This window comes from Cottoperca gobio, chromosome 1 (genome assembly GCF_900634415.1).
Source record: "Cottoperca gobio chromosome 1, fCotGob3.1, whole genome shotgun sequence".
Taxonomy (NCBI): Eukaryota; Metazoa; Chordata; class Actinopteri; order Perciformes; family Bovichtidae; genus Cottoperca; species Cottoperca gobio.
The window spans coordinates 6,129,251-6,273,429 of NC_041355.1; the positions used below are offsets into that span (position 1 = coordinate 6,129,251).

The window sequence follows — 144,179 nt, forward strand, 5'->3', positions numbered from 1 at the left end:
GCCTGATCAAAGAATTTGAATGAATCATTCTGTAGTCTGTGGGCCTTTAGCTCCAGGGAGAGTCACAGCCTGATTGGATTTTCCACTTTCAGGAGCAATCTTCTGTAATGTCACTGACACCTCACTAAAGTAACACTGTCATACTCTGTTATCTGGTTCAATATTCTACTATTGGCATTTTCCCTGTCGGTGTAGAGCGGGGGGCATACCAGCAAAATGAGACGAGTGAGGGAAATATTCCCCCTTGTTATTTCCAGCCAGCGAGAACGGGAGGGAAAGAAATTACATTGACAGAAATACGAGGCGGCCTTTCTCTGCTGGAAGTCGACCGTAACAGCATTTTCATACAGGTAGCATTACAGAGAAGCATATCAAACTGTGGGATCCACAAGTACAGCAGCACTTCATCAATTATGCTCAGAGACTAAACATGCAGGCTTGTTGACTCTCATGGGAGCGCTCTGTCTGTTCAGTTAGCTCTGTGTGTTTGTGTATTCGTGTAGCGTTTAATACAATACTGTACATGTTGTATTGTTTTAAGTCATTAAATCATGGACATTTTTGACAAACCCTCTTAATAAGGGAACTCTTTTTTGTACAAAATTGACAGACTATACTTTTTCTGGCACGGCAGATGGTATACAGAGAAAAAAAAGTCAATTTCCCGCTCTTGTATTTATTCATCTGGAATATGCTGCAAGCTTAGAATAGTAGGTGAAGGCTTTCCTCCAGATTATTCACAGCAGTCTGTCAATTGTACTTATGTTACCTTATCATTTTCCCTCTCAGTTGGCATTCTCCCTGATCATAATATATGAATACCTGATCCTTTATGAAAATATTGAACAGTGCTATCTCACAGGGCAATATTTCATTTTCGTAGCTTCAAGACTTCTAGTCTGATGTGATTTTTACGAGTTTGAGCAAATGGTTTTACATTTCCCCGCGAACATAACCAAAGTTTTACCAGGAACCTCAAAACTTTTCTCCACTTAAACCACTGAGACTGTGCCGCTTGTGTCAAAGTAATATTATAAAACTATTGCTCATGCAGTGCGTGCATGACATTTTAAGTGTCTGATTAACTAAACACAATCAGTTTGCATGTGTAAGATATTTAAGAAGCTCAAGTACAGATGTTTTATGCTAACCTAACTTTATTGAGGGGAACAAGAGGAGGAATTCGTATGAAGTATATTTAATCTAAAAGTAAACTACCTTCGATATCTGCAGCAGAAGAGAACGGAGCAGAAGTGATCTGAGTGTAGGAAGGTTTTCTCTGTCTCTTCTTTCTTCTCTCTCTTCTATAATGTATTCCATATTACAACATTCTTACTGCAGGATCACAGTTGGATAGTAGCCTATGTAATAATATACAACATGTTGCAGGGCCTTTTTAAATAAAAAATGAGATACCAGCCAGTCTGCACAATTCATCTCTGAAGTTTGTAATGCGGTTATTCAAATGACCATAAGGTCTAAAACCTCTAATTCGCCCACCTTACCTTCTTCTGCGAATCTCTTGCATCAAGGCCAGTGTTGGGCTTTAATTGGGAATGTGTTAGTAAAGTTTTTCAATAAAGTTTGAGGGATTACAAGTTTGAATTCTGTAATTATATTACAGTTAATAATCCTAGTCACAGTTAGTTACTTTGAAAATGTTTTTAAAGTTTGATGGAGATCTCTTCTCCGTGTGTTCAGAGGACTGGCTGCTGCTGGACGTGGTAGCTTGGCACAGTGGCAGAAGGATGTGGGAGGCGGTTAGCGTCTACCCAAAAAAAAAGAGAAATGCTTGCAGCTCAAAAGTTGTTTTGCTCACATGCGTCTTCCTTCTTAGCTGCCAGCTGGCCACCGGCAGCTTTGTCCTTCATTTGAGAATGGGACTTCTCTGAAGTGCCGCATGTGGTCAGTCACCAGGGCTAAGCTAATGTTAGCTGTTGATAGTCAGTAAATACGTCCTTACCACAAGCTGGTTGCTTAAACCACAATGTTTAGTTATCTATTTCTACATGTGTCACTGTAAATAAAGAAGATGTGACGTGTGAGTGTGGAGGCTTTGGAGTTATTTAAAGGCACCATTGACGGAGCCGTGCTGAGTAATCAAAGTAAAGTGGTGAGTAATGTAACTAATTGCTTTTTCTGTTAAGTCAATTAATTATTTTTTCAAATAAATAATATGCACTGATTGTCTTTTTTTTAAAGTAACATACCCAACACTGTTACACATCTATGTTGAACAGTTCATATAATGTTTAATTTACTAGCTGACTTCTTTCTCGCAATCCGTCTTTGCACATCAGCCTCTTGACATCACAAAGACCAGCCTGGGCTTCGGCTATTTCACTGAAATGAGCACAATTTCTTTAAAAAATGACCTCTCCTGTGGAAGAAAAATGTTTTCAGTTTTCAATCCCAACAGGATTACATGGCAGCTATGCATCGAGAAAAAAGGCAATAGCTTGACACTGCAGCTTTACCTTCTACTGCTCACACGTCAGGGTGGCCGACGGTTTATATGAGCCTTCATATAACCGACAGTTTTCATTTTTTGCAAAACCTTACCTTGACATACGAAGTTGCTTAAGACTGGTAAAATATTGCATTTCTATTTCATGATTGGTACATAAGCAATCTTGAGGTTAAAGGAGTGTCATGTCTACACACTGTCTAACACTTTTGAGTCTTCTTTGTTCTACTGACAGTGCTGCTCTTGGACTCTGGGAAACTGCCACTGCACAGAACAGCCTGTTCCCAGGTGCAGTCATATCAAGGCTTGCACAGGACACCAATGTTTGAACACCCTAATCCTCAGCCTTCATTCTTCACAAACTTCAATAGCTGCCGCTGTTGCCTCTTCCCCCACAACAACTGCCTCTGTAATGTTTTGCACACAAACCCAAAGAGGGCCCGGGCTGCAAGAAAAATTAGTTAGACCTTCAAAGGGTTAGCTGAACCCGCTTGATGATAAAACACTGTTTTGACCCATCTCTTTGAAGAGTGTTACAATACATGAACTGTACCAAGAGCCTGAGCACACATATGCTGTGCAAACGCTCTCATCCACACACACACACACACACACACACACACACACACACACACACACACACACACACACACACACACACACACACACACACACACACACACATGCATGCACACACATGGGCATATACAAAAGGACACAGGGAAAAGATGGATATCAGGAGCGAGTACAGTCCATTTTGCAGCAACCTTCAGATCACTCCAAAAGCGAAAGGGCAGGGTTCTCGCCCCATCAGTATAACAGAGTCTGTTGACCTTTTTAAATGAGTGAAAGATACGCTAAGGTAAAGTAAACAGTGGTTTGTTTGCAGCATCATGGCAAGCTGTATTGATCCCTGTTCTCAGAAAAGGTCATAAACTCGATAGGTGATTGTTATTAGATAAGCAAAAAAACAGACCGTGAACTTTTCAGTTTTTCAGGAGCGCAAAGGCAGACAATGACATTTAATTGTGATAGCTTAGTATAATTTCAGCAGTGGAAGTGGATTTTTATTTTATGCACATTGTTGTGTTATTTACAGCACTTCGGCTTGGATTTTTTGGGCGGTCATCTGTGCTGAATCAGCAGTTGTGTGTGTGTGTGTGTGTGTGTGTGTGTGTGTGTGTGTGTGTGTGTGTGTGTGTGTGTGTGTGTGTGTGTGTGTGTGTGTGTGGCAGGTCATTAGCTAACGAGGGTCAGTCTAATGTCTGCTAAATAGCTGATAACTGGAGTCTGAGGGAAGGCAGCCAGAAAGGCATGAATGTACCCTCAGCAGTCTTCATGTGGAGCATTTAATGTAATGCTGTAGTCCTTTTAGCGATGAGGTTATCGATATAGCTTTGGTTTTTATCTTTAGTCTACGTATTATCTATCTGTCTTGCCTATTTCTTTTATGTTTTGTCTTTTCTTTTTGGATCGTAAATAACGTAAATAAATAACCAAATTGTCCGATGTAAAAGCACCTCCTGTTTCACTGCAGGGCGCCTGTTCTACCTTTGTTCTGGAGTGTGTGGGTGAGGCAATCACAAGTAAATATACATAACATTAACAAAGCCGGTGGGGCCCTGACGACAAAACACGCAGAACACATTTGGATTTCATTCAATTTGGATCCAATTATTTTGGCTCCTAATGGCTAATTTAACCAAGTAACACGGTGATTATGACAATTACTGTTTCAATAAAAGCGTATTGAGGTGCGTGTATTGAGGTGCGTTTGCCAAGACTGACAGGTGTCTCAGACTATCACTCTCAAATGGCACTTTCTTGTCCCTGTTTCCAAATGTGAATTTTCAGTCTTCAATTGGCAAGATGACAGCAAACAAATTAAACTCATCTCCAGACTTCCAAAACATCTGTTCAGGAAGTCACATGTGAGATCAAAGAGGCAATATCCCTATCTTCCTAATATGTACAACATGAAGAGTATTCTGATGCCAGATGGGAACAGCTGTCCCTTTAAACAGGATGTAAACATAATCTGGATACAAAACATAAGAGAGCCTCAGTAACCTTTATCTTTAATCCCGAAACCCCTGCTTTAAATTACCTGCATTCATGAGTATGGGTTACACCTATACTATACTATACACATATACATTATTCAGTTTAAAAAGCCACACTATGGAAAACATGAGCACCACTTATGATTCTTTGTCATGCTGATGAGGTGTTGTATTGATAATTGGTTGACTGACTTGGCTGCTTTGTGCAATGGCCTTAACTTCAACTTTAAAATAAGATTAATATTATAGCAGCATTACCAGTTCCAAGTTATTTTTAAGCCAACAATTCAAAATCTTTACAATTGTATTGGTCCAAAAGGCGACAAGTCTATTCTGCAACAAGTGTCAAAATGTCAGCCAGTATTGTGTGTGATGTCGTTCTTTGAGGGGCAGAGGGTGGAAACTGATGTATTAAAAATAATCCTGAGCACTGTGAGCGGGCACATTTTACACCATTATATCTAATTGAATGACAGACAGGGAAGAAAGGGCTTCCTCTCACAGAGCGAATGACGAGCTCCCACGGAGGCAAGGAAGTTGATGAAAATGGAACGTGTTATTCTTCCAAGGCCCTTTTATTCTTTTAAAACGTTTACGTATGGAGTAATGATTTAGACAAAATGTGACATGATAATGACCCTCCGCGCTGCGGTTTGGCTGTGTGTGCTTGCATCTCGCTCATCTTGCTGTTGTGAGTTTGCCAGACTAAGAGACTGAGAAAGAAAGAAGCCCATCAAACATTGATGAATGCCACCCTCCACCTGCTGTTCCACTGATTTGCATCTTTGTCCTGGCACTGATTTCCAGCTCTGGGTATTGCAGAGGACAATATAACACACAAATGCAAGTCAATTACAGTCGATATCTTAGAGCCAGCACATTTATATAAAGTGTTACACATTTCAAAACTCACAAGCATGACACACACGCACACACACAGTGGAACATATTGCCTTATTACAATGACAACGCTGTTATGGGCCACCGGTGCAGCCCTCTCTGAACATGTCCTGAGGGAAGATTATTTGCCACCGAAGCACTTTGCCATTTTCCTGCAGTGAGTCTGTGACCAGAAGAGACAGGGCAGACGTCCATTTCACCATGTCAGTTTAATGCACATAGCGCACCGTGAGAATGCATTTTTCATGTCCCATGAATGTTACTCTTGGGAGCAAGAAGCAAATGTGAAATAATATTTCTGGAAAGCAATCTGAACACAAAATCAAAAGCCAAACAAATGGCGATGTCAAGAAAACAAAACATATACTTAAGTGATCGCAGTAAGCCACGCCCCCTTTGGTCACCGTGACTATGTCGTTCGAGCTTTCTGTTCGTGCACGGTGAACAATCATTAACAAAATATTCAAGATCAGACTGTTCGAGTTTGGATGCTTAGCTAGCTGACAAACATACTCGGACAAGCAACACAGATGTTATGGTGATGCGTGTATGTTTCACTTTTAATGTTGCAATAGAAAAGGCTTTGAGGATGAGGAATAATTTATGTTTGGCACTTTAAAGGCTATCTAAGATGACGGTTAGGCTGGGGTTACTTGGCTGAATGTCAACTTCCCCAAATCAGGACAGAGCCGCTAAGATATGGAAACATCCAGAACTTTCTCGCATATAGTGGGTAAATGTTAATTGGATGTCCTAATCCTAAAGGGCGGTTTTTCTAACGTAACCTGTAACCCTACCAAATCATGAAGTAAGCTAATGATAGCTCTTGAGTTTTAGAAGGTCTGTTAGCTAGTTAGCCAGACATGCTAACATGTGCAGCTTAATTTAGAGCAGAAAAAGGCTGTATGCATTTTCTTATTATACTTTTTGGGTTTAGAAAAGCAAAAAAACAGACACCGGCCTTCAAACCTCCAAACCTAGTTATGGTTGTTAAGCTATGATTGGACAGTCGCTGTTGGGGGAGGGGTTAGCAAACGGTTAATTTAGCGTAGAAGTGATCCATAGTTTTGGATTACCTGTGGCAAAGAACTGGTGATTCACAGACTTCAGTAACAAGACACCTACAATTACACACAAGTGTAATTTGTACCTGCCATGTAAAAGGATACCGTCTGAACGTGGTGGCCTTTCTGTTCGTCGCACATGATTACAAAAAAATACTGTCTGCAGGCAAGGACCAAGCTCTCATCTTCTGCTGTGACTGTGCCAAGGACACATTATTCCAGCACTTAGTCACACAAATGTTCTCTGTTTTGTACACAAGATGGAGAAAGAAAGAGAACAAGGCAAACTTTGGTCCTTTTAGGTCCTTTTATTCATTCCCAGGAGAGATGTGACATCCCCCAGATCTGAGGATTAGGAAGCAGCATGAAGACCTCAGGGCATTCCCTCAGTTTTCTAAATATGAGGCGCGATATGGCTCCTTAGATAAGCAAATGTGTCTGTAAATACATAATACATGACTGCCAGAGGACTATGATTGGCTTGTTTTTGTACAAAGAATGCGATTGAAGAGCGAGGCAGTGTCTTGTGGAGTGAATGTACTGTGAAGGACTTAATGGTTTCATTTTATTTGCAATTTTCTTTTTCCTGAGCACCAGTTTGTTCAAGGGAACATGTGGGCCGGGTGAGAGTGAAAGGCAACATCCTCCTCAGGAGTTCAAAGCACTCCCAATCCTCTGTATCACTGTCTTAAAGCCCTAAACTGCAAATGAGCATACAGCATTGGGTGTCTGCTGTTTTGAGTGGCTTATCGACATGTGAAACTGTCCTTGTAAAGCAGAATGTTTCTGACTTGGACATCTGTTTCTTGCTGATATATAAACATTCACAACTTTCATAGCAATGGGAAATGATCTGTGCTCCCAGGGCAGGAGATGAGTAGTGTGTGTTAACATGAAGTGGAGCGCCACATCATTTTAATGTGCAACAACAAGAGGATGGAGGTTTTCTCTACAAACACGAGCCTCCATTACAAGGCTTTACTAATCCATCCATGCAAATCCATGTCCAAAATGCGCCTTTTGTGTATAATCCCGACACAATTTCTGTGGGATTAGGATTTGGTAAGGACAAAAATGACTGCAGGAATACAGTACATCAAAAATATCAGTCAGTGTTGTGTTCAATTTGTTGTTTATCCCCCACTGCCTTTCTATATTACATCACATCAAAGAGCTGGTCTCTCACAAGAAAAAAGCTGAAGGAGGGAGGTTTGCTTCAGGAAAGAAAAAGTAACCATACTCTGTATGTCATGCTGTGTGACATTAATGTAGACGCAGAACCAGAAAGAGTTAGTCTGCACGCAAACGCAGATTAAATGTCTTTATCCTCAATCATAACAATGCATTTTACTTCAGCTAAGCGTTTGGCTTGCACTGACACTGCACTGCATATGGTCAGCAGCCATGATATGTTTAGCACACTCTCTTCAGAGATATTATCTCCCCAAGCCAGTCAATCAGCACTCCAGAGTCTCTGGAGGAGATGAAGAAATGTGATGTGACAAGAAGCCAGAAAAAAAACATGTTTCAAAGCATCTGAGCTACATGATTTAACAAGACCAATTCACCTTTATCATGTCGCGGCCATTTAGAAACGAAAACAGGGCCTGGTGGGTAAACAGCACTCTGACAGCTGATGATGACAACCGCCGGTGAAGGGTGGACAGAAAACCTTCAGATTGTTCCCCCAATAACTGCGGCCACAGTCCAATCTTGGGCAGACAAAAGGCATTAGATTCCCAATAAAGGGCTACAGTGACTGGATTGGATACTTCTCTGATACATTTAGTAATCTTCTCATCTAACCTTTGTTGTAACACATGTCCCAGAATAGTTCACTATGTTAGGAAATATTTATTAACACTTTGGTTTTTGTTACTCGTGAGCTGCTGCTGGTAAGAAGATTTAGTTTTGTTTCCCTGCGTCCAGTCTTTATGCTAAGCTAAGCTAACTGGCTTCATATTTAACAAACAAGAAAGTGAAGAAGCATATTTCCCAAAATGTCAAAGTATTCCTTTTTTAAATATTAATATCCTTTCAAGTGCTGGAGTGACATTTACAATTTAGTCGTATCAACAGTTTTGTATTGAGATGGTAAATTTGTGTCGCACTTTTCTGTATTGACAGAAAATGAAACACAACACAATAACATTTTCAAGATCAAATCGTCATTATTGCCCTTTCTCTTGTTGGGTGACCAGATGGACCTTGTTCTCAAGGCTAATAAGGCGAGCAGCTTGTTTACAGTACATTTAGAATGCACTACTATGATCCATCTGGGGACCTCTCCTGGGATGGCCATCTTATTTGACTTAAGATCCAGTGAATAACAAAGAGCTTTGAAATGCAACCCAGACTGAGTCAAACGTAGAGTTTATAAGCAGGGGGGAAAAGGGGGCTTATTGATTTCCCGGAAGACAGGATACAGGTTTCCATGATAACCTTGCATGCAGAGAGAAGTGCACTTATCTATTTCACACATTTTATTTTTCACTTGCATGCTCTCTTAAAGCAACACCACCAAATAAATAATGCAGTAATGTCAACTCTCCAAACAGGTTGCTCCAGATATAGCCCAGTGTATTCTTCTGTCATTTTTTAAAAGATAATTAAGGAAGCGTCTACAACCAAGGGGCTTTGCTAAGATAATCTCCTGCTTTGCTTGAGGTGGCAAGAAGACTCATTTTCAGAGCACAGCAGTTTGTCTCCAGCTGCAGGGGCAATGTCAATTGTTATTATTATCTCCCATAAATGTCTCGTTATTTTCTAAAAAAAAAAAAACCTCCCCACACTTTAATAGTGTCAGGTGAATTGTTTGACAAAATAAGCTTCATTTTGAAGCCCAAAAGTGAGGTTCTTTTGGTAGTTCTCTCTTCTTCTTCTTTTGCATGGAGACTCATCTTAAACAGTGGCACCAGGAAGGTCAGCGCCTTTACTTGAGGACACTACAGCAGGGTGGATATTGAATTATTCTAATCTTTCTTACAGTTAAACTCTGCCTCAGGATTCAGATTCTACACAGATTGGTTGGTGGGAGAAACAGATACCTGGGTGCTCTATTGCTACAGGCGCACTACAAATCATCTATATCTTTTCCTGATCTCTCTCCAGTTTCAAGTTGCAGGGGAACCTACGGCTTAAGACATTAGTCACAGGGGAAAGGAAAAGTAACTCACTCAGTACGCTACTCCATGCCCGTTCCTAACATCTCTCAACAACATGAAAACAATCTGTAGCGGATTAGTATGATTTCAAGAGGAAATTGAGCCTGCCGCGTGTTACATGAGAGGAAATATGCAGCATACTGTCATAATGAGGCGATTCGACAGAAGACGAGAGTGCCTTGCACACCAGTGTGGCACAGGAGACATTACTGATGAGTCAGTCATCAAACTATCACACTATATACAGTCAGACTGATTTCAATATTAATCTCCAACAAAAAGCCTCCTGGATGTTATTCCTCAGTGCCTCCATGGTTTCCACTTAATGTAGAATTATCTGTATTTTAATGTAACTTATTATGAAGGGACTGGAGGTTTTCCCCAAAGCAAACACTAGACATCCTCCCCATACATGTAGGGTATATAAGGCACTGACCCCCAGCAGCCAGGACTGCAAACACTTGGTGAGATCAAAGCAGCAGAACCAGCCCTGGGCATCACCTGACCTGAATTCAATTAAAGCTTTACAGGCAGATCAGAGAGGAAGAGAGAGAAGGAAAAAAAAGCTGTTCCAGATACCTAACATTGTCTTGGACAAAAGTGGGGGACGGAGAGCGAGAAGAGAGATGAAACATTACACACTTGCACTCTGACACACAAGCTCAATCTTTCTCTCCCTCCTTGTTTCCTTCCCTCTCTCTTACACACACACACACACACACACACACACACACATACACACACACATACACACGCGCCCACACACACCAAACCCATAGGTCTAGTTCGTTTACTCAGCCTGTGGGCAAATGTGACTTTAATGAGCCAGTGCTGAATGGACATTAGGCAGAGATTCTCACGCTGGACCGCCGGCTCCAACAGCCCCTCTCCGCTCTGGCATTTTTTGGCAGTCACTTCACAGCATGGTGTCGACTTTAGTTGTTAACCACATGTTCGAGGAGCTGAATAAAGGCATTTGCTTTTCTTATACTCATGTGCGTGCACTGATCATTATTAAAACTATATTGGTTTCTTACAGGGCACATATTCACAATCCATAAAAATTAATAAATGCTGTGGGGTTGGTTGCTTTGATTTGGGAGAGAATAAACACAGCTAAACTGCAGGCAATACACTGAGCTGTGCATGCCAGGAATGAGAGAGGCATGTGATGTCAGAGCTGAAGGTGTAAGATCCTGGATGCCTTCAAGGAGATCTGATATGCCTCTACTTTCCACCTATGTAGGGTTTTTATTAAGACTTTTAGTGCTTTTGGTATAGAAAATAACAATACACAATGACCCTGTATCAAAATGCGATTTAATTGCTGTTTATTTAAGAAATGCTTTAAGCTGAAGGATAAAATATGCACCAGACCTACAATTCACGTTTTAATGAATTAATTATAAGTGGGATTTATCTGCATAACAAGTAATTAGATAAGCAGAGAGTCTAAAAACATAATGGCTAATAATCAAAGACATCGCTTTCTCCATCAGTTGTTGGTGTGACTTCCTTTCTCTCCGCCTCCTCAGCTCTGTCACTTTTCCGAATGTGAGAACTGAAGGCAAGACAAATCACGACTTTGCCATTTCTTTACTATTTTTGTCTTTATGCGCGCTCCTATCAGAGTTAGGATATTTCCGATATCACGTGAAGGCAGCAACAGTATGACTCTCCACCTGAGCGGTTGTGGGGGAGAGGAGCGAGGCGAAGCATAGCCTACAGCTCTACTGTATCAAGCCACCAAGTGTGATGACTCGGAGCGGATCGGAAGGGAAGGCTTCGAAAACTGTGAGGGACTGAAGAGGAATAGCTATCGGAACAGAAGCCTCACTCATCTGAGATATGCCCGCAAACAAATATTTACCAAAAGCTGCCAGGATTTATGTGAAGTGAAGTTTGGAGCGGCAGCCGGCGATCGCACAGCTGGTCTGGTGAGTAGCTTTGATACAATTAGAAGACTTGTGCTCGTGGTTTTGCTTCTAAATGAGGCTAAAAATGACTCGTAAAACTTTCTGCTCAACTCGAAGCATATTTTTAAAGGCGTCGAAGAAGAGTGAATGTTTCGGTCTTACTTGTGCCAAACAACCAAATGCACAAACGCGCACGCTTATCGCACTCACACGCACCTGCAAACGCACGCACACGTACACAGGCAGGAGCAGGACAAGTTGACAAGTTGTCTAGCTGCATGCAGCACAGGCTTTTTGCAGGCGCACCAGCTGGATCACTGCAGTCCGGGCAAGAGCAGTGAGACAGCGCCATCAATCGCATAGCAGCCACACTCCTGAGTGCCTGTAGAGGGAATGTAGTGCAGTTTTTGGTCTGGGAAGCAGTCAGGGTGGCTGTGTGAGGAGGGGTGGGGGGGCGGGAGGGGAGTTTTTGGGATCAGCGCCTTCATGGCACCATCAGTCACCCTGCTCTAATGCCAGAAAATACAGACCCTGGGACGCACTGCTGGTCATTACATTTACAGGCAATTAAAAGACAATAACATTAGTAAGAATAATGAGAATGGATCATCTCCAGAATTGATAAATAAAACACCTAAATTGCAACCACACGTGCGAGGAACTTTGATTTTGCAAGTATTATTACCCTATTTATCAGGGATGCCCTGAACTGCGATTTTATTTGCAAAACAGAGTTTTATACACCTTTTTTATGCTGACAACAACATTATGATGGGAATTCACGGGGAATTTTTCAGCACAGCGAGCATAAATTGTTGCATAATTGACACTATCTTAATAGTGTTTATTTGCTTGCTTCCAGCTTGAGATCACACTGAACTCACCTTTTTTTTAATTCACAAAAGAGCCTCGTCACAGCACATAAGTGGTTTGGGCTGCAGCTGCAGCTGAAGATGTGCATATTGGATTAACGTTAGTCCCGTTTGAGCATGTTTAGCCCTTTGTGAGGCTGTGTAAGGATATCTCACTTAACCTGACCTCAAGAGGACTTTGTTGTAGGTAATTTTAATGTATTGTAATGATAAGCAAAGAAAAAGAAAAATACATGAGATAGAACTACAAATTCATTTAGGCTATGGAGAAAATATATTCATATATTCATTAATTACATGTTATAAATTGTCTTAATTAGCTTTTTCAGCAAAATAAGTAAATAATGACAGCTAAATGCCAATTTATAATCAACATGTCATCACAAGTGGATGTGCGGGGCTTGAAAGTTTCAGTAAAAATAATTTCAGTAAAAGGTCGCTCCTACTAGAGAACAGGCTACCTTTGGGTGTTATAGGTGAAATGGTGGTTATGACATTAAGATGAATCTGATTTAGTTTGGCACATGATATTTTTAAGTATATATACAGTGTCAGCCACGGTAAATCAAAGTAGGCTACCCTGGTCCGGGGTTCACAGCGGAAAGGTTGTATCCTGCTGCCAGCCGGTAAGTAGATCCGGACGTGCGCAGCGCGGAGAGATACCGGGCAGATCCAGTGTGGGAGAGAAAGGGAAGTAGTGAGGGAAAGAGAGCGGCTGCCTGGTGGTGGTGGATGGAGTAACGGAGAGGAGACAAGTCCACGTATTACCATGCCGAGATTTGGACTACATAAACTACCTGCAAAACCTCCAAATATATGAGATTCATAATAGAAGAGGTACGTGAATTGTTGTTTTTAAACGCGGTGGTTCTTAAGCTCCTTTTAGCGTTTAGTAAAAAAAAGTTGAGAGCGGTTAGGACGGCTATTGTGAGCTGCGGGCTGTGAAAGAAACCAACCGCCGCTGCTTTCTCTTCCTCTTTGGGGGAAGTTTAACCTTAGTAAAACTATTGCTTTAGTGTCTTTTTTGACTGCACACGGGGTTCTATCATTTATTATTCACCCTGACAGTAGTTTAGGGTTGTTTTACGTTTTGTTGGAAAAGTGTAGAGGGTTTTCTTTCAAGCAAAATCTCTGCTCAGCGCGTGCACGGCGACCATCGTTTCATGAAGTGAATGGCTCTAGATGGGGGATGGGGTCTGGAAGCACCTAACTTATTTTCTTGAAAGATTTAATTTTTTCGTAATGAAAAGAGCTCACTGGTTAAAGGTTGCTGAGCAAATACTAAATGTTTTTGTTGTACGTTATGTGAAAAAGGTTTTTTTTTTACTTGTTTTTTTTTTTACAATGGTAGCAGATGGTTCTTTTGTACCTGCAGGCGAGAGTTTTACATTTAAGGTATTTTTAAGTCAAGACTCAGTCACTTATTAACCCCACATAAAGCATTAATAACTAAACCCTGCACGGGTCATTTTGAAACGCCAAAAGTCAATAATGTAGGTTAGGTTTTATACCCAGCACTCTGCGCAGACATTGCAACGTCTTGCTTTTATTTGTCTTTGTATGGACTCCCACGCAGCCCGAGACGTTGTAAAGCGGCTGTAAACGAATGAATCTGCAATTTTAAAGCAGTTTCATAGTCATCTCCTCTGTGCTTGTTTCTGTGATCATAGCTTGATGAGATATACAACAAAAAAAAAAACACCCTTGTATTTGATTTACCACGGCAAGGTCCAGTCCAGTTTCATTGTCAGTTAAAGTTCGCTATTACATAGTTGCTGCTGCTTGTGTCAATTATATTTTTTAAATCCTAAGTGGGTGACCAGAAATGTATTTTTTTTTGCATTTCTATACACAAGAAAAATAAGCCAGTAGGCTGATTTTTTTTTGCATCAACAAAAATAAATTAAAGATGTGTCTTATTGCAGTTGTTTCTCTAAGCTCATGATGCTGATGTTTAGATACATTATGTTCTTCTCTTATGAAGTGCACATAGTATGCTATTTAGCATCTGGCATTGTGCATTGGTGGGAGCAGTTGATGCTTAGATCTTTGTCACCTGACTGACTGCTCTGCTTTATCTTATTTCCACATGGAACCCATTTAGCTATTTATCAGCCCAGCCATCGCTTGTCATGACATTCAAGGGAGTCTGGGAATGCGCACAGTGAAGAAAGGAATAGTTTTCAGCATTTAGACGATCCTTCTATAGGGGATGATTGTAGAAGATGCAGATTTCATTTTTAATGTATTTTGTAATTACAGTGAGTTTTCTGTACTAAATTCACTTGCATAATAATGTGTTAGAATACTAACACTTACATTTTGTTTGTTTCCAGGTGGTTCTGTGAAGATCACGGTACAATAATGGGGAAGCACTTGGTTTCACTGCTTGTGCTGCTCCTGCAGCTCCTCTGTAGCTGCGCAGGGAACCAAAGGATGGCGAGAGCCGCTTCCATGCAATTTACCCACTCTGTTTACAATGCATCCATATATGAGAACTCTGCTGCTAAGACTTACTTAGAGAGTCACACCAAGATGGGGATCTCTATCATAGACCCAACCTGGGAGATACGGTACAAAATCATCTCTGGAGACAATGAGAACTTATTCAAAGCAGAGGACTACCTGCTGGGAGATTTCAGTTTTATGCGAATAAGGACCAAAGGAGGCAGCACTTCCATTCTGAACCGGGAGGTTAAAGACAACTACCTGCTGACTGTTAAAGCCACGGACAGGAGCACTGATTTTGAATGTCGCACTAGAGTTAAGGTGCAGGTAAAGGACACCAATGATCTGAGGCCTCTCTTCTCACCAACGTCCTATAGTGTCTCTCTGCCAGAGAACACGGCCATACGCATTAGCGTGGCCAAGGTCACGGCAACGGATGCAGACATCGGTACGAACGGAGAATACTACTATAGTTTCAGGGAGTGGACGGACATGTTTGCAGTTCATCCAACAAGCGGTGTGGTTACACTGACTGGCAAGCTAGACTACTCTGAGAAGAAGCTGTACGAGTTGGAGATCCTTGCAGTGGACAGAGGAATGAAGCTGTACGGCAGCAGCGGCTTCAGTAGCATGGCCAAACTCACAGTAAGGGTGGAGCAGGCCAACGAGCACGCACCTATAATCACTGCTGTGACCTTGGCCCCCTCAGATGCAGACCATGACCCCACCTATGCTATTGTGACAGTGGAGGACAGTGACCAAGGACCAAACGGAGAAATAGCATCATTAAGTATTGTGGCCGGCGACCCTCTTCAGCAGTTCAAGGCTGTGAGAAGCAGCCCCGGGAGCAAGGAGTATAAAATAAAAGCAGTCAAAGATGTAGACTGGGACAGCCAGCCGTTTGGATATAACCTCACTTTACAGGCGAAGGACAAAGGCAGCCCCCCTCAATTTTCATCTGCTAAATTGGTACATGTCACTTCTGCACAGTTCAAAGTGGGCCCTCCAATATTTGAAAAGGCTGTTTACAGAGTCAATCTGAGTGAATTTGCCCCTCTTCTTACGCCTGTCACTATGGTAACAGCCATGCCAAAGTTTCCACAACTAAAGTATGCCTTTAGACACAAATCTGAGAAGAACAAATTTACTATCAACCCAGACACTGGCTTAATCAGCACTGCAGGACAAATCAATGCTGATTTTGCCCCCCGGTTTGAGCTAGACGTGATCACCAGTGACAAAAAAGCGGCGACAAAAGTGATCGTTGATGTGATTGATGTGAATAACAATGCACCTGAGTTCCAGCAGACTTCTTACAAGGCCAGCGTTGATGAGAATGTACCCACAGGGACCAACGTAGTAACCGTTAAAGCCACTGATTTAGACAGAGGCGAGAATGGCTACGTGACCTACAGCATTACTAATATGAGCCCTCAACCGTTTGTCATCGACTACTTCTCCGGTGTCATCAGTACCTCAGAGGTCCTAGATTATGAGCTCATGCCAAGGATTTATAGTCTCAAAGTCAGGGCGTCAGATTGGGGATCCCCTTACCGGAGAGAGGTGGAGGCATCAGTCACCATAACATTAAATAACCTGAATGACAATAAGCCCTTGTTTGAAAATGTAGACTGTGAAGTGACCGTGCCAAGAGATCACGGCGAAGGAGAGCAGATAACAACCGTGTCTGCCATAGATGCTGATGAGCTGCAGCTAGTACGGTACCATATTAAAGCTGGGAATGATCTTGATCTGTTTGAACTGAACCCAAGCTCTGGCGTGCTTTCCCTGAAGCACACGCTGAGTGAGGGAGAGGCAGCTAAAGTGTCCTTTCATAGTTTACATGTCATTGCAACCGACGGCGAACACGAGACTCAGCCAATGATCATGAACATAACTGTCATCACGGCACGCAAGCCTGTCCAGTTAAAATGTGTCGAAACTGGTGTCGCTACCATGTTGGCTGAAAAGCTGCTTCACGGCAGCAAAATCCACATGCAAACTGAGCTGGATGACAACTTTATGGACTTCCACTCAGTCAACCGGTACACTCCTCAGTTTGCAGAGTCTTTCCCCAGTGTTATTGAAGTTAAAGAGGACCTACCAGTCGGGGCCCGGATAGTGCATTTAAGTGCCACGGACTCAGATAGCGGCTTCAATGGGAAACTAGTGTACGTTATTTCAGGAGGAGACACAGAAAGCCGCTTCGTATTAGATATGGAAACCGGTTGGCTTTTGGTTTATTCTCCTCTTGACAGAGAAACAACAGACCAATACACCCTCAACATTACAGTTTATGATCTTGGCATACCACAGAAATCTTCATCACGCCTCTTGGGTGTTAAGATTCTAGATGCCAACGATAATAGCCCTCAATTCTTGCAAGATTCGTATTCAGTTGAAATAAGCGAGAGCACGCCTGTCGGGACAGAAATCATCCAGGTGGATTCAACAGACAAGGATCAAGGAGATAATGGAGTCGTGAAGTATTCAATTTTGGGAGGCACAGATCATTTCACGATCCATGAGGAGACTGGTGTTGTGACTGTGACAAAGCCGTTGGATCGTGAGCTCCATCCAGTTTATGTGTTGAAAGTCGCGGCACACGACCAGGCAGTGACCGAGCCTCAGTTAGTGTCCACAGTGCCACTGAAAATCACCTTGGAAGACGTGAATGATAACCCACCTAAATTTGTCCCCCCTAACTATCGCTGTGAAGGTGAGGGAAGATCTTCCTGTCGGCACTGTAATCATGTGGCTGGAGGCTCACGACCCCGATGTTGGACCTTCCAGTCAGGTACGATACAGCCTTATTGATAACGGAGACGGGTTCTTTGAAGTAGATAAACTCAGTGGGGCTGTGCGGATCGTGCACAATCTAGATTATGAGACAAAACAGGTGTACAACCTGACGGCAAAAGCTAAAGACAAAGGGAAGCCCATGTCCTTGTCGTCGACCTGCTTCATTGAGGTGGACGTCGTGGATGTGAACGAAAATCTCTACAGGCCTCTGTTCCGATCGTTTGTGGAAAAGGGATTTATAAAGGAGGATGCACTTGTTGGGACTTTGGTGATGACCGTATCAGCTGAAGATGAAGACAAAGAACGAGACGGAGAGATTCGATACTCCATACGAGATGGATCCGGCCTGGGGATATTTACCATCGATGAGGAAACTGGTGAGTCTTTTTTTCTCAGTGTTACTATAGAGGTGTGTGAACCTTGTGTTGATCTCTTAAACAGGGATGCATCAGCTTGAAATAATTTGCATAAGGAACGTTTAATACAGCCAGAGTTCATTCAGTTCATGTCACTGTGTGGAACAATGAGGTAAGGGAGTCTTCCAGGAGACGGGTGAGGTTCCTAATTCCAGTCATTTTTCCTCTTTGGGAGAATTGACGGCAGGAACAGATGGACCAGCTGTCTCTCAGACCTGTGTGGACATTCCTGAGTAGTTTCTGTGGTATTAAGAAGACTCTAAGTCGTTTCACCTCTTTCCACTCTTCATGCTATCACTGTGTAGATACATACTCCTTTTACATTTTCAAATCGTATCAATTTGGAAAACGGTCATATCTGTTGGTCTTAAGGTAAAAATATTCTAATAGCATTTTGGAAATAAATGTTTTTTACAACAGCATATTTTCATTATTGTACTGAAGGCAGGATTTGAATGCAGGTTTCTTATTATGTTGCAGAAAATATGTCAATACTTACTGAGCTGCACAGAATAATTTTAGCAGCTGACTCAAATTAGCTTATAATAAGCGGTCTGGAATTCCAGGAGTTCCTACCCAATACCTAGCAATCACCTGATTTGGATGTTTTGGACTTGGCTTGCTGCCCTCCTTTTAAAACTTGGTAACCACATTCTTTGGCAGCTTAATGTGACTTTATTCCCCCTGTTTGAAATGAAATCTCTCTCTGCATTATACATATTTAATGTCTAAATGAGGCAGTGAAACTTAATGCATAATACATTAATTTTTCTTGGCACATGTAACCTCAAAGGTTCATATCTACATAAGAAAGTTGGATATGCAGTTTATTAGTCTGCTTCTGACTTACACTTTTTTAAAAGAGGTCTATATTTCTCGTTTAATGTTTATTAAGAATCAGATATATGTGAATTATTCAATAAGGTGACGTGAAATACTTTCCTCTGCCTGGTACATTTAGCAAGAGGGGATGAGACTTTATGAAGGCTCTGTCCTGCAGGACTGTGGGTCAGCTGTGGTGTGTTTGTGATTGTTTCTGTGGTAGTGGTTGGATTCGTAATAAGATTTAGTTTTATGAACAAAGACGCTGCGAGCTTGTAACTGTATATGCTTTTTATGCAATAATTACAAGTGCTGTTCTATTTCAGTTTCTTCCTATTTATGTACCAAATTGACTGTAATGGAGAATTCTGCAAGGAATAGCATTTAAGATGGTGTTGATAGGGCCACATGCAGGCCAGCGGAGAGTCCATGTCTAACTCAAAACCCTTTGTAGGGTACAGACTCACGGAGCCTGGTCTGATCTTCTACTTAATCCCAGAAGCCTATATTAAGTGATTATCAGGAGGTGCAATGATAGGATTGTGCTGGGTTGGGTCCTGTTATTATAGATTACATCTGAGGTCAGTAGACAACTAAATACAGCCAAGGTGGTAAAGGGGTGTGGTTTTTTAAGAACTCCTTATGCATTTAGAATATTTAAAAGGAAATTATAAGCACGGGTGCATGCCCACTATATATTCAGTTCTGCAGCTGCACGTTGTGAATCTTAACCAGAATGTTTTAAAATGGTTCAAAATTAGAAAACAAATGAAACCGTGGTGTGAGGAAAGATGCCAGCAGCCACACACCTTCAGTCATGGAATTAGTTTTTTTTAGGCTGGGAAGGAGCGACGTTAGACTGTTCCAGTCTTTCCCTTTTTTACTTGTCGCTTGTAATTCTAAACCCATGCAGTTGTGTTTGTGAAGACTACATCAGCGTGTTGTATGGTTTTATCCATGTTGTAGTGTTTCGTTTGTTGCATACATCACTGTTCTTTCAGCTATTCTTACACTGGCATCCACAATAACACAGTAACAACAATACTACTTTGTGAGTGACACAATGTTGCTGTGGAAAACACAGCACGGTGTGGTGGGTGATGCTCGGAGACAGTGAGTGATCCTCCTTGAGTAGGTGTATCTAACAAATCTGAATAAAGGTTGTATATTTTGCAACAGTCTATGTCTGCTACCCACTTGATTGACATTCCAAAAATCACACAAGGTTATTTGTTTGTGAGACATCGTGATTACATTTAAAATAAGTTTCTGTGATTTTGTTTTAATTTACATCAATTTCAAGTAAAAAAAAACCCATATGAGCAAGCTTCCTCTCCAGATATGGTTCCTATTCTGTCCGACTGCTCAGGGAGTCCATGGCCACTGTTTGCCCAGACATTCTCTGTGTTATTAAAAGCTCTGTGGTCACTGGCTCTGTGCCATCTTAATTTAAACTTTCTCCTATCACGACTCTTTTCTGGGCCTCTTCTCATGGTCTTGACCAAATGTACCATTCCCCGTTTAGATCGGAAAAATTGCTAATAGTCAAGTGATTTTTTTGACTGACAGGGATCAAACTAAACTTTGATGAACTGAAATAATTCCATGCGCTTATATTTAACATCAACCAACTTGGCATTAACTTTTAGCCATGGTTTATTCAAGTAAATATATCTGTATCTCATACTTTATCCACCATTTTGTGCTGGGGAGGCAGCATGCACTGTACTTGTGAGGGCTTGTATGCCAAGTGGCTGGCTCCAGCTTTAAATGTTCAAGCCCTAGAGGTCAACCAATATGGATTTTCAAGGGCTCATGCCAATTTTAAAGAGGCAAGTGTGGCAAATGGCCGATGTAATTTCCTCTTCAGATAGGCTTTTCAGCTAGTGCTATAAAACCATGAAAAACAATTTCAAAATATGCTAACACTCCAGGGCTTGACACACACCCTCAGCTGACAGTATTGCAGCAGAGTAATCCAAAAGAGCACTGCCTACTGTATGCACTTATTGTGCCGGTCCCAACTTTGATGTCATTCTTGCACATACAAAGGTAAGATCATTAGAAAAAAAAGAGAGAAGCAGATGAACCGACAGTTGCAGTAATATTGATGTGAATAAATATTCCCAGTTTACAGGGCCAGTTCAAATAAACTAGCAATAAAACAATTATTATGAATTCTCCACTCCTCTAAGTACACCTGCCTCACACACACCGGGACACACCTTCAGACATCAGGAAACAACCAACTGATTCAAAAAGCCAAGTTTTCAAGCTAAGTCTTATTTATTACCTAGGCTATATTATTACACTTTGCTCTCTTTCTTCTATAGATATTGAATTCCGTTATTTTTATACATGAACATTAGGTATGCAGATGTATAGTCTGTCTTAGATCTATTTAGATATATAAATGCAGATATACATTTTCTTCCATATCACCCAATCCTTGAGTGAATATCAACTGCAGTAGGCCACAGTACAATCAATGTGTGCGTCTCCACTTGAATGTGAAGGGTAACTCAAGGCTATATTGCCGTGGAAGTGATGGTATAGAGCTAGACAAAACTTTCTTTGAAAATGTGCTCAAAGCAAGTTGTGTCTCAATTTGAAGGGAAATTATCCAGTGCACAAGGTGACCATGGCAGAGAGTGTTCAGTCTAGATGAGACACAGATGCTGATTGTATAATGTATGCACTGCCCTTTCTTGGTGGATAATATATGCATTGCCCTTTCAATGGAGGCTGTTTGCAGGCTGTGCTGTAAATGTGTTCTTTGTGAAAGCAAATGAAATAGTTTGATGCATAATGACAAAGTCCTGTTAGTGTGTTTTTACATTTCACTTCTTCTTCCAACATCCCATAGTTAGAGTTAACCAATCCTTGACAATAATGAAAAGACGTATGCTTGTATTTGTTTATGGTCAGTCTTTTGGCATCAAGTGTAGTTTGCAAAAAGTGAGAACGGTGGCCTTCTGTCCCTAAACTTCCATTCAGTGCCTATATGTTTGAGATAAAAGTGGGACTGCGAAGTGGCACATGATTCCAAGTAGTCTTTGCTTGAGTGCTGTTACTGTGGAGACGGGACCAGGAATGTGCAGCGGGACAAAGTTGATTGTAGGTTGCTAAATGAAAAACACACTTTCGCTAGTTAAAAGTATGTTGTTCTCTCAGTCCATTAAATCTTTTTAAAGAAACGTAAGGCTGCTTTGTGCAGAGGATGTGCTTAATTGTCTGTTAATTTTTGTCATGCTAAAACTCTCGTGAATTAAATCTATACTCTATTTCTGTTGATGTACTGCAGGGTTTACACTTTTAAAAGCTCTGTCTTTCACAGTGGACCCCAAGAAACATTCAGAAGGCGATAATGATAAGTACTTTTGCTTATTTAATTAGTTAAAATACTGTTTAATTAAACAGCTTTAGGTTGTTGTTATTTAATACTTCAAGCAACTGGTGCTAAACAGTACCGCTGCCATAAACAGTTTATAGCATTACGTAGTACTAACAGCAGTGATATATTAAAATTATTAACATCTTTCCCAAAAAGATATGAGATAATGACATGCTTTTATCCTTTTGATACAATCTCAGCGACTATTTCAAGCATTTAGAGGCAATTTCATGCTGTCTGGTACTACACTCAGGTGCAGTTAAGTGGGTGTACTGAAATATTAAAATGTTCCTGTCTTGTCAACCAATAATTTCTACGGTCATGTTGACTGATACTCAAATTGGAGGAGGTGTGGAATTGGGGACTAAGCAATCACAGTATATGCTGGTGTTCATCAACAGGCCACCACAATGCTCCCATAAGGGAAGTATCATAAAACCTACATTTAGTTATTAAGAATTAGGACTCCAGGACGTTGACACGACAGCATCACCACCTTTACAGTATAATATAACCCAGTGACTTTGCCTTGCATTTAAGAAATAGTTTGACATTTAAAGAAGCCATCAGCTGGTTCTCCTAGCTTAGCATAAAGTGAAGTGTAAAAACGAAAGTGTGTGTTGGATTTGGATTGTGCTACCTATCCTAAGTTAGCGGCTTCGCCCCTTTCCATTTTTTAATCCAACACTGTTTTGTTGTGTTGTGTTTTGTTGTTGTCAAAACTTTCATTGCGACTCTTTAAGAAGTATCGATCGGTAGTCCTGCTCTACGATAATTGGCTTTGCTTCATGGATGGGAAGCAAACAGGAAATAATTTCATGGTTGGTGGAGTCATACCTGAGGCGATAGCATGAATCTCCACCCATATGAAGGGGAAATTGTTTGCTGTCAGCTCAAAGTCTACATCATTCTTGGACCAGCTGGGGTTACCATGTACAATGGGAATATAGAGAGAGCTATAGTGTAGGAAGATAGAAAAATATTCAGAGGGGGTGGGGGTTTAGAAATGAATGAAGACAGACCCTGTGTTTCCCTTATTGTTACCAGAGGCACTGGCAGACAGCTCTGTGAGGTTAGGTATAGTAACTGCTCCTAAATAATACTGTGATATTAAATCAAAGCATTATGCTCTGAGACCTGTTCAAAGGCCGTTCAAATAATTCTGTTCCCAGTAACAATGGAAGCTTTATATCGACAGCTAAGTCCCAAAAAGATATCTCAACTGGAATTAATAGACAGTTCTTCAAGGAAAGGAAAACCTATTCAGACATGTAACATGTGTATCAAAAAGTCTCTTTCTAAGGCTAGCAGTCAGCTCACAAATATATGATTTTATTAGACACCCTTTTACATTCTTACATTACAGTTCATTTACAGTAGAAATAAAGACATTCTGAACTCAGTACTGGTTGTAAAAAAAAATGGAAAAAAACAAAAAATCTGTGTCCTCTATTGTTATTCTGGTGAATTGATGGAGCTTGTCTTAAATACTATGTTCCCTTTAGCCAACTGTTGTTAGCCATTTCTATGCCGGTACTGACAGTATACAGCGTGCACAGTGGTGCATGAAGTGGAAATGGCTTACTGGCTGAATAGGCCGCGATATTGAAGAAGATAAGATTGACATGGTTTTTGTGTGATACTGTATCACCATTATGATTATCTCTAAGACCTATCCTAATGTATTATGACCCCTGTGTGCCCTTCCAACAAGACAGAGGGATTAATGTGAATCGGAGAGCCATGATGACACTTACTATAAGACTGTTCATAGCGATATATAAGTACAGTATGTATGCATGCAAGTGTAACATGAAACATATGGAAATTCATAAAATTCTGACCATGATCACTTTAAATCAGATTATTTTAAATCTGCTTCCAATATATACATCTAGGAAAAATACAGGTATTACTCAATTAAGCAGCTCAGTGTAAGTTTAAACTTGGCTCAGTTATAATGTGAGTGTTTACTACACATTGCTAAATTAAAATGGGTTGCATTACACAAAGTAGTTCTATGAGTACATTTTGACACCAACTGCCAAGTGTAGCTGTTGCAAAGCTAACTGAATTAACTGACGAAGCTAACGTTAGCTCGCTATCATAGAATGTGGTCGACACATCAAAGTGCAGCTAAATCATGATGTAAACTGCGAAGATTTCAAATTACGTTTCACAAAAACAACACAAGATACCTCACATATCAAAACTATCATTAGCTAGGTTAGCATAATCAAATAACTCTTGCTAAACTGTATGGATACTACAAACCCTGAAATAAGTTTTTCTCCATCTTGAAGGACACTCATTCACCAAAACAATTATACTGTACACACACTTATTTGGGAATAGGAAGTGCCACCCAGTCCACACACATTTTTCTCATTATTTAAAGTGACTAAAGTCTTTTCTTTCCTTTGACTAATAACCCCCTCATCATGTGCACTTAAATGATGAAATCAATGCTTCAGGCAATGCTTTGAATGTACAACAACAGAACATGTTTTTTCCTTGGACCATACTTTATATTTTAGAATATTTTTATAGGATTCAGGCATTAATTCCAACTGGCTTGATGTCTTTGAAGCAGGGATCTTGGCTACAGATGTCTGGGAACTTAGGGATGATGTGATATTGAGTTGCTGGGTAACAGAAAGCTTACTTTAGGAATTTTTCTATTACACCAGTGCCCTACAACGTGGTAGAGGAATTTGGAGCATTTTGCCATGGCTATGGAAAGAAAAGGGGGGGAGAAAGCACTGAGAAAGTTTATGTAAGCATGTGAGCGAGAGGCCTGAGAAGGCTGAGGAATGTGGGGTAGGGGTGAACGGAATTACCGGAGGTAGTTCAAAGCAAGCCCCACTTTTTCAACTGCAGAATGAACAAGGAAGTCCTGGAGTACGTTGACATGGCAGCACGTAATCGCAACATTTTGGATGAATGGCCAGAAATGACCAAATCAGCACAGTCTAGATTTTGCAAGTGATAATCTTGTATTGACACCATATACAATATTTATTACCCTTCTTTGTTTCACTCAACAACTAGTGACAGAGTTGAAGAGTTTCAAAACAGCTTTTCAAAAGCCAACTTCACCCTCTCCAAACTGTGGCTTGACTTTCACTGTGAGTCGTCATAGAAGAAACTCATTGTGTATCTGTACAGGATGGTCATTTAGATACACCCATACGCAACATACCTGCTGCTCTTGATAATCCGAAATCTTTGGGCTGTCTGCAGGCTTCACCACACGGCCACTGTGCTTAAGTAACTTTGAAGAACAAAGCCAGAGGGAAAAGAAAAGAGCAAGGGGGAAAAAAAGCGGAAAGCAAATCTGGCAGAGGCTGCTGCACGGCCTGTTTTTCTTTCTCTTGTGGCCTAAGGGCAGGTTTCTGCTTCTGCCTTAGTGGGTAGGCTAGGTATATGGGATGGGTGTGGCATCTAAATTCTTTAGATTCGCCTTTCATGTGCTTTGTTTGTAACTAGCCAGTCAAAGGCCACGGCCATACTCTGTGCCGTTGTACACATTTAAAGTAAAGTTGTTCTGTTTTAGATAACTATGAACAATTAAATATTTTGTGTAGCAAGTTGGCATTGACATTTAGTTTGAAAAGGCTACATTGTAGACAGTAACATTACCCTTGCAGCTGCAGTTGTCTTCATGTTGCAAGTTTTTTGTTATCTCCGGTATGCTGATAAGATACAAGGCGAAGAACTGCGAGCATGACCCTGAAAGTTAAAATGTTTCTGCTACCCTGATGTCTGCCATTCAAACACATGAGCGTTCAAGCATGGCATCTCCTTGGCACAGGCACAGAAGATGCCTCATACTTTCCCGTTTGTCTCTTCTTTTCTCTTGTACTTTGTCTTATTAGCACGCGTGTGCATGTGCACTCATGACCGCTTCTGCTCTACCGTAGGCCCACCTCTTCTACTCACACCAATGCCTCACATTCATTCTCATCTTTAACTTTCTCTATTTAATGTCCCCTTTTTCTACGAATTCCCTGTCTACGGGTGTGTGAAACATTTATCCTCCTATCCTGTTGAGTTTCTGCTTAGGATGCCTCACATAAGCATGTGCATCTCTTATTTATGTCTAACATTTACAATTCGCTGCACAAGTTTTCCTCCAGTGGGGATCCACTCGAAGTTTTCAGCTTCAATATGATCATAAATGAGTCAATAAAGTGTGATTTTATAAAAGAATATTGCGATCAAATTACTTCTCCATGTTTGGTTGTGCTTCTCTGTGTGTGTATTGGTTTAATTATACAGAGTCGTCTAATTTGCATTCTTGATATACTGGTCGATGATGTTTTAGCCATGGAGCTCTTGGCTTTAGGAAAACATAGGGAAGCGAGCTACCTATTTTCCCTTGCTTGACTACCCCTCTTATTACATGCCCCGAGCTAAATTGAGAGAGCTATAATGATGACTAATGACAAGAGAGGATCCCAGGTCGAAAATGATGGGACGCTAAAGTAAAGCAGGGCGAGAGAATAAATGAGCTGTACCCCAAACTCCCCTGCCGTATTAACATTGAGAATTTTGTGAATCATCATTTGGAGCGTCTTCTCTTTCCTAAGAAATCTGTCTTTACCAAAGGCAGAGGGTTTGTCTGCTCAGCTACACTCCTTCATCGTAGTTCAAGTTACAGTGAGTGAACAAAGGCAGCAGCAGCAAAGAAATGGTCTATGTAAACTATTTCAAACTTTTGAAATGTGTCCTTATGCATATAGCTTTGTGCAGACACCCTTATCTATGCTGCCAGGAAGTGTGTTATAGAACACCCATCCCCGGTAATGATATGGGTGTGCCTATGCCATGATTCAACTTTATTACCTTCAGATAATAATGCAATAAAATAAAATATAGATATATATTTCCATTTGCTCTTCTCAAGGTTATAGTGCTATCGCAAATAACACAAACATGGAAATGGTTGTTATTATAAAGGTTATCCGGGTTTGTATTGACTGGAGGATATTTGTTTGTTTGTGTTGCCCTTCACTGCCTTATATTTTGTGCTTGTTGAAATAATGAGACCTCACTTGTGCAAGTTATCGAATTAGATCGGTGTTTCATTATCAGCTGCTCATTTCTTTCAATTTTTGCCCTGTGAGGATTTTGCTTTTTGTTTTTCTCCCCACTTTTTTTCAAACAAAACTTCGTATTAAAATATTATCCGTTGAGCGACAATCCGTTTGTTTACAGTGATTGCAGTGGATCACTGACAGCGGTAACGGCTTTGCATCAGGTTCACATTGTGAGGTCTTTCATGCCTGCATTGAATAAAAACAGAAAGCTTATTCTGGTTATAATTGGATTATTAGTGTTAATGTAAACACATTACGTAACAATTCTAATTAAGTAAAACCTCTTCCTCAAACTGAAACACCCCTACACCTGTTTACACACACACACACACACACACTTATCCCTTTCCTAAAGTTCAAATTTACTCACTGAGCACCTGGTGAGTGATTGTAAGTGGGCTTAGGTGGGGATGAAAAGCACTAAAGCAAATTCACTCCTGTGAACTTTTGTTAGCTTTTCCTCTGATCTGAAAGAACACTCACACTGCTTCTCAGTTCCAACGATTCAAACATCTCAACGTGTGTTGACACATGTTACATTTACAGGTCAAGCATGTATCAGCAGCACTGCACTGTTTTTACAGTAAACTAGTTACATAGCAGTTTATGACGTTACAATGTACCTTGTTGATACAAAACTTATGCCTCTGGCCTTTTGCCTTAGTGCATTGGGACATATTTACACAAAACAGAGTTGTGCTATTTAACCTTAACTGCATTTAGATTTTTTTTAATATTCTCACTCAGTCGTATAATTTCATACACAACCCAAAGTTCTTTCAGATTGCCAAACCTACCCATCCTCCACTCTTCCATTTAACCATTGTCAACTTATGCAACTCACAGGCCTCTGAAAGCTCTTTTGTTTGCTCAGCTGAAGGCTACAGCCCCCACATGGCAGTAAAAAAAAACTTCCCTGCCAGCGAATGTAAACAGGAGACCACTGATTGGTTGTTGTTGATACACTGCCTTAACATGTTTCCGTCAAGGTGCCCGCAACCAGCCCCGTTCAGTGGCGGCTGGTGTTCAAGCTTCTGTTCTCTTCATTACTATGAATCAATCTCAGAGATCACTAATACCACAGGCAGTCATGTGATTGTCACAGCATGTGTTGCACTTTAAAATGCTCTGACATGACGCAGACTAAAATGTTTGTTTATGTCTTTCTCATCTCTTAGGGGTTATCCGAACACAAGAACTGCTGGATCATGAGACAACGCCTCACTACTGGCTCACAGTCTACGCGATGGATCGCGGCGTGGTGCCGCTCTCCACATTTGTCGAGGTCTTCATCGAAGTCCAAGACGTCAACGACAATGCGCCGCAAACCTCAGAACCTGTCTACTACCCTTCTGTCATGGAGAACTCCCCTAAAGATGTGACAATCATCCAGATAAATGCAGTTGATCCAGATGCCAAGGCCAGTGATAAACTCACCTACAGGATCACCAGCGGCAATCCCCAGGGTTTCTTCGCCGTTAACGCCAGGACAGGTAGGATTGCTGTTACTGTGATGGAAATTTATGTCACTATAAATTGCTTCCTCCGAGCAGGAAGTCCCTGCTCTGACTTATGATCTTGTATTGAATTTCAGGAGAAATGGTTAAAGGAACTACAAAGAAATCAGCTCGCATGTAAGCAGGGATCCACTTGGATATCCTGACTAACTGATACATGTACAGAAATGTAGTTTGAAATGGCACATGTATTTGACGCATCGTAAGCCAGCAACGCCGTTAAAGGGTTGCGAATCTGGCAAACATACTATATATAAATTAATGTACTACATATTAAATGATCCTTCGAGACTAGAGGCCAGGTTTCGAGATATGCTGTAGTGCATGGCTAACGAGCTGCTGTGAGGTTCCTGTTCCTGTTCTCGTGAAAAGCAGCGCGAGCACAATATTTTAACCCAGGACAGGAGTGGGTTGAGCCTACAGGGGTTTTTCCACTCTAACACTCTAAAGTGTTCTCTCATATGGTACTCTGCAAATGGTGTGATGATTAATATTTTATTGGTTTCTTTTAAAGTTGCAGGAGTTGTCTATGTTTAGTTGAATAGCAGAGAAAATACTTGTACATTCAGAGTCTCTCTGTAAATGTCCAGATTTATTCTTGTTCTGCATTATTATCCACTGAAGAATGTGTTCTATACGCGTGTGTAAACCCACTTAGAGCCATTACATTTATCTTTAGCATGCCTCGCCTCCACTTCCCCTGAAAAAAAGAAAGACAATATGTTATTTAGCTTATTCATATGCACTTGTTTCGTTTCAGCTCAGTGTGAAAGTCTTTACTGCGTTTTGCTGACATTCATAGTCCCGCTAGGTCCTCTCCTCTCCTTCTGTGTTTCACCGAGGGCGGGGCTTTGCACACCACACGGGGTTTGCGGAGCAGAGAGATGCCATTCAAACACTCGCCTATCTGCTAAATTGTTTCTCTCGCTACGAATAGCGACTCATTTTAACAATGTTAAGCTGAAAAAACGTGTAGTTCTGTCGGGAGATGCAGAGATGCAAGTAAGTAAGAGTAGAAGAGCTTTGAATAAGGAAAAGTCTGCTAGCTGCTAGGCTAATTTATGCAGTGTAAAATGCTGTAGGCTTAAGCTAATAATGGCGACTACATACCCACACCCCCCAAAGTAGTCGACTAAGGCAAACACCGAACTTTGTCATTATAAAAAAGTTTAAAGAAAACAAGTATACCAGTAAGTGTACATTTAAATAACTTCCATTTTGACTAACATGGATCGCAGTAGCACAATTAAGAAGGTTAAACTTTGTATGTCTCTGAAAGTGGCACTTTCTGAATTAGTTATTAATTCTTACCTACCTTACCCACAGGATAGTGCTTTAAATGCAAGTAAGTACTCATTAAATTGAAATGAGGAACAGTCAGTGAAGCAGTTGCTCTGTTTTGTCCTCACTGACGTGTGTGGTCCTGTTTCCCAAGGTTGTCACATCAACAAACTGGAGGTATTTTTGTTGGAAATGGCAATGTGAATTTTTCTGACCAAATAAGGATTGATCATGTAGCATGCCTCCCAAACAAGCCTCACAGTAATTCTGGGCACTCCCCAATGGACAGGAAATGAAAGAAAAAATAAATGTTGAATAAAAGAGGAAACCTTAGGTATGCCGACACATACGGTTGGTGTTTCGTCTTCATGCACGACAAGATCAGCTTACATATGCTGATAAGAACTCTCGGAGGCGGAAAGAGGAAAGTGCTGGGAAATCGAATATTTATCTTCCGACAAAGCAGTCATACATGACGCTGTTTTAACAATGTAGGCAGACCTTGAGCTGTGAAGAAAAGTATCTTCGCAATCATGTGTCTTCCAGATATATTCTGGGTTTTCTTGCCCTTCTATGGACGAGTAACCTATTACAATATGGGAGCGTAACTGGAAAGGAATGTTTACCCTGAAGCAGCCGATGGTGAACTGAAAGGCATTGCTTTTTGGTTTTTCACTTTGCCGAACAAGACTGTATTTGTATCTCTTTTCCCGCTGAAGATGAGGAATTCTTCGTAATATAGGCTTTGATTCTTTCTTAGTCTCCATCCAGGCCTACTGTGCATTGTTTTTAGATTTTGGTAATTGCCCACAGTAAACCTAAAGAACATCACTCATTCAGCAGTTGAAAGTCCTCTTGGCCCACATATCTGAAGTAATCATTTCCCTACTCATAGGATTAAAGAGTTTTTATCGAGCTTATGGTCAAGTCCACGGTTGGCAGAACCTCTTTAGGATTGGTTGTGTCTCTGCGTGGTTCTTTTTTTTCCTTTTTTTAATTTTTTTTTTAAGTAAGTGTCAGAAGAGATTTCTGAAAAAAAAACAGTTTTTTTTATAAAGGACACTGAAGCATAAGGATAAGAGCCATTCATGCATATCAAAGCATGTTAAAACTTTAATCATTGGGACACCAGAGCCCCTTGCGTCAGGTTCAACAAAGAGGGGTTTAGACAAAGAAAACTTCATTAAATCACTGCTCTGTTGTTTGGTTTTCTTTCTTTGTTTTTGAAGATTTGCAGCACAGAGTGGAGGTAGATAGGTGGGTGTGGAGAGAAAACAAGCGGAAAGAGGGAGCCGAGTGTAGCTGCCTACTAGAGAAGACAGTGATTTATGCAGAGTGCCAGTTAAAACGACAGCAACATATTTAACTAGCCTAAAACCAGTTTAAAAACGAGATTGAATGTCTTGAGGAACGATTACAAAATATATTTATTTTCTATAACTGTGGTATTAAATGAAATGAAAATATCTCCACATTATCAACTCAATATGGCATTCTCACCGCATATTACAGGTTTTTTTAAAAAGTTTAAATTTACTACGTGTAAGTCTCTGTAATTACATGTTCTAAAATTGCATTGGAAGCATAGGCCCTTGGCATATCTACAAAGCTCTACAAAAGGGGTGGGAAAAAGGAAAAGACGTTAAGGCCTATGTTTTGTGTGTTGGTTTTGGAACGTGCATGTGTTCTAAGCTAACTAGTTAGCCCTTCTATCATAGGCTGCAGCCTTGTGCAGCTTTCCAAGCAGCCTGTCAATCTTCAAACACATACGAAGGTTTCGACTCGACGCCTTGGGTGGCGTTGGTTGCCCTTTTTTCCCCCGCACAGACCCACACTGGCTCAGTAAAGCACAGGATGAAAGGCTTACGTCTACTTTATTTCTGCCAAGTAAACAAGTCCTGCTGTTTTGGTTGCTCTGACTTTAGTTTGTCATCAAAGTGCAAGGCCAGCTCTTCTCTCTAGCAGACACTATTGCAATCCAAACTCTGAGAGCTTAGAACTTAGCGGTATGATATAGCAATGCTTTTGAGGAGATTGGAGGAGAGAGAAAGAAAAAGAAGCGGAGCTGTATGGGGTGAAAATTGTGCCAGTCAGCTGGATATGAATTATGTGTTCTAAATCAGTATGAGATCAGTGAATTTGAATAATTCTGGTAGGATCTGAAATGTTCAAAGATGAACTGGTGCTTGGTTGTCTGATGGCACAGATCATCCCACCCATAGACATGACCGCGGTTGTTCCAAGCAAACAAAGCCTTGATTTGGAGGGGAATTGTATTCCCTGGATACAGACTCATAGGCGTGTTATTAACAGATCACAACAGGATATGGGCTGTGTGAGACATACAGATGGATAATCGCGCGCGCTCTATGTGAAATGTGTAAATGTAATCAAATGTTGTTTATTAAATGAGTGCAAATTAAAATGATAATGGTTTTTCCACACATACAGGACTTCAGACAGCCAGCCCACTATCTGTCTAGTTTTATTTCCCATATAGAGGAGTTGTCAGAGCTCTAAACTAGTTCACCTGAGGTTCTTGACATGAGTTGCCCACCTTTTCTGTGGGAGAGGGAGCCGTGTTCATTACCTGGTGAATCACTCGCTCTCTTCTCTGAAATGCTGTTACTGTGCTATGACTTCCTGGACTTTGAGCAGAGCTCTTATGCCAGAACACGCGTGTGTTAGGGCAGGGCGACCAAGCAGAACATAGCAGTCAACACACACACACACACACACACACACACACGGGAGAGAGAGCTGGAGCAAAGATCACTACGATAGCTATCTTATCTTGCTGCTCATTACTCCACTTCCGGTTGTACCTGTTCTACCTTTCTATGTGTAGTATTTGTACTTTATAAAGCTTTTCTAATTATTTCAGTGTTGTCCATTGACTTTTTAAAACATAGTATCATTAGTATGTGCCGACCTGACATATGAGATTTGCGCTCAGAGCACCTAAAGCCTGTTGAAAACTCCACCCTATAATGATGGCGCCTATTTGTATTCGTCACCAGACTACAGTGTAGTTATAGCGGACAAAAGCACGCCTTTAATAAGATATAGCTGTCTATACCTGATTGTGTCTGCCCTTTAATTGCAGCTGTCATTCCCGTGGTTAAAATCCAAAGGAAGAAAGATTCACCCAGGTGATTTCTTACAGTCGTATTGAACAATTTTGGCCCGTCCCTTATCTTAGCCTGCAGCCAGCAATTCATTGTCATCTATTGAAAAGGAGTGCCGCGGGTAATGCTTTGGCAAGCCTGGATACCTTCGACAGGTTTTATGTGTATTCGTCATCCCCGGAGTTGAATGAAAAGGTAAGGGAAAACAGCCACTGAGACTGCAGCTGTGAATCATCCACTTTGGGTGGTGCTCCTATCAACTTTCAGTAACGCCTTCTCTGTTTGAGGGAGAAAACACACACTAGTGTTATCAGTGGTTTACTAAAGCCCCAACCACTATTAGGGGAAGTGAGATAGGAAACAGATACTTCCAACAACTTCCTGATGTTTCCGGTGATTTAGGAGCCGAACAATTGTTACAGCTCTCAAGAGAGTTGTGAGAAATTTCTGATTGTCCTCTTCAAACTTCAAATAGTGTTCATGGTGGCTTAGATACAGTTAAACCACAATATCTTTGAAACACATCCAATGATGCAGCATGAAATCTTTTTTGTTTCTTTTTCTTTTTTAAATGTGCCATTAATTCTCCTTTAAAAAAAAAAAAAAAAAAAGCAACATTTGGGCATTGTGGGTATCCAACGTTTTCATTGATTCTATAAACATGGAGCTGAACATTCAACTGTACAAAAGCACCACAGGATAACTGTGATATGTTCAGTGCGTAGTGAAGCCAAACTATGGCTACCAACAACTGACCCAGTAGACTTATACTTTCTGTGTGAAGCCTAGTAACTATGACAACCATATGTGCCATCGACACAGATTAAGTGACATTCCTAAATTACACTTTTATTTTGTTCATTTGATTTGGTATTTTGAGATTATTCTGACAATGGCAAACCTGCGTGGCTTTACTGAGGCTGTGGCCAAGACACTGTATAGATCAATCTCAGCAGAGATGCACTGACAATACTGTCACTGTTATAAGGATGTCGAGTGAGTGAGACCAACGTTTACACATTAAACATTACGCTATCACCACACATCCGAATTACAATGTGGAGTGTTTTAGTTTGAATGTTTTATCGGTTAAAATGTTAGTGCTCAAGGGTTTAATGTGGAAGCGCAGTGAGACACCTCTATAAAAAGGACCAGGTCGCTCTTGTTGATGCACATCAAATTGCCTCAACCTCTTAAGTGAACCATACATAATAGCTCTTTAAACGCGGAAGGTGTAAAAAAAATAATTAACAGTACAAAGCTGCAACGTGTAGACCAATATGTGTGCAAATTTGTAGGCAGCAACACATTTGACATTATTATTATTTAGTATTCTTTGTAAACTGAAGCCTTCAGGCCCCATTCATATAGTATTTGATACCTTGTAGAGACCTGGTCACAATGTTTGCACAGTGAATGTCATTCGTGCATTCTCTTGAAATATTTGGCTCAGGAAGTGTGGTAACGTAGTAACGACCCGCAAGGCTAGTTGGTGAACTGCTGTAGATGGCAAGCTAAAACGCTAACCAGCAGCGAAACTAAACCAATGTTGGTTTGTCACAATAGCTCTCCAAGCTTCTTTGTATTTTCTCTACAATGCAGATAAGTCCCCCAGGGTGTTTTGTTCTTGGGGTTGTACATCATTTCTCTCAACAAAGAGTGTCATTGAAAAGGGAAGTTAAGCTGTTTAAGCTAACGAGCATGCTAACTGTCAGTTAGCATGCCATTCAGATCTGTCTCTGACGGGACAATAAGTCCACACAGTTAATTCAAACAGCGTACCTTTGACTCTTTGTGTCCAAACCATTCCTCTTTTGTGGATCAGTTTATACTTCAACAAAAGAGGGTTAAATAAAAGTGGATGGTGCAACACAGCCAATAAGCTACAATAACACCCTCCATTTTGCACTCCCCTAACTCTCTTCTTTTAAAGGTCAAGACACATTTCTATTGCTAAACAGCACAACGTTGTGGGTGAACAACAGCATGGCTGTTACTACTAACTCTGAGAATCATTCACATTACATTTTCTAATCATTAATATTATGGGGCAGGCTACTCCTCCCAAAAACTACAACATTTAGGCCTGAGGTAGAATCATGTTTTAAGTGGAGTATCCCATTTCATTTTATAATACTGTGATATAATGCCGTCTTCGCAAAAAAACAAATAAATACTGTGATAGGTTCAGATCATATGACCCACCCTTTAGGTTAAAGTCGACCAAAGTTAAACTCAACGGGAAAAATAACATTTGCGCAGCTTTACTTTGTCTTAGCGAGCAAATACTTTTATTTTACCACAAAATCTCATCGTTTTTAATGCTGATGTGACCAACAGACTCAATCCTAGTGTGTATTTCAAGGAGAGTAAGGCATTAATGTATGAACATAGATCTTACTGTTACTATCTGTGACGCCTCCTCTTTAATGCCACCCAGATTTCATGTTTACATATCAGGGCTGACACAGGTCAAAACTACCAGTAAGCAATATAGTACCTCAGCAGCTGCACTGCTTCCAAGCATCCCATCCATTTACTCAACATAACTCACTTTCACTTGCACTTTGGAACCTGAATCCCCCATAGCCCCAAGTCTTCCATCCCGTGCTTGTCTTTCCAGATTACAAATAAGCTTTCAAGCTGTGAGGTGCTGAGGTATCTAATCCTAATGCAAACAATGCTTCCCTGCTAAATGCCTTTTACTCATTTTTACAAAGACTATATGTAAGTATCAATGTGTTTTGTATAATTTTCCACGGCCTCTCTTTGTTGCATTTGTCAAATTCTGTGTTTGTAGACAGCAGAACAGGACGTTAGTTGGACCGCATTGCCTTTTAAATGGCATGCCAAGCATTGCTTTCTTTCTCAATAACAGAGAACAGTCAGTAGCTCTTATTTAGACTCGGTTATAAAGAAATCAGCTCCTACTTTAATGTACCAATCCCTTCTCAAACTCCCACAGTTCTTTGGATGTAGGTCTCTCGCAGCTTTCATTTAGATGGCATCATGAAAACGGATACTTTTCACAGTGTTTTTTCAGGCTCGAGTGGCAGACACTTTGCTCATAATGAAGTTGCGAATATTGATATAACTGTCTGGGGATGAACGTTGGGTGCCAGGATAAGACATGTTGCTGTCTGCGTTCATTATTTTCCCCACCCGAGAGAAATAACATTCATTTAAATAATGAATTTTCACAGCATACTGTCAGTTCATCAACATCAATGCTAAATATCTCAAATACGTTAAAATTGTCCAGCCACGGCAGACAACCAGCACATTCCCAATCGTCTGGAGTTACAGCTAAATGTTTGTCACATAAATATGTGTGTCACTCTAAAGACTGCTAATCACAGCAGCAATGCAGCAGGTATGAACCTGCCCAACAATGTGCTGGACTCCTTGACTCCCCCCAGGCCTCCATTTTGGAGCAGTGGCTGTAGCACTCAAGGACATGGTTGAGAGTGCCACCGCTGCTTTTGCTGTTGTTTTTCTCCCCCTCTCAAAACAGCATGGCTATAATTACTGCCGGCCCAGCTCAGCCCACGCCTGAAGATGGCTTGTGTGTGTGTGTGTGTGTGTGTGTGTGTGTGTGTGTGTGTGTGTGTGTGTGTGTGTGTTGTCACAAAGGCTGAGGGTTGGACATGCCGACTTCTCTGGCGAGCTCTGGCTTACCAAGCAATCATTTTACAGTTCCTTAACATTTAGGTGGAGATAGAGAGGTATGCACCTTCATTGACTGGAACACTGGTGCCAGCATAGTCTTACATTAAAGGACCGTTCCTGGTGAGCATGAGGCATTTATTGTTACGAGTGGTCGACGATTGCGGGAAGAGTTTAAATAGATTTGGATTTTTGAAAGTTTCGATTTTTTTGGGAGATCAGTGCTCGGATATTAGAGTGGGAGGGAAGTCTCGTGGTCAGAGATCTGTGAGCGAGCTGGCAGCATGGAAATGTAACAGAAGCAAACAAAAGCAGTTTAGGCCACAACACAACATGTATCAAAATAGCTTTGCTCATCTGCAGTGGATGCAACATATTTTGCTGCACTTCAGATGTTTGATTCTACTCCCAGACATCTCTACATCTTCAAGTGGATGCTGCTTTCATGCTCCATCAGGATTCTAATATAGAGCAGTACAAGTTATCTTGCCCCAAAACAGCTAAACTGAGTATCGTAGAGCTGAAACCGTTAGTGAATTAATCCTTCAGTTTATCGACAGAAAAATAATAAAAAATAATAAGTGAAAAAATGCAAGACAATACCGAGTTCCACTTTATGTGATTGTGAAGAGGAACCTGGGACCGTAGGATTAAAGGCAGATGCTCACAGTTTGACGGATTGTCTGTTGCATATGAGAGGAGTATAAAGAATACAAAGTTTGGCAGAAGATCTCGCCGCCCTGCTGTGAGAAGTTTGGCACAACACTGTTGCCAAAGGCACAACTGTATCTGGAAGGAGTCCCATATTTATCTAACGCGATGATATTTATGATGCCTTGCCAATTGTATTGCTTCTCTGGACAATGGCATCTCAACAGGGTGTCGAACATGAAATCTGAGCGTGCTCACTACCTGACGTGTGCTATTTTTACTTAAGCAAGTAATCACAGTGAACTAAAGACCAACAAACCTTTTACTTTGTGCACTCTCTTCAAGTTTCCCATCCCTATTTTCAGTTAGTAGTAGCAGTGCTAATTGGTGTGTCAGGTGAAGAAAGAGAGAGAGAGAGAGAGAGAGAGAGAGAGAGAGAGAGAGAGAGAGAGAGAGATTACGCCTCAACCAAACTATACAGTATTTTTGAACAAGCATGCAAACCCATAAACAAAAGGCATTCAGTGATGTGCTACCGGTGTCATTAACTCCTCGTCTGGTGTGCCCGCTGTTGCAGCATCAATGAGAAATGGAGTCTTCTGCAAGGCATGACTAAACCACATTTCTTTTCTCCAGTGCAGGGTTTGGATTTAGGCTGGTGGTTTTGTGATTTCATTGGTTTTGCCAATGTTGTGGTTGTTCCAGTGCCCTGCTTCTGTACTGGGAGTATACATTACAAGCACTGAATCTGTTACGACACCCAGCCAAAGCTTTCACTCGGCAACTGATGACTGGAAATATAAATCAGAAACCTCGAGTCGGCGTGGTTAATGCTGTCATCTGTACTATGCTCTATAATACACGTACACAGAGAGGAGTTACCTAACGCAGCACACGGGGGAGCTTAGAAACATTATCATCCATCAGCTCCAGCCTTGCTAAAGCACATGAATAATTAGTCAGCGTGATCTGTTTTGATGTGGCACAGCAGAACTATTAGCTTTGATGGTAATAATATACAGCTCGCTAACTCCTGTAACTCATGCTGATCCAATGCAAACTTACTGCCAGGCAACACGCACCACTGCGAAGAGTCATTTGTGCAGGTCGTATACGTTTACTAAAGTTGTTGACGCACCTCTTCTCCCCTCAGTGAGGGAGTGCATCCAATAGTGTTGAGAAGGAGGCAGATTTTCTCTTTTGAGTTCATTATAATGTCTCTTTCATATTTGTACTTGCAATGGCTGCTATTTTAAATGAATGTAAAATTAACATTTGGTGTCAATATGTTGCCATGTTAGGTAGCCTAAGTAAAAAAAACAAAAAACAAGACGCACCGACAGGAAGTGTTTGATGTCCTCTATTTTTCCAACCGGATATCAATAGACCTATATCTTTGCAGCTCACTGTGAAGATTAAATAAAGCCTAAGAAGGACTGGATAGAGAAAGGGGGAGCAAAGCGCCTCGTTCATGTGCCTCAATTGCAGTGCTGAGGGAGGGCTATTTCAGGACCTGTAAGTTGTGGCCTGCTATTCTCGTTGCAGGCATATGTGCCATTGATGGGTTTGGGTTTCGGAAATCCTTTGCTTTATGCTAATCAGGCGCAGTGTGGCAAGCAGACAGCTCTGGTGCGGTTGAAGTTGGCATGTCTACTCTACACTCAGTATCTCTGCTAAGTTGCAATTACATTGGTAGTGAGAACCGAACGCTGCATATAACTTAGCCGTGGAGCAATATCCTCCTTCTCTTTTCTTCCCCTGTTTGTGTATTTGATTCAAAATAAGATCAGGAGCTCAAGCTTGCTTTATTTTTACTTTAGTCATAGCCTGGCTTAACAAAGTCTCCTTTGTGTGATCGGTGTCACACAACATCAATCCTCCTACTTGAAGTGAATGGTAGAGCTCAAAAAGATCCCTTGAAACACTTCAACTAGCAGCAGGATTTCTCTCTTTCTCTGTTTCAAAGAGCGCTCAGGACCGGGGGTTGATATCTGTCTGACTAGCTCTTTATTTATTCAGCTTGTGGAAGAATTAAAAGCAGGGTGTCGAGGCTATGCTGCTGTTTGGCCACTATTTGCAGACCTTTGTGATATTTCACATGTGTAAGGCAGTCTGGCGGGCTGTCTGGCAACTGGTTTGACCCAAAAAACAGGGAAGACCTACAGGGGTCCTCCTCCAGATGACTCTGAACTCATGGGTGACTGATGAGATTACCAGCAGATGATGTCACCTCAACAGTGTCTTGGCCCAGTGTTTTCTTAAAGTGTCCTAATAACATATCCAATAGTCCACCACCGAGCCTACTGTTACTGGTTATCTGATGTCAATATCAATATTTGAGAGTAAAACAAAAATCCAATATATAAAACAAACAATATCACATTTCTGACCAGGATCCCTAACATTCGGTTATTTAAGATTTGTGTTGAGTCGGACAATTGTGCTCGTTTCTAATCTTTGGAGTTTTGATCGCTTTATCATGTTTAAAAATATATTAAATAGAGCAACTGAAATTGATTGGCATGGTTGTTGTTTTATGTAATTAATTGTATATGCTTATAATTCATAACTACTATTTCTTGTCTCCAACAGGTCTGGTTACAACTACTTCAAGAAAACTGGACAGGGAGCAACAAGATGAGCACATTCTCGAGGTAAGCACTTTATTTTGTCAAATTTCTCTTATTTATGTAAAAAATGAATTAGTGACAGGATAATCAGAAACCTTAACATTCTTGTAAATGCAAGGATCGAATAAATTCACCTTGTACTGATTCCCGGATGGTGTAGGAAGGAGAGGTGGGAGGCGTGTGGGATATCCTGGTGACTGTTCCTTTGTTCTTCCCCACTGTTCCGTCCCGTGGATGGAGCAAGCTGTGACAGGAAACTGTTGTCAAACCAACAGACCAATGTCTAAACTTGTGGGTTTTTAATTGAGCTGGACTCTGTTCTCCTGATGCTCCGCTCCCTCTTTCTCCCCACACAACCAAGGTCGATAATAAGCATTTTAATTGTGTTTCCGGTGCTGACAGGGAGCAGATTGGAAGCCTTTTAATTATTGTTAGAAGTTACACAATTCAGTGATCACTGGGTGACGGTTATTGCTGGTGCATCTGGTGCCAGAGCGGTGTTATGTTTCATACTCTGATTGTACATTGCACTGCACTAATTGCATAGCGGGAGAGTAAAGGATGGGGATGAAAGTGGGGAATAAGAAACGAATGTGTTGCTTTAAGTAAATGTTTTGGTGATGAACAAACAAGGTTGTAAGAAGAAACTAAACATTTTTACTACACCTGTTGAATTTGTAAAGACTATTGGCTTTCAAGGGCACACAAAGGTTCCCATGCAAACCCAAAGTTCCTCTATCTAGCGGTTTGCTCTAGACGTAGATTGCTACTTCCAACATGTGGTTGAAAGCTGTTGAATTACTAGGTTGGAATTGTCATCTGATTCAAAGTCTTTGTGTCTGAAAAAAAAAAGAAGAACTATATTCCCACCTAAGCTAAAAATTAGTTTATTCATTTTGTTAATTTGTCTCATTTGAAAAAATGCCTCCAGACAGACATTTAATCATTTAATAACCACATTAAACATTAAGCCCAAACTCTGGTCGACTTTAATGTTAAGCCAAATTCAACACGCCTGTTCTCAACATGCAAATATTCCCGCCTTTATTTCTATTGTTTATTACTAAAGCTTACAATGATATGACACAATGTAATTCCAGTGCACAAAGAACCACATTCTTCTGAACTAATACAAAGTATTTCTTGCACAATTCTATTTAATGTGAGTTGAAGAGATAGTTTAAAGCAAAAGTAACTTTTGACCTGAATAGGTAGAAAGTAGATGAGTGAACACAGCCTGGAAAGAGCTGTGTAACCATGGCAACTTAAGAAGTGTGTGCGTGTTTGTCACTGGTTATTGGGAATCCAGCAGGAAGCTCTTTATTGGGCCAGACATTCATGGAGCAGCACAGACCCCTAAACCCTACAATTTGCCCTCTGTGCACACACACACACACACACACACACACACACACACACACACACACACACACACACACACACACACACACACACACACACCTCTCAGTGTATCCTCAGGGCAGCTAATCGAGGGATAATCATGACTATGAGAATATATGTGTGTGCACATGTCTTTGTCTGTGAACTGGGTGCTGGCAGAACAAATCAAATTGAAGTCCTAACCAGTGATGAAGTTTTTGTACGAGCTTGTTGTAGGAGAAGAAACTAAACATGTGGGGCCATGTGGAACATGTGGAGCAATTAGGGTGGGGGCTGTGTCAGCATTGTTTGCACCAAATGCCAGAAGGAGGTGGAGGGAGCACAGGGGGCCTTCAGTTTTTTAAGATGAGAATGATGGGGGTTGGTAGTCGTCGTGTGCCTGTGTGTGAAGGAGAGAAAGAGAGCTAAAGGCAGAAAGGCATTGGGGGAATTTGAGAAAAAGGCAAAGGCTGCTCCTAAAGGTCTGAGTGTGGGCTCTAGCGGCAGGATGAGAGGCCTCCGTCCCAGGAAGGAGGGGGGTGGGTAAACAGCAAAAGTGAGACATGCCAGGACATGCTTGGGATTGGAAAAGGAGAGGTGAATGTTCACATCTGTTGTCTGGAACCTATCCCATTATGCAGTTGACAAGACGCAGTGTACCTGGACAGATCGCTTGTCTGTCCTCTTCCTACTCAGTCTTTGCTTTCTGATTAATACAATTCAGTCTATAAAATGTCAAGAAACAATAAAACAAAACAACTTCCATCAAAAGTTGACCAGTATAGTGTAATCCTTTTTGACCTCAAGCTCCAGGCAAAGGGACGACAGTAAACTATAGTAGTCTGTTTGGGTTTCCACTGCATCTCAAGAAGTCTGAAGAAGTCTGAAGATTGGGCAAATTCAAAGCACTTTTATTTAAACTTCTCACCAACCTGAGTGCCTCTAAAGCTAAACAGATAATGGATCGACTCAGTGCACTTCACTTGACAGCAGTGCTATACTGATGCAAGAAGACTCACTCCCTTGGGTGTAACTTCTCTGTCTTTTGTGTGGCTTGCCTAATTATCAAACAAAAGCTTTCCAAAATGTTGATGCGAAAAAGAGATGCGTGGGGATGCATAGTGTGCATGCACACAGTAACACACAACTGTTTTGTTAAGGTACTGCTGGGACATTTCAATACTTAATTGACCTCCATCCATAAAACGTAAAAAGAAAATAAGCCTTTTCTAGGTATTTTCTATAATCAGGGATTCCAGGCACTATACTTTCATTTATAAAGCTCATGTGATCATAAGCAATGGCTCATTACACCGCACAGGATTGGCACCAACATAGCCTCCAAGACCATCACACTGTTAAGTTTTCTTGTCATCCAGTTTAATAAATTTGTAAAGACTATTGGACAGCTGCACTCACTGCGAGAAAAACAAAAACGCATTACTTTAGTAATTGAAACTATAGCGCCAAATGGTGTGTGCCTGGTCGTGGACTCCTGATGGTTTTTAGTGAAGCACTTAGCAGATGGTTTTAAATGACTGTGACATTTGTTCTGCCCTTCTACAGTATTCTGCGGCTTGAAGCGTGAAATGCTCACATCTCTGACAGCTCTCAAGGCAGCGCTTGAGCCCATTTTTCTGGGACTAGATGAAAATTGTGTTTGTTTAGGTCAGCCCCGTGGCTCCTTGCTTTTTGATTAAACTCCTCAAGCTGTGCACACAAATGTCTAGAGACACATCAGAGTGTTAAATCATGGCACATGTTACAAAGCGTAAGCATGCCACCAGTAACGCTTGATGTCACAACTTAAATTAGGGCCTCATTAATGATTCAGGTGCGCGACACTGACTTTTACACCGAGTTCTTCTGGGGGTTTTAAAAAAGCCCCCGGCCTTTTGTGGAGTGCAGTTACCCTTAATGTTTATTAGCAGTGCAAAATCGTTGTTTGTGAATTTGACACACAGCAGAGTCAGTACAGCTGGTGGTATCAGAGTGAAGAGGTGCAGCTAATTAAAAATAATTAGCTCTGGTGGGTTGTTTGTGTAGAAGCCATACAAGCTACTGTTATCGTGATCACAGACGGACATGTGAAACGCTTCTTCAGTTTAGGAACGTTTCTACTTCGCCATCACTTATATTACTGAATACACCAACACTAGCTAGTAATTCTCCACGGACAACAGTGGATCCAGTATTAGTTTAGAAAATAAGGCTAAGTCATGACCAATGTGTATAAGAACTGATACTGAAAGGTATATTCCCTAAATGTGTTATCGTGCCCCAAATACCCCCAATTTTCGGTGCTTGTACCTTTATGCAAAACATTACATCATTAAATAAGACTGAAATATTCCTCAAGGGTCTGAAACCCCAATAGTGTCCTGCTGTTCCTTACCTTCAACCCGCCTATGTGTCTGAGATAAATTAAAAATGAATTGAATAGAAAATATCACAAAACCAAGGGACCAACATTGCTGCTGTTAAAGTCCTGCACTCTCTCTAACAGGGAGGACAATACAGGACATACAATGTAGTCTTACATTCCCCTGCTGGAGACTCAGAGAATTGTATTTGTAGCTCTAAAACACATCAAGATCTACTTTATGAGTATTTGACTGGATTAATTAATCATACTGTGGAGATTAGATTATTAGGCAACAGCCTGTTACTGATGCATACTTGTGTTTTTAAGAAAATAATGTATATTAGAAAAGACCCCCTGCTAGTAAATCTCAGAAGGAGTCGCCTTTAACTTTTTGATGTTAGTTAATTTGCTGAGAAAGAAGTGGAATGAAAGCCTGATGAAGGGAAGAAGTTTGTTCCCCCTTTCATCTCTTCTTTGATTCATTTTAGGCCTTGGACTGATGACTTTCTAACACAGCTGTCTTCATCTTGATAGTTTTACAGAAAGTTTAATGATTTTGCGGTAATTGTGAACCTTTTCTAAATGATTTGCTGCTTCTTGTTCCAAAACATTCTAACTATTGACGGGATTCAAGTCTTTACCGTATCTATGTATAGAAAACAAAAGGGGCATAAGAATGTGACCGATGTTCACTGCATCAGATAATATTTGCTTCTTTGTTTGTACATACTTCTTGTTCTAAAGTTTTGATTCGTTCTCCTCAGATCACCGTCACAGACCACGGCGTTCCTGCCAAATCCACCACGGTCCGCGTCATCGTCCGAGTCCTCGACGAGAATGACAACAGGCCGTTGTTCTTGGAGAAGATCTACAAGATCAAGCTCCCGGAGCGGGAGAGGCCGGAGAAGGAGAGAGTCACGAAGAGAGACCCAGTGTACCGGGTCATCGCATCTGATCGTGATGAGGGACCTAATGCCGAGATCTCTTACAGCATCGAGGACGGAGACGAAAACGGAAAGTTCTTCATCGAGCCCAAGACCGGGCTGGTGTCTTCCAAGAAGTTCTCTTCTGCTGGAGAATACGACATTCTAACAGTGAGTATCTAATCCCAGGGCTTCACCTTGTCCTCAGCCTGATGGTCTCTCAGTGAGCAGTAAATGTTTACAACAGATGCTTGTTTATTGTTTTACTGTCGTGGTCTCCTATTCCTCTCAAGTTTTCTCAACCCCTCTTTGTTTCTCTACCCTCCTTTTTGTTTTGTTTTTGTGTCAAAAAATGCAGTAAAAAAAAAGTCTCTGTAAAAGAGACTAACGATAATTGGTCCACACGCATCATGTTGTTCCACAAGTGTAGAGGGAAATTACTTGCGAGTAGCATCTACTTAAAATTGTAGGCCGCATGTTCCAAACACCAGGCCACACTATCCAATTAGGATCTCATTGTTACAAAGATGTACAGTATGCTTTCTTTAGTGCCCTGGTCTGAATACTCGGCGGTGCCTTCGTCATCAAGAGCCAGATTTGTCAATCATTGATGTGTCTTCTTTTTGGCCATTAACAGACTTTGTGACATAGCACAGCACTTGAAACATTTCTACCCGTCATGGCAGCCTTCTTAAAGAGTATCTTAGAATTACTGAGGAATAAATGTGTTATGTGTGTGAAAAGCAAACAGACAAATAGCAAGAATGTACTTCTAGTTTAGCGTGCGAAAACTCGTCTTTTTTTGGAATTAACTCATTTTCACCTAGATTTTATGTCCCGACACATCCAAAGGCACTGCTCACTGCCGTCATAGAAGTCCACACAAAAGGTTGAATCACAAAAGAACAGCAAACAAAAGAAGTTTGTGCACTGAGTACGGAAAGGTTTTACGATCTAAACACAAGCCATTCTGTGGAGAATATTTATACTAATTATATGGCACATTTTGTGCCATAAATCAGTGGTTCTACTTGGTTGCACCGTGTATAAAATGTTCTATCTGGATCCGCCAGACATCTGTACAGAAACTCATTTGCAACAAAATCACGCATAACACTGTAACGTCTTTCATTTTCTGCCTCTCTCAGATTAAAGCCGTTGACAATGGACGTCCTCAGAAATCCTCCACTTGTCGTCTGCATATCGAGTGGATTCCCAAACCACAATTGCCTGCAGATGCAGCTCCCCTGCTTTTCGAGGAGTCCCCCTTCACCTTCTCTGTAATGGAAAGTGACCCTGTGGCGCACATGGTGGGAGTCGTAGCCACGGAATCCTCCGATGTCCCTGTCTGGTTTGAAATCACAGGTATTGCCTCCTTCACATGCATCTGTGTGTGCGCGCGTGTGTGTGTGCGTATGTGTGTGTGTGTGTGTGTGTGAATACTGTAAAAATGCTCCATGTCATATAAATGCATTGTAGCTAGAAAAACTCTTTTTAGGACTAACTTAGTGTTTGTGTGTGATATGTCTGGGAACTATGGGATATTACTTCAAAAACAGACATTCAAAAAACAATAATTATAGTATAGTAAGAGTTTAAGTTGTCATATTAGACACTGGCAGCGAGAAGTCAAATTTGGCTTCTGCATTTTCAGGTTTTTCTGGTAGACTGACTACTTTAGACTTGTTAGCTACCTGACAGCCAAAATGGCTCAACATTTACATTGTGGCATTTGTTTTAACATATAAACAATTATCATGCCATAAACATGTATGTTTTTTGTGAACAGCATATAGTATTGTCATTTCTAATGACAGCTAGCCAAATGCAGGAGAGATATATCACATGTAAGCTAGCAAGGAAGATAGCCATGGCTAGCCTTAGCTAAAGCTAAAACTAAATTCACTTCTATGATTTTTTGCTGGCTGTATTCTGTAACAAAAATATCCATTTTGATGAACCTTGGAAATTCAGTGTGTTATTCTATTTAACCAAGTGCCGATAAACCCATTCATGATGGAGACAAAAGCTACATTAGCTTAGCAGAGTCTCAACGTTTGATTCTAAATCCGATACTTAAATCACATATTTAACATTTGTTTTAACAAAATCTTGTTAATCTGTTTGTCAGCCATTTTCAAAACGTTAAACCAATTTTACTGCGTTTCTCTTTTGTAGAGCAGATTAGATAACAGCATTAAATCATGAACTGATAGCTCACAAACAATAAATACTTTTCATAGCTTCCCTGTGTGAGCCAACTGAGAGAGCAGCATATTTTTAATTTACAATTTTATTTGGAAACTCTGTTTTGAAGTGTTAAAAGTGAACTTGTCCTCTCTTGAATGTTTGTGTTTTTAGAACTTCTGATAGGCACTGTATGCATGAGAAGACTTACTGAAAATTGACTGCTTTCAAAAATGCTTGCCTCTTCCTTCCTCCCAGCCTGTCCTCCCTGTAATCAATGTCTGACTGACACGTCTCTTCTCTTCTCTTCTCTCTTTCTGTGTTCTGCTTACCGCTTTCCTCTTTTCTCTGGAATGTTCTGTTTGGTTGGATTTTTGCAAGACGGAATTGAGGATTCTGAGATGTTTTACATCCTACAGATGGCTTGTGACCACAACTGTACAGCAGAAGGTAGCTGCTGGGATCTCCTAATAGGCTGTGCTGTATTAAGAGATCATCCTACACTGTGTGTTGGTGCTTCCTGTTGGCTGTGGTTGAATTGTGTTGTGCTGTTGGATTGATGTTGTGCCACATTTCCCCCCTAAACTCACGACCTGATTAGGTGTCTCAAGAGAAACAGGAAAACCTCCTCTCCTTACCTCGTGTGAATTAGAGCTCCATTTCATATCCGCTGTTGTGTGGTTGATCCTTGAGAGTTTAGCATCATTTTATGCACCGTATAAAAGTGTATGTTGTGTTATACATTCATTGCTTTTATGTACACATCATGTTAGGGTGGATTGCATGAAATGTTAGATAAACAACACATTTGTACTGATAGATAACGATAGATCTATTCTTCATCTTCGACACAGCCAAAGAATTGATGTTTGTGTGCCCATCTCATAACCCCCGTTTTGTGTTTGTGGAACCTTTGCTAAATGCACAGAACTTAGCGAGGATTTGTCACTAATCTTTTGTTCTTTCTTTGTTTGTGCAAAAAAATAATAATTCCACAGGTGGTAATTATGACAGCCGCTTTGACGTGGGCAAGGCCAGTGGAACCTTGATTGTTGCACGCCCCTTGGACACAGAGCAGAAATCAAATTACAACCTGACGGTGGAAGCCACAGATGGGACACGAACTGTCAGCACCCAGGTAATTGAAACACAAATGAAACGGTTGGAAGCTGATGAGACAGTTGTCATGGTTCTGTTTTTCTCTCGTGAGAAATAGCAGAAGGAAAGGGACGGGTAATGAGTGAAGCATTGGCCCAAAGTATCCTGTTTGTGCCGATATGTTTATGTTGTGATGCTACCATTGCTCTCAACTGGCCCGGGGAAATGACTAGATAGATTTGAGTGTCATTACATGTGTTCATGATCGGACTTCTAACCGTATAATGTGGCTCTGAAAACAAATGGACGGATAAAACAACACAAATATGAGATCGGATACGGAAAGGCCGTGCTGTTTCAAGAGATCTTCTTATGTTGTTATATTGTATTTTACCATAGATTATCTGCGATATTTTCATAATCAGCTCACGAGATAGGGAGACATGTATCTTTACCTTCTGACATAGCCAGGCTAGCTGCTTGATCTGGTTTCCAGTATTCATGCTAAGCTAACCATCTCCTGGCTGTAGATTCATAGTTACTGTATCGATCTTCTCGTCTAACTACTCCAAGAAAGCAAATAAGCATATTCTCCAATATCTCATTACGCCTCCGCAACGACACCATCGGTCGGGACAGTGCTATCCGCAGTAACCGCCGTATGAGCGCATAGCAGAATGGCGGCCATTAGCTAGTCAGTTGGACATACACGCAGGGACTCACATGCAGTAACACGCGCACACGGCCGGACCGGCTACATAAACAAAGCACAGGGAAGCTCAGATTACAAAACACACAGAGTGACTTCATTCTTTGCAGAGGTAGACATTTCTACACTAAGTTGTTTGCTGCTTTATTAGTTGTCAGAATGTCGAATTGAGGAGCTTTAAATGGAATGATAAGTTGGTGTTTTTTATGTAAAGAAAGAAAGCAGACTTCATGGAGACTCTTTTGTTGAACAAACCATGATGTGGGCAGTGTCCTGAGTCCTCCTCTGTTCTCCACCATCTCAGTGGAGCACTGAACGCCTGGAATCTTCCATTGTCTCATTCCTGACGCAGAGCTGCTGTGATGATGGTGCCGTCTAGCCAGAGGTTTTTTTTATAGTATACATTCTTGAGCCCCCTCCACTCTTCCCTCTGCTCTGTCTCTCTGAACCTGTGAACCTTCTCTGAGAGGAGCAGATTGGCATGGTCTTTTCTGAATGGGCTCTTAATAACTAAATATATTACACTCATACATATACAAGCATTCTCATGCTACAGTCTGAAACACTGCAGACTCAACTGAAAAGATGCTTTTATGCAGAAGAAGAAATGTTTTAGGTACTGTAAACATCAAGACCCTATGTGAAGCATTTGGATGAAAGATGAAACTAAAAGTTACTTCCAAAAAACTTGCAAAGCAGTTGCATACTTATATTTTAATATATGAATATGCATGTATCTTGCTCCCCAGCTGACACCAAAGCTTAACCGGCACGATAAAAGCTTTTAAACATGCAAGTTGTCTTTGGTTTTGGTTCAGATGGTCATGCCCTGTCCATGAGATGCTGAAGGTTTTTATATGGTAGTTTGGGTCATACGGGATGGTGGCATTCAAAATGTTTTGTCCTTTGTCCTCAGAGGGGGCTTCAGAGAACTGTAGCTGGAAAAGAATCTATTTGTTGTCACTCCGTATGAATAAAGCCTTTCATCATCTGGCTGCTGTGCTCCACTGATCCTCGGTTAAAGCGCCGCCTTCCCTGGCATTTTGCAGCTCATCTGAGGAAGCAGCACGTCCTTTAGTTTAGTGCGGAACCTCACAAACAGCCACAGAGTACCTATTTTATCAGCCATGATTTTCTCACCGCATAAAGCACTTTTTTAAAAGCCCTGACAACAGACACTTATTTAAAAGCCTCTCAGCAATACTGCATGCAGTGACATTTTAAGTCAAATTAATTACATTCAAAGGTTAACCTATTCAGATGGTCTAATTCTCAGAGGAGCTTGATTCTCAGTGGGACCGACTGTACGAGCATCCCTTTCACATCACAGGGAATTGTTTCATTCAGTATTCATATAAAATACTGCAATCAACACACTGAAGTGGATTTCCAGATAATAATCTACTTGCAAAATGTACACCATATCATACTTTACAGACTACATCAAATCGTCCTGTGTGATGGCAAGTTTTACTGTAAGCACTGCTTAATAATCAGCTTTATCAATTCCATCTTTACAAGGGAGCTCAACAGCCTCAGGTTCACAAAAGAAATGGGTCAAAGAATAATCACCTGTACAGTATATCAGATGAAGCTTATTGCCTGCAACAGTGCACAGTTTCGCGTTGCCTGCATATTTTGAAAATTAATATTTTGGAATGTATTATTAGAGCCGTGTCTGATCGGCTCTCTTGTAGATCAGTATGTAAGATACAGTCGCGTAGACCCAGCTGACTACTCCAGGTCAGCTGTTTTCCACAGAGGGAACGGATTTGCTGAATTTGTATGCTCCATAAACCACACTTGTTATGTGATTCATGCCAGTTGCCCGGAATAATGCTGAGAGCCAAATAGGTGACTGAAAAAGAAAAACCGTATTATGAGACTGTAGCAATCCCCAAATATGGTAGGCTAGTAGCAAATACATACAAAAAAGTGTTTTAACTGAACCTCTAAATTGTCCTCCACGTTCTTCCTGTTTTGAAAATCTGAATTTAGCTGAGAAAGAACCCTGTGTCTTGAGTGTAGTATCATATTAGCTGCATATTTGATACATCACTTCCAGTACCAGTCGCCTGACTTGCACATATTTGTGGGAGAGCCCTAAATGTCCTGAGGATACAGCATACTGAGTGCTTCATGTTTCAGGAAATCCATCCGAGTGTTTTGGCTACTAACTTGTTTATCCGATAACATTGTTCAGCTTCCACAGTATTTGCTCTGTCAGCAGGGGTTTTAACAGAAACTGTAAATGCACCTCTTGCTGGGAAGTTAATGTTTTTCCCTTCTAACAGTGAGTAACCAATAGAGCTATGATTTTGAAGAGGTAGTGTCAAAGTGTGAAATGTATTAATATACTTTTTAAGGAAGCTTTACCCATTGACTTTTAAATGCAGGCAAGTTATATTAACCCCTTAGTTAATACACTTGATTGTACAAAACTAGGATGAACCATTGATCGAATCTATATTATTACACGAGAGACAGTTGTTAAGTAACCAATTGTCTCTGACTTAATCCAAGAAGAGATCATTTCATTGTTTGTTATTATTTAAGTATGAATTAGTTTTCTTAGGGGACAGCATGTTGTTCACCTTTTTTAAAACAAGTCACACAGAATGTTACTGCAAATTAGATCTACCCGATCACACGCATGCAGTGCACCTCGTGAAAGCTGAAAAGTTGAACTTATCTATTCCTCAAATCAAAGTCATGAGGAAGCTGTGCTGCCAGACGGGCTGGCCTATTTTCTCTCTCCTTGGAATGTTTTACTTCTTCTTTTCTTTCCTCTTTTTTGTTCTCTCTCTCCTTCTTTGTCTTTCTTTCTGATTTTTTTTCCCCCTCTCCAGTTCTCAAAAAGCTCCTCATTCATTGGCCAGGCATGGCCGGGATGATGATTTGGGTAGAATAAAAAAGCGAACAAGAGCGCTGGACCTCAGTGGGTAGTGGGCTGTGTTAATCCTGTTTTGGGAACATGTTGGGAGTGTTCGGTGCCAGTGCCCTGCCTTTGCCCAGAACCTGCCTCCTGACAGGGGGGGGCTTCCTCTCCTACGCATGGCACAGGACGACAATGAGCACAATGAAAGCCCCCCTGTGTCCTATTCTGGATACACAAAACACAAAAGGTGTTTCGTTATTCAGAAGGCTCTGTTTTCTTTGTGATCTCTTAAGCACACTTTTGTTATTAAACATGTCTATTTTATTTTCCAAATCACAATGACAAAGAGACGAAGAAGAGCGGAGAATTTAAAAATAATGTGAAGTCCAACCTGCCCGGGCCGCCAGTGGTGATATCAGTATGAGGCTCACGGTCTGTGGGAGGTCTATGGGAAACAGTCGGCTGTTCTGTTATGTGCTTTCCATTTGATGATTGTAGTTCTATGAAGGCGTCTCTGAAGGATCAGCTGATGTCGACAAGGGGTGCCGCATTCTAGCCCGGGCACCTCATAGCCAGGAGCCGCGCCAACAAGGCAGGCTCGGCATACCGCCCAGCCTCCCTTCCCCCATCATCAGCTATATGACATCCTCCCTTGGCCATGCAGAAGTACCTCAAGCTGTTCTGCTCACAATCTGTTCCTGGTCTCCTGTTTCTCATGTTATCTCAGTCCACATTACAAAGACTCTCTTTGTGTCTCACTCGAAGGTTCACCTTATTCACTCATACTTATACGTTTCCCTGCCTTCGGTATCAAAGCTGACTATTGTATCTAGGACTCTTTTTTTCTTCCCCTGGAACTTTTTTCTTTTTCTTTTTGTTTTGCATTTTATTTTCAGCCACATCTTTTGTATTTCTATCATTCCAGCCCACAAACCTGTGTTTTCTAAATTTGACCGTCTCCCTTAGCTTTCTTTTGGTTTTCCACTGTCACTTCTCTTTCATACTTCCATCTCATCCTCACAGCACTTTTTTTCTTTAGTATCTCCATCTGTCACGTTTGTGTCTCAGCCTCAATCTTGTTCCTCTCCAGTACTCCCAGAGGAGGCCATATACAAAGACTGCAGAGTTTTCCTCTACACCAGCATTTCTGCTGCAGTCAGGCTGTATCATGCTGCTATGTGATATTTGGGGGCAAAGTTCCTTTGAAGTGTTAGTAGAGCCTCCTTGCGAAAGGGAAGGCAAGTTTGTGTGTAAATGGAGGCTGAATTGCCTTTTGTGTGCTTTCTAAACCATCTAAAGAAGTACATTGTGGATAGATGTGGATACTACTGACCAGGTTCCATTCCCTTCTGCTTCTTGACAGCACTATCAGCTCTTGCCACCTTCCTCACTATTCACAAGACGTGTTATCTGACGCTGGCCAGATTGAGACACATTTGGACAGCCTCTTTGTGAGCAAGGGCACATTTTATTAGCCCGTGTGTGTGCATCTTTGTGTGTAAAAGGTAGATTGTGAGACATCGCGGCTCTGTTACTGTATGATGTCTGGCATTACATGAGAACACGTGCTTGGAATGAGATAGCTTGTCAGCCTACTGAGGAGGCAACATACACTAGAGGCCCAATTTTATAGGCTTTTCCGGGGTTAATTCCTTATTAGAAACATTTTATTTATTTTACATGACACATCCTGATGAGCAGTGCGATTATGGGCCGCTCGTGACACATGATTTGTGGCAAACAGCCAGTTTACAGCACTGAGAGACAGCATGAAGCCCAACGCTCCCCCTACAAGATGACATCTGTGAGCTTCAGCAGCATTGCCAACATCACAGCACACAGCAGATTGTAAATGTTATCAGTGCTGTCAGGTTGAGTCTATATTTGTCTCTGATATAGGCTCATAGCGCTCAACAAACAGTATTATGACGAAAAACAGCAGTGGGTAGTTGTGTTGACCAAAGATCTGACAAATCCTGGTCAGCTAGTGAGCTGTTCGCTGCTCAGAGCTTTCGTGACCACAGTCCCCTTTACTGTTCCTGCACCAAAAAAGCTCGGCTTTGCCTGTTTCCTTACGGGACATCACCCCCTGGTGTTTGGTATGCAGGTGTCTAATCTGGGCTGATCCCTTTGTTCCCCATGTTTGGCAACGGTAGAAGCCCCTCGCTAGTCTGGGAAGCAGAGATGGCATTCCAGCAGCTCTCCATAATCCTCTGTCGGAAGTCCAGTAGACGAGTGGCTGGTGTTGATAAAACATGCTCCCAGTGGAATTTTACAGTTTGGGGATGTTAGATTCTTTGTTTTGTGTGCGGCAAAAAAACACAGCGAGTGCACTTTTCTCTGTCCGAAGCAAGGAGCACATGTGTAGAGATCTGTTTCATGGATTTGTGTCCGAACAGTCGTGTGTGAAAACACAAGCAGAATATTGCAACTGCAAAACAGTAACACTTAAACATGTTGAACCATCCTAAAACTTCTATTACTTTTTTACACATGTTATATGTACGTAGCCCACAGTTCATTAAGATGCACTGTGGTGTTTCAGCATTGATTTCTTGTTTTCACGGTGAGCAGCATCAAGTGACCCTTCAGTTAAAATATTGCTTTTTCCATCATATGTATCGACATGTGTGCAGAGCAGAGACTGAAAGTAAAAGTAAAAGATGATCATCAACAAGTCTTTTGACGATTTTGAGTGATGCTTCACATATATTATTATTATTATTCTGTTAAAAAATACTATTTTTCCTCACACGAGTATTCTGGTTATTATTGGGTTTTTTTTTACAGAAGCTGAACCCTCTTCATTCTTTCTTATCAAATAACATGTTCAAAAGTAACTTTTAACATTATTTATTTTTTGACTGAATAAACCATCCAGTTATTCTCTGAAACATGACAGTGCTTGTGAACATTACAATCAGATAATTGCCTGATTGACTGATTTTCACCTGCATGATTTGGAAGATGATGTAAGTCTGGCGTTAAAAATGTATATTCTCTACAATTTATTTTTCTCCTATAGGTGCTCATCCGTGTCATTGACACCAACAACCACCGGCCGCAGTTCTCGCAGCAGGTGTATGAGATCAATGTCCCTGAAGACAAACCAGCAGGGACTGAGGTCCTGCAGATGAGCGCCGTGGACAGAGACGAGAAGAACAAACTGACCTTTACACTCCTGAGCAGCACTGATCCCTTCAGTCTCAGGAAGTTCCGACTAGATCCAGGAACAGGCACTCTGTACACGGCTGAGCAGCTGGATCATGAGACTATGCATCGTCACATCCTCACCGTCATGGTATGAGCCAATGAAAACTGAACATTTTGCAATAGCTTGGTAAATGATGAGACATTCCTACATATGGTTTAATGGAGTTTATTTGGGAATTGTTAGCTTTATTGGATTATTAAACATCCATGACATTTAGATAAGCTTGTTTGTTTTCTACTCTTTTCAAATTTTGAATAATTTGCTGTTTTATTATGTTGCTATTGAAGAATGAATTATCCCTCGAGGGCTCTGACACCCGTTTCTGTCACTGTTTCTTCCTCTCCTCCGTCTGTCTCTTTCTAAATGTCTCTTCTCCAGGTACGAGACCAGGACATCCCAGTTAAGAGGAACCTTGTGCGTGTTATTGTCAATGTCGATGACACCAATGACAATGCACCCTGGTTCATAGGCACTCCGTACTCTGGCCGTGTGTTTGAATCCGCAGCCGTAGGCTCGGCTGTGCTCCAGCTCACAGCTCTTGACAAAGACAAGGGCTATAATGCAGAGATTGTCTACACCATTGAATCAGGTAAATACACAGAAAGTTGCTATGCCACTCGGTTGAGCCACAATTTCCCTAGTTTTTTTCTCATAGCAGAAAGGTTTCATTGTAAATGGATGCAAATGAAATCAGCTCATAAAAAATGTATGACTCATCTTGAGTCCTGCAGCCCACTGGATCTTGATCATGAATGGAATACTTTACAAAGAGTAGGAGAATATTGAAGACTTTGTCAAGAGGATCTCCAAATACGTGGGAGATGGGTAGATCCCCCCTCAGAATTTCCCACGATGGTTTTCTCCGACAATAGGCTGTTGTATGAGAACAAGAAACATGTGGCTATTAGTTTTTTGTTTGAATACATAAACATATTTGACATAGCTAAGATGACTCAATGTAATTGAATTGTAGCTTTCTTTTTTTTGAGTGAAACTGATGTTTTCCGATGACTGGCTTGGAAAGGACGTTAGCCTTTCTGACATTACAAATGCTTATCAACAACATCTTCTTGGTACAACAGCAACATTATTATTCTTTTGTTTTTTTACATTAACAAAAAACAGTATGTACTGCCACATAAATATATTCTTCTTTTGTTGTCTCTTTCTTACAGGAAATGTTGCAAACTCATTTGCCATTGACACTGTTCTTGGGACAATTACAGTAGCCAAAGAGCTTGATCGCAGCAGCAAGACCCAGTTTGAACTCACCATTAAGGCATCTGATAATGGAACACCTCCACTGTCAACAACCACCACTGTACACATTGTGGTAACAGTTTCTGACAATGCAGCCCCAAGATTCACGGAAAAAGAGTTCTCTGCAGAAGTCAGTGAATCCATCCATCCAGGAAGTTTTGTGAGCTTGGTCACAGCAGACAGCCAGTCGTCTGTATTCTATCAAATAAAAGGTGGCAACAGCGACAGCGCCTTTGATATAAACCCTAACTCAGGAGTGGTTGTGACCCAGAAAGCTTTAGACTATGAGACCGCCCCTCAATACAAACTCATCATACAGGGTACCAACATGGCGGGACTTGCCAGCAACGCAACTCTTCTGATTCACCTAAAAGATGAAAATGACAATGCTCCAATCTTTCTCCAGAAGGAATTCAAAGGATTAATCAGCGAGTCGGCCCCCATCAACAGTGTTGTTCTGACCCATGAAAACACTCCTTTTGTAATTCGTGCCTCTGATGCTGATTGCGACCAGAATGCCATGCTCATCTACCAAATTGTCGAACCTTTTGCACACAACTATTTCGCCATTGACTCGAGCACCGGGGCCATCCGAATCACAACAGCTTTGGATTATGAACAGAGGAGTGTTTTCCGCTTCACAGTCCAGGTCCATGATCTAGGAATGCCACGCCTGTTTGCAGAGATGCCGGCCAACGTGACCATCGAAGTAATTGATGTTAATGACTGTCCACCAGTTTTTAGCCAAGAACTGTACGAGACAACTGTCATAGTACCAACATACAAAGAGGTTGAAGTCATCAAAGTCAACGCTACAGACTCAGACTCTGGGCGTAACTCCAAACTTCTTTTCTCCATCTCAGAGGGAAATATTGGTGACAAATTTAAGATAGATCCAATTACCGGCATCATTTCTATTCAGAATGTCACACAGCTTAGGAGCAGATATGAATTAAAGGTTAGGGTTTCCGATGGTCGATTTGCTGCTGTTGCTACAGTAAAAATAAATGTGAAGGAAAACAAGGAGAGTAAACTGAAGTTCACCAGGGAGTCCTACAAAGCCTACGTCCAAGAAAACTCTTCTGAGAGGAAAACATTAGCAGTCATTGCTGCTGTTGGGAACCAGGTGAACGAGCCCTTGTTTTACAAAATTCTGAACCCTGACAACAGATTTGAAATCATCCGCACATCTGGAGTAATCTCAACCACTGGAATTCCATTTGACCGCGAGGCACAGGACAAATTTGATATAGTTGTCGAGGTAAACAGAGAGGACAAATCTGAAGATGGGGCTCACGTTCTCGTAACTGTGACAGTGGAAGATGTGAATGACAACAAACCTATGTTTGTGAACCGTCCCTATCACGCCCTGGTCCAGATGGACGCAGAGGAAGGCCAAGTCATCCGACAAGTTACAGCAGTGGACAAAGACATGGGCCCGAATGCAGATATCCATTATCACCTGAAGGAACACCAAGAGCACTTTCAAATTACCCCCTCTGGTGAAATCTCCCTCAAAAAGAAATTTGAGAAGGATTCGCTCAACACAGACTTTGTCATTGTTGTTATGGCAAAGGATAATGGAGAGGTAGCACTCTCAGCAGAAGTAGAAGTGCCAATAACAGTGGTGAACAAAGCAATGCCTGTGTTCGAGAAGCCTTTTTACAACATTGAAATCCCTGAAAACATTCAATTACACACACCTGTGCTTCATGTACAGGCCAATGATTCTGAAGGCCCTCGTATTGTGTATACCATCTCTGAGGGAGATCCTTTCAAACAGTTCTCAATTGATTTCAACACAGGTGTAATTCATGTGATTCAGCCTCTGGACTTTGAGACTCATCCCGCCTATAAGTTAAATGTCAGAGCCACAGATTCTCTGACAGGAGCACACTCTGAAGTGTTTGTTGATATTATACTGGAAGATGTAAATGACAACGCCCCTGTGTTCCTGTCGAAGGCCTACTATGCCAATATTTCAGAGGCCTCTGTCATTGGTACATCCATTTTGCAAGTTGCCGCCAAAGATTCTGATACTGGTAGTAACCAAGAAGTATTCTTTCAGCTAGTTGAAGAAAAGGGGAGGAGTTCTGATTTTTTCACAATTGACCGTGACACAGGAATAATCTCTACAGCTCAAGTTCTTGATCATGAGGAGGTCCAGCAGCAAAGGTTGAGGGTCCGCGTTGTGGACGGAGGAGTTCCAGCCCTATCCAGTGATGTCATTGTGACGATAGATGTTACTGACCTGAATGACAACTCTCCAATATTTACAGAGCACACTTACAAAACTACTATTAGCGAATTGGCCCCACGTGGACACTTCATCACCCAAGTCCAGGCATCTGATGTCGATAGCTCAGACTCTGATAAATTGGAGTTCTCCATTATATCCGGCAATGAGGATCAGAACTTTTCTATCGACAAACAGACAGGCGCCATTGCCATTTCCAACCACCGTAGGCCACATATGCAGCCTCTTTACAACCTCAATGTATCAGTATCAGATGGTGTATTCAGAAGCTCAGCCCTTGTCATGGTAACAGTTACTGGCGCCAACTTCCACAACCCCACCTTCTCCCAGGTGGACTATGTGGTAGAGCTTGTTGAAAACTCACCTATTGGTATTTTAGTAGCAGAAGCAAAGGCAACAGATGACGATGAAGGCATTTATGGGCAAATAACATACCAGATTGTCAATGACTTTGCAAAAGACAAGTTCTCTATCAATGAAAACGGAGAGATTTTCACTCTTGAGAGCCTTGATCGTGAGAACACCATTGAAAAGGTTATTCCTATTTCTCTCACAGCTAAAGACGGCGGTGGGAAAGTAGGGTTTTCTGTAGTCAATGTCATTCTCACAGATGTCAATGACAATGCCCCACAATTCAGAGCAGCTGAGTACAAAGCCACTATTGCATCAGATGTCCCAAGGGGAACCTCTGTGGTTAAAATTGCTGCTTCAGACATGGATGAGGGAAGCAATGCTGACATTGAGTATTCAATCGAAGCAGATGTGGAAAATGTGGAGGAGAACTTTGAAATCCACCCAACCTCTGGAGTCATCATAACCAAAGAGAGTCTCATTGGACTTGAAAATGAGCTCTATGCATTCTTTGTGAGGGCAAAGGATACTGGGAATCCAGCCAAACATTCTGTTGTACAGGTTTACATAAGGATTGTTGCACCAGAGATACCAATTCCCAAGTTCGCTGAACCACATTACCGCTACACAATCGCTGAAGACCTTCCCATTGGCACAGAGATCGATGTAATTCAGGCTGAGAGTGAGCAACCAGTCGCGTACAGCCTCGTGAAGGGCAACACTCCTGAGAGCAATGAAGATGAGGTATTTGTTGTAGACAGAGACAGTGGAGCCTTGAAGCTTCAAAAAAGCCTAGATCATGAAACGACCAAATGGTACCAACTCACTTTGCTTTCCCAAACCCAACACGAGAACTATGAGATAGTGGCATCTGTAAATGTTAACATCCAAGTGAAAGACCTTAATGACAACAAACCTGTCTTCGAGTCAGACCCTTATGAGGCTGTCATTGTGGAAAACCTTCCAAGTGGGGCTCAAGTGATCCAAGTCAAAGCCACCGACCTAGACTCTGGAACCAACGGCCATGTTGTTTACAGCCTCAACTCCAAACAGAACTCGCAGGAGATCTCTGAGCTGTTTGCTGTCAATAGCGAAACTGGTTGGGTGACTACCTTAAGAGAGCTAGACCGCGAAAAGAAGAACACATACATAATCGCCGTCCTAGCCACAGACCAAGGAGACAAAGTGCAACACGTTAATGGCACCAGAGTGGAGGTAACAGTCGCTGATGTCAACGACAACCCACCCCGCTTCACAGCCGAGATCTACAAGGGCACAGTCAGTGAAGACGACCCTCCTCCCAGTGGGGTGATCGCCATCCTCAGCACAACAGATGATGATTCCGAGGACATCAATAAGCAAGTGAACTACTTCATCACAGGTGGGCGTTTATTATTTTGCACTTTTTAGTACGCCCAGAGAGTTTACTCCCTACTCCTTTGTGTAACAGTTTTTCATAAACAGAGTTTAAGGGGGATTATCCGTTTATGCCCCTTAATATGATGATAATATCTCATCTTTGAAACATTACACAGTCCTATTATCTGTTAGGAGTCTGAGGTATTGCTTAATCTGCTGAAGCTCAAGGCAAATATTAAGGTCATCATAATACAGAAATGTATAATTATCTAAATAATACTTTGAAATAGACTGGGGAAATAATCTTCCTCTGGTGCTAATTAGCAAGTGTGAATAATTCTGCCAAGTCTGTGAATATCAAGAGGAATCACAATCCAGCATTAGTTCATGTACAATTTCTGTTGTATCTTGCTTTGCTTGTGTATAAAACACATTTGATTTAGAAATAAGGATTTGCTTTGTGGAGTACAGGATGAATACTTTAAAGATGATTTCACTAATAATTTATAGCTATTTAGTGGAATGTAGTTTAAGATTCAGGACAGACCCTTATCCTTGTGTCTTTTTAATGACTGGCTCCTTTCCTGCCTCTGAGTTGTTGATGATTCTGAAGTGGTATATTTCTTTTTAACACTACATAGGAGGGGACCCACTTGGCCAATTTGCTATTGAACACATTCAGAATGAATGGAAAGTCTCTGTCAGGAAGTCCTTGGACCGTGAAGAGAAGGACAATTATCTCCTTAACATTACCGCCAGTGATGGCATCTTCACTGCCAAAGCCGTCGTAGAGGTCAAGGTGCTGGATGCCAATGACAACAGCCCTGTATGCGAAAAGGTAAAGTCTATTTTTTCTCTCGGCTTTGTTGTAATTTCAGCTTTTAATTTGCCTTTGTTGTGCCCTGGCATTCGCTTTAATTTCTCGTTCCGTCCCCCAGTCCCTGTACAGTGAGAGCGTCCCAGAGGATTCCCCTGCCAGCAGGCTCATTTTGCAGGTCTCTGCCACAGATGCTGACATCCGCTCAAACGCCCAAATCTCCTATGAGCTCCAGGGAGTTGGATCTGAATTGTTCATCATTAACTCTGATTCAGGTGTGTAACTGTGTGTTAAAATAATGCATGCAAATGTTTGTATGTATGACAATCAGTGTTGATTGTTTGATGTTTTGTGGTCAGTTTTTTTCTGAAGCCTTATTTTCCTGCAGTCATTCAGTTGGATTGCGTTCCAGCTGTGTTCCAGGTTATTCTGAATATTGGGCAGCAGTATGTGGGACACTCATGTTAAAGTCTCTCATTAAACACTCTTGGGCCTCTCTTGCTTCAAGCCACAAAATTAAAAAAAGAGGCAGCTCAGTGAGACAGCAGTCTTTCATTCTTCACTCTTAAGACCCCCTCTGCAAAATGTTTAAGTTTTCTCATCATTATCAGCAAAAGAGGAGGCAAGCATGTTTTCTTGTGCCCAGTTGTTATTTACTTATTCATTTTTAAAAGAGCCAAGAACATTCCCCCGCCGGGCACAGAGTGGCACTAGAATAACGAGTTGTGCTCTTAAATTGAATTTATGACTGCTATACTTCTTGCCTGCTAATCATTTCTTCTGGGAGACCTGCTAAAATCAGACATTCCATCTGGCTGCTTGGGTGGAAAAAAGAAAGAAAAAACAATGCCAGTTAATCACCACCAAACTGCTTTAAAAATAAATTCCAAGTTAAAGCATGAAAGGACAAAACAAGCTAAGCCACATTTAAACAGACATACAACACATCTGCCTGCATAGAATCCTTTAGTAATGGCAACATTCAGGTTTAATATGCTGGAAAACTGACAGTGAGGCAACACTACCATCCAGCTGTGTTTTGGCAACGCTCAATATTGAGTTTCCAGCAGCAGTGCTACTGTTATAGAGTGGGGATGTTTTTTTTTTTTAGTGCAGACAAGTAGGATTATTGCAGATGAGGACCGCCAAGAGGCTCTGTAGTTTTCCAGAGAGGTTGTGGTAATGTTGGCTGCCTCGCATCCCAGGACACTTCCAAGCTGTTCTTTGCTGCCAACTCTGATGGTTTCCTACATCCCCCCCACTCTCTTTGCCATTTTCTCCCTCCTCTTGCGCTGCAATTACTTATTTATTCCTCTCTTCTCTCTCTTTCGAAGCCATCAATTGTTTGGATGTGTTTTACTTGGTTAGTTGACAAGCGGGGGTTACAGGGATTTAGAGTATACACAGTTCGTCTTCTTACACATAATCTCCAGCTATTGCTTACACAGATTTGATGTAAGTTGAAAGGTTTTCATTTTGTCCTTTAAATAGCTAATTAGATCCTTCTACTCCCCAAAAGGTGTACGTCTTTATATGTGTGTGTGTTTCGCTCAAATTTCTTCTGTCTCACCTGCAGGTGAGTTGAAGACTCTACAGCCACTAGATCGAGAGGAGCAGGGCGAGCACAGGTTCAAAGTGCGGGCGGTGGACGGAGGAGGGCGGTACTGCGAGGCTGACATCCACATCATCGTGGAGGACGTCAACGACAACACGCCTCAGTTCTCATCCGATCCCTACACCATTACGGTCTTCGAGAACACAGAGATGGGCACATATGTGGCAAAACTGCTGGCAAACGATATTGATACTGGTGAGTTTATTCTCAGGAACAATGTTTCCATGAAACAATCAGTCCATCACCACAAAACATGTAATGTACAGCAAGGAAAGGGAACCCATTACCTACTATAACGTTCGCTAAGCACCGCCCTCTTTGATACTGTTGATACGCCCATCAAGCTGTCCGTCTCACACAGCATTGTGCAGCTTACAACAATACCAAATTGTCCTTGGAAAAAAAGATGCAACCTCATAAATTCATCAGCGTTTGTGAATTTAGTTTTGGACAGGCCGACTTTTTTTTTTATAATATTGACGCAACCCTCCAAAGTCTTTGTGTGCTGAGTATCACTTTAACTGCAGCCTTGTGCACACTGCCTCAACATGTGGAGCAATCTGAAATTTTAACAGGCCTGCTGTGCCTAGTTACAGCTGCAAAGCCATGATTGGACAATTTGTAATATTAAAACTATGTTTGAGATAGAGCTCTTGCTCTTCACAACATGCCTTAGTATCAAGGTCAAAATGCAAAAAGCGAAAAGCAAACAAAGACGTTACTCAGGGAACACAATAAAAAACACAACTGTGATTCAACAATATAACTTCTAAAAGGGTTTTCAGTATCATAGTGTGCATATGCCTCTTGGCTAAATGCTGACTCACAATAGACGGGTTATTATCTTTCCTTTATGCAACTGCATTACACTAAATGGCAAGAGGGAGGGATAACAAATGTGGAATTTCATGAATGATCAACCCCTCAAATTAAAAGCTCCATTACACTCTAATGAAATTCCTCTCTCTTCAAGCTGAATCCTCAAAAGGGCTGATTGCAATTTTCTATTTGCCTGCTGCAAAGCCACAGGGCCACATATTTATCTCCAGCGTCTCTTCACCTTTCAGCAAGCATTGCCAATCGCTGAGAGGCTCACATGTGGATAAGACTGAGAACTTAAACCAGGCAGTCAAACAGTCATTTAACTCCTAGAGACTTCTAGCAGGAAACTATTAGACCTGCCGCTCCAGATTACACCTTTTAGTTTAGTGGAGCACGAACCATTCCGGCCTGTACACTGTCAGAGAATCAACGCCCTCCCTTTCTAGTTCCCTTTTTCACTCTCTCGTTTTGGGCGGACTGACAGCTTGACGGAATGAAAGAGATGCTAGAATTGGGTCCCTCAGAGAGAAACTTTAAATGGTGAAACGGAAAGCCCTGGTATTAAGACATTTCTTCCCCGAGGCTTTGCCAACACTAAATTTGCTTCACATTTTGAATATCAAGGATAAGAGTACTTGAAGGAATGGAGGAAAAAAAGGTGCTTCCTGCAGTTTAGCCAGGGGCAATAATTATTTAGAGTTGCACTGAGTGGAGCAGAGGAGGGGGGGGTTCGATTAGTATTTCTCTCACATCAGAGTTGTGTTCTTTGTGGGTACATCTAGTATTTTTTGGTTTAGGTGCAAGCTTGAAGCACAATCGGCAAGTCCCAAGCAACATGTAGAGTGTTCAAGAAGAATTAGGCAGTGTAGATTTGACCCAGTTCACTCAGGCTTCAGTCGACTCTCCGAGCAGGAAAACATCACAATGTGAAGCCTAATGTAACCCTCCTCCGAAGAGAAAAGATTTGCTTTATCCTCTATCGATATTTGACTCCGCGTTGCTCTGCAACGACTCATTCTTGGCACTGGCTGCTGTGTGCCACTGCCTCAGTGATCCACCTGCCCTTTTGGCTGCAAGATGTTTGATACTTACCCACATTACTGCTCCTCAGCTCAGCCTGCTGTTGCAATCTCTGAAAGGCAGCACTTATCAGTGTGGAATGGTTATAAACCAGACAGGCAAACAGATCCAGACTGGTGGCCTCGATCTGTGATAAACTTAGTTATGCGAGTACACATTCCCTCGCTGATCCTGCTTTATCCTTTTATCAATCTCTCTTTGCCCTCTCCACTGCCTTACTGTTGTCATTTTCTTCATTTGATTCCTCATGTTACTCCACTGCGGAGGAATTTAATCACTTTCTTTGTCCACCGTGGCACTGCATCAGATTCATACATGTTCTTGACAATCTTGCCTCCAACTGTAGAGAAAGATGTCTTAAAGTGCCAGCTGTCCTCAAAATGAAATGTGTCTGTGAAAGATCAGTGTGAAGTTAGCAGGTTTTCTTTGAGCAATATTACAGAGATTTACATGAGAAAAGGTGCCGCACCATGTTGTCTTTAATATACGGCTGCAACTGATAATTATTTCTGATCAATTACGCACTTTTTTCTCTATGAACGTCAAATACATTTTTGTCATGAATTTCCTGCTTAATTCAACCACCAGTCCAAAACTCAAAGATATTCAGTCAACTATCCGTTGCTGAGTAATTCTTAGCAATCGACTAATCATTCCGGCTCCACATTGATATGAAACATTGCGGTCCTGAGGCTAAAAAGAGCATCTGTTGTCAATCCTAAACATATGCATATGAGGCAATATAGCCAATTGAAATTCAGTACAATTCACTTAAACACCATTAAGCAGTTGTCTCAAGGATGATCAGACCGGATAAAGTGATGGGAAACCATATAAGCAGGGCTCCCCATGGCAGGCTCCAGCACGATAATGAGATCCACAGAGGACAGGGGCACTTACCTGATAAATGGGAATATAATGGCGTGTTCCAAATGGGGGCCACCTGCAGAAAGGCATTATGATTATTATTGTGATGCGTCTCTGTCTTGTTGCTGGGAGCGTCTCGCTAGTAGGAGGACATGAGTTATGAGGATGGCAGGGATTAGACGTTTACAGCTCCTGTTTATCCGAGTCTGCGTGAGAGATGGATGTGTCGGAATGAGAAGAGAGGGAGAGGGTTTAAATCATTGTAGAATCAATACATCAATATAAGAATCAATATGCTCGTTACGCCCCTGTGCTTACATGAGAACGTCTGTTGATGTGGCTATTTATCTTTTTTGGGGAAGATAACATTTTACTCGGCAGTTTAATTGCTGAGCTGTGGGAACAGGGACCGGCTGTAAACTGAGAGGTATTACATCTTAGAAGACAGGAATGATTGTCAGGTGGCAAAAAAAAATTAAACTGAAATGTTCTTTTCACCCGCAGGTCTTAACAGCGACATCCTCTACTCGTTGGTCGATTCTGTCGAAGGGTTTTTCTCGATTGACGAGCACACCGGCGTAATAAGCCTGGAGCGTCCGCTGGACCGCGAGGTGCAGTCCACATACGAGCTGAAGGCCCGCGCCAGTGACCAGGGCTCTCCACGTCTGTCCTCACTGTGCCAGGTGGTGATCTCCGTCCTGGACATCAATGACAACCCGCCAGTTTTTGAGCACCGTGAATACATGGCGACCCTGTCAGAGGACGTGGAGGCGGGCACACAGGTGCTCAGAGTGCAGGCAGCCAGCCGGGACACGGACGCTAGCGGAGAGATCTCTTACGGTATCATCAGCGGGAACGAGCACGGCATGTTCAGCGTGGACCCACGCACCGGTACGTGGCAGCATGACGTGTATTTGACGCATTGTTACAGCTCAGCTTTTACTCTGCTCCACGTGCGTCCCGATACACTGGGTTCGATGATAACTGTGATATTTAAAAGATGAAATATTGATATGAAGATTATAATACACGTGAAAATATCACGTAAATAATCCAGGGCCTCATGAATAATTTCCGTTTCTTTCCGATCTCCCTCCCCAACACCATGTTGTACAGTTATGATTACGGCAGCTTTTGACAACTAGTTGCACAGTGGAGCAACGCTTTCACTGGGGATTCCTATTTAGTGTGTATTGTGCGTACGCAAGGAATCCACATCCAGCAAACAAGGATGTTAACGATGCACAAATAAAATATAGATATTTTTTTTAGCAGCTTTTTGCAAGATTTTTACAAGGAAGTATATATTTTTATCAGGTTTATTAGGCTTCAAGGATACACACGGTTCAGATGCTTTCGGTTACAGACGAGGGAACAGGGAGTTCAACGTCAAGAGCCTCATCGCCCGGACCATCTAAGTGTTGTTGAGTCTACATGGTCTGCATTCCTGTCTTAACATTATCATGACATAAACTGCCATGGGGACAAAGCAACTGAAACACGGCAGCATTAAGCAATCCCAAACACCTTGTCCTGCGTTTGATTTATTTCTAATGAAAACACCAAAAATGACAGAAAAGACAGAATTATTTTGAGCCAAGCATAACTTTTGCCTTTCATATAAGATTCAATGACGGCTGGCGTTACAAAACAGTTACGACAGGAACAAAAGGAACGACTCACAGTTGGCAAAGAATGCTACAAATACAACACAGAAAAATAAAGAGGCTCAGTGTTCGTCATTGTGGTATCATAGGTGTTGTTTTTAATCGTTTAGATAACACGTTGGTATTGAAGTTTGAACTCTCGGGACATGACACCAGCTCTGCTTCCCTCTCTGACGTCCGGCTGTCTTTCTGTTGTCCTCAGGTGACATCTTTGTGATTGAGCCGTTGGACTACGAGGTCTCCCATGAATACTACATCACCGTAGAGGCTACAGATGGTGGCTCACCACCGCTCAGCGACATGGCCACTGTGAACATCAACCTGACTGATGTCAACGACAACAGACCTGTCTTCAGCCAGGACGTCTACACGGCCGTCGTCAGCGAGGACACTGAGCTGGGAAAGACCGTGATGGCGGTACGAATATACATTTCTATCTTTAGGGAAATGTTTAAATACAATACTTGCTTGTTGGGGAGCAGTAAACCATAATTACTATGAAGCTGCACGCAGGGGGAAAGACATTTTTCATCTCTCTCTCTCTCTCTCTTAAATTTTCCTCCAGCTAGATCTGTCACTTTGTTCGTTTACTCCCTCGCAGCCTTTCTCCTCTCTGCCCATTACTCACTGCGTACACTATCACACATCTGCACCTGTGGCAAATCACCATCTGGCGGCACAGCTAAATTAGCACCAATGTTCTTCAAGCTCACTGCACCCGTGTTCTCATGCATTATCTGACACACATGCTCAAACTGTTTAATTGAAAGGCATTTCACTCATTAAGCCCCTATCCTAGATACGGCCTTCTCTTCACCTTTTGCATGTTAAAATGTCTCTCCATCTATTTCTGTCGACCCCCGCAGCACACCTCTCCTCCCTCCCCCTCATTAAAGACCTCTGCTTATGGCCATTTATCTGTATGCTAATGTACCTGAATATAAATGATCCATCAAAAAATGTGATTTTAATACCTGCTATCGTCTCATACTTGTAAATCTTCCCTGTCTGCCGATTTCCCTGGGGATCCCTTTCAATATGTGACAGTTGGTGGGTTTTTAAGAGTGAGTGTGTGTGTGTGTGTGTGTGTGTGAGTGTGTGTGTGTGTGTGTGTGTGTGTGTGTGTGTGTGTGTTTGTTTTGGAGGAGGTGACAAGAGAAAACCATGGTTACATACATCTGTAGGATGTTGTGAAAGTAGTGACGCAACTAATTGTTATTGCTATTTTTATTATCGCTTTATCAGCTGATTATGTTTTTGAAAAATAGATTAGTTGTTCAAAAGAAAACAACAAAAGATGCAATGCTATAAAACAGAAGATCTGCGACATTGGAGAAACTGGGACAGGAACATGTCATTTTGCTTGAAAAATTACTCAAATGATTAATTTCTGTCAAAAATCTTTTTAAAATTCAAATTATTTCTCTCTAACAATACATTTAGATTTATTTATTTATAAATGAAAAAAGCTACTATAGAAACTGTGCTCGAGTAGTTTTCAACAATAGATAGATACTTTATTGATCCCGAGGGAAATTTAGGCCCCCCCCCCCCTCCCTCCATTAAAAGGAAGTAAAACTGAAATGGAGAGATACAGGCTGTTGTAAACACAAAGGTACACTGCAACATTGACCACTGGTTTTGGTTTTGGTTTGAATCCACCAAGAGTCATCAGATTCTAATTCAAATATTGCAAAATCCTGATTGATGGAATTTATGAAATGATATGAAATCACATTTGTTTCCAGTCCTACCTACTTTAAACTAGCGAGAAAACATTTTCACATGTCCTGTGACACATGTTAACATAACATTTACAAGTTAAATCGTCTCGTAAAGCCATGTCAAAGGATCCCTGATTGATTGTTGTTTTGATTGATTTAAAGGTGATGGCTGAGGATCTTGACGGCCCTTCTTTCGATCACGTGCGCTACTTCATCGCGGACGGTAACCAAGGCAGCCCCTTCACCATCGATCCGGTCAGAGGAGAGCTTAAAGTTGCTCGCCAGCTGGACAGAGAGCGAGTAAGAGAAAACAACCGATGCAACGCTGACTGTACACATAGTTTAATCCACTGAGCGACTGATTGCACTCTATGCAGAATCCAATCAGACTCATGTCACGCCTAATAGGGAAGCTTGTTTACTGATCTCTGCTGCATTATACAAAAGCAGCCTTGCTGATGTATGGTAATGTTCTCCCTCTCCTCAGACTTCAGGGTACACTCTGATGGTGGTTGCCTCCGACAACGGGGTGAACCCGCTCTCCAGCAGCGCCATGATCAACATAGACATCTCAGACGTCAACGACAACCCACCGCTTTTCTCCCAGGCCAACTACAGCCTCATCATCCAGGTGAGAAGGGGGAGGGGAGGGGGAGGGGTCAGCGTTGATGGCTGATTAGAGGTGGAGAGGAGGGGAATGAGGTAGATAGAAAGGGAGGAAGAGAGGGGGAGGTGCAGAGGGGAGGATTGCAGTGGACACGGAGAAAGGGATTAACAGAGAGGAATAATGGAAGACTGCGACTAGAATGTCAAGAAGCAAGTAGGAGGTTGGAGATAGAAGAGAGGTAAGGACAGGGGAGGGGGGTGAGAGAATTAAAAGACAGACGCTGCGCTGCATCTTAAGTATGAGGACTCAGATAAGGGATGGAAGGGAAAGGCTTTAAGGCCGGAGTGATGAAGAGTGGGAAAGTGCAAGATACTGAGCGCATGATGGATGGTTGACTGGAGTAAAATGGATAATGTGTGTGAATGAATGGAATGAAAGTGGATGCATCTGTATTTGCTTTGAGAGATAAAAGAAAAATCCTGATTCCAAAAGGTAGGAAGTAAGGTGATTCATTTCCTGTCTGTTTAGAAAAACCGAAGAAAAAAACAATTTACTGCAACATACTGTGAGGAGGCTGCGTACACATCGTACACAGCTTAAGCACTTCAGGATGAAACATTGTTTTGCCTCCTGACTGGAAATCCTGACTGGCTTTATTTGACTTACTATAGATCCTTGATCAAAGTAAAGCACACAGTCACACTTAAAAGAACCAGAAGGAAACACAGGCCACGCACTGTTCACCCCACCAGGGTATCAAGAGGGTTTTCTTTTTTTTTTACATCTGAGGATAAAAAAGAGTTTTGTGTCAGGACTTGAAACAGAAGGGACAGATCTGAATCCCATTCAGGCACACACAACACTAAATAACCTTAATTGTGAAACCAGCACCCGATTAATAAGAGCAGAAGAAGAAGTCATCCGTCACTTTGCCCTATTCTTAAAAGCAGCTATAATCAGCATTTGTATACCAGCAATGTATCATGTCGCCGTTAAGTTTTCTCTCACGTCAGCAATATTCTTTGGGTTCATATTAACTCCTGAAAAAAACATTACGCCGTCAAACATTAAAGAACCAACCCCATCACGAACATTAAACATGCCTCTCTGGAATCCCACAGGAGAATCGACCAAAAGGCACAAGTGTTCTTCAGCTCACCGTAACCGATCGGGACGCGTCCCACAACGGGCCACCTTTCACCTTCGCCATCGTGGACGGGAATGATGGCGACGCTTTCCACATCAATCAGCAGGGAGCTCTAGTGGCCGTGGGAGCGCTGAATAGGAAGAGTAAAGAACACTACTTACTGCAAGCACAGGTGAGTCACAGCACAGAGGTTGAGAGGTTGTATTGATTTAAAGCGTCAAGGCGCAACAGCCTGATCCATTTGTCTTTTCCCTTTTCTCTGTCATTGCTATTTCTTTACTCCCCCCCAACTAGTAAATGTTCGTCTCTCCATCTTATAAACCTGTTTAAATGTATTCTAAATAAAGCCTTTCGGCACGCAAACAACTGTAAAATGCTGAATTGGAATAGGCATACAATAAAGCTGTTGCATGGGCGTGCATCTCAAGGGAGAATCATAAATCAAAGACATTTGCTTTGAGTTGGCACGATGACGTGTGTTGCTGGGTGTTGATGTGTCACCTTAGAGGAGAGAACGGGGGAAAAATTGAGTAGGCAGATGGGATATGAAATGTGAGTGTGATGTCTTGTTGCACGAGACACACACTCACATTTGAGTCAGAGTTTAATTGCCGAACTGCTGACATGACGTGTGAAAATATTGACATGCATGATCTGTAGATGTTCGCTTGGCTTTAACATGCAGCTCACCTGCAGGATGTAGAGGCCGTCAACTCAGTGAAAGAGCTTGATTGCCCTCTGCTGTTGGAAAAATAAAGCTTGCAGATAAAAAGTCACAGTGTCTCCTTACTCCTTTCCATGTCCAGGTGTCAGACAGTGGCAAACCTCAGCTTCTGTCCACCGCCTTCATCAGTGTGCGCATAATCGAGGAGAGCGTTTACCCTCCCGCCATTCTCCCGCTGGACATCTACGTGACCACCGCCGGCGATGAATATCCCGGAGGTGTCCTGGGCAAGATCCACGCCACCGACCAAGACATCTACGATACTCTCACCTACAGCCTCGCCCCTTCGTTTTCCTCATCGTCCGACGACAGCGGCGCCTTGTTCTCAGTTTCCGCCTCTGACGGTAAAGTTATCGCCCTGCGGCCACTCGACGTCGGTCACTACCCTCTCAACGTGACGGTGACTGACGGCCGCTTCACCACAGCGGCGGACGTCAACGTGCACGTCAGACAAGCGACTCGCCAGGCCCTGAACAACTCTATTGCCGTGCGCTTTGCAACTATTGCCCCCGAGGAGTTCATTGGGGATTACTGGCGCAACTTCCAGCGAGCACTGAGAAACATCGCTGGAGTCCGAAGGAGTGAAGTCCAGCTGGTGAGCCTGCAGCCGTCAGAACAAGGAGATCTGGATGTGCTGCTGGCTCTAGAGAGATCTGGCAGCCCCTACCAGTCTCAGGAGGTGAGAGCAGACATCTTTACATTTGAGCTTTCTACATGTTGTAGCTGATTTTGTCATCAATCAACGGTCCAAAACCCAAAGATACTGAGACAAGCTGATTATTCTCGTGTCTTCAGGTCGTCTTTCGTAAGCTGAACTCCTCCGCAGCTGTGATCGAGGAGATGACGGGGGTTCGGATCGTGCGCGTGGTGCAGAAGCTGTGTGCGGGAGTGGACTGCCCGTTGAGCTTCTGCGACGAGGTCATCTCCCTGGACAAGAGCGCCATGTCCACATTTAGCACGGCTCGTCTCAGCTTCGTTACCCCGCGACACCTGAGAACTGCGACCTGCCAGTGTGAAGGTATACTGGCTACACCTCTCTCTCTCACACACACACACACACACACACACAGATTTACACATTTACTGTCTGTTAGAAACTCCCATTCTGAGTGGAACTCTGTTGGCATTTAGGTGGCAAATGTCCCGTTTTGAACAACCTGTGTGAGAACAACCCGTGTCCTGAGGGAATGGAGTGTGTGGCAGAGCCTCGAGAAACCGTGTACAGTTGTGTGTGTCCAGAGGGCAAAAAGGGCAAATGTTCCGGTAAGACCACCCACCCTCTTAATCTGTGTTCCCAGATATGTTTGTCCTTCGCCTGTCTGGCTTCTTCTACTTGATGAAAATAATGTAAAGATGATGCTGCATGTTTTGTCCCACCTCCTCCTGATACATGTTACTGTTACTTCACGTCAGACGGCCACTCACTGACGTTCAGCGGTAGCGGCTACGTGAAGTACCTTCTGATGGAGAATGAGAACAAGGAGTTGATGAAGCTGTCTCTGAGGATCCGGACCTTCTCCACCCATGCTACTGTTATGTATGCTAAAGGAACCGACTACAGCATCCTCGAGGTGAGTGTGTGTGTGTGTGTGTGTGTGTGTGTGTGTGTGTATTTGTCCAGCCTTATTGCTCAGCCATATTTGTGCATTTATTCCTTCAGCGTCTTTAAAACTGAAATGATAACCTCGCTTATCATAATTAAGTCTAGACAGACTGTCCCTCTACATTTCTTAGCTTGCCTGTGAATAACTGCCCGGCATTTCCATATCAGAAGGGCTTAATAAACACAAAACTGACCCGCCCTCCCAGGAGACCATCTTGCCATGTGTACCAATCAACTGTGCTGAAGGGTTCAAAAAGCCATTTTAAAACCCCTTTCACATGAGGGACGTTGGGAATGTGGTGGTGGGTTGAAAAAAGAATCCTCACACACAGGAGCTATTTTAGTACTGGGAGGGAAACAGAAAGCACTTTTCCACACATTCCTCGGAGCTTGTCTGGTATAGCAGTCTGCATGCCAGACTTTAGACTAACCTATTATTGTTGATCAGATGTGAAGTTTTTAATATCTCAAAACTGTTGCTTTCTAAAACAACATTGTAATTAGAGAGAGAAGTGATGTTGTTGTATAAAGATGAGCTCTTACACATTAGTTTGCTCTTTCTCAAGATAAGATTCATAACGAGTTCTCCGTGCACACTGTGTTTTCTGATAGGGAGTGATTTATGACGTGTCAGATATTGATTTATAACAGTGACTTGATGATTTGATTACAATTTCTCTGCCAAATTTTAATCCTGTGGAGTATTGCGTTTAAAAAGGGGAAACAAAGAGCAGAATGAGACGAATATCTGGCTTAAGTGTGATGCATCCATCCATCGTCTACAGCTTATCAGGGGTCGTGTCGCGGATGTTTATCACATTCTAACTCCGTATGTTCTGACTCTGATAGATCGTGAACGGCCGTCTGCAGTACAAGTTCGACTGCGGCAGTGGGCCCGGCCTCGTGTCGGTCCACAGCGCTCAGGTGAACGACGGGGAGTGGCACACTCTCACTCTGGAGGTGGACGGGAACTACGCTAAGCTCGTGCTGGACCGAGTGCACGCCGCCTCAGGCACAGCGCCGGGCACCCTGCGGACCCTCAACCTCGACAACAGCATTTACTTCGGCGGTCACGTACGGCAGCTCGCCTCGGCTCGCCACGGACGCAGCCTGCCCGTCACCAACGGGCTCCGCGGCTGCATGGAGGCCATCGCGCTGAACGGTCTTGAGCTGCCTCTCAACACCAAAGCTCAGCGGGCGCACGCTGTGCTGGAGGACATCGTGGACGTGAGCCCAGGCTGTGCACTCGCACCTGCTGAGAGTTGTTCCAGCAACCCCTGCAGCAACGGAGGGAGCTGCACCTCGCTGCCTAATGGAGGTACGTAATGTCCTGCTCAGCTCATAGCACTCCTCACTGGAGTTGACCTTCCTCTCTGCACATCATCTCAGGTCTCGGTGAGATCAAGAGGAGTTTTAATTGCTTACCTGATCCCGTATCAAACACACATAGCTTCCTGTCGGCTACTTGCAGCCGGGTGTAGCAGCTGAAGCTGTTTTATTCACGACACGAGCGTCTTTTATCGTAGCTTTGTACGACCTCTCCCTGTTTTCTGATGCTGTGTTGATTTGCATTTAGTGCCGTTTGCTGTAAATGCAAACTCAACACTTCTGCATCTGTTTCGCATTAAAAACCTGCCAGCGGTTCAGGGGGCATAATCCCTCACCATCACTGGGAGGCTTTTCTTTGCAAAACATCTGCAGGACGTGTTGAATTTCATTATCATCAGCTCAATTTTAAAAACAGAACAGTGTGGTAAGCACAACATTGTTCTATTGGAATTAATGTAAGTTCTGCAGAAAGTGAACTATTAAAGTAGAAGTACTAGTACATTTAGTTTTTTCCCCCCTGTCCTTTATGTGTGACCTTTAACCCCCCCCCCCCTGAGATTATTTCCAAACATGGATTTGAGAATTTACAGTTATTTAAAAATGTCCTCCTCTTCATACTTTATGTGTTTTGCTCTGAATTCCACAGGATACTTCTGTAAGTGTCCGGCCTCTTTCATGGGCACCCACTGTGAGGTTGGCATCAGCCCTTGTGCGTCCAACCCCTGCCTGTACGGGGGCACCTGCGTACCTCGTGCAGGCGACTTCTACTGCCAGTGCAGAGGACAGTACTCAGGACAAAGGTACTGCAAAGCATGCAGCATTGATGCCGTGTTGGTGGAACTTTCTACACATCATCGCACTTCTCATATTGAAATTCATACTTAGTCATTAACATTTAATGCTGGATAGTAATATATTCATAGTTTGAGTCTTTGTAGACAGCTGATCTGCATTCATCCTTCAGCAACATAAAATGTTTGTTTACAGAAACCCCTTTCTTCGTATATCGTTTAAGGTTTCTTAAGTGAACTTGTTTTTGAATTCAGGTGCCAGTTGGGGCCGTACTGCAGAGACAACCCCTGTAAAAACAGTGGGAAGTGTATTGACAGTCTGGACGGTCCAGTGTGTGAGTGTGAAGCAGGGTTCCAGGGAGACAGGTATGCACATCTTGTGTTCAAATCCATGAACTGAATTATTGAATATCTCCAAGTAGACAAGTCTGATCTCTTGCATCAGCAGTTTGTAACACACCTCACTCGTTTCCAATGTGCGGTCCAGGTGCCTGAACGATGTCGACGAGTGCATCAAGAGCCCGTGTGCCAACGGAGGCCAGTGCCAGAACACGTACGGCTCCTACAAATGTAACTGCTCGCTGGGTTTCAACGGACAGGTGTGTGAACTCCGTGCCGAGGTCCGCAATGAATTCGTCTCCACCTCCTGGAACATCGGCCTGGAGGAGGTGATTGGCATCGTGGTGTTTGTGTCCAGCATCTTCATCCTGGTCCTCCTCTTCATCATCATCCGCAAGAAGGCTTGTCGCAGAAAGTCGAAGCACGGCGACGACGACAAACATCTCGGAGGTTCGAGCGTGCCTCACTCCTTCCTGCAGAGGCCTTACTTTGACATCAAACTCAACAAGAACATCTACTCCGACATCCCGCCTCAGGTCCCCGTGAGGCCCATCTCCTACACGCCCAGCATTCCAAGCGACTCAAGAAACAACCTGGACAGGAATTCATTCGAGGGCTCAGCCATCCCGGAGCACCCGGAGTTCAGCACCTTCAACCCAGACTCTGTGCACGGACACCGCAAGACCGTGGCCGTGTGCAGCGTAGCACCCAACCTCCCCCCTCCCCCTCCCTCCAACTCCGTCTCAGACAGCGACTCCATCCAGAAGCCAAACTGGGACTATGATTACGACTGTAAGTCCTCAATAGCTGTACTCATCAGGAGCTCCACATGACGACTATTATGGCTTTCATTACAATCAGGGCGCAATCCCATCGTGGTTATATTTAGGGTTTCGTCATTCTCATTCTTTATTTTGGGAGGTTTCCTGTAAAGGATGATGCCATTTTGGAATAATTATATGAAAAATAGAGGACATTTTTAACTAGTACACCTAATAATTGCGAGTTAATTTTATCTCTACACTTCGTACCAAATGAAGTCATTCTGGCCAAGAAACCAAATCCTGTGGTCCTGATGCAGCAACATGTAACAGTGGATCACAGTTAATTAAACATACATTTTATATATATATATATATTTGTATCCGGTTTGATGCTATAATTTGTATATATATATATATATTTATATACTATAATATGTAAGTGTAGAAAAATCCCATGAAAATTTAAAAAGTAGCAACACCCCCCCCCCCCCAAACAGTTAATGTTGTATTTTTGTCTATTCAAGAGTAAATGTGTTGCACATCCCTATAATAATGGATTTCCACCATATTGCCCGACACAGGACGTGTTTCTAACTCATCCATGTGCTGCAGGTCCACACTGAACACAGACTCTTGCTTTCTCCTCCAGCTAAAGTGGTGGACTTGGACCCGTGCCTGAGCAAGAAGCCTGCGGAGGACAGCGCCTGTCACCCCTACAACACCAGAGGCAGCATGTCCGAGGTCCAGTCCCTCAGCTCCTTCCAGTCAGAGTCCTGCGATGATAACGGTATGCTGCCATTCAGCGTGTTCCACCTGTCCCTCTTAGTCATCTGAGGACAAACTAACAAGACAGCGTAGTTTGAAAAATGCCATATTTGATAAGATGTTCATTTATGAGATGTCCTTTTGCACTGGTGATGAGTTCTTGCTTGTGTTTCTTCTGCCCTGTTAGCTTTGTCTCGTAGAGCCTTCTTGATCTTTCTGCTAACTCTGTTTCTTTGCATGCTCACGATGGACGGCCCAAATGGTGGCTCTCGGGTCACATGTTGTTTTCTCTTTCTTTTCTTTGCTGCGGGGCTTCAGCTCCCATATGGATCAAATCAGTCCACAGATCCAGAACAAGGTTTTAAATAGAGGGGTCCAGCCTGTAAGTCCTCAATCACTACCGGTACAGACGGAAGCAATCACAGCCACTTTAATTCTCCCGGGATTATATATATAAATATATATATTTAAAGAAAAACATTGTGAGCCTGTTCTCTAATCTGCCGGCTCTGTTTACCGGTGTTCAAAAGGAGTTTGATGACTTACCCAGAAAGCATTTAGTCATTGACATATATCTGCATTTAGTTTGTTATTATTATTATTATTATTATTATTATTATTATTATTATTATTATTATTATTATTATTATTATTATTATTATTATTTATATGCATGCCTTTTTTTTCTTTGTCTCCTCTTGTTTTTTTTCCTCCAAAATGTAGCTACAAACTGTTTAAAGCAAACACGGAGGAACATATCACAAGGGTATAAGCATACGTTATGTTCCCCTGCTCCTCTTCATATCCCACTTACACCTCATTGCTGGGATATCACGGGGGGGGGGGGGAGACTGTGCTGCTCATAAGTCATCAAAACCTTCCAAAAAGCAAATCAATCCTAAATTGAAATCAAAATTGAATATTTCCTAAACAAGCCATGTCTGTTTCCCCTCATTTCCTCAGTTTGTTTTTCTAAACACACACACACACACACACACACACACACACACACACACACGCAGGCTTTTCTCTGTGTTAGGGTTGGAAATGTGTTTATATCTCGGGGGGAATTTCACTGATTCTTCCATCTGTACTGTGAATGGCACCCCGTAGCATCTCAGTATGTTGTCGTTGTTGTTGTTGTTGTTGTTTTGCACAAACAAAACCAGAACCTCCCCCCTACTGTGTCACCTTCCACCATTGTCTTGTGCCCAGCCATGAACCGCCCCCCCCCCTCCCCCAATCGACCCCCACCGACATTCAATGTGGACACGGATAAGAAAACTGTGTCCAGCAACAAGCACAGCGTTTGTGGGAAGTGTTGCTTGTGTCGGTATCTCTCCCACCGTGCACTCCATGTGTTTTTATTATTATTATAAAGGCATTTGTACTAATGCTCGATCTCTCCCACCCCCTCTCCCCTCTCCTGCTGCTCACAAGCCTCCATAGTGACTGTAATCCACCTTGTCAACGGTGCTGTTGACACGGTGGAAGGAGAAGGTATTCTTTTATTGCTTCCATCTGCCAGTAGTTTTGTCCTTGGTGTTGGGATGTGAAGTGCAGGTCAAAGAGCTGCCATTATCTTACACTGACACGCCTCATCCAACCGTGACGCGTCCCTTTTTTAGATTCAGCTGCTAATTAAAAAAGGATATGCAAATACCAAATTAAAGAGGCACAGCCGTGTCGTCGTCGTGTGTATTGATCTTTGCCAACTTTTGATTACACACCTCAAGAAGTCTGTTTAAGAAAATGGCAGACCCTGTTGTCCATTAATCACTCTTTATCATTATCATGCCTTTTCATTGTTGCATTGCTCTCATTTCATTTCATTCGTGTTCCGATTGTTCTCTCTTCTCAGGTATTTAATGTGACTTGTTCTTGTTCTCTCTTTCTCCTCCTTCTTGCCTCATATAAAGAGTCTTTTTTGGCTCATGATCTCAAGAACCCAAGAGGTGACTTTTTACATCTTTGTTTGCCTGATGTTCACTGGTGTGTCCCCCCCCCCCTGATCCCACCCTTTAACTCCTAACCACTAACCCCACACCGTAATGAGGAGAGGGTTAAACCTGCTCTGTAAAGGCCACAGAGCGCTTTCTGCATCAGTCCGCTTTACGTCTGCTTCTGTAAGAATATTTATCTCCCTAAAAACACTCCCGTGCATGGCTCTGATGCTGTGACAACATTGGAGAAAATGTTAATCTGAGCAAATGTTTTGCCCAGCAACTCATTTAGCTGACTGGATGGAAGTTCTTTCTGTTTGTGTGTCTGTGTTAAAAGTGCTCAGATCAACAGTAATATATTCAGCACTTGAAATCCTCAGTATTTGCTGTATGTTAAGTGGTTCAGGTGTCCCGAAAGTCCCATCGCTGTTTTAAATGATTTGTCTAGTGAAGTGGTGGAGGGAGGGACACCCCTGTCTTTAAGTCACAAGTCTTTATCTTCAATAATTTAGAGTATTTCCAGGTGTGGGTGTCGTATAATTACTAGAGGGATTTAAGTGAAATCCTGTAGATTTGATCAGATGGCTCGGAAGTGGTCGTGTCTTAGGAAATAAGTCGGTGCCACGTGGCGCAGTGGGGAGATACTGAGGACTGTGGAGAACAATGTTCAAATATATTAAAGGTGCACTCCACTAATAGATGAGCTAAAATATTTAAACATTCTACAGGAAGAACAAAGAGAAGGATTTTGCTATATAGATAATAATAAATGAATGTTTTAAGTCTGTGAATGTGTTTTAAATGTTGCTCTCACTAAGTGGTGTGAAGTTAAGTGTTTATTAATGAACAGCTCATTGTGTTGGCGTGACGTATTGTGTTACTGTTGCATGGTGTGGGTTTTTAACATTAACACCATGTCATTTGGTGCCCGTTTATAATTGTACTGCGTATGAGCTTTGGTGCAGAATACTGATGAGTGTGTGCTTTGGGGTTTCCCTCATCCAACAGGATATCACTGGGACACATCTGATTGGATGCCAAGTGTCCAACTTCCTGGAATCCAGGAGTTTCCACAGTATGAGGTTGTGGAGTCGCCCGCCCCTCTGTACAGTGACCCGAGTGCCATCGACACCGACTACTATCCCGGCGGCTTCGACATTGAGAGCGACTTCCCTCCGCCGCCGGAGGATTTCCATGCAAACGACGACCTGCCGCCGCCACCTTTGCCAGAGTACAGCGACACGCTGAGGCCCATGGGAAGAGATTTCGACCCGTCTTCAACCGGTCCGGGCAGCCCGGCTGGGGTCCGCCAGCGCCCGGCGCTGCCCCAGCTGTACAGCCTTAACCAGTACCTGCCACAGCACTCCTACCCTAGCGACGGGGGCGACACCGAGGGCCATGGTGCCACTTCCACCTCAGGCACCAACACCCCAGCTTCCACCATGGGCACCGGTGGCTACAGAGGGGGCTACCCTTTAGGTTGTAGTCGGGACTTTGACTCGTCAGCTCTGGACAACATGTCCCTGTCTCTGTACACGTCCACAGCCTCCTGCTCGGACATGTCGGCGTGCTGCGAGGAGTCCGAGGCGATGATAAGCGACTACGAGAGCGGCGACGAGGGCCACTTTGAGCGGCTGGTCATCCCGGCGCTCGACTCCCAACAGCACACTGAAGTCTGACACTGGATCCAAACAAAAGTGCCTGAACCCACAGCTACACCTTATGTTAACCCCTTACACACCGGCCACACTAAACATGCACAGTATGTGTACACAGAAAACACAACACACACACACACACACACACACACATACATTCTCACACACACGATGTATTGAGTCTAAACACAGGGGTTGTTGAGACTGGTTGTGAAGGCTAATCGGCTGAGAAGATCTCATGAAGCTATCGGAGCGACTCTGTAGCATCTTAACGTCTACTCAGTCCAACTCCTGCCCTTTTAAGTTGCCGGTGCCATTGCTTTAAGTAACTGTCATCATACACAGGAAGTGGATTGTCTGAAGGGTCAGGAAAAGCATCATGAGAAAAAAAATAATATTTCATCTTTGTTTCTATAAATAAAACCAAGCAAATGTTTTTATACAAATCCTCATTTTCAATGTAAATTTAAATGTACAGTTTTGATTTCAAAGTTTACTAGGTTTTGTAGATATTCTATGCTTTTATTTTCAACAAAAAAGAGTTAAATGGTGTGACATTATCAGCCTTACTGTGCTTACATTCACAAAAAAAGAGGAAACGTTAAAAAAACAGAGAAGAAAAGAGCGTGGCTTTTCCAAACACAGTGTACTCGTAAAAAATTATTGTCTCCTTCTCATTTCAAAAAGGGTCTTCAATGAACGACTGCATATTCTTGTTGTTTTGTTAATTTTGTTTGTTTGTAAATTTTGACTTTGGAACCTCTTTATTTTTCCACCAAGAAAATGGGACCCAATATATTTATAGTGCAGAGTTATCCATGGACACGTGACTTTTTCAGGTGTCTATGTGTGTGTGAGCAATGCTATGGTCTTGTTAAGGTTTTTATTGAATACTGCCACAAGCTCACGCTTTCCTACTGGCAATAAATTATTCCTAAAAAATATCATCTGCTGTCTGTGTGCAATTATTTCCAAACTGTGTTTATGAATAGAACCAAGTTGTAGTAGTAAGCCTCCTGGTGTTACAGGTGTTCCTTTCTAAATCGAGTGTTAGGTAAGCACATCCAAAAAAAACTTCTTCAGGCATTGTCAGAACACAACACAAGACATGCTCTGTCCCTCGCGTGGGAGCATCAGACCGTGTCCTTCACCTCTGCTCTCAATCATGCAGATCACAATCACTTGAGTGATGAACGTGTGTGTGTGTTAATATATTGCTCTGCTTTGTCAAGGTGATTTGACTGCCTGACAAAGATCTCTTTTTTTTTGGATGTGCGTAGCCTACACCCTGTTAAAAATCAATTGATAGGACATGATTTAGAAATGCACACACCTGTTTTTCTCAGGCCTCATAGCCGACATTGCTTTACAGAACAGGAACCAATGTCTGCGTCCAGACACAGATCTGTGAGAAACAAGATTCTCCGGTCCGATGAGACCTAGATCCAACTGTCTGGCCTGGGAATTAAGTCAAGCATGCCCAAACTAAAGCACCGAACGTTGGAACAAAAATGGTTCTGAAAATGGAAGTACTTCTGCAGGAAGTGAATGCCAAACAGGCTGTTTAGTTTAGTGGAGTCAGTGGTGAATGAAAAATAAGACAAAAAATGCTATTACTTGTTTATTTATTTATTTTTAAATATATTATTTTTATAATAATAATAATAATAATAATAATAAAAGTATTATATCATAGTGATTTAAATCCTATAATACACAACTAATTGAAGAAAATGCAATAACCACATTTAGCACAAACATGTCAGTGCTCAAATGCACATAAGTGTCCGTATGTCTGCTCTTAAATGTGATTAAAAAAAACAGGTTAGGTTTTAAGAAGTGATGCGGTTGGTGAAAGAAGTCAAATGCCCAGTTTTCACTTTGTCATTATGTGGGGAAAGAATAATTCAAATAATGTTAGCATAAGGCTGCAATATTCAGGGGGTCTGAATAATTTCTGAAGGCAGCGCGTAATACTGTCAGATCGTGTGGAATAAGATGATTTAAACTCATGAACTCCAGGCCACCTTACAGTCTGACAGCTCTGTGTCACTTGCCTCCTCTGACTCCTCATGGCTGCTTGTATCAATAAACCATGGTTGTCTCACACAAGGATGACAAACTAACATGACCCTGAGACCTCCGGGTCTGGTGCACCACTACAGTCAGTCTGACTCGGTCAGGACCGCAGAATCACTCACATCTGCTGTTATTAGCTCACGTGATTACTATCAATGCATTTATTTATCACATGTAATCATACAAGGTACAATTCCAGTGAAATGTAATCCTGCATTTCCGTCAATGTATGCATCAAAAAGAGTTTGAATAGAATAGTAATAGTAAAATATGTGTGTATGCAGTCTTAGGCAGTGACCTCATTTAGGATCTTAATGGGGACTCTCAGTGCCGGTCGGGATTCTTAATGATCTCATCGTCTTATTCGTGCAGCGCCGTTATAATATTTAAAATAATAGTTGCGGAACCAGTTGCCAGCCAACCAACAGACATGCCAGAGATTACTGGTCCGTGCCAAAATACGAAATAACAAAAGAGATAAACATAATTAGTTTGCTTTAAAGGTGCTGGTAGGCAGACTGGAGAGAACCAGGCTAGCTGTTTCCTGTCTGTATCATGAGCTAAGCTAACTGTCTCCTGGATCCAGCTCAAGATCAAGTATTGAAAAAGACTTGACTCTTGCATTTCAGACCATAAACTCATTAGGAAAAGGTTTACTGAGGTAATAAATCAAGTGAGAAGTCGGGTCATTTTCTCATAGACTTCTATTCTTCTATTCAGACTTCTTTTTGCACCCAGTCGAGTCAAATGTTGCTACTTTTCTTTGTTGAGTCTGAAAAGCAGAACTCTTGCAACTTTTGTGTTTCCCCCAACTTTTGGAAGTACATCCTAGCACATTTATTTACCCTCCGGCATATGTAATTATGTTAAGTCTAATTGAGAATAAGTTAAAAGAAAATCTTTACTTATGTTCACATAGAAAATAAGCTCGGTCATTCTTGAACTGCTTTCCGATGATTGGTGTCGTCACACTGTGCCGCTTCTATAAGCATCACATTGCAGGTGATTATCTCTTGGGTCTAAGCATGTTTCACCATAAAAGGAGATTTAAGACCAACTAATGGGAATGGACGATTCTTTCTCAGTTGGGTTGCAGCATAAGACATATTATCAGAAGCAGTGCGCGGGTTTCACATGTGGAATGGTATAATGAGAGGAAAAACATACATCCCAAACTCCAGCATTGGTATTCAAATCACTTTGCAAGCACTCATGTGCTGCTTAATCTCATGCTTGGTGGATCCAATTAACTCTGGAAACAGCACCAGATGTTTTTCATTAAATAAATTAAGACTTTCATACCTATTAATGCATTATTCATAGTATGGAATCACAGATGCAGTACTGTGGGAAAGGATGTGTTCTGCTTCAGAGGATGTTATTAGCTTTGACTCGGGAGGCTGCGAGTCTGTAATACTGTGTGAAAACCACAAGATGGCTGCAAACCACAAGTCATAGACCCAGAGAAGGACAGGATGGTTTCTGAGAACCAGAGACGTCGGCGCAGCCACGCAGAGTCTCATTAAATGATTTCACTGATTGTTCTGGCTGAATGAAAGAACACAAATCAGCCAAAAGAAAAAACTGATTCATGGATCAGACGGTAAGAAAAACCTGCACAGTGATTATTACATAATGTAAAGTGCAACTTCCCCCACACTGCTCTGTCTACCAACGATAACACCCATTGAAGCCAAACAGCCACGTTTAAAAAAAAATGAAAAAATAAGCCTGTATACCTCATATGCATGACATTCACGTACTTCATAACACTTCTTACAGGAAGTTGAAAGAGTAACTGTAATCAAGAGTTTGGCAGCAAAATGAGTTTCTCATCAATCACACCTCAAGCTATGATATCCTGTTTGCTCAGAATGTGTGCACATTTCTATAAATGCCAATTGAGGTTCCTCAGACAAAAAGAAAATATTAAATCCCTCAAATATCCAGTTAAATCAAACAGAAGAGTGTGAGAGAAGACGCTCACGTGTTGTTTAAACATGTCTACACGGTACCGTCGTTGGTGAACCCACACATTTCTGATTTACACAAAGAGGCTGATTTTAGCATCGACACACCACAGCTGTCTGCCCCGACATTATTCTCCACACACAATGCAGACAGGCATAAGGCCTGAGCAGCTGCAGGAACATAAAGAAACTTGTTGAGGAGGCCTGGTCACAACAGAAGCAGCGGGCGGAAAAACATGTCAATTTGAGCTGCATCGAATGTTTTGATGACATGTTCCATTGTGGAGGGATCGTATTAGCCGTGCTGTGCTTGTTTACAATAATGCACCCAATTTTGCTGAAATAATCTCTGGGTAATGAAATCCTGCATAGTTGCTGTCTTATCAAAACAATAGATCTCCAAATTTGGTGGTTTTAAAATGTTGTGATGAATCAAAGGATAAAGTGTTTGAGAAAAAAAAATATCCAGCCCTTAAGCTGTGGAAGCCATTAAAAAGCCACAGGAATGCTTGAAAATGAATGACCAAGCAGCTGGAAACAAGGTTACTTTTAATGAAAAGTTGACTTGTTTTCATAGTTTTGAAAGGGCAATAAATTATTAAGTAGGCGCAGACAGGAAGGGTCTCACAACGATATATGATTAGGGAAGTTTTGGCCTATAATAAGGACTAAAAGTCCTAAAAATCTCAGATTCTGCTGCTTCTGTTTCGACACCATTGTTTAACATGTCTCCCAACAATAAGGAAGCTCAACAGTAATTCACTGGTGAGCCATAAAGGAGCTGAGAAACCCAATAATTGGTTTTAAATAATACAAATCCCAAACACAACATAAATACGAACCCATAAAAACTATTTACTCTCAATCAGAAAGAAAATAAATTATTTAATTTACCCTCCCCGGGGGGAAGAGCATGCAATAAATTAACAAAAAAAAAAAACTAATTGTCTGACTCCATTCATGTACAAGTACCAGTTACCATCCTGTCGTATGATTGTGCACAACCATGTGGTGTAAGAAAACATGTGTGTGTGTGCATGAGATACCACTGACCCCAATAATCCTCTTTCTACCAGCAAACACATCTCTTTCCTGGGTGGAGCTCAGCTGTTGTCCTGGCAACCGGCTGAGTGGAGGAGGCGGAGGGAGCAGCGGCAGATAAAAGCAAACACTCTTGTTTCTCTGTGGGATGTAGTGAGAACCAGTGAAGCAGCAGAGACATGCCGGGGCTGTGTCTCGACCGCACTCATTACATTACTTCTGTCTCCTCTCCTTCATTTCCCTGACAGCTCTCTCAAATAAGTGTGTGTGTGTGTGTGTGTGTGTGTGTGTGTGTGTGTGTGTGTGTGTGTGTGTGTGTGTGTGTGTGTGTGTGTGTGTGTGTGTGTGTGTGTGTGTGCGTGTGTGTGTGTGTGTGTGTGTATGGGTGTGGGGGGGGGGGGGGGTCCTCTCGGCACCCTACTGTCCTCATCACGGGTGCATCTGCCCTTTCCCTCCCCCAGACAGCACTTCTCTTCCACTCTCCTTTTCCCCCCACTTTCAACCTTCCTCTTTCCCTCCCCTCCTCGTCCTCCCCGTCCTCCTCCCACAAAACTCATAATGCTTCCTTTGAACCTGTTTCTCCGTTTGGTGTGATGGAACCTGCTCAGAGATCAGATCAGATATCCTTCATTAGTCCCAACAACGGGGGAAATGTACGTTGTTACAGCAAAAGAACACAGGAAGTAAAGTGGCGAGCACACGATAATAAAATAAAATAAAATGTGCAAAAGTGGTTGAGTAGTAAAATATTATAAACAACATCTCTTCCCCTCCACCCACCCCCCCCCCCCCCTCTGTCTCTTTAATTGTCTCTTTAATTTAGCCAATAAGGTGAAGAAGCTTCTTTGGAGGTATAATAACAGAGACTCCGTTTCTCTTTTTACTGCTTTGTCAGTAAAATATTCACTTTAAAATCAAAAGGTGCTCAACTGGCATAAAATACAAGAAGTACTTCTGTCTCATCTTTTACCTCTCATGTTCTTTTAAAGACTAAATCAGAACAATGACGCTGCGGCATTAAACCAAGAGCTCATAGGTGTGTCTCGCTTCTAGAGCATTATCCCGTTTACTCTTTAAGAGCATTTTAGTAAAAGTAAACCCTTGCAGCAGTGCATGCTTTCCTTAAAAGCATGAGAGTCAAAACAAAACACAGCTTCCCCTGCAGATACGTCTCTCTCCTTCTCAGATGCCTGTTCATTACTTGTCTTGCGATGGCTTACATGTTCTTTGCTTGCTTCTCTACTGCAGAAATTACTGATTTATACGCTGCTTCAATTATCCATTAGGTAAAAGTCTCATTGCTGTGGATGCTTATAAAGGCAGAGGAAGCTTGGACAAGATTAAAGTCTAACGTGTGCATTTGATTTGTATAAGTTGAAAATGACCGAATAAATAAAACTAAACTGAAATCGTTTTTAAGGTAATCAGTATAAATATCCTTGGTTTGACTGACTTATTTACACGGTGCAAATTAATTAACAACAGAAAGGCTTTTGCTGTGATAACGCCACTCCATCAGGGGACGTGAGATTTGGTTCCATAGCGACTGACAAGGTCGCTCCTGTAATTAGATTTATGAAATATCTGGAATAGTTTGTAAGTAAAAAAGAGACAGCAAACACTAAGCCAGACTCCATCATGTCCTTCAATGTGGGAAGAACACGACGCTGACGCCCAGATTCACGAAGAAAATGGTGGTCAAGCTCAAAGTGGGCGGCTCCGGCCGTCGCCATCTTGGTAGTGATGGGCAAGAAATTGGGCATCGTTGGTGGAGTTGAGGAAAGCACGGGTCACGCAACTGACCAGACCGTTAGAAATCCGTTATTGAAGCCCAAATGCAATTCAAACCGGTGAGTTATTAAAGCAATTAGCCACAAGAGGCTGTTTCAGTGATTTCACAACAGCTAAGGGTGTTTTTATACCATTAATGAAAAGCAGTGTCTCGTGGGAATCCAGGCTGAGGCTGCAGGGGGCTATGATGTGCCCCGGTCTTCAGTGCGTGCGGTAGATTGACAAGCGTGTGTCCTCGCAATGCTGGCCCTAAAAATATCAGTAAACTGCCTGACCAAATGGCCTGCAGCTTAGATTCCATGAATATGTTCTAAAAAGTGTTTTTCCTCATCTGAAAAATAAAAAAGTGGCACTACAGCTGCAGCATCATTTTATATATTTCCTTACACAGAAACGGAAAAGACAAAATAAATGTGTTAAGTTAACTTGAAATAAGAAAAGTCTCTCTCAGTATTTATGACTTGCGAGACTTGCAGTGGATGAGAGTTGGTTTAATAGCAGCAATGAGCATTTCCCTGTTAATAATGTATGTGCCATAAAATGCTCATATCCTGTTAATTTCCATTAAAAAACAATAACAGCACTTTTTCTGTTTCCATAAACGGTATATGTTGAGTCACAGGCAACATAAGTGTCTGCAGATCTGATGAAGGAGCTGGAAATGCTCTTGTTCGGCTGATGCTGCTGAAGCTTCTTTTATCATCGAACAAAATGAAAAATGATTGAACATCAGCAAATGGCACACAGAGACAGATTTACCGTTTGTTTTTGTCTGCCGTACTGTCTCACTAACTGCTGTAATTATAAAAGCATATGTCCTTGCTGTTGCCTATTTTATTTTGATAAACAGCAGGGATTTCTGTCATTTGTTTTTTTTAATGTTCTGAAGATTACAGCGTGTGCTGAACAATGTCTGCTCTTCTTTGCCAAGAGAAGGCTGACCGCATGCTTTATAAAGAGACAAGCGGGGACAGATAATGATCATATTTTGCACAAATGCAACTCACAAATATATAAAAAATAATGAGCTCTTTATATTTTAAAATGATAGGACACAAGGCAATGAGATGGAGGTTAAGGAAGTTCAAAATGCAGCTCAGGGTTATCGAGTCGTAACATCATAATGTTGTGAGGGACAGAAAGTTGGGCCCTGATCGTTGTATTACAGTCTACTGCACTTGCACATCAGTGAAACAAGCACAAGTGATTGAGAAAACAGAATGACTTGAAAAGAAAGAATCCAAAGTTGAAAATGAGCTGTCACTTTTCTTTTGAATGATAGAAGGATTCATATAATACTGGCACTCAGTTTTAGGCCATTTATTTATTTCAAGATTTTGTCTTAGAGCTTGTCACAAATGACATGTTTGGCTCTCAACAAGTCTAACTAAGCATAAGCAGCTGTAGGCTTTAACAGTGACAGTCGGGGATACGCACAACACAAATGGCCCTTATCGTCTTGGATACTGAGACTTTACACTTTGTTTACTTTCACGTCGTGACTACAGAGTGATTGAATAATTGATTTGACATTGACACAAGCGAAACTTGTTGACAATCTTTTGATGTAATGATTGTTGTGAATGGAATGAGGATAGAGTAATCTGTAACTTATCGGTATCTGTCAGTCAGTAGGTCACTGACAGGTCATGAACTGAAACAAACTGAGACACAGTTTGCGTCACGTTTTCACAATCTACACAAATATGCAAGTAAATGTGAGCAAAACAAAACATCGATCATGGAGGGAAAGTTAGATTTATTTTTCAGACATTTCCCTGATTTATTCCCTTTATTAATAAGCAGCTTTTTAATCCCTTTTATTTGTTTCACTCTGTTATTTCCATTATACACACACACACACACACACACACACACACACACACACACACAAAGGACATTCACACACATTCATTAGTGGTGAGATGCCGTGTGATGGGGCTCCAACATTTAGGGGTTCAGTGTTTTCTCAAGTCCCTACAGACTGAGCAACTGAAAGCCCTTCTCAATAATACTTCCTGTATTGACCTCTAAAATTACTCAAATAATAACTTTTTGTGCCCCAAGCACAAAAAAGAGTGACAGCCAAAACTGTTGAGAACCCTTGCTGTATACAATAATACCTATAATAACAGGCGGACACTTTTGAAGGACTTGATGACAGGGGTGGTGGGCTGGGACTCTGACATGTGCAGTAGACCACGCAGATACAGACAGATAGATCAGGTTAGCGGGTTAAGATAAACCCTTAGATTTAGAGTTTTATTATGACAAACTGTCCTTTTCTGAGGCAGCTCATGAATGGGCTGCAGAAGTGTACGTGTGTGTGTGCGGGGGTGGGTGACCTATTTATTCTGAACACCATTAACAAACAATAGCATAATGGCTTTTCTTTGTATAGAAACTCCATCCATAAAACTTTACTATTATTTCAGTAATTATAAGCGTACATTGTGCGGAGGTCAGTGGTTTCACTGAAGCCAGTTATATACATAATACAGAATAAATTCAGTGTTAAATTATATCTAAAACAATTAACAATAATGCTAATCTGTGGAATTTAAATGCGGATATTTTGTAAAGACTGAGTGATCTTCAATCACAAGCATGCTTGAGCATTCATGCAGGTTATAAAGTCTTATAGGCTCTGTAAGTATGGAGACTTTCCCCCGAAACAGATAAAACATGAATGATTTTCCACATAATAATGAATGGGCTCCTGGGATAAATCAAAGCGAGCGACAGCAAAGCCATGAATGAACACGCATCTGGAAAAGAGGAACGCTTCCCGAGCCATTAAACTGTTGTTCTCCCTGTCGGCCACCAGGCGACAGTATTTGTCCCTCAAAATATAACCGCTCCTCTCCGGACTGTTGGATCACATGCTGGGAAGGTTTGAAGTTGCTGCTTCATGTCACACACAAAAGTGAATGGCACACGGATGCAGAAGTGACACTGAGGCGACCAGAGTGAAGGAGAGACAATCAGAGCTGATCCACGGCAGCTGGGTGAAGTCCACGCGGCGGGAGAACAAGGAGAAGAAGCGCGCGTGGAGCGGATGAAGATGAGTGCCACGGGAGGCTATAGTATCCCACCACCGGCGTCTCCGATACCCAGCCTTTAGGACGCACGGAGAGTCACGGCACGTTGAATTTGGGCCAGTTGAGAAAGTTCTGCGACTGTGTACAATGTTTATAAATGGGTCTCACCTGAACAGCTCCTCGCGAGACCCCAGTGACACCGTCCTGAACCGCCCACCGTGGGTTACCACAACTTTAGGGTGCTTTCTCATCTTCACGATCGTTGTTGACATCCTGGGCAACCTCTTGGTCATCTTCTCCGTGTATCGGAACAAGAAGCTGAGGAACGCAGGTGAGTCAAGGTCACGGGGGGGGGGAAGTGTGCGCGTGTAGCGACGGAGCAGCGCGCGAGTGAGTAAACTCAGCCGCGTTAAAAACAAAAACAACAACTATGCCACATTTTTAAAGTGACAAGAGTCCCATGTAGGTTGTGACACATACTAAACGTAATAGTTTTAATTATCTAAATGCGTTTTCAGGGTGATATATTCTGTTGCTGTGTTATTGTGACTGGAGGAATTTTGAACGGTTGTCCATCTTTGCCGGCGAGCTGGTCATTACAAATCCGAGCCACCATGGAGATGCGTGTGCTCGCGATAAAATACAACCTTTCAACAACACCATCGTTGTTGTTGTTGTTGTTGTTTTTTTATTCCCTCCCCCTCCCTGTTCTATATAATTACAAACACTTATATATTTGCTCTGACATCTGTTATATTGTTACTGTAGACAACGGCTGATTGTAATGGGCAGCTCCAATCGACCTCGACTTTCTATAGCCTACTTTTGAAGCAGATATAATGTCACTGACCTAAACCAAGCACGCGGGAAGCTAAGCAGGCTCAGAGGAGAGCAAAGCGAAGAGAAACACAATAGCAATTATTGACACAGTCTGAAGCCACGGGGAAAGCCCGACGCTCATCGCTGCACTGCTTATGCTAATGCTTCCCCGGGCTTTTCCACTATCGATGTCACTCCAGCCAGGAGATTTCATTTAATAATGATAATGAAAACAGAATTGTTTGCCAGGTCGACGATGAAACGTGAGCCATGTGTGTGTGTGTGTGTGTTTATGCACACCCCTTCACCGTAGATGTAATTAGGATATGGGCTTTGGCTTAAATTGTACGAGTTTGTACAAGTCTGACACAATAGTGTTTTTCTTGCTCAGTGAAAGTGGTAAAACGCTCATGTTATAGTCAGAGGACAGATGGCTGCTGGGAAAACCCAAGAGGCTCCTGTCGTGCTCAGGTCTGCACAGCTGACTGGCAGCTACACATATCTTGGCTGTCATCATTATAGGCTGGTGATTTGCTAAATACCCTCCTGACATTAACATTTTAACTCACTGCAGAAATGTTAGGTCAGAATAGATTTCCATCATGTGGATAGAGAGCGGAGAACCCCAGTGAGGAATAGGTGTACAATGATATGATTGCCTCTTACTGAGATTTAGAGCGAACTCCCTTTTTGCTTTGCGATTATCAGCGTTTGATAACGCACACATGCAACTCTGCAGTAGTTGCCCTTGATCTTAGTATGTTAATAGAGCTGCACACAACACAGTTTTAGCCAAACAGTCTTAAAATAGATTTGTTTCTGTAACTGAAAATGTACCTGTGCGACTTTGTAAGTCATGAAAGGAGGAGAAACGCATTTAGGAAACTTGTTCTTTGAAGTTAATTGAATAATTATGACTAAATATGTAAGTAAGTCATAATGCAGCAGAAGCAGACATTTAATCCAGTTTGTTAATTTATATAGTCTGCATATTCAACACTTGCATGTTGTATATTGATGAGCATAACTAGCTGGAATCACTATTTATTTATTTATTTATTCAGCTCATTAGACAATTCAATTTTATATTTTTCACGCTGAATTCCGAAATAGCACCCTTTGGAAAAGTCCAACGTTTGAAGATCAAACGGAGGCAAAAACCCGCTCCTTAATTGTGTTTCGCAAAGTTGTCTGTGAATTCTAACAAGTCCTACGCAGACTGATGACGTGGCTCTTCAGGTTCATGCCTTTGAAGCGTATTTGCTACTTTCCATTCGGTTCTGAAGACGTGCATGCCTAACTTTAGGCTCTTACAATTTTCTTTTCAACAAGCCATTGGCAAAATGTATGCGAGTTGGCAGACCTATTGATTCATATGAAAAACATTTCCAGTCCTACTTTCATCACTGTTGGAATGTTTTGATGACGAGTGGGCTGTCAATGCTTTACTCGCCCTTATCTGTGAGAATTTGATGCCACGGATGATTGTTTAACACACAAACGTGAATCTGATTTAGACTGATCACCAAGCTAAACTTTCATGAAATCTCCTCCACGGAAACACAAGTGAACATACATTTTCTTGGCATGAACTAAATGTTCTTAGAGATTGCTCAGCAGTCGAACAACAAGGGGATGGATGAAAAAAACTAATAATGAAATGTACTCGGTGGAAAACCTGGCAGGCGTTGCGATTACATATTGCAGGCGACAGCAGCACTGCTGTCTCTGCATGGCCAAACCTAACATCAGTGCATGCAATGGCCAGTGAGCAAGTGAGAATGAAGCCAACACATGGTGAGCAGTTTGAGCTGCATAACTGGGTACAGAATCAGTGCTGTGAGCTCAGCTCAATACCAATACGTTTAATTTAATGTACCTGTTCTGTTATAGATAAAGACATTTTTAAATGCATGCTGAATTTAAAGATGAGGACAAAGAAAGGTCTCAACTAACTTACTTGACGAGCTGTTTGTCTATAGTGAGACATTACTGTAGCTCGTGGAATAATTATATTCAGTTTCATTAATACAGCGCCGAATCATAACAGAACTTCTCTCAGGGCATTTCTCATATAGAGCAGGTCTTTATAATATTGTTAGATGAGATGGTCTGTGTGGATGCGATACAAAGCCTTTCAATGCCTTTCAATGCCTTTCAATGCCTTTCAATGCCTTGTCATCCTGTAGATTGTGTCCATACATTTTTCTTCGATATGACACTCGGCTTCTCCGCTATGTTTATAAATGTCAAGGAACACAATGTGCTGATTTGGCAGTCTGAGAAAAGGGGTTAACATGCATTTTTAAGCAGAGTGGCAAAGTAGAAAATCTGAGCAGTCCTTGATGGCCAAAGTAAAAAAATAAACAAACAACCCTGTAAGGTTGGGTGTCAGCAGTCTTCACAGTACAACAATGGCATTGTTTGTTTATTATTTTTTTACTGATTGTTCTCAAGGCAGAAAACTGTGAGTGGGCATGGGCGGTTTAAACATACCGACTGACAGACAGAGACACGCCTCAGTGTGCTGATACCCTGGGTAGAGCTCCACATTGCAGCGGCGCTGTCTGGTGACATAGACTTTATTCAGCATTGCTTGGCTGTGTGCCGGCACAATGTTATTCCAGATCGTTCATTAAACCTCTATCTGTTACAGTATTATTTCTCTCAGTGTAATTAGTATATTTAGAAGGATTTATGCAGAGTTAAGTGGTATTTGCATGTGTCTCCAATTAAAATGAACGTTTTTGGTTTCTAAACATCCATCGGCTTTGTCGGAAGATTCCAAAAAGAAATTGTCTCAGCGCTGTGGAGCTTAATAAAGAGATGGCTGTGAAAAGAAAACAAATCCCCTTCTGTAGACGTTGTACGTTGTTTTGCAGCATCATTTTTTATTTCCATCATGAGAGAAATGTTATAAAAGACTTGTTTTGTGAGAAACTGTAATCCTTTAGACCAGGTTGTATCAGATCTGCATGCATCTGTATCACCATTGTATAAGTGTGGTTTTTAAACTGGGGACAAACACGTGTCTTGGTTTGATGAATGCGTTATGCCAGAACAGAACAGAGCTTAACGAAAAACTCATGTCTCTTAGGGAAAAATACTTTTTCTATTAAAAACAAATAAAAGTTGGTTTACGGTCACTTTTCTTTCTTACACTTTGCTTTAATGGTCCACTTGCATCTGACATACCTGGCCATATCTATGTTATCCTTTTTCCTCAGTTTAGTTTTCAAATAATATCAGTTTCTGTCCCCTCTGAAACTGTGTGTTCCCTGCATGGTCAGACAGCAGCTCAAAAAACGTTTATCTTAAAGTCTAGATGAACTTCTTTAACACTGGGAGGCACACGTATCTTAAAAAGGTTGCTGTCGTTGTCGACATGCACAGCGTAATCTATCCTCTGCAGTATCGGTATCGGGTGGCTGTATCATGTCTTCCCACCTCTGATGACAGGGCTGTCCTCTGTGTGAACCCTGCTGTGCCCCTCTTTGGCTCTCGCAGCTACAGTTTCACCCACAGGGACAGAAGACTTTCAACTGTGGCCAGGAAGTTTGGCTGCTTTTATTTTAAGAGTTACTTTACATTTATCCCTTTTCGGTTCATTTGCCACATCAGGAACAAAGCCCTTGTAGCTTTAAGTAGAACTGTAACTGCACTGTTGTGTTGTGTTGTATAAAGTAAAGGAGTCGTTTGTGCAGAGTTTGACACTAGAAGGCTGTTTTCACATTCATCTTCAGGTTGAGATGTTTCTCTGTGCCCACCTTTTTTTTTTTTAGAGTTTTAATCCTTAAGATTTCAGTCCTGGTTGATTTGGTTCCAGTTGAGAGCTTCTAATGTGAAGCAGCTGCGGTTGGATGTTCTTTTTGCATTTGTAGTAACTTAAAACAGCTCTGACACAGTGGGAACCGTAAAGAACCATAAATGGTATCAAAAACTGGGCTGCGTGAAAATCGCAAGGATTTTAACTTGAAGTCTTTAAGTTTAGAGAAGTGACGTAGGATACGTATTGTGTCACTTTAGAAATGAAAACATATTTCATTCTTGATTCTTCAATGAGGCAGAACGAGTGGATAAACCACATTTGAAACTAATTATTATTCAAACGGAGTATCTTTATATGTCATACAACACATATGGAGGGGATCTATAATGTTTCTAATGTGTGTGTGATGCAGATTGTTATGTTCTGTAAAGTATAACAGTATTTTAAAGGAGTTCAAGTTGGCCCTCAATACTGGAAAAGGCCTCAGGTTAAAGAGTAAGCATGGAGTACACATGGTTTGTTATTATTAGATTATCCTCCTTTTTAAAATAACCACAACCTCTCAGCAGTCTCATATTTGCTGCTTTTCATCAAGATTGAACATTTAATTAGAATTTGATACCATCCTGAATGTTTACCCTGGAGTTCATTAGAACTTGAAGAACATGCAAACTTTGTTTATCTTATTAAAGCCCATATGTGGCTATCATTCCTACTGTTCACCAACAGATATGCGAAGGCGCGGGAGTCCTAGCTGATCACTGGGTTTGTCAGTCTCTGTGGTGAAGGCTGTGATAAGCATGTGAGTGGCACAGTATGGCGGAGCAGCTTAACCGTATCTGCACTGAAAGAAAAAAAAAAAACCCACAGACTAATTGGGGACCCACAGCAGCCAGCAGGTCATGACTTTGCAATTAATTTATAGTTTGCCCGAGCTGAATAAATGAACATGTAGTGGGAGAGGATAAAGATCTCCTTCTTTCACTCATGAGGCACTAACTCCCAGCTATAGATTAGTCAATGCCCCTGCTGTCAGCCAGCACACAAAGAAAGGAGCGCTGCTATCTTCCCCGAGGCTGCTTTTCACCTGATAACTTACAGTCAGTTTTAAACTGTTTCTTTCGGTGCTCCTGTGTGTCCTAAAGCATGCTAAAGACGTTATATGTTTTAATTACGCCTGGCTTGCAGATCTACTTTGTACGGATTTCCTCTCAGCGGGCTTTTTGGCTATCCACAAGGATTAAAACTCAAACATTGGATCACACACAGATCTAATTAGGGAGCGTGAAAATATGCAGGGCTGTGACTCCGCTACTAGGATTGTGTGCATGATGTTATCGTCCAGATTGTTTGCTTCTGCCTTTCACTCTATGACGATACATGTTGGTGGAGATCAAGACAGCAGATTGGTGCGAGCCTGTCATACAAAGCAGACGTGCAGTGAAAGAGAGAGAGGCTTACATTTTTATTGTGAGAAAGACACAGCGTTGCTCATTTCAGTCATGTTAGTGTGTTGCTTCTTGGCAGGTGCCACCTTGTCCTGAGAAATACAATTTGACCCAGCATGTGTTCATTTGACGTTCACTTTACAAGCTTCCTCAGCTTCAAGACAATTTCCTGATCTTTCTAATATTTACAGGATTATCTGCACACACAAAGCCCGTCTGAAGTGATCTGTTCTGTATATATGATGTGCTGAATGATAAAGATGTAGGCTGTGTTCTTCACTTTCTGTTTCTTACTTTTCTGGTTTGCAGCGCATTCCTCTCGCCAAGTTTTGCGCCTCATCTCAGTCTCTCACCTTCTTTGTACTCCTCCTCCTCCCAAGCTTACTCACCCTAACACGCACACTCAATTTTTCTTTTCTTTTCACTTAAATTTGACCTCCCAGGCTTCATATTCCATGACACCCTGTCTGTTTGTATCACTGAGATCCGATACCCCCACCGTTTTCTTCGGACGTTATGTTGTCAGACCACATACCTGCAGAGGAATTCTGCCAATAGCGCTTTGCATCAAGCCAGTCAGGCAACAAGACGGTTATCACACAGACCCTGTGGATTGCAGATTATATAATGGTCAAGTGGACAAAATGAGTTAAGCTTGTTATTATAATAAGTGTTAAACAACTACCAGCCTGACATGGTTGAATTTAACGAGAGCAGGCGTCTGGCATCTGGCCTTCTCCGCCGCGGCGCTCTGTGCATGTTTCCTTTCTCTTGCTCTCTTTCTGTCTCTGTCTCACACCTTCACGAGGAGAGCATGTCTTCACTTCCAAAGGAAAACACAAAGAGACTGTAAATACTTGTACAAACAAGAGAGTATATTTGCAGCCATTTAAAATTCCATCTCCATCACTCTAGCTTCACCCCCCCCCCCCCCCCCCTCCATCCTCTTCCCATGCTTCCCTGTGCTATTTTTAATCATTTACAATATTATACAGTGAAAACTTCCTTCTGCTTGATAGGAGCTGGGGATGACGCACATGGGAAGCTTAGGGCAGTGAGATCAAGTAAAACCTAATGCTCATCCAAGGAGAACTGTGCATAACGCATGCATACTGTAGAGTGCTTACTGTAGAGTGGGATTTATTTGATTACACACACATACTCGAGGTGGCAAGAGCTCAGAGGTTAGAGATGCTGGCTGGTGATGACAAAGGGTGCCAGGTTGAATCCCAGTTGAGAGAACCCAAACAGGAAACAGAAACGCTCTCCTCTGTGCGCAATGTGCCCTTGAATAAAGCACTTAGTCCACCATTGCTACTCAGTGGCCAAAAGTGGAAGACTGTAGTTGTACTCAGCAGCTTCCAGCTGTGAATGCGTCAGATTGTATGACCGTTAAAACAAGGCACTGATGAAAAAAAGGAAAATATGCAGCGCCAGTCAATCCTCAGATAGAATTTTGAGAAAAGGAAAAACAAAGAAACTGACCTCCTTATTATCTGAATTCATTCTCCCTTTACCTCTGTCATTATTGTGATTTTGTTATCAAAGTTAATAGGTCTAAAACCAGGACATGATTCTCCCATTGGACTACCAAGAAAGCAGCTCAATCAGAAAGCCTCCGAACTCTCTAGGACACAACAGTGTGATTCAGTTGAATAGCACATAATGATGATTATTATGGCAGACACATGGATGATGTTTGATGTAACCCTGTGAACACTGTCCCATTCAGCCTCATCAGACCACTGTTTCTGGGTGCAAGCAACGTGGTTTATCAGTCAGACACAGCACTGTTCTGCATACACACTCCAGACTGCAGCGTTTTAAACAATTTAACTGAGTACAAAGCAAAGAAGTGAAGTGAGGGCATAACATTATAATATTAATCCTCAGGTTAGAAAGTTGTTATAAAATTCATAAGTAGGTTTCAAAAAAAGTCCGAAATAGGAATAAAACATTTAATTTGTTTAATATGATCTCCAAAATGTTTTCCTTTCCTTTGCTTTGCTTCCTTAAGTCCCTCTTAAAAGCCCATGTGATTGTGGATTTCTGTGTCCAATCAATTTATAAATATTGGAGTTTTTATGACCTTTTAATCTTTAAAAAAGTTATGTAAAGCTGCAAAAGGTGGTCACTTAAGAAGCAATCCGTTTACTACTCTAATCCCAATTTTATTGGTAAAAACTAATGTAGCACTGTCACTTTTACTTTGTTAAAATACCCACTTCTAATGCCATTCTTCTTATCGAATTAGGTTATTAAAGCTGCTCTAATGCATGTTTCTATATTACAATTGGATCACATGTGTAATGTGAAAGGTGTGAACTGGAGGGACACACCTAGATGTACAGTATGTAGCTTTACAGCTTTGTTGTGAGTCACTCTCACTGCTCTCGACAGCGTTGTTTCCAGCAACAGGGGATCTGTTTTCAGTGAAAAGGCTCTGATTATCTCACGGCACAGACAATGTTGGCGACTACCTGGTGAACACAGTGGAGCATTTAGCTGCTAAAATCAAATATGGGATAACATTCAACAAGTGGACGCGAATACAAGCTTATGTGGCTCTGTATTATCTGGATGTGTATCTGGGCAATAACAGCAAATCCTATCATCAACTGCAAAAGCCACTCATCCATGTAATTCAGTCTAATCACCAATTCCATTTTCAGATCGCTATTAGGCAGCCAGGGTCCAATTCAGTTTGTCTCTGTTTTGCATCATTTAAAATGACTTAATTCAATATCCACTTGATATTACTGACTCCGCTGTAAATGAGTGTGTTGTTAAGGGCTCCTACTGTGGGTACATGAGTGTCAGTGACTCCTGTGCACTCATTCTCAAGGCGTATGTTATGAGACATTCTTTGTGGTCTGTCACATTTGTATTTCTAAGTAATTAGTTAAGTCGTACGCGTCCTTTTTAATGAGCAAGAGCTTAGTGTGTGAGAGTTCCTCATCGCTGTATGCTTTCCTTCACTGACCCATAAACTGTGATTTTTGGACAGCTTTTCAACAGCGTTTTTCGGTAGTCCCACTTAGTGGTGCAGAGGGGTCCACTCATTTTCAAGGCGCGGATTATGAGACATTCTTTGTGGTCTGTCACATGATTTTCGAACATTTCGTTCTTCTAATGAGCAAGAGCTCAGTGTGTGATATCTCCTTATCACAGTATTCATTCCTTTACTGGCCTATAAAATGCTCTCTGATTATTGTCTTTTTAGTGTCTTTTGTCACTCTTTGAGACAAACTCACACATTGCTTAGGTTCATTCCAGCGTTCTGTGGCTGCCGTCCAAAATCAATATGAAATTAAGCGGTGAGAAGTTAGATTTTATTGCTGTTCAGTGCTCAGTGACCTAGTCTAATACTCCGTTTCTATGATAATATGAGAATTAACTTGTGTGGCATGTAGTATTATGAAGAAATAATCTTATATATTTTATTAAAAATATTGTAGTGTGATAAAACTCTAGATGTGAGTAGATATAGATGATATCATTTGTTGCTTGGGGATGTTTATTAAAACACTCTTTGCTGACTCTGCTGCCACATTCAACCTAATATCTTATAAAATCAAATTTCAACTAGAAACGCTGTGTGTATGAGAATGAACGCCAGAGTAGATATTTCTGTTTTGTTGTGGTTGCTATTCACTGACTTGAGTACAAGTAGATACAGAAAGGCAAGTGGTGGGGAAGTTAATTGGTCACATCAAAATAGTGGCCTGGGTGTAGGAGGGGCCTTATCCCTTAACCCCACGGTAGGTAGGTACCAGTGTCTTGAAGCAGATTCAGGCAGCCACTGGTAGCCAGTGAAGGGAATGGAGGAGCGGTGTAGTGTGGGAGAACTTCTGTAGGTTAAAGACAAGTCGGGCTGCTGCATTCTGGCTGAGCTGTAGAGGTCGGAGTCCAGCCAGGAGGGAGTTGCAGTAGTCAAGGTGTGAGGTGACAAGAGCCTGGACCGGAACCTGCGTCGCCTTCTGGGTCAGTAGGGATTATCCTCCTGATGTTGTATAGAGAGTGTCTGCAGGAGCGGGCTGTTGCAGCGATGCTGGCATTGAAGGACAGTTGGTCGTCCAGTGTCACACCGAGAGTACTTGCAGTCTGAGTCGGGGAAATAACCGAGGTGCCAATGTTGATAGTAAGGTCTTGGATGGGAGAGCCCTTCCCCGGAAGGGGAATCAGTTGAGTGTCAGAATCAGTTGAGTGTCATCTGCGTAGCTGTGGTAGGAGAAACCATGAGAGTAAATGACAAAGTGAAGTGATTTGGTATATAGAGAAAAGAGTAAGGGACACAAGACGCAGCCCTGAGGAACCCGAGTGGTGAGTTGACAGGAGTCCGACACAGATCCTCTCCAAGTTACCCTGTAGGTGCGGACTCTGAGATAGGAGGAGGGCAGTTTCAGTTTACTGGCCTGCCTTGAAACCCGGTTGGTACAGGGTCAAGAAGGTTGTTCTGATGAAGGTAACAAGAGAGTTGATTAAAAACTGCACGCTCACGTGTTTTTAAAAATAAAAGTAAGAAAAGAGACAGGTCTGTAGTTGGCCACTCCACAAGGGTCAAGTGTGGATTTCTTTGTGAAACTTTGTTCTTTTATATGTACGTATGAATAAGGGATGACATTTAGTGGACTAAATCGTAATTTCATGGAGATGCATCACTGGATCGTCCTATATCTGCTCTGAGCTCTAGGGAGGATGGGAGGATTTGTTGATGCCAGTGCACAACGAGAGCATGTTATGGATGAAGTCATTAGGATTCAAGCATTTATTTCTATTTACATACGGTCCCATATTGTTTGGTTCCTGTGAATTAGAACTATCAGCACGTCTATCAAGGCCTTTACATCGCCACAAAATGACTTAAAGTTGTTTAAAGGATTTTTTAATCTTTTATTCAGGAACAAAAAAAAAACTACACAGAAACACAACGCCTAAGATAATCATGTTAGCATATAACTGCTTAGTTAACTTCCTGTATAAACAGAGCAAATTATAATTGTATACAACAATTTTATTTAGTTATGTTTGGTCCACCAACTTGGTCTGTCTGTATCTTGTTAGAGCCGGGGTGGGGAACCTTTTTCCCATGAAGGGCCATTTAAATTTTTACAACATCCTTGAAGGGCCATACTAATTAAACAGAGCGAATGTGAACGCGCAAAGCAACGCAGTAGACACTAAAACGTGTACATAAATGAGATAAATAACATAAGCGTTTAGTTTATTTAATAGAAGAGCAACACCCTGAATTTCAGGGAGGGCGCAGGGTTCTGTTGGGTAAAATAACCTCTGCTAGAAAAGTTAAGACACACTGCCATTCATTTCACCTTTCTGTGCAAAAACAGCAACTTTTGTTAATCCTTTTATCAATGGACTGCTTTTATATAGTGTTTTTCCAATCTTTTCCGATCACTCAAAGCACTTTACAACACATGTCATTCACCCATTCACACAGATGTCAGAGGCTACCATACAACGTTGGCGCACATCAGCTCGTCAGTAGTGATAACCATTCATACACTCACACACCGTGGGGTTCAGTATCTTGCCCAAGGACACTTTGACATGCTGACTGCAGGGGCTGGGGATTGGACCACAAACCTTCTGAGCGGTGGATGACCACTCTACCTCCTGAGCTACAGCTGCCCTGGAGAGAGCTGCTTGTTGGGCCAAACTCCGAAGAGTGTTAACTTTATGCAAACGCACTCGTCCTTTCAGCTCGTGCAGTTTGGCATGTTTCGTGCAGTAATGACGCTCGAGAGCCTTTTTCATCACCGCAAGTGTGTCCGCACAAACTAGGCACACTGGCCTTTTACTTCCACAAAGAAATAATCGTTCGTCCATTTCTCCTGGAAAGTGCGACATTCTGCATCCACCTTTCTCTGTTTTACACTCGCCATGCTGCGTTCGCTGATGTAAATGACAGTCTCGTTTAATATTGAAGTTTTTTAACATGACGTGACCACGTGATGACACGTTCCGCTCGTGTTGTGTTCAAGGACCCTGACTTTGGACAGGAAAAACAGTCAGTCGCCCGTTTTATTCTATTGCCTTTTTTTGGAGTTGATTTTTTTCGTGTGTTTATGAATCACCTCGAGGGCACGGCCCGGAGGTTCCCCACCCCTGTGCTAAAGTGTTGACATTATTTAGCAGCCTGCTGTTTGTTACTTCCTGTGAGTTTTTTAAATGATCAAACTACAGAAAAATGCACTGTTTTTCAAAATAAACCACTGTTATGCTGTGAGATTTAGTGATAATGCATTAATTTAAAAGAGATTAATGATTTTTATGCACAAAAAAACATCCACCATAGGGAGTGAAAGTAAAAGTACAGTGGATCAAGTGTATCAAATAAGTCATAAGATAAGATACAATCTAATTTAATCCAAGGAAAATAGTTGCAATACATAGCGGTGGTGCAAATATAAAGAGAGACTGTCAACAACCGCCCCAGGTCAATGACAGGGAGAAAGACACCCAGCGTGTGGGAACAGCTTAGTATTAACATTGAATATTGTTACCATTTTAAAGCATTCCTGAATTGGATAAAGCTGGGAAGAAAAAGGGATAAGGGATCTGAATTGACGAAGTTCATTTAATGTCCATACCTGTAGTTTTGGACAATTTTGAGCAATTTTATATTTTGTTGCGACTCCTTTTTACTTTCTTACGATGTGCAGATAGACTTAACAATCACTACATCTACACTTTTTGCAAAGATGTGTTGAGAGTTGCATAGATGGCCTTCAGGGAGATGGCGGTGAAAAATGTTTGGAGAGTTGTGTGTCAAATTGTGGTGAAAGCTCCTTCTTTTGTAATTCAATTAGGTTTCAGAATGGGCTGCAGCAGATGCTGTCAATAATTCTGTGCAGAGGCTTAAATACAGTATCAGATCCAAAATGAGTAATTGATCTAAATCATCCTGTCAAAAGTCCAAATTACGTGTGTGTGTGTGTGTGTGTGTGTGTGTGTGTGTGTGTGTGTGTGTGTGTGTGTGTGTGTGTGTGTGTGTGTGTGTGTGTGTGTGTGTGTGTGTGTGTGTGTGTGTGTGTGTACATGTTTAAATACTAAATGTGTAAATTTTGATATTCAGACTGAGGTCATTTTGACAGAGCCTCACTTCTTCACGGTCGAGGTTAGACTAATAAGATTACGATGTGGGTTGGTTAACTTTGGGTGAAGGGTTGAGGTTAGAAATGTAGGCCTCAGGGTTAAGGTTAGAAATGTAGGCCTCAGGGTTAAGGGTAGGATTACGTGCAAAAGAATGAACGTTGTCAGGGCCCTGTGTGTGTGTGTGTGCGTGTCTAAGTAAACTTTTGTGTCTACACTCGTGAATGTTTGTTAATTTCTGTGAGGCTGAGTATGTGAATTATTGAATGTAGTAGTGTTAAAATAATTAATCAATCAACAGAAAATTCAGATTTTTTATGTATTGTTTAACCTGCATTAACTGATTTGTTTGGCCATGCACAACTTATAAAGGCAAACACCTTTCTTATTGACATAACCTACAGACACGGAGCAACGGTAGCATTTGTTTGGAGTCCTGTTTCTAGTCACCTGGCAAAGTAGGTTCAATATTCACTGTGCTCATAGCTCAGTTTTACACTTCACCTTCTCCTGAGGAAAATATCTGGCTGCTAAATGCTCCACTATGTTCGTCAAGTTCGACTTTCGCTGTCTGTTGTTTGAGCCGTTTAAACAGGAAACGAGGTTAATGAGACCAGTGAGATTGAACCAAAACAGTAAATCTGCGGTCGATCAACCGAAAGCAATGAGCTAAAAGATACTAAAACATTAAAGAGCTGACAGGAACTGCAGAGTCATTTGAGAATTCTCTGTGGGTTCGTGGCTATGAGCGACCAGAGCATGTGAGCGGAGATCAAGTGGGCGGGAGGGTTTTGGATGAAGCGCAGAGCAGATTTTTTTCAAAGTTGGAGCTTCACCATATCTCCCGCCCCATTTTTCTCCAATTTCGCTCAGGTACCTACCGCTCACACTATAAATAGTTTGAAGGCTCATTCATAACGTTGGCATTCAAATTCTAAATCATAATTTTTTTTAGCACGTCTTTTCATTTAGTTTAAACCCAGTATTTCTGCACAGATGCAAATAAAGATTAGGCCACACTAATATTATTAGTATTAAACTATATCGCTCGCCGCACACAGAGGGAGGCATGCACTGACAAGTTATAATAATTAAACAAAATGTATTTCATTTGAATCGTAAAAGATTAAAACTTTTATCCGATGAATCCCTTGATGCTAATGGAGGATTTTTCAATAACCTCAATAGAATAGAAAAGCTTCATTCAAAAACCTCAATAGAAGCTTTGAATGTAAGAAAAAAAGTTGAGCAGGGGAGTAAGGAAGGAATAAAGAGCTCAGTTCACATGCTCTGTGAGCCACCCTTTTCACATTAGACATAGTCAGTTCATCCCTTGTTGATACAAACATATTGATTAGTGCAGTTTTAAAGTTGTTTATCAAGATCAAAATACAAAACATTCCAGCTCCTCAAATAAAAGGATTTGTTGCTATTTTATTTTACATTATTACAAATGTAAAACCTCTGTACTGTTTGTCAAACAAAACTACAATTTTAAGACGTCATCTTGGGAACTTCTAAGGGAAATTTCCTGACGTTGTATAGACTAAACAATTACTTTGTTACTTTTTTATAATGAATATGGATTAGTTGCAGCCCTGGTTTTGCAATGTCTCCTGATAGGATTGGCTTCGTTTGGGTCTTCCTTTTTTATCCCCAGCTCGTTGATGTCATTGTTCTAGAATATTATTTCTGTTCTTGAGTAGTCACACACTGGAAGACAGACAGTTTGTATGACGGAAGCGTGGGCGTGTGATTGATGTCTGTCTCCAAGCTGCTCTGTGTGTTTACACATGATGGTAAATATACTGTTGGTCTTCTTACCACATACAGATACTGTTTCTGTATGCATATGATTGTGTGACTGTATACACATCCATGCTGTTTTGTTGTGAACTTTTGACCTTGTCGTCACAATTATGATGGGAATGGCTGCACTGGATGAGATTTGAGGTTGAGAGACGCATGAATGTGGAAAATACAAGCGATGCAAAAAAAAGATAGTGGGTTTTTAATATGGGGATTAGTGAGAATATGACATTCTGGCTGCTATGTATGTGACTTTGAAGCAGAGCTGTTACATGCAGTAAATAGGAAATTAGTGACTGTGTCCAAAGCTTATGTTCAGAGTGACACTCCAAAAAAAAAAATAGCAAGATAAGCCGTTAACCCCAGCAACAAAATACAGCTCATCTGTTCAAAGCCCGCAAACTGATGGTATGTACGTCTGAAAACAGTAAAAGATGACATTCAAGTAAATGCAGAGAGAATTTCAACTATGTATAAGGAGATTACATTAAGCTCTTTCAGGTCAATTGGGGTCAGATACAATGGTGGAAATAACTGCTGCACAAACCAATCATATACAATAAAGCTCAACAGACGCTAAAGCTCTGGTATGACCTCAATTTTCCAAGGGAACAGCAACAATTTATCAAAAAATATACAAAGGGATTGTCGGTTTTAGGACAGCTACGAGATTTATTAAATCACCTAAAACTATCAAACACTCGCATAGTATTCTGACTACCAGCTCAACTTAAATTGTACTGCGACCATCAGTGCAGCTCACTGCATGCTAACCAGTATAGCTGTTAATGTAGGCAGTGTCACTGACGGGTCAAAATACACTTTTAGTGTACTTTTCCCTTTTATGCTAAGTGAAATACAGATTTATATTACAGTTTATAGAGGCAGGACCAATGAATGGATAAATGGTTAAATACTGGATGCTTTATCTTTTAAAAAGCAGAAGTCCTGAGGAAATATCCAGCTTGTTAGCTGCTTAATATTCCTCTGTTTGTTATTTGGCGCTGGGTAAGTAGACTGCTGTTAGATACAAGCTGATAACAGTGAGAGAGAAACCAAAACAATCAGTTGAAAAAAGCTAAAATGCTCCACAGAGGGGAAACTGCAGGTTTGGGTGATAATTCTCTGAGTAGTGCAGCTTTAAGGTACGAAAAACAACACACAGCATCTACCATATGTTGAAACATGGCCACCATCCAAGCTGTAGCGACAGATGGCTTTGAGGTACTGGTGAAAACGTCGGATTCATGGTTTATACAAACAAGATCCTGATATTGTACAGCAGCTGTTGTGAGGAAGTGGAACACACACACACACACACACCATCTGTGCAGTGTGATAACCCTAACCCTAACCCACTGTAAAGTATATTAATAGTAACTAAAAATAACTTGAACTCCAGGCATGAATATTTACTATGACAGAATTTTGTACTGTACTTAAATCACATTTTATGATGATATGTTGTCAGTGTTGGTTTGCAAGCTGCCAATTACTTCCCACTGGAAGAAGTCAAACTACAGCAAAGCTAACCTAGTGATACATCTAGTTTGGTTAATTAAAGCTGCTTAGACAAAGTAGTTAAAACTGCTGTCTTAACTTTTTTGAGGGTGATTTTGAGCATTCTCAAACCTAGCTGGAGTAAATAATATTAGTAATCTTTCCACTAGGTTACCTGCATCAGGGCAAGTTTTAATACTATTCCTTCAAGGGTGTAGTCATGCCTAACGATAACTTAACCCCTCTTATCAAAACTCCCTTCAACTCCATTCACATTCCCTTATTGTCGATAAGACATTTGTGTAAATGCAGCTACCCTTCATTTTGCTGGATTCATCCATACTTTATATCCAACATAATTTCTGTCAAATGTTGTATTTGTACTATGTTGTTTATCCTGTACACACGACATCTATTGCACGTCTGTCCATCCTGGGAGAGGGATCGCTCAATCAGTTGCTCTCCCTGAGGTTTCTTCCATTTTTCCCCCTTTAATTGTGGGGTTTCTTTTAGGAAGTTCTTCCTTGTGCGATGCGAGGGTCTAAGGACAGAGGGTGTCGTAACCTGTACAGTCTGTAAAGCACACTGAGACAAATGTATCATTTGTGATATTGGGCTATACAAATACATTTGATTTGATTTGATCAGTGTTTTACATTATGAGGCCAAGTTCATTGTCAGTTCAGGAAGTAATGTGAGGTTCAGACAGGGTGGAGTGTCCTACAGTGAACAATAAGGGTGTGGAGGTCAGGAAAGTTGATGGGCATTCATAAATAAATCACAAATGTTTAGTCTTGATATAATTGTCGGTTCTTTTCCTGTCTCTCACCAGTAGTTCATTTTATTGTGAGCAGTTGTTCCCTGCCCTGCTCTTTATATTTTAATGCTCATTTTATTTTAAATTAACACAATTATATTGAAATATTCCTTCCATTCAGTTTTCGGTGCTTTAAAAGTGTAATCCGTAACAGAAGATTATTTTTGTTTAAAACCTTTTGTTAATGTGAAGACTTACAGGAAAAGGGAATTTGAACATACAATGCAAAAGTTGGCTTCAGAGAAAAGGACGAAAAGCATTTCACAGCTAGTGGGTTTGTTAATTTGGCAGCTACCAAAGGTTTGTTCATAATTTCTTTTTAATGGATTGTTTAGATGTTTTTTAAACTAAAGTGTGTGCATACAAGTAGCAAACTCCTTTAAACTTGGTGCATAGGCTGTGTGCAGTAGTCAGCAGTAATGTTATAGCTGTGAACGTAGCATGTACAGTATTTGTCACTGAATAAATCCTACAACTCCTCAAGACCGAGCCAAGTTCCCTTTGTGTCTTGCTTGCAACCTGCTGATTAAAGTGAAAAGGGTTAGCCCCGATGTTAGCGACAACTGCTCAGGCTCAGTTAAGGTGGGCTGACCTTTTTAAGGTGGACCAGCTATATTGTAGTGACAAGTTGCTTCTCCGAGGTTTCTATGGACCGACAAGAGTTCAAAAGTAATAAGAGAATTTCAAAGAGTAGATTGTCAAATTGACAACTCATTCATAAGGTTTTCAAAGTAAATATGTGAAATTAAAGGGACATTCTCCAACTCTGAATTACGTATTTATATGGATTGGTGACGTGTGAATTGCGTCAGTAGGCCTATCTGAACCCCATATTGGAATGGATTGGTTTCCATCTCTAACTATATTAAAACATAAATGAGTTAAAACCATTTAAATTCTACAGTACTGTACGAATAAAATGTATGCATAGTTAATGTTTTAATTTTTAAGAGAAGCATTCAGGAGTTTACATTGTACAATAACCTCAATAACATTTAAGCATAAATAGTGTGCTCATTTCATAATGAGTGGCAGTAACTCCTCATCAAATACTTTCTTTCCAGGGAGCTAAATGGGATCAATCCAATCTTCTGACAGGATCAGGCAGCTTGGTAATTGCAATTTTGTGTGTGTGTGTGTGTGTGTGTTGGTGAAATGTGAGTAGTTGAAGGAGGCTGTGTGCTAATGTTAAGTGTGCCACTTGATTTCTTATACTTTTGACCAAAACAATTATTGAGATCAGTCACAATTTCGTCATTAAAAACTGCCAGTTTTAGTGTACTTCTACTCCTACTTGAAAAATAATTGTATGGGATTTAATCTAGTTTAGTTTTGTTGTGTTGTGCCTTAATGCTGCCACTGCTGGTTTATGCTTTTAATGTTGCTGTAAAAGCCCAGTCACGGAAGCATTTGAAACTATTTTGTGGCTAAATCAATTCATTTTAATGGTTTTGCCATAATCGGTGAATTCACTCGAGGGTGAAAATGCTGTGTTGCACAGTCCAGTTTTTATTACCCTTCTCTGTCATTCTGAGTTATAGGGCTACAGTAATTGTACAACTGACAGTTATCCAGCTAGCTAGCTCTTATAGCTTATTTTCTCTACTTCAATAACTTTAATTGTATGAAATGATGTGCAATCCAGAGAACGACATGCCTGGTGGTAATTCACAGCACAGTACTGACACTATTGAACCCTGTGTAACTAGCAGAACTAACATGTTCCCTTGCTAGTGGTTAGCTCACCAGCTTCAGCAGTCTACTGACCAGCGCTGTGAGTAGCCCCTATGTCACCCTATCTATCACCGCCTATTTTATAAAAACATATACAGTGCATTTTGTTGTAGCCTATCACTTACTTGTATGACAGGGCCTTCAGGCTTACCGTTGCTATGATAACACAATGGCTATCACCTGTGTGATAGAGCTCTGTTAACCTCGTTACGACTGACTGAACATTTGTTCCAGTTTTGTTACAAGCTATTGAGTTATTGTTTAACTTTTATGGTGGAACAAGGAATCGTTTATTTGTCTTGATAGCTTTCATTGACAAAATCATTATAATCACATATGTTATTGCTGTTCCCTTTCTTATAGTATCTCTATTTCAACAGCACTGTGTGTTCCCGACTTGAGATGTCAGTGTCAGGTCACATGGCCACAAACACCAGATCAGATACTCTAGGCTACCCGATGGTGTCAGGCTTCAGTTTATCACATCAGCCATCAAACATGGCTTTGTGTAATATTCTAAAGCCTTGACACAATTTATTTGATTTGGACACTCTCCACCTGCAGACAGTATCCCTCTGTCTTCAGAGCTGGATATGTACTGTATACTGTTTGTTATATTTCTCACCAATTTACATTTTTGTAAAGCTTTACATTTTATTTCTGTTGAGTTGAAGCATATATTAGGAAAACTATTAAGTTTTTTTACTCCAAGTTTTGTCTCATGTCTCAAAATAAAATAATGATATTAAATTACATATATACCGTGATATAAGATTGTGGCCATATCGCCCACCGCTAGTTTTGGCTTTGTGTGCGGAGAGATCCAGAGAGAGAAAAAAGCGGTCACCATTTCACCGTAACACTGTACTCAAACCTATCCTGTGTGTCCTGGTTGATCTTTAAGTCTGTCTCCCCCTATCTGGGTCAACCCATCAGCCCCCTACCACGCTCAGCACTGGTCTGCCTTTCAGAAAAGTACCTTTTTTGTGAGTTGGATAGGTGGGGTTAGAACAGCCTCAAAACACTCGGCCTCAGTTTGCAGCAGATAATTTGACTGCATTTTCTTCAATAGTGTTCTGCTCCCATGTTATTCTTTGTCTGTTTTAAAGGGATTTTCACACAGAAAACAAATTCATACAAAACTGCTCGGCTTAATTAGGTGGTTCTAACATTGTGTGCAATGTTTGTGTGTGTAAAGGTCTGTTTTGCAACAATAATGCTCTTACAATTTTCAAATACAATTTGGCTTTGGGAAATTAGGCCAAGCTTTAAACTATCTTCCTTTTGTTGTTGTTTCCGAACTTATAAGAACAGTAACCAAAAAGCTACATTTGAATAAGAGGCAGAATCCATAAACTGTAAAGAATACCCAAACCTATTGAATGTGCTACCAAGTGATTCCAGACTCTTATAGTCGCGCTGTGCACCAACATCAGAAGTTAATTACCTGCTACAGGAGGACTGGAAAATCAAAAATCTCCCTGAAGTAATGGTCTGTTTTTGCCATCAGACAATATACACTGAACCTGTCAATCTTACCAGAGGAATGACTTTCATTTTAGTGTACAAGAGAGTGCAATAAAATGCCTTATAATTTGATATGTTTGGATTACAACTATGAACTGATGTTTAAAAGCAGTATAATTACAGATTTAAGGTTTACTTATGAAAGTAATGCATTACAGTCTCTCAATGACAAACGAGGATTAATCTGCAACACCAGGGAAAACGTGACTTCAAGTCATTCACTTGTCCTCGGTATGAATTGAAAATATGGATTTAACTGCCACATTAATGACAGTTCAATGGGACTGGAACTCAAACTGTAAGCTACCTTGAGATGGAGGTTTCTACAGACATTCTCCTACTTTATGCTACATTGCATACAAATGTGTTTTCTCTACTTTATAACAGATGCTGTAGCTGAACCAGTGAGTTGTTGCTCACTGGGGAGCAGCTGGGGTACTGTAAATCTTAGTAGCACCAGCACGGCTGCAAGAGCTATGGCCACATGGTTCACCCTACTCACAGTCCCTCAGGGGATATAAAGTACTGTATCCTCCACACATTGAACTGATCTCCATCTAGATCAGTGTGATTGTTTGTCCATTTATGACAACACTGGTGTTTAACACAGTTAACAGAGTTGCAAATATAGTTAATGTTCATGCCTGGTCTGACTGTTTTTCCACTAGTTCATGACACATAAAGACCGTGTAATCAGATTGACAACATGACATTGGACAACTTGTCTAGGGGGCTTTATCTGGAAGACGTGACTGGACCTGTCAGGCTGTGTCAGGCCACCAGCTGTGGGGGCCCGGCTGACATCCAGTGTGACACCACCCGTGGTGTTTTGTCATCTCTGCTCCCTAACCAGAGAAAGTAAGTGTGGCAGACAGGTATTTTCACAACACATGATCCTCAAATTTGCAGCGGTGGCTGTAAGAAAGAGGCCCAGCAATTTGAGATTGAGACTGCTTCGTCAGGCAGTAAACCTCAGTGGATCTGAAATGTTGTGAAAATCGAAAAAAGTTGCTTGCCAGTGCTAACACCCACAGGACATCACAACACTGCCAATAAGACGAGGAGCTCATTAATCACCCCTTAACCTCTTAACGGGTGGACGGCCCGCCATGTTTCTTTACATTTTAATAGAGGTTGTATCTTTCCCTGTGTTGCTTACAATGCCATACATCGTTAGAAAGCTTAGAATCTCGTCTATTTAGTAATCAAAACAGTTTTGAGATCACAATCACAACAGCAGGTACAATCAGCTCCTCAAACTAGCAAGCAAACTCGAAATCAAAATCATAACATTGAGCCAACTCACCTATAAAGCCTCATCATAATCCTGTAATCGGTAATAATCCAAAAAAAAACACTTCCTGTGTCATTGCAGAGGTCCAATAGATCGTTTTCAGTAAAAATATATTGATCGCCAACATTGTCACATCGATAAATGTCCATGAACAGCTGTTGTAATCTTTGAAATCAGCTGATCGATGTGTATGAAATTCAGTATATTCAGACCACTATTACTCAGTGCCAGAAGCACTTGGAGTAATTCTAACTGTTTTGCAAGAACAATAAGAGAGTTATCTTTTGAATGAGACCAAAACCATATATGCATATAGTGCGCAGCTTTTAATTTACTTTGGGTATGTCATTTATAGGTATTTTCGGACAAATTCAGAGGTTAAAAAAAAGCAAAGATCAAATACTTGAGATCTGAAATAGGTAACTGTTAACACTATTCCTTTCACCGTGTGCTTATCTGAGAGTAACTCAAAGAAGAATCTCCAACCCAATGGGATAGTGTTCTCCGTCTAATAAGGGAATTACACAGAACCTCTTAAAATTAATTTAGTCAGGAAATGACCTTAAATTTAAAAACATCATTCTTAAGCATTTAAATTTAAATAATCTTCAGTCTACTTGCATTTGGCTGCTTTATGAAAACAGCCGTAGTGCTTCATGTGAACTAGAATCCTGTTGTTAGTGCATAATGCTTCTTTCCACTCAGCTGTTCGTGGTTTTTACTCTCCTAGTAGAGAGGGCACTTGAGGTCAGTTTGTAAATCCCTTCTTTCCTTTGCCACACCAGGATATGAATGAACCACTTCTACCCTAAATACATACCATGCATTGTTTCTTTTTCACTATTCTCTCATCTGTAACGGAGGAAGCTATTGACAGATTTTGTCTTCCAGCATACATGTTGTGTTATTAATTGACTGTGGGTTTCTGTACTCATCCATGAGTCTTGAAATAGCTTCTACAAGAGAAGTGAGGAGATTAAACCTGCAGAAAGTCTTATCATCCACGCCTGTCACTGGCTTCATTCATAAACTCAATATCCGCAAATCCAATAGTGACCTAGGGACATAATCACTCAGCTTCTTCTTAGGGCCGCTTCTCTCTCTCTCTCTGATTATTATTATTAATGCAGTTCAAGTAAAGTCTTAACATCACAGATGTTGTTTTGTGTGCATTTCTGTGCACACCCGGGAGCTGCCCATGATAATCCAATTTTCTTTTTTCCTGTCATCGAGGTAGCTGGGAGATATTTTGAGTGAATTCCACTAGACCTCACTAAATTCAAATTTGTTGGCACAGTTACTGATCGCTGAATCATGTATGAGCAGTCAGCAGCTCAGTAATGAAGAAAGAAAATTCACAAGAATGATTTCTTAGAAGGAAAGAAAAGGTGTAGAAAGGTAAATCACTGAGGGATTTATGTTTAACATCACAATGGCAAAGTACTAGGTCTAAGTGCCAAGGTCAATAAATGTGTATCCAACAAGCTGCAACCTCCGGTGCTGAAAAATGGAGAACTGCAGTTCCTCAAATGGCCACTTGAGGCTGGTTTCAAAGGTTAGTCAATACCCATTGACACCCATGTTGAAATGCCCAAGTTTACAGCCTGGTTCATCTCTAGACTCACGCCCGAGGAGCAGACTTGAAGCTGACAGGATGGTGTCTAGAATGGCTGGGTTTCTTCCCAAGAAGCCTTGGAAGTCTGACAGAGGCTTCGAGGACCTCGTAGGGCCAGATGAGTTCCCAGGAATAGGTTTGGGCCTGGAGCCGGAGTCAGGAACCCAATGTTTATGAAGTGCCGAATGGCTAGCTGACTGGGAGGCTGGCAATCGGGGGTGTTTAAAAGTCTCTAAGCCAACTCCTCAGCCAGGGCTGATCAGCCGCTTTCCTGCGTGCCATCCTAAGAGCAGCCTGTTGGACCTCCCTACAAAAGGCTCTTTTCCACTCTCCATGAGCACATATGAGGAAATATGAAAGCACATAAGTAAACCAATCTGCTTGGTCCTTTTTAGATCGGTTTGTTCTGTCACGGTGTGGTCCATCCTATGGCCGTTGAACTGTGTCGGAGAAACACTCATTTTTTTACATAAAAAATGAAACTCCCATGATCTACGCTCCTTATTTTGTTATTGTTTTGATTGTGAAAACTCTAGTGACAGACAATTACCTATTGTGCATTTAATAGTCTTATGGCATAACTTCTATCTGAATTAGACGACATTTCTAGCAATGTATTGCATATACTTTGTGTGTATGTATAGACTGAATATATAGGAATTTAAAGAATTCAGAGACAAAAGATCTGGGCTAGGATACAAAACAACACGAAAATAGACTAGAGTATTAAAACATCTAACAAGAGTCGTCACAAATGTAATATACTCTACTTTTCTTACCAAACTGAACAACTGGACAATGAGAGTCTCGGTCAGTAGGTGACAAAGAATCCAACGACCAATGACAGAACTATAGAGTTTGCTGAGATGGCACATTTTGAATGACAACAGTCAGAGCAGCACTTCTCGGGGTCAGAGTACTGAAAGACGTCACTGCTTGACAAACAGCATGACTCTGGAAGCAAAACAATTGATAAAAATGTAACTCTTCAGGTTTGGAGGAGATAGACAGCTCACAACCAGTCTAACAACATCCCTGCTGTGAAGTGTGATGTTGACAGTCTCATGGCTCTGGGTGCTCTTTCAGCACCGAGGGACACTGGACATGTGATGTTGGAGGGAAAAAAGCAGCCAAATGTGGAGCCCTATGTTATGTTTATGTATCCAAAGGTTCAATGATTAAACCAAGATCAGTTCTTGGTTTACACTTAATTCTGGGTTTGTGTATAATTATGGGGAATAAACATATAATTGGCCAGTGTTTATGTTGTGAGTTGGAAATGCTGGTGCAGCTGATTGGAGAAAATAAAAGCACACCGATTAGTAAGTGGCTTGCAACAAATGAAAAGTATTAAGCATTAAGTATTAGGTGGAAACCTAGAGGGAGTAGCCTCTTGAATTATTACCTGATTTGATTATTAAAAAGAGGAACAAATTAGAAAAGAGAAAAGCCAAAAGGCGGTGCTTAAATTATTGGATGAACAAGCAGAAGATTTAAAATAATCTCCCCTGATTTACTCTAAACTCCATATCAAATCACAGATCTTCCATATCACTGCAGTGGCTTCAGGACAAGAAAGTGACCATCCTGTATGACCTAGTAAAAGCCAGGTCTAAAACCCCTCTGGAAAATGTGTGGAAAGACCTTAGTATAGCTGCTCACAGACTCTTCACTTTCAGCTTGACTGCAGCGGACTAACTGTATTCTGAAAAATAGGACAAAATCACAGAATCAGAGGTGACATTAATGCCAACATTAAACTATTTACTTGGGTGGTTAAAACTAATTTGGATGGGATGTCAGTATGTCTAAAAAAATCAATTCTAAACATTTTTTATGATAGTCTTCCACCAACAAAACAAAACGGAAAGCATCTCCATATTCCATTTTAGAGATTATGCTGCATACACCATAAATTGTGGATTCTGTCCAAATGGACTGTATATCTTTTCAGCTTGCCACGAGTGTGTCAAAATTCATTACGAACTACAGTGGGAAAAATGCTCAGATGGGCTTCACTTGTTCCTAAATCGGTTGAAAGTGTGGGATTGCAGAATTGGAAAAGGGACACAGCACCAGGCCACATCTTTCCTCAAGCCAAATGAAAACTCTGTGATGCGTCAATCACAGGACTAGTCACAGTGACAGAGACAGTGAGGGAGAGAGTCCAACAGCCAAAAGAGCCAGCTGCCTAAAGCCATTCACGATATGACTTTGTCAAGGTCAAGGCTGTTGATACTGAGTGACTTTAAAATCCTGTAACAGGGTTGTTACAGTTAAGAATAGCCCAGGGAGGGAAAGGGAGACCCTTAAAGATGACTGTCAACACCTTCTTTGAACATGGAAAACATTTTCTCATTATGCATGGAGCTTCACTTACCACAGCCAACACTGCATCTGCACACACATACAGTTTTCACTTGTTTCTGTTACTTAAGAGGACCTTCCACTGGCTTAAATCCCCAACCCTAAACTATACCAATAACAAAGTCTTAACCATAAAATGTAATGGTTTTATCTTGTGGTGTCCTTGCTTTCAAGGTCCTCACAATGAATATAAATAAATATAAAAGTGCACACACACACACACACACACACACACACACAGTCCCACACATACAGTTAAGCTCTCTAGTAGCTAAATATGGGATCTTGTGTCAACAGCAGGTGTATATAATTCCCTACAAAGGGCAGCTGAATGATAACTATAAAAGCGCAAAACGTAATTAATAGGCACATGTGATCCCTGACAGTGGAATGGTTGGTATGCTCTACATGAGATAACAGGCCATTGGTCTGATCAGTAGTGTGCCTCTAATACTCAGGTGAGACGGACAGGTCTGCCTACGAGTCGGTAATGTGTTTCTGATACTGAAAGACCCGTTGCTCTGCAGTGATTATAGAGATATATGATGCGTGCAGTTCCCGTCTGACTTGCAGTAAATGCACCTTGTCATCTGTGACAGGGTGTTGTCACATAGGCAACTGCATCTAGACTTGTCATGAGGCCACGTAATATGCTGCTCAATACTATACATACAACACAGTATATGTGGTGTGGCTAGATGAGGTCATGACAGGCCACTCATTGGTAAATAATGATAAAATGCATAGATCTGTATAATTGGGGAACAGTGGAAACACAAAGTGGTGTGTGCCTACACACACTGATTCAGTTTCTACAGAGTATAATAAGATATTGTCTCTTTTGTGTCTTTCAAGTGCATGTCATGTATTTCACTTGAAAGAAGTTCAGGATCACAGCCGCTGTCTGTCAACATGTGCAACAGTGTGATCTCCAACAAGCCATCTCCAATTTCCCCATTAGTTTGGAAACAAAGAATACACTTGTGTGCCTTTTGATTACTGGCAGGCCCGTAGATCATGTCCGTGCTGGCAATTAGAAAAGTGAATTATTTCGTAACTCCCTTTTCATTATTCAGCAACATAAATAGGTGGCACTTGAAGTTCACACACGCTAAATCGTAGAGTGAAACTCCCAAATGTGTTAATGCATTCACACAAGTGCACAAACAAAAACAATCCAACATTTGCAGATACATGTCCTCTCAACATCTAGCCTTGAGGCCCTTTCCCTTTCGCTTATGTAATGAAGTAGCAACAAAAACAGATGGATGTCTCCAAAGGATTGTGTTTGTATTTATGCATGTTTTAGCATATTTACAAATCATGTACACTTAAATTACTGCCAGCCATTTCATAGCTTTTTGGATTTTCAAAGGACTGTGCTTCCTGCCAGCCATCCTTGACTCAGATTGTCAACATGGGACATCTTCAGTCTGATAGTTTTATATCGGTCAAAGTTATAGTTCTGTGATAATGCAGTCACCACTCCAGTTAATTAATATAATTAGAGTTTCGGGCTTAAGGACGAAGATGTCAATGAAATTTAACCCAAGCTTAAAATGGTCTGGTCAGAAAACACCTGGGTGACATTACAGATGATGTTTTTCTACCATATCCTCTGTAAGATTACATTTGCTCTCAACTACAACAAGCAACTATGGTAAAACAAACAAATTAGTGGTGCAGTCCTTTTTACGGGCAGATAGTTCCAAAATGTTTCTCATTGAATAATTTGCTCCGCACAATCGCTCACGCTCTCTTTGTCTTGTTCATTTGAATGACCAATCTGTTCTGCTTGAGTTGTTCAATGACTAATGTGTCCTCCCTTGTCTCTCCTCTGGGTGTTTGTTTGTTTGTAGGGAATATCTTTGTGGTGAGCCTGGCAGTGGCAGACCTTGTGGTGGCCATCTACCCGTACCCTCTGGTCCTCACCTCCATCTTCCACCATGGCTGGAACCTGGGTTATGTTCACTGCCAGATCAGCGGCTTCCTCATGGGCATCAGCGTCATCGGCTCCATCTTCAACATCACCGGCATTGCCATCAACCGTTATTGTTATATCTGCCACAGCCTCAAGTATGATAAACTATACAGTGACAAAAACTCTGTCTGCTATGTAATGTTAATCTGGGCGCTGACTGTGGTGGCCATCGTGCCCAACCTGTTTGTGGGTTCACTTCAGTATGACCCACGGGTTTATTCCTGCACATTTGAGCAGTCAGCCAGCTCAGCCTACACCATCGCAGTGGTTTTCTTTCACTTTATTTTACCCATCATGATTGTCACATATTGCTACCTACGCATTTGGATACTGGTTATACAGGTGAGGAGACGGGTCAAGCCAGATAACCGGCCCAAGCTAACGCCACACGACGTTAGAAACTTTGTCACCATGTTTGTGGTGTTTGTGCTCTTTGCCGTTTGCTGGGCGCCGCTCAACTTCATCGGCCTGGCCGTCGCGATCAAACCAGAGGTGGTGGTTCGTCTCATCCCGGAGTGGTTATTTGTGGCAAGCTATTTCATGGCCTACTTCAACAGCTGCCTTAATGCCATTGTGTATGGTGTGCTGAACCAGAACTTCCGGCGTGAATACAAACGCATTGTTGTGTCAGTGTGCACGGCACGCATCTTTTTCCAGGACAGCTCCAACGACGCGGGGGAGAGGCTCAAGTGTAAACCATCACCCCTCATGACCAACAATAACCAAGTCAAGGTGGACTCTGTCTGAACCAGAACTCAGAGGAATACTGAGTGGACATAAAAAGATAGGCTGTGACTGCGAGTAAAAAAAGAAAAAAGAAAAATACCAAATATAAAACAGCTTATATCCTTTAAACTGTCCACAGTCTGTCATATGGTGCTATCTGACCTCACAGTAAAAACAGAGCTTTGTCTTTCATCAAGCACTTCTGACTCTGCAGTACTTGTAGTACAGTAAATATATGATGTATGTTTTGTTTTTCATGTTTACAGTGATGATATAAATGTATCATGCATATAAGTATTTATTTTATATGAAATGTCATGTAGAAATATAGTAAGATTTATTGGGTTCCAGTTAAATAAGGACAACATTTTATCAGGCATATAAAACAATTCTACAAAACTTGAAAATATAACCATAAGTTTATAAATGAAGTTAACCAATTTTAACAACCTCATTTGTTAATTGAGATCAAGCAATGTGGGTTGCTGCTGTCTTATTATACCCCGCAATACATGAAGTGGAATATATATTTTAGTCTCTCTCGCTCTCTCTCTCTCTCTCTCTCTCGCTCTCTTTCTCTTTTCCACCTTGTGAGCTCATTATACAATACTGTATGCATGGATATGCAGGAATAGTTCAAATGCTAAATAAAATCTGATATTGATGGAGGATCTGCTTTAGTCTTGTGTCCAATTTTACTTCCAAATGAAAGTTTATTGCAATTCTGTAAATGCATTCCATATTTCTATTTTTTCTTTTTCAGAGTTTTAACCATTATCATAACCATGTACTCCCCAAAGCAATTGCTGAGATCTCGGTGCACAGCCTTACTAAAGAGAAGTTCAACAGGGCAGAAAATACAAACTGTTAGATGATTAGAACAAAGTTCTCAGTGCATCCGAAAAGTATGTGTTTGCACAGCTGCAACAAGTACGGTAGATCAAAGGGAGGTCTCTGAACTCTGATGGATGTGACAATATTGTTTAAAACCTGTATGATTGTTTGACTGCTTGTATTTCTTGTAAAATCGTGTTCACAATGTAAAGGACACTATAGCCTAATTGTACATCATGTTTGCATGTGTGTTGCTAGTGTGCACAACCCGGTTAGTGGAACACAGACAAAGGCATCATGCATTACAGAGGGGAGTGGCTCAGCTATCCACTTGGATTACATAACAGCCGCTGACCATCATCCTCAAAGCAAAAGCTGAAAGAGAAAGCTCCCAGCAGACTCCCTGCCCCCTTCTCTTTCTGTTTAATCCCAAGAGCTGTGTGTGGCAGGAAAGGACTGAATGGGTTGTTGATGAGCAAATGTAAAAATCCAAGGGATTTACACTGTCCCCAAACAGTTATACTGTAATCTCGGCCCAAATACTTTTATAGCCCAGGATGTACAACAATAAAGAAGATACAAGTTAGGTGTTACATGAACAATGGAATTTATTTAGGCCTATCTTTCATTACTGTTTCAATACCAAGATAAGAAGAAAGAACGTATCCTTTACTGCGGCAAAGCCATAGATATACAGTAGATCCTTCAAAAAGCAGAACAAAGCCCACACTGGCTTCTGTAAAGTCTGCAATCTGTGAAAACTATGACAGGAAAGATCTCAATTCCTTGAAAAATGTTGTTGTTAGTGGAAACATTTTCATACACTGAACATGTCTATACAATATCTATTCAGTAGACTCTCAGACAAGAGTCCCTGGAGTGTTACTGTTGAACTATATTAACACTGATTAACTGATTATTAAATGTTCAGTTTACCCAAAGCACAAAAACATAATGACACAAGGGCCGACTAACCAGGACATTGTTTCTGGAGAGGTAGGTTGCTGTTCGATTTGTTAAACATAATGTTCCCTTGTGCCACAAAACAAAATTCAGTCGAGTTCCTTTGTCTTGAGATGGTGGCAAAAGTCAAACAGAGTTGTATTCTTCATGACTATATTACAAGAGTAATATTTGATTTGTGAGTTTGTTCTTTTGAGGTTCTCCATCCACTCTCAACTTTGAAAAATGTACAGTAGAATAACTGATAAAACATTTAAACTCAAGGTTTACTTGCTGGCCATGAGATGTAAAAATCATCACCTGTCACATGACCAGTTTTTTCTTTGAGTAAACTAATGACAATTGCTCAAGAATGTCATGGGATGAGTCTTGGGGTCAAATTTACAGTCATTAATCAGGGAGTCAGTTCTCCTTCTAAAGGCTAATTCATACTTTCCAAGTCTGGGTGGTCACGAGGGTCCGCTTTGGGCCGTACCGTGCAGATAGATAGCAAGGCGGCTGCGTATGATCTAGTTTGGTTCCACAGTCCATTCCAGTTGGTGATGGAAGCACCTCTAGCTGGTTTGCCAAGAAGAAAAAGAAGAATATAACTTCATAAATTATTGTTTTGAAGAGGTTGTGTGAAGAGATCCACTGTTACGACTGTGGAATTGGAAATGCGCATGCATGGAACGCCAGACTGACACGGAACCTAAATTGTAGTTTGAATGTAACGGCGACCATGTTCACGTGACTAGTACAAGTCCGTAACTTAATTGTTCCAATTTGAACTTTAATCGTGGATTCATTGATGTTTTTGGCCGCTTGGGAGCAGCACAACAAGCTGTAAACACAACAGAGGACATACAATAACCTTAAAAAGTGAAAAAGTTGCTATGGAACATGTTAGCAAACAGTTGCCTATTAATTAACACATCATGCAGACAGCAACACTAGCAGGCATACTTCTGTCCACCCAATGAATGTAAGTCCAATACTCACTCTCCTTTTAGCTCTGTTTTGGTCTCCACCATCTTCCAAGGGAAATATCTGACTCTTCACCAGCTAGTTATTAATTTTGAATGTCTGCTGTTTAGTGCTGGACAGGTAACGTATAGTGTTTTTCTTCCAGAGCTTTTTGCTGAGATGAAGTTGGTGAACGGGTGAAGTGAGCCGAAACAGCAACGTCAACAACAGACTGTTAAAGGCCCATAAAATATAAACAATGAGCTGAAAGATGCAAGCCATTGCAAGCAGCAACTTTTACTTTACACAAAGTCATTTAATCCATTGTTAATGTCAAAATAACAATTAGTGGAGCATCAGGGAATTTAAATATTAAACAACATTAAACAAGAAAAGGGAAAATAAATCCAACAAACACATAACGTAACACAAACACATAGTATTTACACTGTTTAACATTACTCTGCAGCTCAGTGTCCGTGACACTGTAATGGTTATTCTATACAAAAAAACAAAACAACATGCTCTCATCTGGAAGGTAACACAGTATCTTGTTGCAATGTTTGTTTAGGTCCAATGAAAGACGTCTGAAATTGCTAAAATGCTGAATAATGCAGCTCTGTCCTCTGAGAGAAACATAATCCACAGACTATTCAGTGCTGCCACCTGGGCCCCTTAAAGCTCCCCAGAGCTGTAGAAGCCTGATATAGGAAATCACTGCACTCTATAGTCTGAGAAAGACAACAGACAGAAGATCATAATGATCTCACCACCTGTCGAGTTACATAAAATGACATGACAAAGATGTGTGTTGAAAAGAGGTGACCATTAGCAGCCTATTTGTGCTGTGCTGATGATACCCTGTTCTATCTGTCCCACCTGCTAGAAGACTTTAGCAGTTAAAGAGCCAGATATTTCATATGGGAGTTGGCAGTTCGTCTATCTATATGTAAGTATGCATTTGCCACCAACAATTGGGGACGGGTTAGATTGTTAAAATTCGAAGGGTATGGCTACGGGACAGTTAAACTTGATTAATCTTCTAATCAGCTCAGAGGCAGAGATGGCCTGAAAAGAGAACCTAATACCTATCTCACTAAGCTAATTTAAGTGGTCAATTTAACTCCTGGAGGCCTCTTAATTATGCAACATGGACAGAACTCAGAGTTCTTTGTTTTATTCAGAAAAGTCACATCGTTTATTCAAGGTCAAGATCCATTCAATTTTGTATGCATCAAAGACTTACTTAAAGTATGGATGAAGCCTGAAAGAAAGTCTTTCTCAAATGGTTATGATGTCAACATGACATTTTTTGATGAAACAGCATATAATGTTCACATTTAAGGATCAATGGTAGAAATGTTCCCATCTAGATGACACATTTAAACTCTCCTATGGTTTCAGTAGGAGCTGCAGTGACATTTGAGAGTTCAGAATGACGCATATAGTATGCAAGACAAATACCAGAGGATATTATATACTGTAGGAAAAACTACTTTGAAATTGGAGCTATATTAGCATAGGAGTATACGACATTAAACAAGCATCATCTTTTTTATTCGTGTGAGTGTGTACCATACTTCGTGTGAGCACTGGATTATTTCATCAGAGGATACTGCCAGGAAAGGCACATAGATGACTCATGTTTGAGGAAATGGGCTTTAGTTGGCTCTCAGAAAATATTGACAATACTAGTCCTCATCCTTTTCTGTATTACTTTTGAGATTTTAAACATCCTGTGCAGTACCTGTGGACACCGTTTCATTGGACATGAGTCATATGTCCATATGTGACCGTGAGGATGGAGAACCTTGGCAGCCACCTTCGGTATTCTTAAGAAGCGCTTGCCAAGGGAGTGTGAGGCTGATATCCTAATAGAGTGAGGTGAGATGTAAGTGGCCTAATTAATGCGACACTACTTTGACTTTCTGAGATAATTAGATTTTATTTAAAAATCTCTTTGCAGGTGATGTAATTATCTGCCATGGAACACTGGGTATGTAGCTCAAAAGCACACACGCAGCTCTGTTCTATTCAAATCCAATAAACTCGTTCGAGATGAACTGCGCCTCTCCTGGAAAGCGGACGAGATCAGTCGACAAAAGCTGCAATCAAGATAAACTGTATCCAACCGCCTTCACAGTCCATTCAGCAAGTCTTAGAGAAACACTCACATCCCGTTACATCTGATCCCAATTTAATAAAACGTTATCATCTATTCAGCTTGTACTCAGTCTCCAACAATTCTCTTTTTTAAGAATGCTCCTCTGTATGACAGGTAGCGTATCAAAATACAATATAGGCTATGTGTGATCATCACGACAGCGGGAACATGCTTCTCCGAAGTGTATACAAGCATCTAGGTGAAGCACATTCCAGTTACCACAGTGGGAAGGCTTCGTGCACTGTTAACGGAGATGACTAAACCTTAATTCTCTTAGCCACCTCAGTCATCAATCAATAAAATGTATGCGGATATTGTTTTTATTGTTGTTGGGGTTTTTCTTTTGGTGTGTGTTTTCGATTCCTCTTAGATGCTGAGATTCAATCCCATGATTCTACAGGACAGTGTACTTCCCCGCTACACCATCTTCAGTGCCAATCCACTCCTACAAGCACAGAGAAAGAGAAGGACCTTATTGGATCAGTGCAGTAAACATGTAAGCATTCACGGCACTACCCCTCTTTATCCCTGGATTACAGGCAATGATGTCATTTATGAAAGGCTTTTTCAGAGCTCTTTTTTCCTAAAAAGGGCTCTGCTATTTTTCCTCAAAATACTGTCATTCATTTTTTTTTTTTTAAAGCTGCTTACTTTCCTTGATTTGGTTGAACTTAATCTAACAGTGCTGGTAGTGTTGGGTGGACTGGACTAGATCAACTTGGATATTGTAAGGTGGATATGATACATATCAAGTGCATGTTAGTTTAAGGCAATGTCTCAAAATGTCACTACTTATATTGGTTTATACTTATCAGCTACAGTGCCTTTTGTCTGTAGCGTCTTCTATAACTTGTACGATTTTAGAAAAATAGTTTCACTTTAAAAGTAAGTGAATCATGTATTGTTATACTGAACTAGTCCAACAGTATGTTAAATATATTTTCAAAATACAAAGTATCCATGCCATGGTCTAGAGAGGTGTGAATGTATGACCAGCGTGGTAGTCTACACGTCTGTATTTAACCACTCATTGTATTATTTACACTGAAGTGCAGTCATATTTCATTTAATGTTGGCAGCTACTTATAGAACCCTGAGAGAAGTGTACGCACGAAAGGTTATCTGGGTCACTGATCATGTAATTCCATGTACGTCTTTGTGTGTGTGTGTGTGTGTGTGTGTGTGTGTGTGTGTGTGTGTGTGTGTGTGTGTGTGTGTGTGTGTGTGAGGGAGGGAGAAAAAGGCTAATAGAGATACATAGTTTTGCCAACGTACAATTTACATATGTCAATGCGGGTCAGTTATTAGAACGAGCAGGTAGCCTAGAACATAAAAACTGATAAACTCACTTTGAGCATAAAATAATTGTCAGCCTAGGAAAGACGAGGAAAACACTGAATATCTGTCAATGTCAAATGAATTTGCTGAGATTAAATAATGTTTGTTGTTCTTATGGTTGCATAGATAATACACTAAATCCTGTCATGACTGGCAGGTTCAGGAGTCTCCATCCCTCCCGTATGTGCTTGGGCTGTGTCCCAATTCAGAGGCTAGATCCTCATAAGTCCCCATTTCTGGACTGAATACATCATATTGGTTTGACAAGGACGGTCCCATTTCAGTTCCATTTCCTCGAAAGGCAACCAAGAAATGCAGAAATGCTTATTTTGCATTAGTGGTGTATCACTTTGCAGTCCCCAAAGTCCAATAATCCATTGAGCACGGGTCTGTTGTAAATGCTTGTAAACATTCAAGCAATCATCATGATCTCATAAAGTCAGAGAATATCACTTGACCACATTTTATTAAACAGTCATCGGTAAATGTCAAATAAAAGACACTGCAGAGGGCGGCCAGACAAATCTAATTTATCTAGTAATAATAATACAAATAATACAGTTAACTTGTATAGCACTTATTAAAACCAGCGTAACAAAGTGCTTTAAAACAAACACATAAAACACTCAAAAGTGTTTTAATAATCAATCGTAGTTTTAGTGGGAGAAGGCTACTCTGCTTACTGAACAGGAAGCAGGTTTGAAGATATGTGAGAGAATCAGGTGTAGTGGAACTGGTGGAAACACACTGAGGGCACTGACGTTCATTTCAATTATTGTTCTTAACTAAATACATTTTGGTGAGAAAAACTGAATGTAAACATAGCAAGGTTGGAAAATTACCTATGAACTGCCTAAAACATTCATAACCCAATAACTATAATAAACTGAAGATAAGTTTAAGAATCTTAATGACCCGGAGGTTGCATCAAATAATTGTATTGTATTTTGCTAGGTCACTTTATCTAGAAGCTGTAGTTGGTTGAGGCGTTGAGAGTTTATTATCAGCTGACTCTGTTTTTGACAAGTATATCAAATATATTTTAAAAATAGCACATGAATGTAACGCTCTGGTTTGCTTTGTAGTCTTCAACAAAGACAGCAATGAGATCTGACTCTTACGTTGCATGCTCTATTTATGCATGTTCAGTAACTGAATCAGGGCTTTAATTTTTCAAGGCTTTTTAACCGTTATGTTTTCACAATATGAAAATGACTCAGACGTAGTGCCAGTGCAGGCTTAACAGCCAACTAAACAGCAAAGGTTATATTCACACTGAAGCCAAAAGCACAAATACTGCTGTTACATCGTAAGAGGGTCATGCAGTCGGAATGAAATGAGCTATTTAGATACAACAAGCACACACACACACACACACACACACACACACACACACACACACACACACACACACATACACATACACACACACACACACACAATCTCAGTAGATCTACCGTGAAACTGTACTTATGACATTAAGAAGAAATAAGAAATGAATTCATGCGTATTATCTCAGATTATTTTCCTACTGTAGCTGACTTTGAGTGGTAGTCAAAGAGTTATTTATTGGCAGCCATGTAACGATCTGCTTGTTCTTTGGTGTCCTGTTTTATGTTGAAGTGTTCACTCCCCCTTGTTATATGTCTAGTTGTACTTCCTGTCTGTGTCTTTACCCTCCCCTTCTGATTGTTAATGTGTTCCACCTGTGTCCATTTACTCTGCCCTTGTGTTTCTGCCTTTCTCCCCCAGCTGTGTTTTGTTCCCATGTTTGGTGTCTGTGTATTTATCCCTGTCTGCCCCAGTGTGTTTTGTCGGATTGTCATTCACGGCTCTTGTGACTTTAATGTTTCTTCTCACAGGTGTACAAAGCAGGACACTATTTTAGGAAATATGCTGTTTTGTAATGTTTTGTTGTAATATTTATCATGCATGAAGTATAAAGCTGGCGGTTAGCTTAGCACAGACACAGCTAGTCTACACTTTCTCCAAAGTTCAAAAATATATCTTAATACATTTGAATTGACTTTGTGTGAGATCACTCCACGACCAAAAAAGATCAGCATCGTGCTTTAATGAACTCACCGTATCTTGTTTGTTTAACACAAACAGAAAAGTAATTTGTGGTAATATATGCTCCAAAGTGTCTGCAGACTGTACAAGTGCATTGACATCTCAAAGAGAGAAAAGAAAGTCTGATGTTTTAAAAAAAATAATAAATCACTGTATTAAAAATGAGCGTATAGTTATTTCCAGCTCTTTTCATTATAAAGTGGCATATTCAGACCATCCAATATATCCCTTCGATGGAGGATGATGGCGTCTGAATGTGGAATTAGCGCATGCCTCCACAGCGTCTTTGTAAGATTCTTTACTTTTAATGACTGCACTAATTAAGAAGTCCTCCTCGGGTACTGGATAAAACAGGAAAAGTAATGATGGATGGGTTTTGAGACAAAGAAAGAAAGAGAGGAGAGAGAGAGAAACGCCCAAGGGCAGCCCCAGTGGGAGATAGTGCTCTGCTCTGTTTCAGTTCACAGCCGGGGTCCCTTTAAGCAAAGGTCCAGGCAGCGACACTTTCTTCTAATGAGGTAGCAAGACAGCCTTTGGACTTGCTGGGAAACCATTAAAAGTGTTAACTCGGCTAGCTGTAGGCCAATATATCCTCCATGACATAGCATGTCTCTATTTCTCTCTTTGTGAAAGTATTGAACACACATTTATACTGTACATTCCTCAACAAGCACATTTTATTCATTCTCTTTCAGTTCTGCTTTATTTTGAAATATCATCAGTATAATTAAAGATACTTAACGTCATCATGTTGTTCCAGGAAGCATTGTAACTTAATTGAGTTGAGAGTAAGTGTCACTAAGTGTAAATGTGTAAAGTCCTTAACAATGGTCTGTAGTTACTAATCAAATCAAATCAAATCAAATTGATTTAATATAATAATAATAAAATAATAATATCACAAATTACACATTTGTCTCAGTGTGCTTTACAGACTGTACAGGTTACGACACCCTCTGTCCTTAGACCCTCGCATCGCACAAGGAAAAACTTCCTAAAAGAAACCCCATAATTAAAGGGGGGAAAATGGAAGAAACCTCAGGGAGAGCAACTGAGGAGGGATCCCTCTCCCAGGACGGACAGACGTGCAATAGATGTCGTATGTACAGGATAAACAAAATAGTACAAATACAACATTTGACAGAGAATGATGTGTTGAAAAAGAGAAAGTTTGGATGAATCCAGGAAAATGTCAAAAAGGCTTCCCGGTGTCCGGCAGGACCAGGGCAGCAGAACTGAGGATTGAGCGAGAGTCACTAAGAGATTAGAGATGAGGAGAGAGTTGTAAGTGCTCAGGAAGTACAAGTGTAGGTTTAGATAAATGATAAATGTGATCAAGAATATAGCAACATTAACTTCGTCGAGCTAGAGCAGCTAAGTATGCTACCAGCAACACAGAAATATAAAAAACCCGGAAATGACACACTTACTGTGTCAGGGTAAAACTATAAGTATCAGTCAAATATCAAAGAACTTAATGTTTAAGTCTTGCTCCTATAATACATACAATGTTTTATTATTATTATTATTATTATTATTATTATTATTATTATTATTATTATTATTATTATTATCGTTCATTCTCATTTCTCTCGCTCACTCCTTCAGCTGCATCTAATTAGTTCATTATGGGCGAAACTAGATTTTTCCACGATCTCCAACAGCCAATCATGGAGCTGCCGTCAAACTTTAAATCTGTTCTCCGAAGTCCACTCCTCATCAAATCCAGATCTTCTTCATTCCTTCCACCTCAACACCATCACCACCAGTGTCTGGACCCAAAAACATGAATGATAAGTAACGTGCGGTCAGAAACACCGCCGTTCAACTTTCTGATTGGAATCTAGTTAGCCAGCCTCGTTTCCACCATGACGGCTATAACATTGTTGGGGGGAGGGTCTTGTCTACTTTACAGGACTACGATCTGCTCCATTCGGAAATTGCCATCATGTGCATCCTTGCACACAAATTGAGGCAGAATCCAAATTTCTGTTTGACTTTTTTTGTCAATGAAAATGTTAAGAAAGCAAGAAGTCTGTGTGATGATGTAAACACCAAGGCACAGAATAAAACTGTGCTACCACTCTGGTGCTCGGTATTTGATTGTCAGGATGGCTCTGTACAACATGTTGTGTTGCAAAAGTACAATATTATATTCATAATGCAAATAAGACATGAAGATAGCAACCTCCATTGTGACGTAATTGGTAAATATGAATTGCTATTATGCTATTAATAGCATAACTTTCTTAGTTTATAAATAATATAATGATCTTTGTTCAGGAAAAATATATGACATACAAATTGTACTGTAAGAAGTCACCACTGATTAATCCTTGCACTCCTAGCCTCATTAAGCAGCTGGCCTCAAGGCAGAGATGAGCAGCAGGAACAGAGATCTGGTAACCTCACATCCCCATTTACTATAAAGCTCTTGTATTCAATGGATGGAAGGTGCACTGACCCGGAAAACTCACCGCACTCTTCCGGACCACTTTTTAGAGTGTTCAAGTAGGATATTTACAGATGGAGATAAAGAGAGGGATTACAGTGTATTGAAACCAAAAAGATCCACTCAGATTGGAGATAAGGATAGAAAGAGTGTGAGTGTTCGTGTGTGTGTGTGTGTGTGTGTGTGTGCAGTGTTCTTGCTTGCTGCACGGTTGGCATATTCTCAGTTGGATGAAAGGACATTTATGTGATGTCAGCACGTATTAACCTCTGGGAAAATACATCGGAAACAAACAGGGACACATATGCCCAGATCCCACCAGCTCTAAGTAACAAGGAAGGAAAAGCTATGCTGGACAACACAGTACAGATATAAAAATAGAAAGATGAAGGTAGAAGGCTTCTTGGTTGAAGGGAAAACACAGATCTAAGATTCATGACAAATAGTGAATGAAATCTTGAATTTGGAAAGTCCAAAATTACAATGAAAAAATGATGCCCGACCACATTGGCTCGAGATCCCTCTGCATGTCCAGATGCATATGGCCCATGTTCAACTTGCTGGTGAAGCAATGCTGGCAGTTTGATAATCCTTGTAGCTCCTTGTAGGAGCAAAACGTGCACACATGTTTATGTCTTAAAAGGAGATCTGCCATGACTCGGCAACCATTTCTAAAATTGTCTCGTCACATCTTTAAAGTTGTCTAACTGGCAAACATGTGCAGTGATTAGCTCATGATGTCATGATTAAATACTCTAAATATGAGAGGATGACGAAACCACACACCGCGGACCAAATTCCCTTTTAATTGTCCATTAGTCATTGGTTTAAGATGCTAATTGTAAAGGTCTTAATGTGAGACCTTCTCATACTCGAGGACACAGCTGGTCCACCTTTTGAATTAACATTTGTATTAACAAACATGCTAATGTCGATGAAGAGTACAATACCAGCTTAACAACAGGTTTGCTACTTGCTTACTAAATCCAACTCCATGTTACAGCTACAGAATGCCTCCCATTTCTCTGTGTTGATGGAGAAACATCACAATGAACATGGAGGTATATCTGTTCTCTTAGGGCTGCTAGCTTTTTCTGGAGCTTTTTACTAGTATATCTCATTTCTTTCTTCAACAATTGGAACTTGGTAAAGTGCTATCACGTGGCCTACAGCAGTGGTTGACAGATGTTGTTTGTCCAACATAACCCCACAGCCCTATCAGATGGGCTCAGGCACTCCTTCATCACACCCTTTTGATAGACTTGATGACAATTACAATTGCTTTCTACACTTTCACTGTAAAGATTGGCTGTGCTGGATCAGTGGCTGCAGAGGTAATCCTTTACAAGACATAGTTATTGTGGAACTGTTGATGTTTAGACTTCATCTCTCAGTAGGTTCATTCATGTTTGAATTGGGAGAAACGGGATCTTCCAGCCATTTATCCATTACTTTGAGGTATCCAACTTATCAGGTAATCGCACTCACTCCAGCAATTGGTGGAGTCAGGTTGGTTGTAAAATAAGATGTGTTCTGTGCAGTTCTGAGCTGGAAGGTTACTGATTATTGGTGGAATATTTATATATGTTTTCTCCTCCTGAGTCACTGCACAATTTTTCCAGGTGACCTCGTAAACTGCAGAAGTACCCTCTGGAGTATAAGCATCCCTTGGTTGGGAATCAATGGCCTACAGTAAGTACAGGAATTATACTCTTGTGATAATATGAGGCATTATATCGGTGGTTACGTCATCGAAAGAGTCAAGGTCATCAACCAGGTTTCAGTGGATAGCAGGAGGAAGCTCAAGGAAGCCATCCACATCCAACAAGCTCTATTCGCTGAAGAAAGCAGTGAGATACAGTTGAAAGCTCCTCAAAAAGCCGGTAGGTGAATCTTGACATTAGTATATTTCACCACAGTGTGGACTTTTGCTATTGATGAATTTATGTGAATTGTTTTATGAAGCAGTACTTTTTTGTTCACTGTTGATTAATTTACTATTTAATAAAAACTAATTGGAATTGTGCGAAAAAAAAACCCATTGGAAATTCCCTCCTTTAATAATAGATACAAAGCCCTATTTCTCATGCAGACTCAAATCCATTTTAAGTACACAGACATGCCTGGGAGCGGATGTGTGGGTTTGGATGGCTGTTAGGGTACTTAGGTGTGCTTTTTCTCACATTAAGTAATCAACTCAACTCTGCTCTTCTTTAATTATTACCGTCACCCTCCAGAACTATTTGAGAGAGCACCTTGCTTTCTCCCTTTCTTCACAGAGATGAAACTGTCCACCTACTCTTCCTCTCTCTCCCACTCACTATCTAAAACCTTGAACCAAAGGCAGTGAATGCTGCTCTGGCCCTCCAGGCTTTGTCAGCCAGCTCCTGGCTCCCACGTTGCAGACAGTTCAGTGTTTTCGTAGTACTGGCCTGTGGGCAGAGATGCTAATTTGAAGTGTTGCTGGATGCGACAGCTCTGCGAGAATATAAGCAGGAGTCCGCAGATAAGGACTTAAAATGCCGTCATGCTTTAATACTGTTCTATCACAAACGTGAGATATGGTTTTTGAAATCGAAATTACCCTGGCAGACTATCCAGGGAAAGGTAGCTTTTGGTTGTGGCTCCCAAAAATAGTTTCACAAGGCATTGACTATGTACATTTTTAGTGCCTGTCTAGTCTGTAATGTAATGTTGTTATTACACGTTTCTATCTGAGCTACATACATACATATCATACATACAGTATGTATTTCCATCAGGTTAATGATGAATGACAAGACAAACAAAATATGAAAAACAATTTAATACCATAAGTCCGAGATTTAAAAGAATATCAGTCGTTACATAAGTGAGACTGCAGCAAGACTCTGTTACAGAAACTCCTCTTTAACTCTTCTGCCTGTAATAAGTGAGTAATGTCCTGTTTTCCCTAGTTTGCTCGAAGCGTTGCATCGTTCCAGACAGGGAACAATATGTTCTCTCTACTAACCATGAATGTGATGAATACAATGGTGACAATACAGGCTAATAGGAATTGTACCATAGGTTTCTATTAGTCAGCAATGTGAAGATAAAATACTGTAACATATCCGTCCATTCAATTTGAAACTTACTAGCCGGTCAACAGAGCTCTGGAGCATACAACCCCCTACTAAAACCACATAGTTTTTACACTTTGGTTCTCTATATATTATATAATATAGTAATTAGGGAGCTTTAGAGGTGTTTTCAGGTGGATTTTGTTACCTTTGAACAAAGCCAGGCTTGCTTTTCCCCCCTGCTTCTTCGTCTTTATATGAAGTTAAGCTAACCAATCAGGATGTAGCTTCATATTTCTAGCCCTCTATACACACTGACTTACCAAAACACTGCAAGCCCAACATTTGATCTTATCCTCTTTAAAGATTAGAACCAAAGTAAGTAAAAGTAGTATTTGTTAACAACCTAAGAGCAAATACACAAGTAAGGCTATGGAAAATGTTACAATATGGAAAATTGTCCTATTAAGCCCAATCTGTTAACACATCACACACTGCAGCGCTCAGTGGGACGAACTGATGCAGATACATCTTCCTGCATTCACTTTGTGAGGGCTTTGCGTTCAGTGGTGCTGCTGTGCTGTCTTACACGATACTATTATTAGTTTTATCTTGAGCCTATAGAGGAGACCACCGTGCGCTGTCGGTCCACAGATCATAAGTTATCTCATAATAGATCCAAGGTCATTCTGTGCCCACTGTGTGGTATCCACCTTGTGTCTCTAGCTCTCGTTTGAGGCACTGGGTGAAGACTTGGACGCCTTTTTTCATTTCCATGCTCCAGAACATCAGAGGAGGCAGAATACCTTATGTGGTCTTTGCATATAAAATTGGCACAGCCATTTTGTTTTTCTTTCACTCATGTTATCATTTGTTTGTAAGCTTCGCCAGCTCAGCTCAGGGCAAGCTGTTGTCATGGCAACACCTGTCCCTTCGGATTATAGAGGCTGCTACTGGAGCCAATTCAGTAAAGGGATTTTAGCTGCTTGGTAACATTTGTGCCTATGTAACCGCATCATCTTGGTAAATCATAACAAGAAAATTGATGAAGGACGTATGCCATGCACACGGTTTGGTTTTCGTGGAATACACATATAACATTTGTCTGGGTCTGTTTGCGTGTACTGTGACATATGCTGCCCAGTCTGTGGGTTCACGAGTGACGACCCATATTTCAATTAGTGGCACCTGCACAGATCATTAGAAGTGTATGAGCACAGTTCAATGAGAACAAGCAGAAGAGCAACTTTTCCCTCCCTGACACCGTTCGGAGAGTTCTATGGCATACATAACATGCGTTTGCCATGTAGGGTGGGTAACCTTTGACCTTCAGTCAAACCATAATTAAAAGATTTAAGAGCACAAGCCTGACAGCTGTGTGGACAGATGTTGTACCTCCTTTCCTGCATTTAGAAGATTGAGCGAGAAATCTATCCTGTCATTTAAATCATCTGATCTGGTAATTGTAGTAACCAGAGTTGTACTAGTTCGTAAGAAAACACAACTGATGGATATTAGAGGATGCATGCTTGTATTTGTGAAGTGGGTTTATTTCACTGTGTAGTTATAATTACAATACTGTTTTTGTATCATTCATGTGTCAATTAGGTAAGTATTCATTTATACGGAAATGGAAAAAAACCACAGATTTGGATGGTTGGAGGGAGTAGATGAAGGAGTAGATGAAGGAGTAGATGTACTTGAAAACAATGGTCGTCACTCAATAAACAGTGGCATCTTGAGTACTTAATCTCATGCATATTCAAATCAAATCAAATGTATTTGTATAGCCCAATATCACAAATTATACATTTGTCTCAGTGTGCTTTACAGACTGTACATGTTACGACACCCTCTGTCCTTAGACCCTCGCATCGCACAAGGAAACACTTCCTAAAAGAAACCCCATAATTAAAGGGGGAACAATGGAAGAAACCTCAGGGAGAGACTGAGGAGGGATCCCTCTCCCAGGACGGACAGACGTGCAATAGATGTCGTGTGTACAGGATAAACAACATAGTACAAATACAACATTTGATAGAAAATGATGTTGTGTTGAAAAAAGAGAAAGTATGGATGAATCCAGGAAAATGTCAAAAAGGCTTCCCGGTGTCCAGCAGGACCAGGGCAGCAATGAGGAGATATTAAAAATGTGCTCACTCATATTGGGCACACTGAGCTGTGGTGCCGTTTCTATTTTTTGATCTTCCGACGGTTTCCGTCACTGCACGTGAGGCTTTGGGAATGTCAACATAAGGCAGCAGATAACAAGTTGAAAAATGGGAAATGTCAGAGATGACGGAGCTGCTGTGAGTATCTATGTGCATTTTTTCTAAATACTGTCACCATGATTAGCATCAGACTTAGAGGTGAAACATTGGCCTTTTGCCTGTCAAGAAAAGGCATGGTTAGTCAGGTTTAACGCTCCTTTTCCCCCGGTGAGAAGATGATTTGGGGGAATGCTGCTGCTATTTATAGTATAGTATAGTCATGTGTGGAAAGAGAGAGAGAGAGAGAGAGAGAGAGAGAGAGAGAGAGAGAGAGAGAGAGAGAGAGAGAGAGAGAGAGAGACAGAGACAGAGAGAGACAGAGAGAGAGAGAGAGAGATAAAAAGAGAGACAGAGAGATATAAAAAGAGACAGAGAGATATAAAAAGAGAGACAGAGAGTAAGACAGAGCGAGTGAAGGGGGATATGAGAGCCTTGGTGCATTAGCTGGATGTAAAACTTCGGTAGGTATATGGGGGTCAAATACCAGTCTTTATTCCAGTCTTTGGGACTCACGTTCAGCTCAGCGGTGAAGTGCTGCTGTACATCTTAAATCTTAAAGTCTTAAAAATGTTTTATTTTTCCTCAAATTACATCAAGAGAGTCTGCAACTTATATGAGATCATTTTGTTCGCCCACTCAGTTGGTCCCTTTACTTACTTAGCAGAATATTTCAAAACTGTTTAATGTACTTAAAGCACTAATCTGAATTATCACTTAATTATCATCAACTCCGCAGTTCACTGCAGCTCTTCACAGTGTTTAAATCTTCTATGGGAAGCTGTGGCTCAGCAGGTAGAGTGGTCATCCACCGGTCAGAAGGTTGGTGGTTCAATCCCCAGTCAGCATGTCAAAGTGTCCTTGGGCATACTGAACCTCAAATAGCTCCTGATGGCCAACGGAGTGTGTGTGAATTGTTATCACTACTGACGAGCTGATGTGCACCTTGTATGGTAGCCTCTGATTCAGGTGAATGGCATTTGTTGTAAAGTGCTTTGAGTGATTGTAAACATTGGAAAAGTGCTATCTAAAAGCAGTCCGTCTTTCAGTTTGTGGTTTTGTTTGCAACTTGTTCTGCTGCTCCCAAACAAAAATCAATGAAAGATGATTTGACAGATTAAATTACATTTGTTGGAAAGGCCAAGAAAAACAACTGTTTCTATGGACAGATAACCTTTGTGAACATTTATGAACCACTTAATGTTTTGTGGAATTCCTTGATCCAATAGGTATCTATAGACGGGAAGATGCTCATCTCTGCCTGCCCAGATTTTAAATCATTTTCAGTACATTGCAAAACATGTTTTTGCTACTTCTATATACTATTACTACTGTAGAAAATAGTTTCAATCAAATCATCAAGGTTTCTGGAGGAACAAACTGCAAAGAAAATGTTTTTATTTTATGTTTTGAGCGTAACACATAATGCCATAAATGTAATTATTTTGATTTGGGTAAACTGACGCTTGAACGAAGCATTCCCCAACTATAAAAAGCAAATGTATCCAATCTTTTTTAGAGCCCCATAACTCATTCTGCTTTTCTTGGCACCACCTTTGTCTTTATATTGTACTAGTTCTCCATCTTTAGCTCAATGTGTAGAACACTGATGAACTTAACCAGCTGTGTTGTGTGTCGTTTGTGGAGAACATGCAAGTGCATCAGCTCAGGCGCCAGCAGAGGATAATACTCGTACGGTTAGTTAGACCACAGTAATCAGCTTGAAATTAGTTTTCTCCCAATCACCACTCCACATCTGGAGCTGGGCCTTCCAAAAATGAATTAAGTCTTCATATTAGAATTGTCTCGGTCCCAATGAGAACCATTGAAGAATTATAGGCAGAATGAAGAAAAACACTATTGCAGTGAATTTGTAGGTTTGTCGCAGCTCTCTGAGGAAGTCAAAAAGTGGCTTTTATTTTAAAGAGTGTAACAGATTGTGGTCTTTTAATTACTGAAATCCTGGAAATAGATGTACGTGCTTGTTTAGTAAAGCAATGATTGCAACTATACTGATTGGTCTGCCTATAATAAGCAAGTAACTTTGGTTTTAGTGGTTATATTCTCTCATTTGGAACATTTTTTAAAGTAGTAAATAACTTATTTCAATAGATTACGTTCAAACTACATTTAAAAGGATCATATAGCACTGGGTTTATTTGTGTGCTTCATCCAATTCAGTACTTTAAATTATTGCTCACCATCTTTCTAAGCATGCCTTAAGACATGGATTTCTTTCCATCACATCAAACACTTTGAATTGGCTGTGTTGTCTATAAAATGTGTTACGAGCAAAAAATTAATAAATGTGTGTTGTTGGTTAAGGTTTATGTGTCGCTTTGTTCAAATCACTGCTAATACATGAAAATGTAAGCAGATCATCATTCTGACCATGTACAATACTTTCAATAAGATAGGGATGAAAATGTCTTTTAGTCTTTTTCACCTTCCAATCAGCCTCCCATGATGTGATGTGATTTGATGTGAAATGAAATTGACTGAGGGATGTCGTGATTAGTGTGTGGAAATCAGCTCAACCTGTCAATCATCTTGCCATCCCAGAACACATCAAAGCCCCGGAGGAATAAAAGCCAAGGGAACAGCAATAAGACTGACAGACGAGGGGGAAAGATGGAGGAGGGAAATGGGAAGCTTAGGAGGTGTTAGAATTTATGAGGAGAAAATAAAACATAAATTCATGAATATAAGTATCGACTAAAATATATTTTCTATAAGAATGTTAAAGAAAATGGGTTTGTACTAATGACAAATGAAAAGATATAGTGATTATAATATTCCAAATCTTTAAGGCTTATTATACCGTCAGTCTGGGCTTAGTTCCTAATCTGATCCCAAATAGAACCCTAAATCCAGACATCTTTATTCCTCTGCTCACTCACTAATGTAGGCCACTAAGAACCAGTATTCATACTGCTGGCACACATCTTTAGTACTGATCACTGATGTCCAGTTAAGCTCATTCCTGAGCTGGAAGCACAATATATCTGTCAGTGGGTAATTTGAGTGAAATGTGATGAAACAAAAGATCTGCTTTTCTATGGAACACGTGTACTAATAGTTTGTTTTTGCCCCAAGTGACATACAATTCACTGAGTGCATGCTATTTCTTACATGGCCAGCCCCAGTGGGAGTATCAGTATTAGCTTCGTTTTCTGGACGCAAGGTGACACAGCCATCAAGTGAGATGACACTGCACTCCCAGCTGGATGAAAGCACCGAGAGTACGGCATAAGGAGAGGCGTCTAAATATGTTAATGTGTTCATATTGACGTGTGTCTCCTCTCAATGCCGTTTCATGCCTTGCAGAGATTGAAATTGAATGGCCTTGTCGCCAAAAAAGCTTCATGAACCGTTAAATGTGTTTGCTATATTTTCATGTATCAGGCAAACCCTGTTGTTATACAGATTTCCCTGTCTTGATCTCAGGTTTCAGTCCAATTTCACAAAGGCGACACACCATATAAGCAGACTCTCTATGCTTGACCGCTCTCCTATACACAGCAGCGCACTCAACATTTGCATCCAATATAAGGGACACCTTGGCACTTGGCATCCACTTTTATTCAGCAGCCAAAACAGTCATGACCTCATCTCAGGCCTCCTCTCTCGGCCCTGACTGTTGTGTTTCAAAGCGGTACCTGATCTCCATCCGTTCAGCTGCATCTGTCTGCCGCTTGCTCTCTCTACCTCCCCACTGGGCAACTGTGAAATGCAACCCCTGTGTGAGTCCTCTCTGCTCTTGACCTCTGTAGGTCAGAATAATGGGCAGGCTGGACATTTAATTTGGCAGGAACCTTTCTTTAGAAGCAATTTCCATCTGGGGAAGTGTTTCACTCATATAAAAACATCAGAAAAGCCATCTAACTACTGTGGCTACGATTTCTCGGCAGCCGGGGGAAGAGAGAGATCAGCCGGCTCTGTGAGGACGAAGCCAGATGGTGCGTGTGGTTTTCTTGAGGCAGCTACGCTCACTATCGCCTCTAGAGGAACGAGCGGTATTACAAGACAGGACGGAGCGCAGCTAGTCAGTTAGATGCTGATTTCAGTAAATATCTCTGCAACACAACACATAGACGACTTTGACTCCATGGTTCACTATGGTTAATATATGCTAATGTTGAGTGCTGTGGGAAACAGGAAGCAAACCACGATATCTCATGTCAATGTCCAACGTTTTGTTGACCCATCTATTCCCCTGACCTCCGAATGGCTCTAGATTAACATCTTAACCACTTGAACGTAAACATATGTCATTATTGGGCATTTGCTGAAAAGAGTGATGTCAGTTTCTCAGGAGAACAGTTTTGTCTGTGAAAGTGCGGCGGGTCGAAACAGTTTCCCTGCAGTAATAAAACATTATAGAAAAGGCAGATTGTCTTTTACATGTGAAACAGACCACTGGCACCAGATTGCTGTTTGTGTGTCACCACTATTGTGTGAAGGTGTGAGAGTGTTGCTGCATTAACCAGATTCTAGACAAATCCACTGCGTGTACAGTCTGTTTGCAAATAAACATTATGTCTTGCACCTTAAGAAAAAAAGTGTTTCTTGAAGAAAGTTGGTCTGTTTTGTTGTTTAGATCTCCAATCAACACAGATTCTAACTAGAAAACAAATACAATACAGTGATTTACAAAACAATAAATCCTAAAAGAAAGAAAGAAAATACAACACTTGGGAGTGATGCACTTGAGTTTAATCTGTTATCTGACTTCACTTCGGTATGAAACTCCAGTGTTGTTGAAATGTATCAGATCAGTCCGATCAGCTGTAGCGTCCAATCAGTAACTGCTATCCAATAAGGGGGCGTGTCAGCTGGTAAAAGACTCCCATGAAAGGCTGCTCTCGTGTGACCTCGCTCATCGCTCCTCAGAGATCCCTCCTCGCTCCCCGGAGCAGAAATAAGAGCTTTGAGACGGTTTTCAAGATGACTCACCAGAACGACTTTCGGGGGATTGAGGAGTAAGGAAATATCAAATCTGATCTGATCTGGGCTTTATGGCAGTGGCCAGACAGAAGCCACTGATCAGTGAAAGCCAACTTGGAGTTGGAGTAAAAAAGGACTCTCAGACTGTGAGAAACAAAATTCTTGTGTCTGATGAAACTGATATTGAACTGAGAAATACCATCCAACAGTGAACAGTGCAGCACGAGGACAATCACACACAAAATGTCATATTACCAGCGTCACTGGTAACATGGCACTATAACTTAAAATATTACTCAACCCATAATTACAATAATGTACAGTGACCGAATCTACATTGTTTATACAAAGAGTCTGAACAGTCCATGAAGGTGGGATGGGTGGGAGAGAAGTCACTTTATGGCCTTTGCCGCTTTTGCTCCACTTTCACACACACGCAGGTCTACAGCCAGTCAACCTTTACTCATCTCATTCAGGCATTGAACTCCATTAACCGCCAGCATTGATTCGTCTGGCGCTGGCACTGAGGGTCCTTCTCCGCCTCTCTGTGCGCTGACGTGTCTCTTGGCCGACCCTCATGTCTTTTAAACACAGGTCACTCAGGTACTGTCCTGAATGTTATTATAAACTAGTCATTAGTTTATTTTCTATTCTTTTATAGGAGTTGTTCCTACAGGATTTTGCCTGGAGTAAGGGGCCCCGTCCCTCCCCACAGAGAGAGACGGCGTAGCGAGTGTAGCGCCATGTCAAGCAGACATCACTGCGCAAGCGTGCACAGATTAGCAGCGTAGTAATGTAGTTCACACTGTTATTATTATTATTGATTAGCTATGTTAATTGTTAGCGGTTACTTCTGTTTTGCTATTAACAACTTTGCTCAGTATGACAAGACTGACCCTGACACGGTAATTTCATGATACCTTTCATCACAATATCATAAAACACGTAAGATATACAAATACATATAGGAAATTCAACCATAACAAAAGACAATACTTGTTAGTAAACTCAAGTTACAAGTGTTTCATTTGTTCATGTATTATTAGACGATGGACACCCAGGCTCGTACTAATGCATGGACCTTTAACACCGAGTGTTGTGCAGCATTCGATAATGCACAATATGCATTTTTGAGACAGACATTTTGACTTGTCATGGAGTGATAAGTTAATGATGGCTCTTCTCCGCTTGCACAACAACAGGGCCCTGATACTGGGACATGTAAATGGAATACAGCCATTGTTACTGTTACTGTTATTAACACCCGCTCTTTTGCTGCTATAACATGTATGTGTATGACTGAATGGATCTATTTGCAATTCTGTGGTTAAGAAACCGAAACATTTAAACCCATTTAGTTCAGTGCAGCAATTTAGTTTCCTCTTCCATACAATATTTAGCACTGAGGCAAGTGGCACGTGGTTCACCAGCACTTTATTTCTACCTGTTTGCCAACAACACCAATGCGCTCACACGTGCTGTGTTAAGTTAATTAGCGCTGACATATTCAGTCCATGCAGTCCTGAACGTAGTGTTCATTTTCTCTTTTTTTCTTCTACTGATCTTGACAATGCTCTAAGCAGCACGGACATGTTCTTCTTCTGGCCTGTGGATTATTTCCTGAATTAAATTACACTCATGTCACTGTTTAACTCTATTTACAGTTGCGTGTCTCTGTTTTCTCTTTGCAATGCAAACTACCCAAGAGTTAACGTTGAAAGATCTGTATGTGTGTATGTGTGAAAGACAGACGGACACGCAGAGACAGTGTTGTTAATTCTTGGACGTGCATGCACACGAGTGGATGTTCTTGTCACTTCCTCTTCTTTTTGATTGTCATTGTGATGTCTCAGAGCTGTCCATCAAGAAAACATCGGAGATCAAATGAGGGAAATAGTCCGCAGCAATGCCGCAGACCACTGAGAAGCCAAAGGCTTTTGGCATAATGTTTTATTCTGTGTCATCTTATGTATTGTTTATCTGTTTGAAAAGGAATGTCATTTTATGTCCTTCTTATGCAAACAAACTAAATGAGGTAAAATATGCACGAGGGCAGGATCACTGCCTGGCATATCTGTTTATGTGTTTACCTCTGGAAACATATAAAGGGCAAAGGAGTATCAAATACAAGCCTACAAGGCCCAAAGGAGCAAAATAAGATTTATGTTTTATTTATGTGACATCTTACCTCTGCAGAGATGTCTGTGGAAGACATTTATTTATTCCTCATGTTTCTTTGTACACGGCGTTCAGAGTCCACGGCAAATCAAGAATTTCAATGTACAGGGAAAATTGTTTTTAACTGTGCATATGACAATAAACGCTTTGACTTGAAATGAATGGCCGCGAGCCACTTCACCCCTGTGTGTGTGTGTGTGTGTGTGTGTGTGTGTGTGTGTGTGTGTGTGTGTGTGTGTGTGTGTGTGTGTGTGTGTGCCAATTTTGATATTCAGACTGAGGACATTTTTGACAAATGAGGTCATTTTGACAGAGCCTCACTTCTTCACGGTTGAGGTTAGACTAATATAATAAGATTACGAAGTGGATTAGGTTAACTTTGGGTGAAGGGTTGAGGTTAGAAATGTAGGTGTGTGTGTGTGTGTGTGTGTGTGTGTGTGTGTGTGTGTGTGTGTGTGTGTGTGTGTGTGTGTGTGTGGTGCACATTGCTTCACTAATCTCAAATCTAACCAGCTCCACCTTTTACAAATAGGTGTTTTAAAGAAGACATTATTTCATCATTGTATGACTTAAATTCCCCAAAGAGACCAAAACCATTATTTATTTTTCCTGTACTAACACAAGTTTTCTGTGTAGCAAAGTCATCATATACACTGTGTGTGTGTTGCATGTAGCATAAACAATAAAATATTTTAATCATTGGAGCGCCATTCGACTTATATATAGCACCATGTTCGCAAACGTTGAATAATTCAAAATCCTAGTTAAAAGCACACATGCATGTTTTAGCAATCGAGCTCTAATGCAAGTTGTCATACTACATTCTAAGGTTTAGTGTGATAGTCACTAGCAATAGGCCGCTTAAGACTTGTATGTTAAGTAGTGTATAATGTGACTACTCACAGAAATGGGACAGAGGTCATACAATCATTAGTACAGTGTAAAATCATTAAGACTATTTTGAATTGTTTTAAATATTGCAGAAGTTGAGGGTGACGAGGTGTGTAGAATCCTCCACTATTTAGACATAAAGCTTCCAGACTAGGAAGCACTTACTCCTGCCATGAATGATCTCCTGATGATGATAAGATGCTGGTATTGTTTTCACCGTGCTCCTGGAGACGCCTGCTTTAGCCAGGTGTTCGTCTGTCTCTTGACAGTTTTTGTGACGGCGATAAAATCACTACGATGCAAGATGCAGTCACAAAACTTTACAGGTGTGTGGTTGAGGTCAAAATTCGAGAGTTCGAAGATGGGTGTGTTCCGAGCAAGGGCGCAGGAGGTAGGGGGGGTAGTAAGTTGGAAAGGGGCCATTAGCCCGCCCACAATATGCCACTGGCCCGATTTAGCATCGCGTCTCTAGTGTTTACTGGCCTGATATACAGTATATCTGTTGTTAACACCAGGCGCAACACCAATGGCCTCTTCACCCCCCTTGCTCGGACCATGCCCATCTTCGACGTTGGTGTTCATTTTAATGTGTTTTTTTTAACACATCTGTAAAGTTTTGTGACTGCATCTTTCACAATTGTGACACAACAGATCTGTCCACTGACATAAATACACACACACACACACACACACACACACACACACACACACACACACACACACACACACACACACACACACACAGACTCACGAGATGAAAATAATAACAGCTTGCAGCTGGTAATGACATTCCCTTTGTCTGGGAAATGACAACAGAATTTTAAGTAAGCCAGTACATGGGCCTCAATACTCAGACATGTATGGTCAGTTATTGTACCTGAATGGGAGAGTTAAAACCTCAGTCTTGTAGCAGGCCCGTTATCAGTAATTCAAACAGGGGCATCCGCACGCAAAACCCTTTGTTACTCTAAAATGTAGAGATGTAAGATTTGGATGTTTTTTCGGTCGGGTTTCTTCCTTTGAATTAACGTTTGAACTAAGTTACCGACTCTAAATGTGTGTGTTGTAATTCAGTGTAACACAGACACGCATGTCGAGA

At 41.3% G+C, this 144,179-nt stretch overlaps 2 protein-coding genes across 2 annotated transcripts; both read left to right on the forward strand.

Annotated features, from left to right (window-relative positions):
* The first annotated feature begins 13,147 nt into the window (after positions 1-13,147).
* fat1a (FAT atypical cadherin 1a) lies at positions 13,148-81,490 on the forward strand. The gene is given in 30 exon segments (XM_029440882.1): positions 13,148-13,283; positions 14,783-17,597; positions 17,599-18,073; positions 28,609-28,923; positions 40,266-40,327; positions 44,813-45,142; positions 46,120-46,336; positions 48,157-48,296; positions 54,869-55,144; positions 55,436-55,646; positions 56,233-60,306; positions 60,926-61,122; positions 61,223-61,376; positions 62,678-62,911; positions 65,990-66,376; positions 67,355-67,569; positions 69,039-69,176; positions 69,364-69,507; positions 70,605-70,802; positions 71,437-72,033; positions 72,150-72,372; positions 72,486-72,617; positions 72,768-72,925; positions 73,807-74,275; positions 74,933-75,086; positions 75,333-75,443; positions 75,565-76,208; positions 76,830-76,967; positions 78,865-78,900; positions 79,897-81,490. Coding segments are annotated over 29 exon segments (13,887 nt in total). The 5' UTR covers positions 13,148-13,283; positions 14,783-14,810; the 3' UTR covers positions 80,568-81,490.
* An 8,791-nt stretch (positions 81,491-90,281) lies between these two features.
* Positions 90,282-119,658, forward strand: mtnr1aa (melatonin receptor 1A a). The gene is made up of 2 exons (XM_029440894.1): positions 90,282-90,799; positions 118,140-119,658. The coding sequence occupies exons 1-2, from the start codon at positions 90,616-90,618 to the stop codon at positions 119,006-119,008; spliced, it is 1,053 nt and encodes a 350-aa protein (XP_029296754.1). The 5' UTR covers positions 90,282-90,615; the 3' UTR covers positions 119,009-119,658.
* The last annotated feature ends 24,521 nt before the right edge of the window (positions 119,659-144,179 follow it).

What these genes read in the sequence shown, in the direction of transcription:
- mtnr1aa (XM_029440894.1), top strand. Translation starts at nt 90,616, where the DNA reads ATGTTTATAAATGGGTCTCACCTGAACAGCTCCTCGCGAGACCCCAGT. An exon ending in CAAGAAGCTGAGGAACGCAG is followed by an intron (nt 90,800 to 118,139) that starts GTGAGTCAAGGT and finishes GTTTGTTTGTAG; the next exon opens with GGAATATCTTTGTGGTGAGC.